General features: G+C 32.5%; 9 protein-coding genes, 7 non-coding genes and 3 pseudogenes across 32 annotated transcripts; 3 read left to right on the forward strand and 16 right to left on the reverse strand.

The window, feature by feature from the left end:
- Positions 1–8,578: 8,578 nt before the first annotated feature.
- On the forward strand, positions 8,579–15,762 carry LOC121230808 (topless-related protein 1). 2 transcript variants are annotated; one of them, XM_041116257.1, is made up of 27 exons: positions 8,579–8,783; positions 9,045–9,188; positions 9,294–9,473; positions 9,566–9,679; positions 9,766–9,924; positions 10,142–10,319; positions 10,395–10,515; positions 10,637–10,746; positions 10,851–11,016; positions 11,119–11,228; positions 11,321–11,390; positions 11,478–11,551; positions 11,646–11,741; positions 11,827–11,922; positions 12,129–12,256; positions 12,371–12,605; positions 12,685–12,843; positions 12,947–13,054; positions 13,192–13,338; positions 13,461–13,571; positions 13,648–13,827; positions 13,938–14,066; positions 14,149–14,244; positions 14,339–14,527; positions 14,605–14,771; positions 14,874–15,149; positions 15,303–15,762. In XM_041116257.1, exons 2-26 carry the CDS (start codon positions 9,109–9,111, stop codon positions 15,082–15,084), a joined length of 3,414 nt encoding a protein of 1,137 aa, XP_040972191.1. In that variant the 5' UTR covers positions 8,579–8,783; positions 9,045–9,108; the 3' UTR covers positions 15,085–15,149; positions 15,303–15,762. The 2 variants fall into 2 exon arrangements, with proteins under 2 accessions (XP_040972191.1, XP_040972192.1); XM_041116258.1 differs by lacking the exon at positions 12,947–13,054 and having other exon boundaries at positions 8,595–8,783.
- Positions 15,763–16,037: 275 nt separating this feature from the next.
- Positions 16,038–16,876, reverse strand: LOC121230809 (triphosphate tunnel metalloenzyme 3-like; annotated as a pseudogene).
- A 499-nt stretch (positions 16,877–17,375) lies between these two features.
- Positions 17,376–27,249, reverse strand: LOC121230807 (protein TSS). Its single transcript, XM_041116256.1, has 23 exons — positions 26,750–27,249; positions 26,576–26,637; positions 26,385–26,477; positions 26,235–26,307; positions 25,046–25,357; positions 23,685–23,749; positions 23,286–23,417; positions 23,149–23,190; positions 22,561–23,076; positions 22,316–22,470; positions 21,725–22,211; positions 21,562–21,624; positions 21,367–21,468; positions 20,967–21,284; positions 20,798–20,890; positions 20,614–20,715; positions 20,387–20,491; positions 20,080–20,213; positions 19,730–19,913; positions 19,530–19,661; positions 19,326–19,438; positions 19,161–19,242; positions 17,376–19,072 (listed from the first exon to the last, which is right to left on the reverse strand). The coding sequence occupies exons 1-23, from the start codon at positions 26,826–26,828 to the stop codon at positions 17,570–17,572; spliced, it is 4,947 nt and encodes a 1,648-aa protein (XP_040972190.1). The 5' UTR covers positions 26,829–27,249; the 3' UTR covers positions 17,376–17,569.
- A 10,209-nt stretch (positions 27,250–37,458) lies between these two features.
- Positions 37,459–39,925, reverse strand: LOC121230810 (putative pentatricopeptide repeat-containing protein At3g15930). Its single transcript, XM_041116260.1, has one exon. It carries the CDS (start codon positions 39,682–39,684, stop codon positions 37,720–37,722), a length of 1,965 nt encoding a protein of 654 aa, XP_040972194.1. The 5' UTR covers positions 39,685–39,925; the 3' UTR covers positions 37,459–37,719.
- LOC121231303 (small nucleolar RNA snoR114) lies at positions 39,780–39,868 on the reverse strand. The gene has a single exon (XR_005929365.1). It is a non-coding gene; the product is annotated as a small nucleolar RNA snoR114 (small nucleolar RNA).
- Positions 39,878–39,948, reverse strand: TRNAG-GCC (transfer RNA glycine (anticodon GCC)). The gene has a single exon. It is a non-coding gene; the product is annotated as a tRNA-Gly (tRNA).
- A 1,869-nt stretch (positions 39,949–41,817) lies between these two features.
- Positions 41,818–41,888, reverse strand: TRNAG-GCC (transfer RNA glycine (anticodon GCC)). The gene has a single exon. It is a non-coding gene; the product is annotated as a tRNA-Gly (tRNA).
- A 4,375-nt stretch (positions 41,889–46,263) lies between these two features.
- Positions 46,264–46,348, reverse strand: LOC121231305 (small nucleolar RNA snoR114). Its single transcript, XR_005929367.1, has one exon. It is a non-coding gene; the product is annotated as a small nucleolar RNA snoR114 (small nucleolar RNA).
- An 11-nt stretch (positions 46,349–46,359) lies between these two features.
- On the reverse strand, positions 46,360–46,430 carry TRNAG-GCC (transfer RNA glycine (anticodon GCC)). Its single transcript has one exon. It is a non-coding gene; the product is annotated as a tRNA-Gly (tRNA).
- Positions 46,431–48,136: 1,706 nt separating this feature from the next.
- Positions 48,137–48,224, reverse strand: LOC121231304 (small nucleolar RNA snoR114). The gene has a single exon (XR_005929366.1). It is a non-coding gene; the product is annotated as a small nucleolar RNA snoR114 (small nucleolar RNA).
- A 10-nt stretch (positions 48,225–48,234) lies between these two features.
- TRNAG-GCC (transfer RNA glycine (anticodon GCC)) lies at positions 48,235–48,305 on the reverse strand. The gene has a single exon. It is a non-coding gene; the product is annotated as a tRNA-Gly (tRNA).
- Positions 48,306–54,845: 6,540 nt separating this feature from the next.
- Positions 54,846–65,945, forward strand: LOC107937374 (probable disease resistance protein At1g12290). 7 transcript variants are annotated; one of them, XR_005928943.1, is made up of 6 exons: positions 58,321–58,565; positions 58,656–58,726; positions 58,914–62,258; positions 62,345–62,436; positions 63,810–64,050; positions 65,706–65,945. XR_005928943.1 is itself a non-coding variant. In XM_041116263.1 (3 exons), exon 3 carries the CDS (start codon positions 64,170–64,172, stop codon positions 65,856–65,858), a length of 1,689 nt encoding a protein of 562 aa, XP_040972197.1. In that variant the 5' UTR covers positions 61,186–62,258; positions 62,345–62,436; positions 63,810–64,169; the 3' UTR covers positions 65,859–65,945. The 7 variants fall into 7 exon arrangements, 4 of the variants coding, with proteins under 4 accessions (XP_040972195.1, XP_040972198.1, XP_040972197.1 ...); XR_005928942.1 differs by having other exon boundaries at positions 62,345–65,945; XR_005928944.1 differs by lacking the exon at positions 58,656–58,726 and having other exon boundaries at positions 58,341–58,565; positions 62,345–65,945.
- A 1,394-nt stretch (positions 65,946–67,339) lies between these two features.
- On the forward strand, positions 67,340–70,450 carry LOC121230569 (disease resistance protein SUMM2-like; annotated as a pseudogene).
- Positions 70,451–71,860: 1,410 nt separating this feature from the next.
- On the reverse strand, positions 71,861–82,550 carry LOC107937389 (kinetochore protein NUF2 homolog). 6 transcript variants are annotated; one of them, XR_001694657.2, is made up of 13 exons: positions 81,987–82,550; positions 81,685–81,903; positions 81,043–81,133; positions 80,796–80,975; positions 80,197–80,286; positions 79,126–79,233; positions 78,237–78,290; positions 77,800–77,914; positions 77,546–77,703; positions 77,377–77,446; positions 76,816–76,941; positions 72,711–72,846; positions 71,861–72,230 (listed from the first exon to the last, which is right to left on the reverse strand). XR_001694657.2 is itself a non-coding variant. In XM_016870262.2 (11 exons), exons 1-11 carry the CDS (start codon positions 82,148–82,150, stop codon positions 76,871–76,873), a joined length of 1,320 nt encoding a protein of 439 aa, XP_016725751.1. In that variant the 5' UTR covers positions 82,151–82,550; the 3' UTR covers positions 76,615–76,870. The 6 variants fall into 6 exon arrangements, 2 of the variants coding, with proteins under 2 accessions (XP_016725751.1, XP_016725750.2); XR_001694656.2 differs by lacking the exons at positions 71,861–72,230; positions 72,711–72,846 and adding an exon at positions 76,384–76,575; XR_001694658.2 differs by lacking the exons at positions 71,861–72,230; positions 72,711–72,846 and adding an exon at positions 76,384–76,575 and having other exon boundaries at positions 77,351–77,446; positions 77,796–77,914.
- Positions 82,551–84,294: 1,744 nt separating this feature from the next.
- Positions 84,295–87,264, reverse strand: LOC121230812 (uncharacterized). 2 transcript variants are annotated; one of them, XM_041116270.1, is made up of 5 exons: positions 86,761–87,264; positions 86,032–86,173; positions 85,341–85,579; positions 84,678–84,851; positions 84,295–84,570 (listed from the first exon to the last, which is right to left on the reverse strand). In XM_041116270.1, exons 1-5 carry the CDS (start codon positions 86,941–86,943, stop codon positions 84,484–84,486), a joined length of 825 nt encoding a protein of 274 aa, XP_040972204.1. In that variant the 5' UTR covers positions 86,944–87,264; the 3' UTR covers positions 84,295–84,483. The 2 variants fall into 2 exon arrangements, with proteins under 2 accessions (XP_040972204.1, XP_040972203.1); XM_041116269.1 differs by having other exon boundaries at positions 85,341–85,582; positions 86,761–87,190.
- A 770-nt stretch (positions 87,265–88,034) lies between these two features.
- On the reverse strand, positions 88,035–97,131 carry LOC121230811 (E3 ubiquitin-protein ligase KEG). 4 transcript variants are annotated; one of them, XM_041116266.1, is made up of 6 exons: positions 97,092–97,131; positions 96,909–96,979; positions 89,914–90,314; positions 89,739–89,830; positions 89,190–89,663; positions 88,035–89,091 (listed from the first exon to the last, which is right to left on the reverse strand). In XM_041116266.1, exons 3-6 carry the CDS (start codon positions 90,307–90,309, stop codon positions 88,179–88,181), a joined length of 1,875 nt encoding a protein of 624 aa, XP_040972200.1. In that variant the 5' UTR covers positions 90,310–90,314; positions 96,909–96,979; positions 97,092–97,131; the 3' UTR covers positions 88,035–88,178. The 4 variants fall into 4 exon arrangements, with proteins under 4 accessions (XP_040972200.1, XP_040972202.1, XP_040972201.1 ...); XM_041116268.1 differs by having other exon boundaries at positions 89,944–90,314; positions 97,092–97,130; XM_041116267.1 differs by lacking the exon at positions 97,092–97,131 and having other exon boundaries at positions 89,944–90,314; positions 96,909–97,089.
- Positions 97,132–100,143: 3,012 nt separating this feature from the next.
- LOC107937377 (PTI1-like tyrosine-protein kinase At3g15890) lies at positions 100,144–103,621 on the reverse strand. Its single transcript, XM_016870248.2, has 4 exons — positions 103,106–103,621; positions 102,378–102,528; positions 101,150–101,412; positions 100,144–101,063 (listed from the first exon to the last, which is right to left on the reverse strand). Exons 1-4 carry the CDS (start codon positions 103,147–103,149, stop codon positions 100,406–100,408), a joined length of 1,116 nt encoding a protein of 371 aa, XP_016725737.1. The 5' UTR covers positions 103,150–103,621; the 3' UTR covers positions 100,144–100,405.
- Positions 103,622–110,728: 7,107 nt separating this feature from the next.
- On the reverse strand, positions 110,729–114,109 carry LOC107944906 (disease resistance protein SUMM2). The gene is made up of 2 exons (XM_041116271.1): positions 113,837–114,109; positions 110,729–113,566 (listed from the first exon to the last, which is right to left on the reverse strand). The coding sequence occupies exon 2, from the start codon at positions 113,560–113,562 to the stop codon at positions 110,860–110,862; it is 2,703 nt and encodes a 900-aa protein (XP_040972205.1). The 5' UTR covers positions 113,563–113,566; positions 113,837–114,109; the 3' UTR covers positions 110,729–110,859.
- Positions 114,110–117,134: 3,025 nt separating this feature from the next.
- On the reverse strand, positions 117,135–120,432 carry LOC121203242 (disease resistance protein SUMM2-like; annotated as a pseudogene).
- Between the last annotated feature and the right edge of the window lie 7,850 nt (positions 120,433–128,282).

Genomic DNA, 128,282 nt, shown 5'->3' on the forward strand with positions numbered 1-128,282 from the left:
ATTCATTATTTTTAAATTTTACATATAATTTATCTTCATATTTTTTCCATTTTTATTTATTATAATCATTAAATTAAGTTATTAAAACTAATTAATAATATTAAAATTTTATTTATATATAAATAAATATATTTATCTATACATATTATAAAACTTTTGATTTTTTTAGTGTCACAAGTTATCTGAGTGTCAATTTAGTTTGAAAAAGACAAAAATACCCTAACTTTTAAAAGTAAATTGAGTAAATTAAGCTTCTAGCTGAGTTAATACCGGTTAGAAAAAAATATAAAAAAATCCTCACTTTTCAAAAATAAATTATATTATTTTGAGGTATTTTTATACTTTATATAAAGAAAAATAGAAAAATATACACACTTAATAAAATTTGAATCCCTGCCTTTTTAATTTTCTACGTTTATCCTTTACGGTTACATCAAAGCACTATTTTTTATTTATATCAACCCTTTACTAATATATTTATTACATAATTCTGATTTTAACCTATATTATAAATGTGCCATAATCTAGTAGATATAAATTTAAAATTTTTATAGTAAATTCAAAATAGTATATTAGAATTAATACGATTGAGTTTTAGCTCGATTTGTATGGGCATTGCTGCCAATGCAGGAAGATGTGAGTTCGAGCGTACTAGAGCGTATTATCTTCCTATTTATAGATTAATGAGGGGTTATGGGTAGTTTTAGATATTATGTAAAAAAGAAAAAAAATGATTAGAACATATATATATAGATATATGCACATATGCATATAGATATTAAAAAAAAAATGGTGTCAGTTGAAGGTGTATATGGATCAAAATAATATATTAGAATTAATACGATTGAGTCTTAGTTGGATTGACATAGATATTATTGTCAATGCAGAAAAATATAGGTTCGAGCGCGCTGGAGGGCGTTATTCTTCTATTTATGAGTTGAAAAAAGATTGTAAATAATTTTAAATATTATATTAAAAAGAATAAATATTACATCCGCACATATGCATGTGGATATTAAAACAAAAACAATTTTAGCATGGGTTGAAGGTGTACGTGGATCGAATTAAATTATATGTATATGATCTCAATTATATACAAACAAATTTATATTGCAAAAATATTGGTTTCGATAGTGACTGAACTTGGGTTCTTTAGGCATTCACGTTAGGTTTGGATAATTATTGGGCACTAGAATTAATAAAAAAAAAACTATATAAATAATATTAAAAAAAGCTGACAAACGTCTTTTGATTATATAAAATAATATTCCTAAAAAAAGTAATTTAAAATACATAACTTTTCAAAGCTTTTTTTGAACACCCTATATTAATACATTTAATAATATTTTTTCTAGTATTAAGAGTAAGTTTAGATGGACGATATGTTTACTCATAATTAATGTAAAAATAATAGTGACGGTGAGATTAAATAATGTAGTGTGATACAAAAAATAAATTAAAAGCACCGCGTTGCATCTAATCGCCCATTCAAACTCACGTGACATTATTGCTATTGCAATAATAATAATTGAAAGTTTTTTATCTAATAAACTATAAGCAAAAATTAGCATTATATAAAAAGAATCTGATTGATTAGTTAAACTGGGAATTAACTAGTATACCAATATGAAGAAAATAGTTGAACCGATTGACTTGTGAATCGATACGAATAAATTAATAACTTAATCAATTTAACTATCGAATCGATTCTAAAAACCTTGCTTTTAACAATATTTTATCTGAAATTTTTCGATATTTGATAGTTACAAAAAGCATTGAACTTTTTGTCACTTAATCTAACAAGTGTTGGTATCTTTAACACTTTTTCGCATCATTTTAATGAAAATATTAATACAATGGTTTTAAGAATTTGTTTATTAAAATTAGAAGAAAAATAAATAACATTAAAATATATTTTATATGTAATATTTTTTATCTATACTATTATTTAAGCATTTTACTGAGTTTATGACATCTTTAATCGGGTCACTACTTTAGTTATAAAGTTGCAGAAATATCACTCTCCTAAACTATAATTAATAATATTTCCATGACACTTTTGTCTTTTCATATTTTTATATGTCTTTAAATAAAATAATTACAAATTACAAATCTAATGATCTAAAACACACTAAATAGTAACAAAATACAAGTTTATCACCGCTTAATCTATATTCATTATTAAATAAAAATTAAAAAATATATTTTTATTCGAAAATATTTTATATTATCCATATTGTAGATATAACAAAATCTAGTATTAAAAAATTAAAATTCATAAATTGTAAAATAGATATTAATAATAAATTGATTATAAAAAAAATTCAAAATTTTTAAAATGTAAATCTAAGAATGAATTAGGATAGTTTTTAACATTGATTAATATGGAACCGGGTCGGATTGATTAGTTGAATCTGTTGAATCAAGAATCGATCGAGCTATTGATCCGAAGAGAGGCAGCAGCCAAGTTAATCCAAGAATTGGTATGAACTAATTGAACCAAACTAAAAAATCGATTGAATTGACACTAAAACGAATTTTTTTATTTTTATGATTTATTTAATCGAACCGACTAAATCATCACCACCGATATGATTTTAAAAATCTTCTATCTATAATAATATTTTATTTCAATATAATCTAAAAATATTAAATAATGTTAAGCATTTTAAAATTTTGATTTGCAATTCTTAAAAAAATATAATAAAGAGAAAAAAAAGTGATGGATACCATAACTCCACTTTCTCAACTAAAGCTGAAAGACCCACTGCTTGACGACTGACATCTGACAAATTAATTCTAAGAAAAAAATGCAACGATATTTTTCCTATCATATCACGATATTTCCCAATTCGATAAATTAGTCCGCTCAATATCTCGGAATTGGTGACCCAGAACTAGAAAACTAAATTTGTCGGATTATTTTAATATAAATATATTTAAAACATTTAAATAATTATCGAGTCTTATTTCTATTTATATGAATATTATTCTTAATACATAAAGATATAAGTTCGAGTACGTTCAAGTAAAAAATAAAATCTAAAGATATTATTTATATTAATATTAATAAAATATTTAATTTTATAAAATTCACAAATTATAGCGCGTGTACAACACGTTCTCAACAAAAATTTGATGTTTGAACAATATTTTGGGTAAAAGCATAGTGCATAGACACCGACGTATTTAAAAACTTATCCTTTAAAAAACAATACATATTTTAATAATTTATGAGTATTTTTATATTTGATTTTATATAATTTTTAATAAATATATTTATTATATAATATAATTGAAGAATGTATTTGCACATTTAAAAAAATTCAAAAAAAATAAATGTGTGTATTTAATTTTGAATTTTAAAAATTCTATCTTAATTTTAATCGAATTGATGTGACTGAGAAATAAAATAATAATAAAATCATTAAAATTTCAAAGTGAAAAAAATATAAATGGTAAGGAACAAGTTGCAATGGTGTTGAATAATGACTAAAATGGTAAGAATAAAATAAAAAGATAAGTCTCATCAAACAATTAGTGTGAAATGGGGGCAATGAAATAAATAAATAAATAAATAAAAATAAGATAATGTTATGCTTTTTATCTTTTTAATGTCTGTAATGATGTCATTTTGTTATTTAATTTTGGAAACTTTAGGTTACGACTTTAATTAAACTAATAATAAATGAGGTCAGAAGAGAAAAAAGAAATCCAAGATTACGAATTTAATGATCTTAATTTTATAATAATCGGTTAGGTGTACTTATAGTCTTGACTTGGTAAAATTTTTTTTAGTCACGTATATATAAAAAATTATAAAATAATTATTTGATTATTGAGTTTTTTTTGTCACCAGATATTAAATAACATAATAATAATTTTAATCCTCAATATTTTTATATCGTGTGAATTTAATATTGTTGATGCACCAAATGGGGATGAGTCGTTTAAAGCTAGAAGCAAAGAGGAAGAAGACCCCCCAAAAAGGTCTTCGGAATTACATTTTAAGGGTTTTTCAGGTTAATTTTTCAGGAGTCCTGAGTTGGGTTATTATATAATAAAATATAAAATATATAAATATATAAATTATTATCATCGTATAACAAATCTTAATTTTAAAAAATTGAACCATAAAAAATTACATATTGTGTAAGGTGTTTTTTTTAGCTTTTATTAACATCTATAACCACGTGTTCATCAAATCAAAATAGTTTGTCATCTCTTAACCATAAAATTGGAGATTTGATCTTCGTCCATCAGAATGGAACACATTTCATAGTCAACTGTTTACGTTTTTAAAAAGTATTTGCGACAAGAGAATTAGTTATTACTATCGGTAATAAATATTCTATTTTGATATTATTATGATTATTTTCATTTAAGGATATCAAATTTTCTTTAGATCACAATCCAACCTTTTATTTCTCCGTTGCTTGTTCAGTCGTCCAAATCATGGAAAAGAGCAGAGATTATTTCACGAGTGTTTAATCATATTTTAAATTGAATTTGAGTTTATATTCATAAACAAAATTATATAATAATATCAAAATCTAATCTTGACAAGACGAATATGAACATAATTTTTTTCAAAATAAACTCTTAACCCGATCCAATCCATCTATAAACACTTTTATCAATAAACTTTACCTTCTTAATTATAAAATAATTAAAGATTTTTATATAATTATTGATATTAATTTTGTTTTTTTCCTAAAACAAACCCCTTACCTCAATTAGTGATAAGAACAATTTTCAATCAAAGCTTTCGGTACTGGAAAGAAGAAAAATGGGAAAAATGCATGAAATTAATTAAATAATTACTGTCATTTCATCCCGATGTTGACAGCTGAGTTTTATGAAAGTGCCCTACTCTCACAAGTTAATCATTAAATCTTAAATTTCACATAATTAATTTATAAATATTATATATAAAAAAAGTAATTAAAAAGGTGTACGTAATTGTCACACTGTCTTTTATGATGTAATTAATGCAAGGTCAGAATAATGTTAGAATAGTACAGCCATGATCGTACAGCAATTTGCTCCCTAGCGCGTGATACAATACTAAACACTCCATAAAATGTCATGATTTGCCCTATCGACGTGTCGCAGCGTCACATTTTGGCATGCAAAAATAATTATAATTTTTATTCTTTTAATATTTTTCACATGTCACCATGTTATTAATCAGTGTTATATTAATATATTTTAATAATATTAGTCAGATATTTAAAAAATATCAAATTGACTTATAGTTTTTAAATTTATATACCAATTGAGTCCAAAAAATGTTTAGATTTAAAGTAAGTACTAATTACCAGATTTAGGTATATTTGTATATACTAATTATCAAAAAAATATTTTTTAAAATTTAATATTTTTTAATTAAAACGATTGAATTAATAATTTGATCTATTCAACTATTCGATTCTAAGAATATTAATTTTAGCACACAAATCACTTTTAAAAAATTAAACTTGATATCAAATTCGATAATATCTAAATTTAATAAATATTTAAAAGTTAACATTCAATGTAAATTTTGGCTTTTTAACCTCAATAATGTAAAAAAAAAAAAGAAATTAAATACCAAAATGGTATGTCATTCCATATTTCAACTATTTTTCGATATTTCGGGAGGGTCATATTTCAATTGTATTTTAAAAATTTTAAATTATGATGTTATTTATGAGAGACATCACTAATAAAATAATATTTTTTAAAAAATTAAAAAAATTAAAAAAATAATGGTGGTACCTATCTCGTCGCCACCCATTTTGATATTTATTTTATTTTTTACATTATTCAGGTAAAAAAGCTATAAATTTTGCTGTAAATAATAATTAAAAATCTTATTTTTTGAAAAAAAAAATCTAAATGTGAATCCGTATTATCAGACAAGTTTTGTGACAGACTGATGACCGACTGGTCGGACCCCACTTAGCTGATTCAAAATCCACACACCACCAGTTTGTCGGAGCCTCCGTGACTCGTGCTCTTCACTCTCCTTAAAAGCGCGTCCGCTTTAGAATCTTCTCCTTTTCTTTGTTTCTTTCCTTTTATTATTATTATCTGGGTTTCTACCCACTTATGCATAACTTTTTATATTAAATATATTAATTAATGTTAATTCTAAAAAACATCAATTTTTATTATAAAAGCATAATAAATTAATTAAAATTAATTTTTCATTATTTAAAAATATGATTTTTTTCTCAGTCTATCGCGTCAGATAATAAATTAATTATGTATGTAACACATCTCATACTTTAAATTTTTAATAATTTAAAAATTATTTATGATTTATGATTCAATGAACCGTCATTATTTTCCACATTTTGTAGGGTTTTATTTTTTATTTTACCTTTTTTCACCCACCATCACACGTGTCCATTTTTTGGAAGCTAAAAACATCCTTGACCTTGACTTGTTGACAATTTGAAAAAAAAAAGAAAAGAAAAATTGAATTTATGCCCTTAGCCCTAAAATAGAGATTTATTTGGACCCTTTAGCAATTATTCTTTGTAGTGGATGACTTGATCTCAATAATCCTTGTGCTTTCAACATGTGGCCATCAATTATTTTATTATTATTTGGTACATTACAAAAAACTTCTTTAATTTTTTACATTTAATATATTAGATTGTGGTTAGTAGGTACAAACAGTTTTAAAAATTATTACATGTCTCTCTCTTTTTTAAATATTTTAATATTTTTATAGTACATTTTTTAATATCTTAATATTGATTGTGGAGTTTAAAAATTTTATTTACAGTGTATTAAATATTATTCTTAAAATTAATTGTGTTTTAAGTTCAAAACCTATAAGAAATTTTATCGATTTTATATAAAATATAAAGTGATAATTTTGTAAAAGTCTTTTATATTATTATTTTTCTATTAAAATAAAATTTTAAAATATAATACATTAAATCTACACCAAAATAATAACAAAACAATAACAAAAAAGAAAAAATTTTGTTTTCTCAAATTTAAGTCGAGCTCGACTCGATTCAAAAAAACTTACCAGAAACTTAATCCATTTAAAAAACATATTTATTTTTTTTCGGACCAGCTTCCCAGTACAACTAAGACCCTTGGACAATTCTTAACTCTTAAGTGTAAGTCATACTATACATTTTGAATGAATAAAAATTACTGAATAAAAAAAAAAGGGACATGACATAAAAAAATATTAAAATTTATATAACACAAAAATATCACTTTACGCTATGTCTTGTATGAATTTTTTAGTGCTTTTAGTTTTTATCTGTTATGAATAATATTATTTAAAATTTACATTATAATTAATCGAATATATATTTATTTTTATATTTATTATATAATTATAATTATATTATATTCGTAATAGTAAAATTTAAGAAAAAAACATAAAATAAATTCAGAGTATTTTGACTTTATCAACTCATGCATGTCTTTTTCTTTTTTAATCTTTTTGGTTGCACACAACTTTTACGCATTCAAAGGAAAAGTTTTTTTTTTTCTTTTTTTTTTTCCCTTTTATGAGAATAACTTTTTTAAATGTTGGTGCTTCTTTGCTTTTACGACATCTATTAAAATGAATTTTTTAAATAAAAAAAATAAATTTAAATTTATTAATGTAATTACGATTTTAGCATGTTAGAACTTTACATTAGAATCAATCACGCGATTGACTTTTTCACACCAACCTAAAACGTCTTCGTTAACATACCAAAACATATTATTTAATATTAAAATATACATATTTATAATTAATCGAGTCTTAACTCGACTGGAATGAATATTATTATCAATATAAAAAGATATAATTTCGAGTGTGTTGAAATAAGAAATTAAAAAATTATTTTTATTAAATTTAATATATATTTTGCAATTAATGCTGTAGAACATAAATAATATAAAATTATTTTTATATTTTTAAAGGATAATATAAAATTATTAAAATGTAGATACATGTATTAATCATGTTGGTTTTTTTTTTTAATTTTTAATTTTTAATTATCGGTTTTAGATCCATTCAATGAATTAATTATTTGCTTTGCATTCAAAACCCCAAAAAAGTAATTTCTCGTTCCTTCGAAAATATATCACGATAAATTCATCCTTTCACATGATAAAAACAATGGCATGTTCCGTAATATTCAACAAAATCCAGGGTCAAACCTTTTCGAGAAAAGCCTGTCGTTTCTTTCGTAGATCTGAGAATAGTAAAAGATCGCTTTCCAAGCAATTGTTCCCTACTCCTCACATTTATCTCAACCTCTGTTTCCAACCGTCAGATCACAATATAAAAAAATCAAACCTCAAATCGACGATCGAAAATGAAAATGGAATACACTTTGTTACACGTGATTATTCCTTGAAGTAGGATAGCTGTCAGCTAGAGATTCCACACCGATAAACTCGACAGGGTTTAGCCGGCTAAATAGGGGCTATCATTTTACTGTACGTATGAATAACTACGTGCACGTATCATAAGAGGTTATCTTTTTGTAATAAGCTGTGTTTGATAAGAACACGTACTTATCATCTTCTTTATCCGTCTCCTCTTTCCTATAAAATTCACCATTTCTGTAAGGTTTTAGGTTGGGTTTTATATAAAAAGGAATTTAAATAATTTTTTTCCTAGAGAGAGAAAGAGAATCTCTGGCTACCTTGGGGTTGTTTTTTTTATAAATATTTTTCTTATTTTTAGAGAGAAAAAAAGTTTTTTTTTATATAAAAATCGCTGGGAAGAGGAAGCTTCTTCTTTCTTGTATGAAAATCGATCTCAGACGGTAAGCTTCTAACGAATATTTCCTGTTTTTGTGTTTAAGAATCTCTTTCTTTACGATATGTAGGTTTTTTTTTTGTATTTTGCTTTATTTTTATGGTATAAAGTTGTTTTTCCCCTTCTTTGATCGAAAAAAAACCCCCTAATTTACCTTTGTTTTTCTTCCTCATTTGATGGTTGAACGATCTTTTTGGGGTTCTTTATTTGGATTTTAAGGTATTTTGAGCTGATTTTTTTTAAAAATTTTCTGGGAATATTCTTGCAGATCTAGTGTTTTTATTTGGTGATTTTTATTTCATCGTTGGGAACTGAAGTTGGAGGTGGATACGATGTCGTCTCTCAGTAGAGAGCTTGTGTTCTTGATCTTACAGTTTCTAGATGAGGAAAAGTTTAAAGAGACTGTTCACAAGTAAGTTTTTTTTTTTTTGAAAATTAAATGGCATTTGATTTTAATTAGTATTTTGCTGTTAACTGATAAAATTTAAAATGTGATTATTACTTTGAATTTAAATAGGCTTGAGCAGGAATCTGGGTTTTTCTTTAATATGAAATATTTTGAGGATGAGGTACATAATGGAAATTGGGATGAAGTTGAGAAATACTTGTCTGGTTTCACCAAGGTTGATGATAATCGGTATTCGATGAAAATCTTTTTCGAGATTAGAAAGCAGAAGTACCTTGAAGCATTGGATAAGTAAGCTTTTTTGCATACTTTCGATTTTTCCATTCGTATTTGTTAATCATCGGAAGTTTGTGAAAATTTCTGAATGTTTGAATATTATTTAGGCATGACCGGTCGAAAGCTGTGGAGATATTAGTAAAGGATTTGAAAGTTTTTGCTACATTCAATGAGGAACTTTTCAAGGAAATCACTCAGCTTTTGACATTGGAGAATTTCAGGTATGCGGTTGTGTTTAATTTGTTTGAGTCTTGATCGAGAATGGGTAATTGTGAAAGTATTGAAGAATGTATAACTTTTGTAACAGAGAGAATGAACAGTTGTCAAAGTATGGGGATACAAAATCAGCTAGAGCAATCATGTTAGTTGAACTCAAGAAGCTTATTGAAGCGAATCCTTTATTCCGTGACAAGTTGCAGTTCCCTAACCTTAAAAATTCGAGGTTACGCACCCTCATTAATCAAAGGTAATTTTTTTCTTCTATTGTTGGTTCTTTATCATCGATGTATTAGCTGCTTTGAGGAGATAGGAGTGAGATGGGTGGCATGTTTTAGTTTCCGATGAACATTTTGTTTATGCAATGAACTCGCAAGCAGGCATGGTATTGTTCCCGTGTTCTTACTGGCACCGATGTGTTTCTAGTTGTGGCTTTAAGGGAAAACTGATTTCTTGTGTAATCACAGTTTGAATTGGCAACATCAACTTTGTAAAAACCCAAGGCCAAATCCGGATATTAAAACTCTCTTTGTGGACCACTCATGTGGACAGCCAAATGGTGCACGAGCACCATCTCCCGCAAACAATCCACTTCTTGGATCCTTGCCAAAAGCCGGAGGTTTTCCTCCTCTAGGGGCTCATGGGGTGGGTATCGAGCTTTACCATTACTATCCTATAATCTGTTTCATTATCCTTAACATTCTCTGTTGATGTCTTCAGCCTTTTCAACCTACACCTGCACAAGTTCCGGCACCCCTTGCTGGTTGGATGTCAAATCCTTCTACTGTAACTCATCCTGCTGTTTCTGGTGGAGCTATTGGTCTTGGTGCTTCAATACCCGGTAGTTTTTTCTTTTTCGATTTTTTCTTCTGTAATCACTTCTTCATGTTTCATTTTTAGCGTAATGCTGGCATCCGCTTATTTTCCTTTTAACTTTATGCATGTTTCGTTATTTCTTATAGCTGCATTGAAGCACCCGAGGACCCCTCCAACTAATCCATCAGTAGACTACCCATCTGGAGACTCTGATCATGTTTCCAAAAGGACAAGGCCCATGGGGATATCTGATGAGGTACTCCGGTTTTACTTTAATTGACTTATTTGATATGGACTCTGGGTGTGATCGTGTTTCTTTCTTCTCATGTTACTCAAGTGATCTTTGCTCACTTTGTGCAGGTAAATCTTCCCGTCAATGTGATGCCAGTACCGTTTCAGGGCCATGGTCACAGTCAGGCTTTCAGTGCACCTGATGATCTGCCAAGAGCTGTTGCAAGAATGCTGAACCAGGGTTCATCTCCTATGAGCATGGATTTCCATCCTGTTCAACAGACTCTACTTCTAGGTATGCTATGCACCGGCCTTATTTTATTATAGTTGCACTTGGTTCTCTGTTGTTGGCCAGCTGTTGATTATACCATTGTGTATTCTGAATATAACAAACCAGTTGGTACCAATGTTGGGGACATAGCATTGTGGGAAGCTGGCTCTCGAGAGCGGCTGGTTTCGAAAAACTTTAAAGTTTGGGATCTTACTGCTTGTTCCATGCCCCTTCAGGTTTGTGCCACCGCCACCTGTTGTTTAGCGCACTCGTTAGCTCCATTTTTATTTAGGCATATTATAAACAGCACTTATCTACCTAAATTCAGGCTGCTCTAGTCAAAGATCCTGCCGTCTCTGTAAACCGTGTAATTTGGAGCCCTGATGGTTCTTTATTTGGTGAGTAGAAACCATTAGAGATATGCGTATGTATATAGAAGTTAAGTGGGAACATTGATTGACATGTTTTACCTGTTCGGAAAACAGGAGTTGCTTACTCAAGGCACATTGTGCAAATATATTCTTATCATGGTGGTGATGAGGTTCGGCAGCATCTCGAGGTATATATTATGCCTGGTTCCGTTGGATTTTTTTTTTCTAATCCTCTTGCTGAGTTTTTGCCTGACTGAAATCATAATGAAATTTCCGGTCTAGATTGATGCTCATGTTGGGGGTGTAAATGATATTGCATTCTCTCATCCAAATAAGCTACTTTGTGTAATAACGTGCGGTGATGACAAGACAATTAAGGTTGGTTTTATCATTGCACATGGTTGGTTATTATTATTGAAGAAAAAAAGTGCTTGCCGTTGCTAATTTCTTTGTGTAATTTTAGGTGTGGGATGCTTCTAATGGTACAAAGCAGTATACCTTTGAAGGTCACGAGGCTCCTGTTTATTCTGTCTGCCCTCACTATAAAGAAAACATTCAGGTAAGGATACTGCTTTATCACTTTAGGTGTCTTACGTTCTTTACTGTACTATGGCCCTATGTTGCTTGGAGTTGGGTGTGAGTGTAGTCAGGTAAGGTATGTATACAACATGAGTACGGTTAGAGCAACATAGCTATGGCCTAGGAGGATGTGCTTGTGTTCATTCTTCTTCCTGATGTGCTTCCTTTTGACTTTTTCTGCCTCAGTTTATCTTTTCAACAGCTGTCGATGGAAAGATAAAGGCATGGTTATATGATAATATGGGATCAAGGGTTGACTATGAAGCTCCTGGTCGTTGGTGCACAACCATGGCCTACAGTGCTGATGGTACAAGGTTAGTTTGCTTGCACTATAACTCATGTATCTTGCAGTAATTGTCAAAAAATATCAGGATAAAGGAAGTTTTGCCTCATATGGGCCTTTTTTGATTTGATGGCTGGTATTGTAGGCTCTTTTCCTGTGGCACCAGTAAAGACGGGGAGTCATTTATCGTTGAATGGAATGAAAGTGAAGGAGCTGTGAAGCGAACTTATCAAGGGTTCCGCAAACGTTCTTTAGGTGTTGTACAATTTGACACAACTAAGAACAAGTATTTGGCTGCTGGTGACAATTTCTCTATCAAATTCTGGGATATGGACAATATTCAACCTTTGACCAGTTTCGATGCTGATGGAGGACTTCCAGTAAGTTCATTATGTTAAAGTTAAGTTTTGTGCTATTTTAATGATGGTAGCTGCTTACGTTGTTTATGCTAATTCCTAGGCGAGTCCACGCATCCGCTTTAACAAGGATGGCTCCCTCTTGGCTGTTTCCACCAATGATAACGGGATTAAGATTTTGGCAAATTCAGATGGTATGCGATTGTTGCGCACTTTGGAGAATCTTTCTTACGATGCCTTGAGAACAGCTGAAGCCCCGAAGGTAGTATTATTATTTTGTTTAAATTTTTTAGTTGCATTAGAATTTGCAATTACTGGTTTCATATGTTTGTCAAATTTTCTCTTACATTCTTTTTTTTTTTAAGCCTACAATAAATCCAATCTCAGCTGCAGCAGCAGCAGCAGCAGCAGCAGCTGCCACAGCCGCTACTAGTGCTGGACTTGCAGATAGAAGTGTTGCTATTGCTGGAATGGTCCGTCTGATAGAACGTTCACTTTTACCCCCGCAGTTCAATACTGTTTTGTTGTTATAGTTGTGTCATTGTTTCTCCGTTTAGTAGTGGAGCTTGAATGCATGACTTATATGGTTCGTGTGCTATGTCTTTTTCAGAATGGAGATGCTCGGAGTTTAGGGGATGTGAAACCTCGAATAACAGAAGAATCCAGTGATAAATCAAAGATTTGGAAGCTCACTGAAATCAATGAACCATCTCAGTGTCGATCCTTGAGGCTTCCTGAAAACTTGAGGGTGACCAAGGTACAGAAAATTTCTCATACTTCTACAATTCTAGGATTGTAGGCTTACTATTTGATGATGTTTTGCCAATAATCTCTTTTATTCGTTCCCTATCTTATCAGCTTTCTCTGTGATTATTGCAGATATCAAGGTTAATCTTCACAAATTCAGGTAATGCTATATTGGCATTAGCATCAAATGCTATTCACTTGCTTTGGAAGTGGCAGCGTAGCGATCGTAACTCAAATGGCAAGGTAACTTTTTCTATAATAAAAGTATACTTCGAAATGACTTGTTCCAAAATCTTATATCGTTGCTTGCATTATGTAGGCAACTGCCAGTGTAGCACCTCAGTTGTGGCAACCATCAAGTGGCATTCTTATGACCAATGATGTTGCTGATACAAATCCCGAAGAGGCTGTACCGTGTTTTGCTTTGTCGAAGAATGACTCTTATGTAATGTCAGCATCTGGAGGAAAGATTTCCTTGTTTAATATGATGACGTTTAAGGTAACTCATTAATGCTGAAATAACTTTTCTTTTTTCGATTTTTACTGTCTCTGCACCATTTGTCGATAATTTGGATATTTAGACATTGATGTTTCTGCGGACACTTACAGACGATGGCAACTTTCATGCCACCACCACCAGCAGCGACCTTCCTTGCATTCCACCCACAAGATAATAATATTATTGCTATAGGCATGGACGACTCAACAATTCAGATATATAATGTCCGTGTGGATGAGGTATGATTACATCTTGTGGAGAATCATTTATGCAACTCGTGTTTTAAGTATCACTCATTTATTTACCGTTTTCATCATCCAGGTGAAGAGTAAACTTAAAGGTCACTCCAAAAGAATAACTGGCCTTGGCTTCTCGCATGTACTGAGTGTGCTCGTCTCATCAGGAGCCGATTCTCAGGTATTCTAAGCCTTGTCTAATACTGCAAGTAGTTTGCAAAGCGAAAAACTTAATTGCTCTCAGTTCATTGATCATTTTACCATTTTTTCTCCAGCTTTGTGTGTGGAACACCGATGGATGGGAAAAGCAAAAGGCTAGATTCCTGCAGGTTCCAGCGGGGAGGACACCAACAGCACTGTCAGACACACGTGTACAATTCCATCAAGACCAGATACATTTTCTTGTTGTACATGAGACTCAGCTTGCCATATATGAAACAACGAAGCTAGACTGCATGAAACAGGTAAGTTTATCTTGTTTGATTTGTTACTAAACAACATTATCTTTACCATGTTCTAATGTTAGTTTTCTCTTGTTTAGTGGATTCCACTTGATTCTTCTGCTCCTATAACGCATGCAACGTTCTCATGTGATAGCCAACTGGTATATGCCAGCTTTCTCGATGCATCTGTTTGTGTGTTTACTGCTGCAAACCTTAGATTACGTTGTCGTATAAACCCTTCTGCTTATCTTCCAACTAACATCAGGTATTTTGCCAGATCTTTTTGACTCGAGGTATCAATTCCTAGTTGGAAGAGGATTATGCATTCTAATTGCTATCTCTATTCTTTTTCCCTCTTACGTCACAGTTCCAATGTTCACCCACTTGTAATCGCTGCACATCCATCCGAGCCAAACGAATTTGCATTGGGACTCTCAGATGGTGGGGTTCATGTCTTTGAGCCCCTTGAATCCGAAAACAAATGGGGTGTGCCTCCACCCGTTGAAAACGGTTCAACGAGCAGTATGACAGCAACACCTTCAGTTGGAGCTCCAGGATCAGAACAAGCCCAGAGATGATAAAATGGTTGACAAAAGCACAAATTCTTTTATATGATTGGCTTGCATGCCCCTCCCTAATTTAGGTATGCTTTTCCAGAGTCATTCCATTTTGAATTATAACTCAATTCGGGTTAGAACAGCAAGCAGGTGTCCGGTTGATATAAAATTTGAATTCAAGTTATATTTTCTGGTTTGTTATTTTTAACCAATCTTTGTTCCAACTAAAATTTTTGCAGCTTGACAATGAAAGATGATGCCAAGATGTAGATTTTTAACATATTTTGTGAGATACAATGTCTTTAAGGTAAATGGCATAGTAGTGTTTTCTTATGCCCTTTTTTTGAAGGGAAAAATTATGTTTAAAAAGAGGAATGATTTTCTGTTCTATTGTAGTTGTTTTATCTTCATATATTACCCCCCCTTTTTTTTCTCATAAATCAGAATGTTCTTTTTATGTATCAAATTTACATTTTCTTTTTTCAGAAACCTTTTCTTCTTTCTCTGTCATCAACTTTAACTGATGGACGTATATACTTGTATCTTTAAATAGTCCTATGATGCTGTTTACATGGCATATGGAGCAAGAGCCAAAAACCAAAGCAATGTTCATCAAGTCTAATTAGAACCTACAAGGAGTGAATTGCAAATTGTCAAGTAATTCAAGCACATCAATGTCAATGAAAGGATAAATTTTTATATTAGTTTTTCATTGTTAAATTAAATTTTATTATTTTAAAATTTGATGCAACAAATATAATAGGAATAGGAATGATATCATGTCAATTTATAGATTATTTATTAAAAAATTAATTAAAAAATTATCGATTATTATTTTAGTCAAGATACAAATAACACAAAACATAAAAACACAAGAACTAATAGGGATTTAAACATGCTAAAATCAAAATCCAACTCTCTCTGATATGAACAAAAAGAGTAAAATGGGTACAAAAGAGCAGAAATTCCCAAAATTTATGATTAAAAACAACATATTTTATTAAAAAGAATGCATAATTTATTTTGAGGGCAACTTCCCAGACATAAAAACACCAAACTTATTAATATCAGAGTAAACAAAATCAATCCCATTTTCCATCAAAAGCCCTTCAATCAATTCCTTATCACGTTCAGGCTCTTTACTTTCACATTCAATCTCATAACACACACCAAAATCATACACAGTTTCATCAATTTGCAATTTCAATCCTTTCCAATCATAAACCCCTCTCACATTCTTAAACCCTCCCAAACAAATCAATTCATCAACCCCAAATTCACCTTTTACCATTTCCATTATCCGGGATTTGTTTGATAAGCCCAACAACCCATTCGGGTCAGTCAAAAAAGACCGAGCCAATGATGGGTCGATGGGTTCTTCATGTTCTTCGACTCGACTAATGCCTTGAGTGAGTTCAGGCGTTCGAGACGGAGGGCGGCGTTCGAGACGGCGAGGGTGGTGGTTGGGGTGTCGAAGAAGATGTTTTCTTGGATTAAAGTGGTGGTGTGGAATGGGGAAAGGAAATTTGAGAGCTTTTGGTGGGATTGGGAATTGGGGAGACGAAGCTTTACTTCAACTTCCATTTGGGTGGGGATTTTAGTGAAATGGGGTGGCTTTGATTTGATTAATTTTGTTGTTGGGAACAACCTTTTCAACATTTGTTTGCAGGTGGCTGAATCTGAATCAAATCATCATGATAGGGTTTAATTTTCACCTCAACCTCCAACATTAGCGGATAAGATGCTAAAAATGAACCAATCCCACCCTTGTGCTAATTACAACACCCGTTCCGGTCCAATTCTTTTCATCAACTTTGGTCGGTTCGGTTAAATAAATAGTCCAGGCTGATCGTTTTATATCAGTTCACAAGTAAATCGATTTAACCTCTTTCTTCGGATGTTGATTTCACATCTTTGGTGCTAGTGTTTGGTTCAATAATGTTTGGTCGATCGGACTAGTTAGATTGAGAGCTAATAGAGGTACCAATTTGAATAATGGCATTAAACCGATTGAATTGAGAAAAGTGGTTAAAAAATTGGTTGAATTGGGTATGGAACCGAATTTTTAATTTTTTTAATTAAATCAGTTAAACCAGTTGATAAACTGTTGACTTAATTGTTTCTATCATCAATCTGATTATAAAAATCTTAGTTTGATTGAGTTATATTAAAAAAAATTGACAAATCGAAAAGAAAAGTTCCATTAAAAATGAAATAACTCGTTAGTGACCCATCTTGTATCAAAATTATTTTTTATTAATAAAAAACAAAAAAACAAAATACAATTCGATTTTAAATAAAGAGGCTTCGTGTTATCAAATGTCACTTTTTATTAATAAAACAAAATCTGTAAACAAAGAGAAGCAATTTACATATATTATTTAGCTACATAACAACCTCATCTGCAAATTAAACGTAGAAATTAAAACCCAGCTTTTCACTAAAACATATGTGCAAATTGCTTTTCCCTCGTATCCTGCTTACTGAAATATGGGCATTATATAACCTAAGCACATATTGATTGATGATGATGATTGTATGGTCCATTACTTACTCCATTCATAAACTGCTGCCTCTTCCTTCTTCGCTTCGTCACAACCGTAAATCCTTCGCCGTCCCGGGTTTTCTTTATATTTACATCTGATGTTTTTGGTTGTTCACAGGTGCTGGATTGAGATGCCACGTCATGTCCTTCATTCCCATGGAGAGCTTTTGCTTCTGTTGCTGGCTCAGTTGTAGGTACAAACTCGAGTGCATGAGGGTTCATAACTCGCGGAGGTCGGAACTCAGTTTGTTCGAGAGTTTGGTATCTCGGAAAGCCTTGTTTCATGTTGTAAGAATGGTTGTTTCCGTGATATAATGGGAACATCGGTCCGCAACGAACTCGAGCTGCAACTGCAGGTTCAATAACAGGCTCAGCAAGCATAGCTTGACAGTCTGTTACATCATAAACACTTGTAACAGCAATGTAGAGTGCTCCGGGATTGAACGGTTCCGCTAATGCTGATAGCTTACTACCCTTTGTTTCTACAGACTTTTCAGTATTTACATACGAAACCTTATCATGTTCAGGAACCGTTTCTTCACGATTGTCATCATGTGCAACATTATGAACAACAGAGATACTGTTTCTGTCCTCCATGTTTGCAGGCTCAGAAGAAACCTTATCGAGTTCAGGAGCAGCTTCTTCTGATCCATTTTCACTGTCATCTGCAATGTTATTAGCAACAGAGATATTGCTTCCATCCTCCTTGGTTGCAGGCTCGGAAGAAACGTTATCAAGTTCAGGAGCAGATTCTTCTGATTGATTTTCGCTATCATGAGTTCCTTCAGTTTCATCATCATCATTATCTACAACGTTATCAATAACAGACATATGGTCTCCATCCTCCGATTTTGTAGTCTCAGTTCGGATGGTGCACGCCTGATGTTCAGTTTCCCCCTCATGTAATGGCTTCAGAACTGTACCTGGAGGTGCTACAGCTACTTCTTTGTAAGAAAGACATTTCGAAGCAATGGCACTGAGATTTGCTGAAGACAAGGAACCTTTGGAAACAGAAGCTTGTAAACTAACAGAATTCCCTCCGGGGTTTGAGTTATGGGACATCAATTGCTTCACCGGAACTACCTCCTTTACGATGTTCTTAGAGGAAGTTTTTCTCACTGGCAAAATAGTTTCTCGCCTAGAGCCACTCACTCTAACATTTGCAAGGGCAGTTCTCTTCCTTCGAGACTTCCTTCCGACGGCATTTCCCGACCGTCCTTTCGAATTGGCTTCTTGCCACCCTTCATCCGAAGTTGTCTCTTCGAAAACTTCACTTGTAACCATTGGCTCAACTCTAGTGACATCATTAGTTTTCTTTGGCTCTTCAAGACAAATAGAACTCACCATTCCTCTTTCATTAATATCTGCAGTACTGATACTTTTCTCCGAGACAGCATTGAACACAGAACTATCTGTTACAAAGTTGTGACATGCGTCATGGGTTTTGTCACTAGTCTGTAACACCTGCCAAGTTTTTAAGAAATGTCACTGTTAAATGTTGATTCAGGCAAAGAAGGATGAGATACAAAATTTCTGTACTAATCTGTAGTACCTTGGCACGCAGCGGCTTCTTCTGTACATCAGTTCCTTTAGAAACTTGATCGGGACTAATGTAATCGAGCAGGTCGGACACACTGCAACAAACGGTCACAGGTTTTAGTGCTGCAAGAAATAATGATATAATTGAATTACTAATTCAGGGACACTGTGTTAGTACCTAAGATGACCCTTGCTTGCAATTGAAGCATCTGGCTTCGGAGTTCCATTTCGTGCAGCTTCTTGCTGTTCTAAAGCTTTTGATTCAAAGTATTCGATCCAAGCAGCGGAGTCCTGCAAGGCAGAACACAGTTCTTAAACCCCATATCGAACAGAATGGACAAAGGTGCATGAAGGTATGGACGGTTGTGGCTGAGGTATTTACCTGTGTACGAAGGTCATCTTGTCCGAGTTTTGCTTGAAGTATTTTGAATGTAGTTTGTTCATGTTGCACGCTTAAAGAATATGCCTCCATCAATGAAAGAGCAATGGCAATGGCATGATAGCTTGCAGCCGTCTGTTACGAGAGGCGATTAGAAAACTAGACATAGATGAACATATGCATACAGTTGGAGAGAGACTGACCTGTATGTGATCCGCTCCTAGTAGTCTCTGGTTGCACTTCAGAGCTTCATGCAAATACCTGAGAGCCACATGAACATTTCCCATGCCTTCTTCCATCATAGCCACATTTATATATGTTGCGGCGGTATTTGGGTGAGATAATCCGCAAGTAAAATGGAGAAGGAATAAAGAACGGTTTACATATCTGCCAAGACGCATTAATTTCATCAAGAGAGCAAATAGAAAGGCAAAGAAATAAGACAAGATGCATTCGAGTGAACTGTCATCAAGCAAAGAAGGTACTCGAGAGGAAAATTGCAAGAGTTATAAAATGAAAGCAGAAAATGAGCATTTTGGCACTCAAGACTCACTTCAAAGCCATTTCAAAGTGTTGAAGCTGATAATAATATACAGCAAGATCCCCATAGCTTTTCGCCGTGTCTGGATGATCAAGACCGAGCTCCCTCTCATTAATATCCAAAGCTTTCTGTTGATATATAGTTGCCTAAACAAGACGAAACGGTTTAGATTACTTTTCAATGGTACTAGTAGAGGAACGTATAAATGATACTCGGAGAACATTAGCTGTCCTTTTTCTTTTATATCTCTGTAAGAGGAGACTAAAAGTGAATCAGTTTCGCATATCTTAAGCTGATAAATAGCAGAATGTTCAGATACCTGATTGAAATCACCAGTATGGTAGAGAACCACAGCAAGAAGACTGTAAGCACTCGCAGTAGTTCGATGGTAAGGACCACATACAGCTATCATCTTTGCTAATGCCTTCAAAAGCAAGTAAAACATAAAATGAGACCAATGGAAGTCCTATTTAGTAACATTGCATCCCTTCTCATTCACCGAATATAGGACATAAATAGATGTGAATTTGAACTATAAGTAAATACCTTTGTCCCATAATTAACCGCATCCTCTAGTTTTCCTTTGTCAAGAGCCGCCTTGGATGACTCTAACAATGTTCTGCCATCGGCAGAAGTGCATACTATATGCTGTAAATCATTAAAGGCAAAGTCTAGTTATGTTTAAATTGATAGCAAGCTGGTTCAATGAGATAGTAACATAGATATCCACCTTACAAACAGGATAAATGCTAATAATATTGCAACCTTTGAAAGGTTCTTTGCATTCCATGTCATAGTCTTTAGGAACCAACTCTAGACCAACCTGCAGAAAAGAAATATCGGTAAATCTCAGCTGTCTGATGCACTTAGCAGCTTAAGCAGTTGACAACAGATAGTACCTTATGGCAAAGTTCTCGAAGAATGGATAGTTTTCTCAAATGCCGGAATTCATCTCGTAGTTTCCAACCAAATTTTGCAGAAAGAAACCTTTTTAACCACCTCAATTTTAGCAAATAGTCATCATTTGCATTTTCAGCATTATCTTCTGATCCATTATTTCCGAGTAAGAAATTTAGGGATGAAGCTATAGCTGCAGGTAAGTCCTCGAATTTGTCAACAGATGCAACGATTGCTTTGAGTACGTGTTTGAAAGCTCGAGTAACCATCTCATGTATGCAAAGTGATTGTATGTGAGGCAGCTTCTCAGCAAGTTCAACCTGACTTGTACAATAATAACATCAGAGTCAACAAATACGAAATGGTCTGACTTATACCATTTCATAGAGAGAGATTCCTCACCACACGACCCAAAGACTGCATTTTTAGTCCCCTTAGATGCATAAAGTCAGTCAGGGAACGACCATCGGTGGGTGAAAGTTCGAGTGATCCAAAGTCTGTTACCTAATAAAGTATTGAGAGTCGGTTCATGAACTGCGCATAAAGCTTAAAAAAAGAACATTTTGAAAGATAATGGCTTTGGCTATTGAATAGTACCAGCTTTGGTAAGGCAACGTCATCATAGTACTCGTACGCCATCTTAATAAGCTCATTGACTGGCTGTAGCACAAAAGCAAGCTTAAAAGAGTGAGATCAGTACAATAGTAGTAAATCTATCCCAAAATTTTTGAGAAAAAACATGAAACAGTGACAAGGAAACCTTTAAGTGAAGACCGGTTTGACTTTCTTCAAGCTGTGAGAAAGCTTCTTCGGAAATAAGGTTCTTCAGTTCCATCTGATTTCTGGACACACCAATGCTTTGATTCATACTGCATGGCTCACCATCATTTTCTTCCTTGTCAACTTTGCTACCGCTGCTACTTGGTTTTTTATCCCTTTTCTTTAAGCATTTAAAATGCTTTCCAAGACCTTTCACAGCCGGTTCAGCCTCATGATCACAACCAAGTCCGTTTGAAGTAGTATCAGTCGAAGTTTCCTGTTTTTGTAGATATTGCAACCAACAAGAACCGAGTTCTAATCTAATAGACCTTTCAGGAACAATCGAGTTCTCCTCTAGTTTGGTCAAGCTCTCTTTAACTACTTGCCGAACAAGGCATCTAGAAGGTTCGGAATCATTTGAGTTGAGTTGATGTGATTGGCCTCCACTCGATTCTTTAGCGCCTGACTTGTGAAGTAAAACCCTTAAGCTGAAATAAATTAAACACCCCATATCGGTTACAGGACCCAACTTGCATGTGTGTGCTATATAAATGTGAAATAGAAATGAGAGCATCAGCTGACAAGTCCAGACCTGTTGATGTTAAGAGCATTAGCTCCACCGTCTGGTTGATCATCAATGTCAATATCCCGAGCACTGTGCAGTTCGTTCTTCACTTCACCAACAACCTTTACGATTGCAATGTAGCCACAATGTCTAACAATGACAGTGCCCATCGAGGAAATATCCTGTGAGATGGTTACTACTTTGCTTAGTGAAAAAGATTGGCAAACTACAGGAAATCAGGAAAGATGAATTGAACTCGGATTTGGACTTACATGAAAAACCGCACTCTCGTCTGCAGATATCCCTTTAAGTAAATTCCTTTGAGCAACTTCATTAGCAGTCATGCCAAATGAATGATGACCAGCAACCTTTACATCCGCTGATTCTTGTTTTACCGTAATGGACAAGTCACCTATACGGTCCTCATGAAGAACTGCGTCAGGATGGCTATTTACAGTGCCTTTCACAATTGACCTGTTATTCATAACATGTTGTATTGTTGCAACAGCTTTAAAGATCGAGACATCAACAAATCGACTATGAAGCAAAAAGGCCTTGCGATCACAAACTACCCTCTCCTCTTCGGTTTTGCAAGGAAGGTTAGCCAATATTGCAAAATCCGTAGCCCACGGTTGAAGATCATATTCACCATTTCTTCCCTGGCCTCCACCATTACCACCCCATTGCTCATCTTCCAACGGAAAAGAAAGGAAGGTTGATGGAGAGTTGGCAACAAGGGGAGGAACAAGCCATGTATTTGCACGAAATCCATATGGAAGATTGCCGAACTGGAAGCAAAAAAAAAGAGTTAACAAAGTTTTTGTAAAAATAACCTAAACGGAAATAGAGAAAAAGGTCACCTTATTGTGTTCTATGAAAGCTTTCATAAGGGATTCATATGCCTGCATCAAGCACAAGAGCGAACTAATAAAAAATCAACCCGAATCAACATAGAAGCCATGGAAGGTTATTAATCAAAGATAAAAACAGTACTCACATCAGCAAAGGCTTGGCTTAGATTTTGCAAAAGATCTAACAAAGAGTGGCTCATGAAAAAATGCTTTCCCACAGTATAAAACCCTTTTACTGATGCAACTACCTGTATTTGCTTCCCATTGCAGATTTTTATCTGCACAAACACATTGCATGTTAAACATGAAAATTAGCAAAAACCAAACAGCATACTGGAACGAAAAGCCGGTCGATACAACAAGAACAACATCATCATTCAAATGTCCACCCTAAACCCATTTTAGGGTACATAGGGACTAATAATTTCGGGGTTCATGGTTGCTTCACCAAGCAATATTATCTCCAAGGTTCAAGCTCAAATCCTCCCGGTGGAATACATTGGTACCATTAAGAAGAGTTACTAACATGTAAAGTGAGATAGTACCTGCATTATGATATAGTCACCTTCATGCCTCCCTTCAACATCCTTGGGCTCACATTTCCTCAAATCTGCAAAACCAACGTACCATATTATAAAGTTTATCATGTTTTAAGATGCATACCTTTTATTTCATCATATTACATCAATGGAAAAGACGGTTATCGCATTAAAATTATTTAACAAATTTTGTTAATGTTTACTAAAAGAATTGTACCATATTATAAAGTTCATTTTAGTCTCTTCACTATTAAAATGAACATTTTAGTCCTGTACATTTGAAAAGCTATCATTCTAGCCTCTGCATCATAATTTTGCTATTAATGGAATCACATGACTTAGTGGCGGGCATTAGATTAAATCGGCTTTTTTTTCAGAAATAACTCAAATAAATTAATTATTTATAAAAATGACTGATTTACAAAATTATGTACGAAAGTGATCTATTTTGAACAGTAAAATTTGGTGCTGCCGTTGCCATTGGCGACACCACCCCTCGTAATGAGTCAATCGTTGGTTGGTTTTTTAAAAAAAAAATTGGGTGCCGCCATTGCCATTAGCGGTAATAAACTGAAGTTTAATTATATAAAACATTCAAAAACTTGACGAAACAATTATATTTTTAGATTGGATGAAAAAAAGGAGTGATGCAGTGACCTCTGGTGGCACCCAATTAAATGCACATGTTAGGAATATACCATTTTGAAATTAAATTCAAATAGCCCTTAGAAAAAGATAAGAATAATAAAAATAAGCCCTTTTATTTTTTTATTTTTTAAAAGTAATAAACTTAAAAAATATAAAAAAATTTTATTTAAATTACCCAAATATATCTTCTAAGAATTTCCTTGATTAATTTAAATAAAAATTTTATATAATTTTTTAAGGGCTATTTAAATTTAATTTCAAAAGACACCAAGCATGCAAATAAATCAAAAATTTAAAAACATTTAATTGGTTGCTGGTAGCTATCATATTGTCACCCTTTTTTTCATTCAATCTAAAAGGAAAATTATTTTATTAGATTTTTTAATGTTTTTATTTAATCACACTTTAATTTGGCAGCATCCGCGATATCAAAGTTCATTGTTGTACATGATTTTGAAAGTAAGTCAATTTTATAATTAATAAAAAATTTAAATAAATTTTTAGAAAAAAACAGCACATTTTTTTTAAAAAAAGGTAAGATTTATTTGAAGATTATATTTAAAATAAAAGAAATCTTTCTCAAAAACTGTGCATTTTAAAAATAATTTTTTTATGATTTCCCTAGGCTAGAAGTATATTTTTTTTCATTTGAAAATAATCACGGAAAACTAATAGTGAATACGTCCATTTTTTCTATCTCGAAAGAAAGAAGCACTTACTGAGAATGGGCGGAGAGAGGTGAGAGAAGGAAAAGAAATCATAAAATTCCGATAATTTTGGGGTAGGCTGAATGGCAGCCATCTCCATGCTCTCCATAATCCACGCCGTTCCAGGTCCTCCATCGGACGGCTCTCGAGGACGATGGTGGAGCCCGCCGTTAACCATTTTAGATTTTGAATCGGACGATACTGATGACAACGATGATGATTGTGATCGTACTCGTTTAGGCTTGGAGAACCTGGTGGTGCACGCTACAATATCTAGGAGTCTCCGCACGTGAGCTACCGCCTGATCTTCATTGGTATAATCCTCTGTATCAACGTTGCAGCAGTTTAATTTTTCCAACAAAATAAAAAATTAAAATTAAAATGTTTTCTCGTGTAAAACGTGTCGTTTTCGTCATTTCCAAAAAATAATTTTGACTATCCACGTAGCAACAAACACAATTAATTGAAAATTTTAACGGTCAGATTTGTTTTTAGATTTTTCTTAATAGATTAAATTAAAGATAAATTATAAAAATAATTATTTTTATTTGTCGTAAATTATATTTTTCGTTAACAGCATTTAATAGTAAAATAATTATTTTATAATAAAACGATAACAATAAATAATTAAAATATAATATTTTGAACATAAATAATTAAAATATAATTGAAAACAAATAAAAATAAATAATTTTATAATTTATCCTTAAATTAATTAAAAAATAACGAAAAAGTAATTACAAAGGTAAAAAAGGCTGGGCATCCGTGGTTGTTAACGCAAGGAAAACGACAAGTTTATCAGTCATTGGCTATTTGGCTGCAGACTACAAAAATTAATGACTGATATTTTGTCAGCGTCTTCTGCACGTGATCCATGTTCGATTTGCATGTCCCCCTTTTACGGTAATAAAATTTTCTCATATTTTTATATTATTTTTTTATTTACATCTCTCACTCTTTAAATAAAAAGATAAATATATTTAAATTTTTGAGTTAAAATTTAATCGATTGTTAATTTTTAATTATTTATATCATATATAATTTTAAATTATTTATATAATCGAAACTGCCAATGATTATTAATTAGTGTGTAGACAAAGAATAAAACAAAAGAGTATCAAAATTGATATTTGACCAAATAAAACTTAATTAACCTTAAAAATTAAATATAAAAAAAACATAATAACAAAATGAACCCTACCTTCAACCATTTTGAGCAAACATGGTTTCAAAGTTGCCACTTCTACTTTCTCATTCAATCTCTTCCCTTTGACCTAGCAATGAAGCAAATCATTAGAAATTACATTATTGAGAAAATAGAAATTAAGGAGGATTAAAATAATAATAATACCTCATGAGTTAAAGAATAGTTTGTAAAATGGCATGTTTCAACATGAGAAGCCAATAGCCTTTTTACATCAACTATCTTATCAGTTGAAATACCCTACAAGAAAATGGTTTCCTATTAATGAAGATGATGAACTGAATGTTGATTTAAAAAAAAAATTAAATGCAATAAAAACTGGGTAAAAGCAAAAGCACCTTGAGTATAACTTGGGATTCATATGGAGTAATGACAGTGATATCAAGAACAGTAGGAACAACTGAAACAACAACAACAAAAATCAAATTAAAAGAAACAAATAAAAGGGTATTTGAATTCAGAAACATTATTTTTAATTAAGATTTTTCTTAAATGGTTGTTTTTTTTTTTACCTTTCTCCTCTTTTTTCTTGTTCTTCTTCTCTGGTTTAGCTTTGTTTGATTTGCTTTTGCTGCTTGATTTTGGGGCCATTTTGAAGAACAGTTTAAAAAAAAAAAGATTCACTGATATTTGCAGGTGAAAAAATCCAAAGCAAAGTTTGGGTTTTATTTACTGATTGATTACTGGGATAAAACAGTGATTGTAAGCATGCAAAAGGGAAGAGGGATAGAAAATTCTGGAAATGGTTTTCTCTGACATTTTTTTTTTTGGGGAGGGGGAGGGGGAGGGGGATTGGTGTTTGAGCAGAGGAATGATGAAATGTTTTGAAACAGAGAATATATAAGGTTTTTTTTAGTGTTGTGAACAATTAGGGCTTAGACCATTTTATGCTTAAAACCCCTATTTTACTCTTTAAAAAATAATAAAAATTTAAAATGTAAAAAAAATTAAAATTTTATATCTATACCTATTTATATTATATATAGATGAATGACTGAATTATTTCACCCATAAATTAAATTTTAAATTTAATTAAAATTAATAAAAAGCAAGAAATATTATTTTAAGAATATTTATGGTTTTTTTTTAATTTGATAAATTTAAAAATAATAGATATTTATAACAAAAATAATAATATTTGAACCCAAGTCTTTTTTTTTTCATTTCAATTAAACTTGCATTTAATTTTAAGAGTGTGTTATAATCTAGTTGAATGAGTTGGTGTCACCAATTCAGTTGTAAATTTACTAAAAATCTATTCATTTTAAAGAATAATAAGGTATTATTTTGAGGGTAATTATATCTTTTTACATTTTAATAAATCTAGAAAATTACGTGCATATGATGGAGATTATGAGATTTGAATAGTAAACACCATATTTTAAATATCTCAATTTTATCATTTCAACTAAAACCACATTTAATTTAGGGGTGAGCAAAACTTGATTTGATTCAAAAAAATAAAAAAATAAATTTCGAGTTAAATGATTTGAGTTGCTCGAATTATTCGAGTCAACTCAAATAACTAGATTCAAGTTCGAGTCGAGTTGAATTTTACAATTCGAATAACAAATTGGTGTAAATAGTCTTTTGGTCCCTATCAACTTTGAAAATGAGCAAATTGATCTCTCTTTCAACAAAAATTACAAAATAATTCAAAATATTTATAAAAATTTCAAAATTTATATTTTTTAAAAGGTTATAAAAATTCTGAAAAATATATAAAGATAGATAAACTTTTAAAAATATTCTAAAATAATAATTTTGGACACTTAAATAAGTTAATTAATTATTCAAGTTGATCATATTAAAGTATCTTATTTTTTATTATTTTGCAACATTTTAAATATATATGGTTTCAAATTTAGGTGCTCTAAAATAGAATTAATTATAATATAACAATATTTTAATTTGACATGTTTAGTTTTTTTTAATTTAACTCGAACAATTTCACTCGATCCGACTCGAATTTCATTTCATTCTACTCGCTTCGAAAAATTTTTTCACTCGATTCAGTCAAACACTCACCACTATTTAATCTTATATTAATAATTTATAAATTTATTACATAAAAATTTTCACCCATATAGTAATAATGTTATAAACTAATTAATGTTTATACTTCTTATTGTTAAAATTAAATAAAGAAATAACTAACAAGTGATTAGTTGCAATAGCAAAACACATTGCACTTTTAAAAGAAGAACTTAAGTTTAAACATTAGAAATAATATTGTTAAAAGAGACAACCTCGAAACTCAAACATTAACAATAAAATGAACCTACATAATATTAAAAAAAATATTTTTTATTATTTAATTTGAAATTTAAATTTAAATTATATCCCTCTCCTTTTTTTATTAATAAATTGACTAATTTGCCCTCCTTTCCATACACGTGTTTATTTTTTCTTTGAAGTGCTTCTCAGTTCATGTGATTGTACCCAAATGGCCATTGGTAGGTAAAGATCTAATAATTTTGGATACTATAAATATTATTAAAATATAAAATAGTGAAAATAATAACACTAATTGGTAAAAAAGAGAGAAAAGAACGGTTTGGAGAACGCCACTTGGAAGACTTTCGTTGGTTTTTTTTTTTTTTGGTTTTTGTTTTATTAGATGTTTGGGTCCCTTTGGTTTTTGCATCCCACTACGAGTTTTCGACGGTTGAATGCCTCATTGGATACGCATATATCGAAAATTAGATATTTTAATTATTTTTAATTGTTTTTATTTTAATAATTCCCTCATTAAAGATATTAATATAATTTTTTTATCTATAATTTATTAAACTGACGAGAATATCTTTTATTTTCTATTATATTACTAAATTAACTTTAAAAATAGAGATAGATATAATCAATTAAGTAGCTTTTAACAAAATTAATCGATAAGCAAATTGACTCATAATTCGATTGGCATGGATATTATTGTCTATACAAAAATTAACATTATAGTTTACTTCTTATATAGTTCTTAATTTGTATATTATTTAAAAATTAAGAGAAATTATCATTAATAATGTTAGGTAACAATAATTAAAAAAATACTTAAAAATTAATTAGAAATTAAACACGTAAATTCACTGTATTGATTCAAAATATTGCTTTTATCAACATATATTTAAGTGTTAACTAAATTTACTAAATATATATGCGATGGCCAAATTGTTAAAATATTAAATAAATAAAAAATATTTTTATAAAAATTATATGTATATAATTAGTTTAATTTTAGACATAATGTCGAATTTAAAATTTTTTTTAAAAAGGTTGAATTTGAGCATTAACCTTTTTAAAAAAAGTTTAATTGTTGTTTTTTTAACGAAAATATTAATTTAAATGTTAAAATTTTAAAAACGACAGCACCATGATAATCCATGTATACTTCATTTTTTTTAAATATTGTCATATAAGACAAATAATGATATGTCAACATGAAATACACGTGAATTGTCATGCAGGTTGTCACGCCAATATCTAAAAAAATTAATGTTTTAATCAAGATTTTCTTTAAAAAAACATTTTGACTTATTTTAAAAGGTTAATAACAAAATTTAACTAAAAATCAAATTAATAAAAGATGTAAACGTTCAAGGCTAAATTTAATATTATTCGTGATAGAAATATTTATTTGTTGTTGTTGCTAAATTTGACAGTTTGTAAGAGAGGATATTAAGGAGTAAGTATGATACTAATGATGATGGTTGTCTTGACCTTATATAATTAATTGATTAGATTCTCCTTTTGTCATCATTTTAATGGGTAATTAGTGCTTCATTTAGTCACTTTAAATCATGTTTAAAATTTGATCTTTATATTAGTATATTATAATCATAAGCATAAATTAATTTCAGTTTCATTGAGTTCTTAGTACTATATATATTTTTCAATTTCATTAATTTTGAACGATGGAGAAAATTTCCCCAAATATATTGATAATCCAAATAACAAAATTAACCTAAGCTCTCCTTTTTTTTTCACTTTATTTTTTGACAAATCAAGAAATTATAATTTAAAAAAAAAAATTGTCTTCACAAGTTGTGATGTACAGATGACCGTGTTTGTCGTTCGCTAAACCGGTCACCGATTATTTTTTTTTGGAAAGTGAGTGGCTCTTCGTCAACTTCTTAATATATTCCTATTTGAGAGTATTTCAAAATAATAAATTATTTCACAAGTCGATTTAGACTCGTGTTGTTTTAAGTTTTATATGTTTTTTTATTGTTTAATAAGTCTTCAGTTTTAGAAGTTTTTATCTGCTCTTATAGCGCATTTTATTAGTATTGCTTATGCATGTAATCTTAGTTCTACAAGTGATTTTAGGGATGATTTGTTGTCGTCCTCTCTAGTTTGGTGAATGCTCGATTCTTTTATCGATTTTTGCTTGCCTCTTTGGACCATCCGTAACTGATTTCTTTATCGTATTAAGTATTTACAATCACTCTAGATATATCGTGTTTGAGTTGTGACAAAGTCAATTATTAACGTGATTTGTCATTTACCATCTATGACGAGTGTTTGTTATTTTTTCTCCCGTGTATGATTCTATACTTCTATTAATTGAATAAATTAATAAATTTAATTTTGAAATATATATTATTTTAAAAATATTTTTTTTAGATAAATCAGGCACCGAGCATAGTCCCATATAATATCTAATAATTGTAGGTTAGGTGCAACTGTCTTGTATAAAAACGTGTTATTTGGTAGAAAAAACTTTTTTAACTTTTAAATATTTTTTTATTTTTAGAATATATTTTGATTTATAATTTTTTGTTTTCCATTAATAAAAAATATGAAAAGGCTTTTGGGTTTTTGCAAAACATATATAGTGTAAATAATGAAAACAACATTTTCTTTTATTTTCTAATTTTTACATATTTTTATTTTTATTTAATTAAAAACCATTTTTTAATTTTTAATTTGCACCCAAACTTTTTCAAAAAGTTGGATTTTAAAAATATTTATGTTTAAATTCTAATACAATATGAATACAGTAAGAATGCATGATGCACTCATAATGAGAGAATATATATTCGAATATTGTAAATAACATTGTTGAAATGATCAACCATAAACCTTGAACATGTTCCATAAAACAAACATGAAAGGTATCGAAAAATAACAAATAATAAATGAATCGTACAACTTTCTCTTTAAGTTACCATTACAAGATTATAACAGACAGATACATCCAATTATGTTAAGAATCGATCAATATAATGTACAAACAAAATTACAATTACAAACAACACATTTATATCTGGAATCAATTAAGTTATCAGCATGTAAAAATATATTTATAATATTCTGAATCTAAACTCGCAAAAGTAACACGAATATAAATATGATATTAAAAATAACATGAATACATCAACATTAGAAAATGAACACTATTGTATTTTCGTGTTAATTTTTTATATAATCATATTCTATATATTTTATAAAATTTGAACCTCATGTGATGACTTGATGGTCAAAGGTGTTCACCGTCCCAAGTGTGGTCTGGGTTCGAGTTGCGTTAGTCGTATTTGTAGTTCGGGTTTTACCCAATTATCATAATTCATAAAAAAAACTTAATACAATAATTTTTGTGTAAATTTTAATAAATGTGTTTATGTATATTATATTTCATATCATTTCATATTTCTCGTATTGTGTGAGTATATTCCATTAAGTTCATAAAAATAATTTAAATTAACATGTTTTAAATATTTTTAAAAATTTCAATTATAAAAATTTTTCATAAACACCTTTTGTTTGTGTTGCATCTTTGTCAATTTTAACATTGCGAAACACTTATCGATTAAATTTTATAATCATCTTCCCTATTTTTTACAGAGAGTTTGGTTTAAATTACGATCTTTAATCTTACATTCTGAAATAAGACTACATTGTTTGGATTTTCAATGTGTTGATTATTTTACGTTATCAAATAGTATCATTACCACTAATTTACCCTTTATTTTTTATTATTTTAATAAGTTTCCCCATTTTTTAAAAATAAAATTCAAATCTAATTAAAAAATAAAAAAAATATCTCTATTTCTTAATAATGAAATAGTAGATGTAATAATTTAAATTACAATTATGATATTTACTCTAAAAAATTATTTATTTATCCGTATATTAATTATTATATTTATAAATTATAAATTATTGTTGATGATGCAATCATTTTTCATGAATTATTATAATTATGATTTATAAATTTATTTAAACATCACATATTTACTTATTAATATATATAAATTATGATAAAAAACAAGAATTATCATAATTTTATGAGAATTGAGACTAAAAAAATATTAAATGAATTAAGCTTGTTAAAAAAAACTATAATAGGGAGAAGTTAGCATATAAAATATGCTTTTAAACAATTTTACATTCCATCAACCAAACATCGAAAAATTCACCCTATAATCTTACATGTTTTCACTCTGTAATCTTACATTTTTATAATCTTATTACCATGTATGTTATAGATAATTAGTGTTATATACATATATAAAAAATTGAAAGGAGTTTATTTGATTAAATATATTACATTTTAAATCGGAAGGTGTCTTTTGATAAATGCACCGATGTTGCACTTAATAAGTAGAGGTGTTAAAAGGGTTAAGCCCGAGTCGAGTCTATGCATGATATTTTTTACTTAAATTATAGGCTCAAATTTTGTCTAAATTCTTTCATATTTATAAATGGTTAGTACATTCTTATTTAGACCAACCCATGTTATTTTTTATTTATTTTTAAGATATAATTATTTTTATTTATTAATTATATATATTTTACTACCATTATATATATTTTTAATTAGATTTCTAATCATAAACAATTTAATATATTTTAAGGAGTAAATTACAAATTTAGTCACTTATTGATAGGTGTTAAATACAACAAAAATAATATTCCTACATTTAAACATAATACAAATAGTAATGTAATCAATCCCACAAGGATTGAGATATCTAAAATTCTATTTTTTTTATAACCAATATGCATTGTAAGCAACTCTCATGCCAACTTGTACAAAACAGTAGGGGGTTAAATCGAAATATAAAATAAATAACATGAATTTAATAAAAAATGAAGTAAAAATAAATGAAACTAAATAAACCAAATGAAGGACACTCTAGCTTCAAACATGATTTAGGCTCCAATTTCGAACTGATTCTTGACAATATATCTTCTCATCTAACAAATAAGTCATTTATAGTGGTTAAGAAAATACCTCAGACCACCAGCCCTTTAGTGTATAAATTAATTGTAGGAATGCTCACCGCTAACCTCTATTGAATGAAAAACCTTGAATCCACGTCCATAATTTAGCTCCTCAATAGCCTTGTGAACTATAATGACCCAACTCAAATCAACAACCCGCATAAGTCATTTAAATCCAATCGTTATTTCCCTTGTCGAATCCAACCAATTACTCAATTCGTCACGTCAATTTGTTCTTCAATAGTTCAACTACAACAATTACAGATCGTATTGATTCTTCCAACTATATATTGCACAACACCGAATCAATGAGCCTTATTTAACTTGATACAATCATGACTTTATAAAACGATTGAACCTAATACTAAAGTGAAAGATTTTAAGTATAGTTTCAAATCTCACGATTCAAACACCAACTACTCATAATTAGAAGAATAATAAAGGAAAAAGAAAAGAAATAACTAAAAGAAAATTAAAAGTAAAGGGAAAGGGAAAAACAATGTTGGTGGTTGTTTATGCGCATATGCGCCCCCCTTTCTCCACTATCTCTAGATATATATTTATAATATAGTCATAATAAAATGGTGAAAGTACTAGGGAAGCCCCTACACTTAGGGCCAAATTGCATTTCAACTCTTATACTGTATAAAAAGACAAATCAGCCCTTATATATTTCATGCATATGAGGTCTTCCATTAAATTGCATCTGTTCAATGATGATGTCACACTTTAATTTAAATGCTTAATTATTAATTTGGTATCTGAATTATAGCTAAAATATTATTTTGATTTTTTTAAAAATTTTTCTTAATAATATTTTTAAAATATTTTAGAATTATTATTAAGAAAATTTTTAAAAAAATCAAAATGATATTTTAACTATAGTTTAAGGACCAAAATAGTAATTAATCATTTAAATTAATGTGTCATGTCACCATTTAATAGATAAAATTTAATGAAAGGATTAATTTACATGTTTTGAAATGTATAAGAGCTAATTTACTCTTTTTTGCAGTAGAGAAATCAAAATGCAATTCGCTCGTAAGTATAGCAATAAAACCTAAAAAGGCAAGCTTGCTGCTTCCTCTTACTTTACGTCAATAATAATAATATATTAAAATTTTTATCTTATGCACCAACTCGAGCTCTCATAACAAATCTTTTGTACAGTCCGTATATCCATTTGTTTTCTACTATATTGGCAATAATTGTACCTACATAGAAAATAATTAATTAAATGCCACATTAAGTAAAATTCATGCCCAAAATTAATTAAAATAAATAATAAAAAAATATTGATTAAATTTATTATCACTTATGCACGGTTTAAATTACGTTTTGCTCATCAAATTTTAAAAAAGTAATAACATTATAACTAATGTTATTGATTTATTATCGGTTTATTACATTTTGATCAATAAACTGTTAACTGTGCGACAACAAGTTAATATGACAAGTTTTAGCATCACTTGAATACAAAAATTTTAAACTTAATTGCATAACTAATCCCTATATTTTTCTTTTATTCTTTTAACCTATTATAATTTATTTTTTTATATTCATATCGATATAATTTCTATATAAATGTAAATGATGATGGGTTAATATAAATATAATTTATACGATTTTTCATATAATGGATTTGACATGATTATCATGTAAAAGTTTTAAAATGTCAAAAATTCTAGAACATTCGAGTAAGATTTTTTTTAAGGTTTTTAATTTTTTAAATAATTTTATTGTAAATTCTAATCATATTGTTCTTTTTGATACAATATTTAGAGCTACTCATAGCCCTTTCCCAACTCATAAATAGGAGGATAATGGATTTCAGCGCACTCGAACCCATATCATCTTGTGTTGACAGTAATATTTATACCAATTAAGCTAAAACACAATCGACTTAATTTAAGTCCATCGATTTAGATAATAAAAAAAAGGTCTTATTCAATTAATTACACTAATTCCTTGTTTTAGGTAATTTTTGAAATTCAAGTATTCTAAAATTTTATATTACTATGTGAACCAATCACTTTTAGTTTAAATCCAAATAAGTTCTTAACTTTTAATTTATGCTTATTGCGTCATTTGATATTCAAAATTGATACTTTTTTAATGTGGCATCCGCGTTACCTCAATACACGTATTTTAACAAGAAATATACACTGTTATACACAAAGATAACGATGTTATATTTTTAATGTTAAATTCAAATTTTAAAATTAATTCAATAAAAATTAATTACTAATAATGAATTTTTATAAATTTAATATTAATTATAATTGATTTAATTTTATGCTTAATTTGGTAAATAGTCCATCAAAATAGTTAATGGGTTTAAGAATACTTTATTGTAACCACATATGTGATAAAATATAGGATGATAATGGATAGTCACTTTCAAAAGATAATGGTTTTGCGATGGAAAAGAGTTGGAGGACCACAATGTGTTTTGCATTCAACATTTCATACCATTATTAGCTTATTTAATTATTTCGAATTTTAATTTCGATATACGTGTGTCTTATTCGAATTTATTCTGGTTTAGATTCGTATATATTTCAATTTTCAATCTATTATATTTTGTATTGAGTTGATTATAGCTATAATTTATCTAACATGTATTATTTTCTATTTGTACTTGTGAACTCTTTAAAAAAAAGAATACGGTTAGACCCTAAGGTCTGTTCAAAAAGTGGGAGGGTTTGAATAAAAATATAGACTAGAAAAATGGGTTTGGGCTAAAAATTTTGGGCAAGGTTTTTTCGACCTGTCTCAACTCGAATTATTTGTACCTTTCGCAGAAAATATCGATACCCTACATGATACCGATAATGTTTTAAGGTTCGATGTTTTGAAAATTAAAGAAAGATTACTTGAGTATTGATACCCTCCCCAAGGTATCGTTACCTCATAACGAGTATTGATACCCTACAGTATTAATACTGTAGGCTTTAATATGGTCAGTCAATCTGGGTTCGGATTTAACATTTATAATTTAAGTCGGGCTTAAGTAAAATTTTAGGCCCAAGCCTATCAATTAAGAATTTATTAATACTATTAAATTTATATTTGAAAAGGAAAAAAAACTGAGAAATAAGATGAAGATGATGATATTTTTATTTATTTTTAAAATTTGACTGGTCATAAGAATTAATGTGGAAAATAATGAATCACACGTTAATAAGGCATTGATAAATTTTAATCTCACTTGACGTGAATAATGTGTTAAAAAGTCAATCCAAAATTATTTCCACCACATGATTAAATGAAAAATAATGATTCAGGCATTTATTGGTAAATCATTCTAACTCACGCAATACATAATTCACGAAAATCTCAAAAAAAAAAAATTCTCAATTATTAAATAAGTTTTTTTATTTTTTCTTTCTTTTTTGGTATAAGGCAAGAAAAATAATTAAAATTAGGGTAAGGTAAAATTAATAAAACTTTTAAAAATAGGAGGTGAAGTCAGAATATTATTTCAGGGGTCAAAATTAAATTGTATATTTGTACGATAGTAAAAATGCGACGTTTTTTGTGGCCAAACTCTAGGGTATATTGGATGGCATGCTTACTTCACTTAGAGATGGTTTTAATAGAGTTATTCATATTGATAATTTAGAGGTTGTTCAAGCATTATAGGATAATTTGTTGGGAGAATCGAACATTACCATTCTCAGGCGAGTCTAAAGGGTCATGAATACGGAAGGGCATTGGCCCCGAAAAAGAAAACCAGGTTGCTTACTTTTTGGCCAAATTAAGCTTAGAAGAAAGAATAAGCCTCCAGATCTATGATGATCGTCCTTATGATGTCTTAGTAGCTCTGGATCAAGATAACGCGAGGGGAGCTTTAGACCAAACTAATTTGATGTAATTTCTGCATTATTATTATTTTCACCAAAAAAGAAGATAAAATCAAAATTTTATAATTTTTAAGAGGTTTAAAGTGTAATTTTATTATTATTAATTTAAAATTTTGCTGGCTCTTGTCAACCCGTTAGATTCGCCACTAGAAACAACTTAGCCAAACTGTAAGAGGGTTTAATAATTCTTAATACAACCCAAAGTACAAATCATGGTTGTTTAACTCAGACCAGACTAAATGAATGAATGTTAGTTCCTGTCTAATTCAACTCTCACCAATGATCTTTACATGAACATGATTCGAGCCTGAAATGATGGAATCGAGTTCGGTCTCTAACGATAACATTCTAAGGTTCTTCATAGTCCTTAACCCCAGGATCCGAACTAATCAACCCGGCTGCCAACACCAACCTCTTGCTATGCTGGTATCTTCCTCCCCCACGTCGAGGAACACCTCGGAAGTGTCCGGGGAATACCCTGCAAGTTTTAAGTCCCTTGTCATATTATCTAACTTCGAGTATATTTCTTTTGATCGAGGATGTGACTGGTCGCCGGCCACAAATTCGTGAACAACTCCATTCATCTCAATCAAACTGCAGCCTGGGGTCTTCCTGATTCCTTTATGCATCGACTCCCTTAGCTCATGTAGACTATCCCATTTTTTGCAATATGCATATATATTACACAGCAGAACATAAACAGCCCCGTTTTTGGGGTCTAATTCGAGAATATTTTTAGCTGCCATTTTGGCAATTCCGACATCTTTATGTACTCTACAAGCACCGAGAAGAGCTCCCCAAATGATCGTATTCGGTTTCATTGGCATATTCTTTATAACTTCACAAGCTTCTTGTAAATGTCCGGCTCGGCCTAGAAGATCAACCATACACCCATAGTGGGCTACATTCGGTTCGACCCCATGTTCTGCAGTCATGGTAGCAAAGAACTTTCGTCCTTCGTTTACCAAACCGGCATGACTGCAGGCACAAAGAACACCAATATAAGTTATCTCATCTGGTTTTATTGAAGCTCTTAGCATTTCAAAGAACATGCTAAGAGCTTCTTCACCATGGCCATTAATAGCAAGACCAACAATCATGGCTGTCCATGTAAATTTGTCCCTCCGAGGCATTTCAAAGAATACTCGTTTAGCTTTCGCAACGCTTCTGCATTTGAAATACATGTCGATCAAAGCATTTCCAACAAAGACATCATTCTTGACTTTGTTTCTATCAATATAAGCCTTTATCCATTCTCCTAATTGTAATGCCCCAAGATGAGCACAAGCTGTAAGAATACTCACCATGGTGTACTCGTCCGGTTGTATATTCGGAGCTTGCATCTCACGGAACAATATCAATGCCTCTTTAAAGCAGTTCACTCTAATATACCCATCAATCATTGCAGTCCATGAAACATAATCTTTTTCAGGCATTTGATCAAAATAAGTTCTTGCCAAATCAATCTCTCCCTTGTTTATAAACCCCGAAACTATAGTAGTCCATGAAATCACATCCCTTGTTTTCATCCTATCAAATATCCCAATTGCTACATCCATTTCTCCACAAGCTGAATACATATCCATCAAAGCATTTTCCAGAATCAAATTCGGCTTTAGCTCACATTTTCCGATATACTCGTGAACCAGCTTGCCGACCTTCAAATCTCTCAATTTGGAACAAGCTGACAGCAAAGAAACCAATGTAACCGATGAAGGAACCACTCCATTCTTCACCATCTCATCGAAAAGCTTACTCGTTTCATTAAATTGCTTCGTTTTATTATATCCTGTTATAATCACATTCCAAGTAATCACGTCAGTTTTACAACTAATATCGAAAACCCGACGTGCCATTTCCATTTGTCCACACAAGGAGTACATATGGATCAGTGCATTTTGCACAAAAACATTGGAACCAAACCCAAATTTCACCACATGACAATGCAACTCTTTCCCACATGAAAACCCAACATTTCTGTCAAAACCCTTGAAGAGGAAAGGGAAGGTGTAATTGTCAGGCTTAACATTCTGTCTTAACATGTTTAAATACAATAAAATCCCATGTTTTGGAGAATGAATCTTAGAGTAACCTTTGATCATTGTGTTCCAAAGGAAGACGGTTTTCGGTTCAGGAATTTGATCGAACAGTTTGAGTGCATGGTCCATGTCACCGAATTTATTCATACAACAAAAGGAAATAACCTTGTTTAGGAAAATGGATGTTTCTATTAGGCCTGAAGCTATGGCTTGGCCGTGTATTTGTTTGAGTTGGTCCATGGATTTGCTGGATTCTATAAGAGAGAATGGTGGGTCAAGGTGATGGGTGAAGTGGGCAAGCGATTTAGAAGCCATTAAAGATTGAATTTTTGGAAAATTGGCATAAGAGTTGCATTGATTTACTTTGCATGAGACTACTAAACATAAAAAAAAAAAAGAAAAAAAAAGAGAAGCTCAGAAGCGCTGCTACTGTCGTCTGAAGATCAGCCGATTGCGAAGAACCCTAGCCTTCACTAGAGCGCAGGTGTCGTCATGGCTTCGAAGGTTGTGCACCAGCCGGGAATCGAACCCGGGTCTGTACCGTGGCAGGGTACTATTCTACCACTAGACCACTGGTGCTTGTTGCTAATGCAATGAATAAACGTTAAAAACCATAGTTCCATTTACAAAAACTCTCGAATAAGTAAACTAATAATTTAAAAAATATGTTGAGAAAATGAAGAAATTTGATGGCATATAATTTACGATGAGAAACATAAAAAAATTAAAATTAAAATTAATAATATTTAATAAAAATATATATTTTTTCAGTGCCAAGCAAAGCCCGATAATTTGTGGGCATGGAGAAGTATTCTCAGCAGAAATGATCTATTAAGCAAAAGGAGAATTAAACTATTGAATGTAAGCCCATTTGAAGGAATAATTCGTTAGGGAAGAATTAACCTATGGAGAAGTATTCGCAGGTGGTGGGAAGCTAGCAAGATCATATTTCAAAGGTGAAGAGAAACTTTCTTAATGGCAATTTCTCCAACTACTAGAATGGTGTACTCGAATTGGAATTTACCTTGAATACGATGAAATAGGAAAGAACAAGACCCAGCAAGGTGCGTTCCTATCAACACTTATAATGTCTTCCTTAGATGTAGAAACAGAAACACACTTGTAAGCATTGTCTTTCTGATAAGAACACCTGAATATAAGACGTGATGTATTGTTCCCAAGAACTTTAATTAAAGTGGTGGAGTTGTTCTTGCGATGGCTATTCAATTTGAAATCTCATCATGCATCGTTTGAACAAAAGGTAAATTTATAGGAAGAATCATCAAAAGCGTAATGCTTCTTTTAGTAAAGCAAGAAGACGTTATAATCTAGCAAAATAGATAACGTAGAGAGATGACAGAGAGGAAGATCGAAGTAGACTTTGAAAAATAAGTCTAATTTACTCCAATAGATACCTTGGAAACAAAAAAAAAAAACTAAAAAAAATCTTATGTATTCAAATCATTAATTGATCAAATTTCTAAATAAAAATTCCAAACATATAATCATACATACAAATATGATAATTTAATTTATGTTTATCATATATTAGATTCTTCAATAATTTATTAACCAATTTAAATAATTAATTATTTTAAAAAATTATTAAATTAATTAAATTTTGTCATATCAAAATATTTTATGTTAAAAATATTTTCTTTTAAAATTTATTCAATAATAAAAGATTTTTCCTCGGGCCAAGATAATAAGAAATAGTTAAGCAAGGTCATATTTCGAAGGTATAGAGTAGATCTATTCATGAACTAAGTGACTTGTATGGTTCGATTTGGATCAAGTTTAGATAAGGATTATTTTTCCTCGAGCCAAGAATTTAAATTAAATTATTTTTTAAAAATACTTTAATTATAAAATATTAATACAAATAGAGAGAGTAAAAATAGTAGAATTATCCATATTAATTTTATATTATATTTGTTCAAGTTAGAGAGATGCTTGGAATAGCCTATTAGCGTACCTAAAGGACCATTTTATAACTTTTCTTAATTAAGTGATAAAAAGAGAAAAAAAATGATAGTCAAGTTATTACTAATTTCGTTTACCCTATAACATATTACAAATTAAAAAGAAAAAAGAATCAAACTGTACCATACTCAATCTATATTTTAAATGAACTTAAACTATTTTTCAGTTCAAATATTTTTACTCGAGAAAGGTTTAAGTTGGAATGGCTTATAACATGATATGTTCCGTTTTGGTATAAATATCCCATGTTTTGGACAATGAAGCCTAGGCGCTAGAGTAACCTTTAATCATTGTGCAAGTGTTGCAAAGTAAGACAGATTTCGGTTCAAGAATTTTATCGAACAGCTTGAGTGCATTGTCCATATCACCGGTTGATTGAAACAACAAAAGGAAAATAACCATGTTAGTAGTTACGGAAAATGACGTTAAAAAAAAAAAAAAAAAACCCAAACTTCGACGAAAGAATGCACCAGCCGGGAATCGAACCCGGGTCTGTACCGTGGCAGGGTACTATTCTACCACTAGACCACTGGTGCTTCTTGACAGTGTGTACATATTTCCCTTATTCTGTCTTAGAACAGCATTGGACAAATAGATTTCGGATATATACTACAAGTGAATTTTCATATCATTATTTTATATTTAAAATACACATTTTGTCGTGAGTACAAGGCTTTATTAGTAATCAATGTCTAAAACATACCTAATTATACAAAAAAGCATACATGACATGTTCTTATTAGCTGGCTGGTATTGTACTTTTAGGGTGATTGGATCAATATATAGTTTAGGAATCGTTCTAATAAAAAAAGAACTTTAAGAATCAATGTGAAAATCGAGCTATAATTTAAGGGCTAATTTGCTAATAATACAAATTTATTTCAACAAAAATTAAAGATTCATTAAATTTACTCATGTTATATAACATAAGATTGAATAGAAATAAAATATTTTTATTTTTATTTTTATTTTTTTCATCTTTACTATAAATTACACAAAAAAATATATTATCTTTATATTTTTCTTCCCTTTCAATTAGTCATTTTTCCAACTTTATGTTTACTCCATCAAGGTATAAAATTCACTTTATTCTTACTCATTTTATCATATTACTTCATGCTTGTTGACACCATTTTTTTGGATAAAAACGGGGTCGACTTGGGTTTTGAAAAAAAATGAAACAGGAGTCGCCACCAATCTTTTTTATAAGGTGTGATTGGATCACCTCGAAAAGCGGTTGTTTTTAATAAACGGTTTGATTTTATTAAAACAACAAGTTTGGTCCGCGAAATTCAGAAAACGGGTTCGGGAGTCGGTTACGCACGAGGAAGGATTAGCACCCTCGATACACCCAAAATTGGTACCTTAGTTGATTACTTAATGTCTTAATGTCGAAAATTGAAAACTTAGAAGAATTTAAAAAATACGATCCTTGTATTAAAACGTTGAAAATTTTTTAGGAAAGTGGGCATATTTCACACTATTCGAGAAAGAGAATCATATCCAGTAAGTTAGAATACAATGTCTCAAATTCCCAATACGTGAATGAATGCCAGAATTTTACTTATTTAAAAGATATTTTAGCCATCTCGGGTTTAAAAATGAGTTCACGACCAGTAAGTTAGGACGTATTTCCTTTTTTAAATCCCGAGATCGTTTTGAAATTTGAGTTCGAAAAATTCGTGCATTTAGATTTATCGTAAAAATCGAAACCCAGTAAGTTAGGGTACGATCCTCTCGAATCTAAACACAAAATGCCATTTATTTAAAACAAGTTTTGACATATTGAGTAAAACGAAACATGAAGTCGTAATAAGAGAATGTGAAAACAAATTACATTGTTGATATGCATGGCAAAGCCATAATAAATACAAAAGTATATAAAAAAATAATACAAGCAATAGCAATCAAAATAAAATAAATAAAAGAACAAACCAACAATTCACAAAATAACAAATGTATAAGCAAATAAAAATAAAATATTCTCTTAAAATAATCATGAGAACTTAAATAAATAAGTAAATAACAATATGATTAAAATTATAAAAAATATAAAAGTACATATATATAATAAAACAATGTAAATATGTACATATATGTAAGCATATAAAAGAAAATAAAAATAAAAATATGAATACGTATATGGATTTACATATATATGGATTATAAAACATAAAAATTATATAATAATAACTATAATAAGACACCTACACTTTAAACTTAAATAAGTAAACACAAACAATAATATATTAACAATAACAAACTATAATAACAGTCATAATAATATATAATTTATCAATGTTATTAATAAAATAGCTAAAAATAATAAAACAAAGGGCTAAATCGAATTTTGAGACGAAATTTGGAGCTTAAAATGCAAATAAACGAAAAAAAGGGGTCCCGAGGGACCAAAAAATAATGCGCCCGAAGAATGGAGGGCTGATTGAGCAAATATTCCCAACCTTTAGCGCGCCATTTCGTTCAGGACCAAATTAGAAAAGGCGCAAAAACCGCGGGGCCAAATTAAAAAAATAAAAGACTTTATTATAAAACCATTAAAAAGCGGAAGGGCTAAAGGTGCAATTAGCCCTTCCGTCGAAAACACGCGGATCCTCCAGGAGCGGGTCGGGTCGGCCAATGGGTCAGATCAAAACGGCGCCGTTTTGGTGCCTGAGAAGGCTGCCCAAAACGACGTCGTTTTAAAAGCCTATTTAAACCCAGTTTTTTTTTCAAAACACTTCACTTTCAGCCCTCTTTTTTTTAAAAAAATTTCCTTCTCTTAAAATCTCTCCCCTTTCCCTTTCTCAGCCCAGAATCCGGCCAGAGGACGGGCCGACCCCCGCCGTGCCGGCCGCCTGTCACCGGTCACCGATGACGGCGCCGCCGTCCACGGTGGCCGGAAAGTTGAAAAGGTGCGTTTTTTTTCCTTTTTTTTTTCTTTTTTAAACTTTTTTCAATATATATGTATAATAGTTAAAAAAAGAAAAACTAAAGAAATATATGTATGTATATAAACAGTTTGAGAAAGAAGGAAAATAAAGAAAAATAAATAAATAAATAAAAGAGGAATAGATCTTATACCGAAAGCAAAGTCCTTGAATCTGTTTTTTTTTACTTCTTATTTCTTGAAATCCTCTCTTTTACAATTGTTTTTTAATCGGTTTTACCGAAAAAAAATCCCCGTTTCCTCTGTTTGAATGGCTTTTAAATAGCCATTTTACAATTTTCCTATTGTCTCTACTACTGTTTTGTCCTTCTTTGCGTGATTTTCTCCTTTGCAGGCAAGTGGGGTGATGGGACGGTGGCAGAAAGCAGGTGAACGGCGGAGTTGGTGGCGATGGCAGAGGGTAGGTGATGGGGGCATTGTAATTGGGTCTGCTGGTATGGGTTAGTGTTTAGGTGGGTTATTGGGTTTGTGGGTATTGGGTTAGGCTAGTTGGGCCTGGGTAGTTTTTAGGTTAAAATTTGTTATTGGGCCTTGGGTCAAAACTTGGGCTTGTACAATGCTATTACTATAACAATCACATTCCAATTTCAAGTAATGACACGAGTTTTATAAAGTAAAAGTATGAAACCCGTATTAAAAATTAAATTGTACTTTACTATTTTACTAATAAATAAATAAATAAATTCATGTATATTAAATTAAAGAACAAATTGATCATTTTGGTAAAGATTTTATTAATTTCTACTGTTAAAAACTAATACATGTACGTTAGCATGATCTACACATGGCGCATCAAATATCACTGTTTGATTATTCCGTTAGTCATGTTAGTTTTTAATAGTATAAATAGATAAAATTTTCAACAAATTGATCCAATTTACTCTTTGAAATAACTTTTAAGGATTAATTTACTAATTTTTTAAATAGAAAGTGCAAAATACAATAAGATTCCTATACAAAGAACTCCATCATACCTTTACTGATTTTTCTACTATTGGAAACCTAACGACCCATTTCCATTTGTCCACACTAGGAGTGCATATGGATCAATGCATTTTGCACGATAACATTAGAACCGAACCCAAATTTCACCACATGACAATGCAATGCAACTCATGAAGACCCCCGATATTTCTCAAAGCCTTTGAAGAGGAAAGGGGAAGTTTAATTATCAGGTTTAACATTCAATAAGTTTAAATACATCGACATCCCATATTCTGGACAATCTATCCTACATTAACCTTTAATCATTGTGTTACAAAGGAATACACTTTTCGGTTCGGGAATGTGATCGAACAGTTTGACTGCAAGGTTCGTGCCACCAGATTTAATCATACAAGAGGAAATAACAGTGTCTTGCACAATGGGTGTTCTTGTTAGGCCTGAACTTTATGGCTCGGCAGTGGATTTGTTTGAGTTGGTCCATGACATCACAACTCTTTCCCACATGAACACTCAACATTCCTGTCAAAACCCTTGAAGAGAAAAGGAAAGGTGTAATTATCAGGCTTAACACTCCGTTTTAACAAATTGAAATCCCATATTTTGGGCAATCTATCCTACAGTAACTTTTGCTCATAGTGTTCCCAAGGTATGGCTCGGCAGTGGATTTGTTTGAGTTGGTCCATGACAGTACAACTCCTTCCCACATGAAAACCCAACATTTCTGTCAAAACCCTTGAGGAGAAAAGGAAAGGTGTAATTATCAGGCTTAACACATTGAAATCCCATATTTTGGACAATCTATCCTACAGTAACCTTTGGTCATAGTGCTCCCACGGAAGGCAGTTTTCGGTTCGGGAATTTGATCGAACAGTTTGAGTACATGGTCCATGTCAACAAGTTCATACATACAAGAGGAAATATCTGTGTAAAAGCAGAATGGGGTGTTCTTGTTAGGGCTTGGCAGCGGATTTGCTGTGCATGAGACTATTAAACATCAAAGTTCAGTAAATAAAAATAAGAAGCTCAGAAGCGCCGTTAATCGTCTTAAAATCAGACCATTGCGAAGAACCCAGCTCCGCTAAAGCGCAGCTATCGTCACTGCTTCAATGGAAGGTTGCACCAGCCGGGAATCGAACCCGGGTCTGTACCGTGGCAGGGTACTATTCTACCACTAGACCACTGGTACCTGCTGGCGGTAATTTTCAAATACTCTTATAACTACTATTTAATCGGCTTTACTAGAAATTAGCCTCTATCTTATACCTCAAATCTCAAATTAAACCTAAATTATTATTTTATCTTACTTTAACCAAAAAAGGTATATAGTATTGATAAAAATGTGCTAAGCGACATGTTTTTATTGACTAAACAGGTAGTTTAAATATTACTTCTGTAAAATATCAACATGAAAATTTGATTATAGCTTAAGGACCAATTTACTAAAAAAACATATCTAATGATACAAATTTATTTCTACAGAAAGATTAAAGAATTATTAAATTTATTAATGTCATGTAAATTATTTTATTGAAATGAGCATATGTGTATAACATTACTTTAAAGCTAGTTTCAAAAGTTATATTTTCTTTTTAATTCTATTACGTAATAAATGAAAAAATTTTACTTCTCTCATTTTTCAACTTGTTATACCCCTCCGACCCAGAGCACGTGGCAACATAGCAAGTCATTTGAAAAGTATACACAAACACCTTTCTACTCACTACTTACCGTCTAGTCATTAAAGTATCAATGGCCTGAAAAGCCTGATTCTAGTAGATCTTTTGTTTTCTCTAGAAGGGTTTCAATCCGTGATCCCTATGAACTAACTACCCGTTTCATTCGAAAAGGTCTCATCCATCCGCTCTTTTATTGAAAAAGATTGTTTGGCCACCAAACCCCACTTAAACATAGCAATTTTGCACCATAACTTAGAAGGAATGATAAAATGAGTCTCATCACAGACATCCTTCCCATGCACTCCACAATGATGGCTTGATAGCAAGTTCATCACGTTAACACTATCAACCATGGAACCTCCTTTATATATACTCCTCAGCACAATGAAGAAGGGATCGACCCTTAAGCATTCACAACCACCTTATTATCCTCAGTTGTCTCTTTTGCATCCTCAACTTCCTTACTTGTACGCAACCTCTGGCTCTCTGCCCAACTAGAGTGAACGAACCTCCTCTAGCACCACCACATCCTCCTCCTTATTTCCTCTCTTGTTAATACTTCAAACCAACACAAATCTACCAAAAAATTAATAGAAATATTTTTTTTCAATTTTTTCATTTTTACTTCTAATCATGACAATGAAAAGAAAAGAAAAACATATTTTCTAATCTTTCAAAAATTTTGTTCTTTCAATTTATCATTTTTTTTTCAATTTTCTTTCACTCTAACAAGCAAAACTCGAGGGATATAATATCATGATATAATCACATTGGTTTTACAACTACTATTGGAAACCCCACGTGCCGTTTCCATTTGTCCACACAAGAAGTATATATGGATCAAAGCATTTTTGCACAAGAACATTAGAACCGAAACCAAATTTCACCACATGAAAACCCAACATTTCTCTCTCAGGCTTGACACACGCACTTTTAACACATTGAAATCCCGTATTTTGGACCATCTATCCTACAGTAACCTTTGGTCATTGTGTTCCAAAGGAAGACAGTTTTCGGTTCGGGAATTTAATCGAACAGTTTGAGTACATGGTCCATGTCACCAAGTTTTTTCACACAAGAGGAAATAACTGTGTAAATGCAAAATGGGTGTTCTTGTTAGGGCTCGGCAGCGCATTTGCTTGAGTTGGTCCATGGATTTGCTGTGCATGAAAGTAGAAAACATCAAAGTTTTTTTCAGTAAAAAAAAAAAAAAAAGAAGCTCAGAAGCGCCGTTGATATCGTCTTGAAATCAGACGATTACGAAGAACCCAAGCTCCGCTAGAGCGCAGATATCGTCACAACTTCATTTGTGGATGCACCAGCCGGGAATCGAACCCGGGTCTGTACCGTGGCAGGGTACTATTCTACCACTAGACCACGGGTGCCTGTTGATAATGCGTAGAAATAAAAATAATTGCTTCTGTTTATGAAAATAAAATTCAATGTTACACGCGTGTTGTTTTTTATTTTATTGACTGAGATAATTAGGTAAATGAACAAAGATTTTTGAGAATTGAAGGGAATTTCATAGTGTGATGGAAGAAGGCAAAAGATGGGAAAAAGAGTTTGTAACCACAAAAAAAAAAAGTAAGTAAAAAACGAAAAGAGAGTATTTTTAGTGGAATTAAATTTCCTATTCCTTCTAAGTATTTTTGTGACACATTAAAGTTCATCTCAAAGGTTTGTAAGAAACTTATGAATTTATTAATCTTAATCTTATTAATGTCCTTAGTTTCTACGATAGATGTCACCTTGATTGCGAATTTTTCAAGTAAGATCAAATCACTTTCCTTACATACTTTGAGTTTGAATACTTCTTTTCGAGTACAAAAGCCTGACTCGAAATATCACAGAGTTTATTATAACACATTGTTATAGTCTTATTCTCCTACATCCTCAGGGCCTCAAACTTAGTAGTTAACATATTAAGGTTTGATTGTTTCATGATGTTAGTTCTCTCATCTATGATCTTAAGAATTAATCATGCTTCTCTAGAACTTGTTCATTAACTCCACAAAAAATAGCATTAAGTACTTTGGAGTTTCCACTAGCAAGCTTCTCTTATTCACTTGTTCAAGTTCACACCTAAAACATCAATAGAAGGAGGTTCTCAACCTATCAAAATGGAGCACCAAGCATTCTTTTCCATGAACTTAATGAAAGTTCTCATTATGGTTTTCCTAGTAAGCATAATTGGAGCTACCCAACGTGGGGGTCTGGTCACTAAAGAATGTTCCATCTCAAACAAAAATTAATAGTTGGATCACCACCTAGTACATCAAGTGTCTAGTTTTGATACCAATTGAAAACTTGTTGATTTTTATCTCTCAATTATTAATCTAGATAAACATTAAGTTGCAACTGAACTAAGTGACATGACTATACTCAATTTGGAGGCTGTTAAGCTTAGATGTAAATGGATAGGGTCAATTTAGTTTACTTACAATTTACACTCAATAAAATAATTTCTATATAAACAAGTATAGTGCTCTCTAATTCGTACTAATAACCTAAACAAGTCGTGCAATTATTAGAATTAATATCTCTTGTTAAATTACAATCAATTAATTCTACTAAAGTAGAGTTAATATAACTTGTTAAATGACAATCAATTACCGTAATTTTAATTCCATAGCCATAAAAACGGGTCTTCAATACTCTTTATAAAAGCAAAAAGCTATTAAACATCAACTTACTTGAAGATCAAATCTTTTATTTGAGTGAATTTGAATTATATTGAAAATCTCCGATTTGATCTTCAATTGTCTTAAAAAGTGATATGCTAACTAAAATATGGTAAGTCTAACGCACTTTGTTAGAGTTGCAACCGGGTTGAAGATGTCTTGTAAAGTTAACACTAACAAATATAGCTTTTTAAGTTTATTTTTTGAAAAAATAATAAAAATTGAAAAGGGTTTATTTTTATTATTCTTATATTTTTAAGGGCTATTTAAATTTAATTTCAAAAGGGATAAACTTAACATGCAAATAGACGAAGAGTTTAAAAGCATTTAGAATTGGAGGCGCCAATAGGAATGGCGTGACCACTTTTTTCATCGAGTCCAAAAGGACAATTGCTTCATCAGGTCCCTGAACGTTTTATATAATTAGACTTCAGTTCGATGCCGCCAATAACAATAGCGACATCCAAGTTTTTTTTTTAAACCAACCAAGGGTAGTGATGCCAATGGCAATGGCGTCACCTACGTTTATTGTTTAAAACAAATCATTTTTATAAATAATGCAAAATTTTAGATATTTTTATAAAAAGCCACTTTTTAATGTTCTGTTTTATTCATGGATTTCTTTTCAAAGAATTTTTTTTTCTTAATAAATATTTTTCATATTTATTTTACGATTTATAAAATTCAATTATTTTAAAATTTATAATTACTTCTCGCAGCAATTTTTTTTTTCAAAATTCCAACCTAAAACTTTTTCTACTAAAAAGTATAATCTATGACTCAATAATTGTTGAGAGATAACATCATCATGTCAATTAGTAGTGAGCGGGACCGAATCGAGCCGACAAGTCATGAGTTCCATTGATGAGAGCCCCACCCGTCCCGGACGTGCCAAATAAAAGGCCCTTGGTGGGGGATCCATGTGTGTGGTGCACAAATATGGCGACCCATCGAACTCTCTTGACTCTTATTTGATAGATTTGTTGGAAAGTCATCTCATTCATTTAAACTAAAAAATTTCTTTAAAAATTTCGAAGGATTAAAATAAAAATATTATGTTAAAATATAAGTCTAACCAATAATGTAATATCCTGATTTTGGGCCTAGTCGGAATAGTGGTTTCGTGACCACAAAATCCGAGATAGAAATAATTATTTTATGATTATTTTAAGGTCTATGATATGATTGCATGATTGTGTGAAAATTTCGTGATGAAATTCTATGCCTAAAGTGCTTAAATTGAAAGTAGGGACTAAATCGAATAAGTTGCAAAACTTGCATTCTAGAAGTTTTTAGTATGAAATTGTTTTGGAATATTAATGAGGAGGTCTTAAATAACAATTTGACCAATTTTAAGTTCATGGGCAAAATTAGGACATGGAAGGAATTTTTGGAAAGTTTAGTAGTAAGGGTATTTTGGTCATTTAGTTATTAAAATGAATTAAAAACAAAGTTAAAAGCCAATTTTTGTCCATCTTCTTCATTAGGCTGAAATTTCAAGGGTTCTCCATAGCTAGGGTTTGTTTCAAGCTTCCAAGCTCCATAGTAAGTGATTCCAAGCCCTGTTTTTAATGATTTTTACGTTTTTGGAGTCCCGGTAGCTCAATTAAGCTTATGCTAGCAATAATTCAACCTAGGGTTCATATTTGGAAAAATACCCATAGGTGAAATTTGTGTATTTTGGTGTTTTATGATAGAATATGAGGTTTTAAATTATGTTAGACAACTTGTGCTACTCGATTTTAAGTGAAAACGAGCAAAATGGCTTAATCGGTAAAAATACCTAATAGTCATAAGTACATGTTAGAGTGAGAATTTGATGTTTCCATAGAAGGGAAAAATGATCAGCATGTTATAAAATATAAGAATAAGGAATCAAGTTTAATTCCCGAGCCTAGGGGCAAAAGTGTAAATATGCAAAAGTTTAGGGGCAAAATTGTAATTTTTCCAAAATATGATTTTGGGTCAATTTGAATAATGTGAGTCCTAATTAGACTATATTTTAAATGATAGAGCAAGGAAAACTGAAATTCGGGCTAAAATGGGGAAAATACCAAGTTGTGGACGAAATGGTAAAAGTAGCCATTTTCGCATACGAGGTAAGTTCATATGTAAATTTTGGTAACATAGTTATTATTTTAAATGTTTTAATGTTTTTTAAATGATATGATAATTATTATGAAATATTATACTTGTGATAATTGTTTGATAATATGTCAAATTATGTGATATACTTGGAAAATGTGAAATACTACCGAGTATCGGTATCGGCATTCCGTAGAAGATGGTTGAGACACATGATTGGGAAAAAGGTCCCGTTGAACCTTAGGAATGGATTAGGATACAAGTGACATGTCACTGGGATATTTGGGCATCCGAACTCGTTGAGTTGAGTCCGAGTTCACTTATAGATGCGAGCGTCCGAGCTCGTTGAGTTGAGTCCGAGTTCGTGAGATGTAACTAGGCATCCGAGCTCGTTGAGTTGAGTCCGAGTTCACTTATGGATGCGAACGCCCGAGCTCGTTGAGTTGAGTCCGAGTTCACTTATGGGCGGGTTACATGGTAGCTTGGCTACATATGTGGCACTTATGTGCAAACTTTCCATGTATCCGAATTATATTCCGATGTGTTCAACGGGTAAAGTTCTACTGAAATGGAGGAATACTCAAGATGAAAGGGACGTATTGGTAAGTGTTGTGAAATGGGTACTTTGAACAGGTATGTACTTAACCCTCGGGTTGAAAACTCGATATAACAACAATATGGTAAGATGATAAATGAAAATGTGATATGAATGTCTCGGTGATGATTATGCAAATGATGTTTTATGTTTGCGTATATAGTTGTGTTACTTGCTATTTGCATGTGAGCTTACTAAGCATTTATGCTTACTCCCTCCTTTTCATTCCTTGTAGTGTTGACAAGCCAGCTTGGAAATCGGGAACGATCGGAGGCTCGCTCACACTATCCGTATACCATCTTGGCATAATGGCTTGTATATTTTGAGTATGGCATGTATAGCATTATAATCATTTTGTATATATGGTCTTATGATATGGTTATTGAGTGGTATGGAAATGCTTGGTAATGATTAGCCATTGGAATGGCTAATCATGATCATATTTGGTGTTATGTATGCTAAATTGCTAGCTAATCCATGGAAACCATGAAATATGTAAAATTTACCATAAAATAGATTCAGACAGCACTAGTGACGTGAGTTTGAAAAATCACTAAAAATAGTAGAGATACAATTAGATGATGAATAATATATGGAATTGAAGAATTATGAGTCTATTTTCATATGGATGGAACAAAACAGGTATATGAGTTATATTTTATGAGATGTTTAAATTTTTGTGAAACAGGGCCAGAGCGATTTCTGGATCCCCTGTTCTGACTTTGTAAATTCACCATAAATTTTAAAAAGATAATTAGAAGTCATGCTTTATATGTACAGATTTCTTATTGAGTCTAGTTTTATTAGAGACAAACGGCATAGTCATTGAAGCTCTGTAGAGGGAGATATCTGATTCGTAATACACAGAGGTCAGAGTAGTCGAACCCTGAAACAGGGGAGACTTTAACTAATAAACTGTACTAATTGGCCGGACCAAAAATTCTAGAAAAAAATTGGTAGATAGATATATGAGTCTAGTTTCAGGAAAAATTTACGGAATTGGATTTCGAGTTTCGGAACTCGAAATATGATTTTTAAAGCGACTGTGATGCAGTTAGCCAACTTGTCTAGAAATTTTAAAATGAATTGTATGAGCTGTTTAAGTAATGAATTAAGTCTATTGTGAATTAAGTCTATTAACACCTCGTGTTCGACTCCGGCAATGGTCTCGGGTACGGGGCATTACAAATAAAATTAGGTCCATTTAAAATATAAATCGGGCTTAAATTTTAATTAAAGATTGAGTTTAATTCGATTCGTTTTTAAGTTTATAATATGATATTATTTTTTCTTTTATGTATATCAGGGGCAAAGCCAAAATAAATTTTTAGGGGAGCCGAATGAAATTTTAATTTTTTATAGTCTATATTTTTATAATTTTTAAAGGATTAAATCAAATTTTTATAAATTTAGGGGGCTAAATTATAATTTTAACTTTACTAATTTAATATATATTTTTAAAAATAATGACTTAAATAATAATTTTACATTTTAAAAGAGACCGAGACCCTACCTACCTCTCTAAATTTACCTCCAATGTATATATTATGTAATTTATAGTTTAAACTTGAAATAACCTAACCTAATCCAACCATCCAATTATCATCTACACTTGTTCCTTACCTAGATGGCTACAATGGGGTTTTAAATATATTGTTATTAATTTTTTTCCCATGTGATGTGCGAGTTAATTATAATTGAATGAAAAAATAATATTTTTTTCTTGTTTATTTATTTTTAAGTTTATTATTTTAATTTGATAAAAAAATTAAAAGCAAATTTACTCATTTAAATAAGTAAATATAATGTAATTAAAATAAATAATTTATATATAACCATTAATTTAAGAAGATAATCATGTAATGATGATAACATACGTTGATTAATATTTGATTTTAATTATTATTTAAAAATTGGTTTTAATTTTATACTTAAATAATAATTTTTTATTGATATCTTCACTTACATAATTTTAATTAATAATAAAATTATATTTTAATATTTTAAAAATTTTAAATAATATATAATATTATTTTCAAATATTTAATATTTTATAAAATTAAATTTTAATACATTAATATGATGTTTTTAATGGTTAAAATTTTTGAAATTTTATAAAACCTGTCCATAACAATGTGTAATTTAATTATTTTAAATATTTAAAATTGTAAATTATTAATATCATTCAAATAATGTAATATAATTTTAATATTCTATTCTATTTTTAAAATAATAAAAAAATGGAGATAAATAAGACAATTGTTATGTGCCATTGCAATAGGTATGTAACAGCATGTTAGTTGGGATCTAAGACTTTATAATATACATGGTTTGTTATAAAAGGAGTATTTATTAATATTAGAATTTTTATAAGTTCATGTAAGATTCGAGAATGATGTTTATATCGTATAATGATTTTAATTAAATATAATTTAATTGTAATTTCTTCAATAATAAATATAATATTAATTTAAATTTAAAGATGGAGTCGAGTTTGAATTGTTGACTATAGGTGTATTTTACCTTATATTTTAGTGAAAAAGATTTTTTTTTTCTTTCTTGAACTAAAAAGCCAGCTGTGATCCAATTTCATAAAGAGAAAAGATGCTAGAAGAGTAACCGAGACAAGATCCTAAGCTAGCGTTGAGCTGAAGCAAATAACAAAAAATTTCCTGATTTCCAAGCACAAGACTTAGATATCACATCAAGCCTGATCGATTCAAACTCCAACTATCTTTCACCAGAATTCTGCTACTGCATCTGCTCCAACTACACAAAAGAGTCGAGACCAGTGCTAATTTGGTAGATCTAACCGGTAAGTCTACCTGTCTTCTTCGTATCTTTGGCTCAAAAAGTTAGCTACTTTGATTTCCTTCTCTGGGTATACACTCTTTGAATTTGCTTGCTTTATCTTTGCTAAAAAAGTGGCCGAAATGCTTCAAGAAATAAGTGATCATAAGACTAAAGGAGCTTTTGAGAAAGTAGCGGAGGATCCGCCTGCAGCTTCAGTGGTAGTAAGACCTGTAGAGCAGCCGGTTGGTCTAGAATCCACAATCCAAAAGGTATGGAATTGCATCGGAGAAACAGATGTGGGGATCATTGGCCTCTGGGGCATGGGGGGCGTTGGCAAGACAACATTCTTGACACAACTCAAGAACATGTTCAGCACCCCACCGAATGATTTTAAAGTTGTTATCTGGGCGTTGGTGTCTCAATATTACGATGTTGGAAAGATTCAAAATAGGATTGGTGAAAATATTGGTTTTCCTCGATCCTGGGAGAATAAAAGTGTTGAACAGAAAGCCAGAGATATCTATGGGATCTTGAGTAACAAGAGATTTGTTGTATTATTGGATGATTTATGGGAGAAGGTGGATTTGAACGAATTTGGGATACCAGAACCAAGTCAAGAAAATGGTTCCAAACTTATTCTTACTAGTCGATCTTTTACTGTATGTAACATAATGGGAGCTCAAAAGATAATCAGAGTGAATTGCCTGGATTCGGAGAAAGCTTGGGAATTGTTCCAAGACAAGGTTGGATATGAAGCTCTGAACAGCCATCCAGATATTCCAAACCTAGCTAAACATGTAGCTGAAAGGTGCTGTGGGTTGCCTCTTGCACTAATTACAGTGGGTCGTGCCATGGCTTGCAAGACAACACTTGAGGAATGGAATTATGCAATTGAGATGATGAATCGACCACTTGCATTGTCAACTATAATATATGAGGTGGTATTTCCACTTTTAAAATTCAGTTACGATAATTTGCCTAATGCCACAATGAAATATTGCTTCCTATATTGTTGTCTGTATCCTAAAGATTATTGTATACCTAAAAAGAGATTAGTGGAGTATTGGTTTTGTGAAGGGCTATTGAATGAATTTGATAGAGTTAGTGACGCTCAAATGCAAAGTGACGACATTATCAGCTCTCTTCTGAATGCTTGTTTATTGGAAAATGGTGGTGAAATACATGGAGAAGAATGTGTAAAGATGCATGATATGATGCATGACATGGCTTTATGGATTACAAGCGAATCCGAAGCAACAGAGAATAATTTTTTTGTAAAAGCAGGGGCTCGGTTATGTAAAGAACCAAATGTTGTGGCATGGGAAAGTGTAAAAAGAATGTCAATGATGGAAAATAAGATTGAAGATCTCAAAGGAACTCCCAAATGCCCTAACCTTCGAACCTTGTTTCTTAGCCAGAATGAGTTGCAAGTGATCAGCGATGGTTTCTTCCAATTTATGCCTCGTCTGACTGTTTTGGATTTGTCAAGAAATCTTCGATTACGAGCGCTACCTAAGGGAATTTCACAATTGGTTTGTCTAGAATGTCTTGACCTATCATTTACTGGTATATCAGAGTTGCCAATAGGGTTGAAATTGTTGACAAAACTAAAAATGTTGGACTTTAGTTACATGCACAATCTCAAAAAAATCCCACAACATTTGGTATCTAGTTTTTCGCAGTTGCAAATATTTAGAATGTGGTGGTCGGGATGCGGAGGTTATCCTAATGAAGACAATGTTTTGTACGGGAGTAATGAAAAGCTTATGGAGGAGTTGAACGGTTTGCAATATTTGAATATACTAACGATACATAAGAAAGCACGTTTCGTCTAGAAATATTCCTAAGCTTTAATTTGTTTCGATGTTAGACCCAAGTATTATAACTTTTGTGATTTTAGAGAATCGAAAACGTTTAATGTTTTATGCTTTGTGATTTTGGGGTTTACCCATTTAAGTGAGTACAATGCTTGTAATTAAAATAAATGATTTATGTATAACCATTAATTTAAAAAAAATAATTGTGTAATGATGACAGTATGCATAGATCAATATTTGATTTTAATTATTATTTTTTAAAATTTGGTTTTAGTTTTATACTTAAATAACAATTTGGTTGTAAAGCATACTTGAGATGCTTTTGTATATTGTATATATAAAATGTTATAATATTTTTATATAGTTTTTTGATAAATTATTATATAAATAATTAAAATGTGTGAACACATAATTTTCCAAATTAAAATAATAAATAAATAATGGGATGGTGGTAAGTAGGGTTATAATTATTCTCATTTTTTGAAAAATTAGCTAAAATTGCTTTTTAATATTTTGTTTATTTTAGTTTTAATTCGATCTCAGATTAGTATTAGAGTTTTTATAAGTTCGTGTAAGACTCAATGATAATCGTATATCACATATTTTGTTTATAATACTTGTGTTTACATGTATAATGATTTAAAATGAATGTAACTTGATCATAGTTGTTTTGATAACGAATATGACACCTTATAATTTAGACTCGATGATCAGGTCAAATTTGGGGTGTTATTATACATATACAAGGAGAAATCCGATGATAAACAATCAAAGTAATTTTTCTATGGATCTAACAGCAATAAAGGAATAATGATTGAAATCTGGATGAGCCAAAGAGCGTCGGTTAGTGGCAGAGACGCCCCACATGGTGGCTGCTTGAACGTTGGCGAGCTATAGACATTGCCCAAGCTTAAGGAACTTGAACAATGCCCTTTCTCCAACCATTCATGAAATCTTGAATCCTATTTGCAAATGAAACCCTAAACCAAATTCCTCATCTTTTATTCCAAATTTCTTCCTTTTCACTATTACGTTAATTCCCAAATTCGATTTGAAATTGAAACTTAACCTAGATTCCTTCATCTTCCCTTCTCAATTCCTTCCTCTTCAGTGCTACGTTTGAAACGGATGCCAAAAGCTCACAAATGTAAATATCCCAAATTTTTAGGGTTATACCCCATTTAATGATAATATTTTTAATGAATAACAATGATATGGAATTTACTTTAGTTATATGGAAAATCAAAATTTAAAAGAAAAATCTATGTCAGTTTGTGGTTTGTGATTTTAATGTGGGTTCTTAAATTGTAAATTTTTTATTTTAGGTGCCTAAAATAAAATTATTTTGATAGTTGGTGACTATCTTTGTATTTTACCCTATATTTTAATATTCTATTAGGAGCAAATAGTTATTAAGAATATTTTTGTTCTTTTTTAAACTAGAAAGCCAGCAATGATCCAATTTCATGAAGAGAAAAGATGGTAGCAGAGGAACCCAGACAAGTACCTAAGCGAGCGTAGAGCTGAACCAAATAACCAAAAATTTCCTCATTTCCATGCACAAGACTTGATCGATTCAAATTCCAACTATCTTTCACCAGATTTCTGCAACTGCATCTGTTCCAACTAAACAAACAGTCGAGACCAGTGCTAATTTGATGGATCTAACCGGTAAGTCTTCGACCCACTACCTCTCTTCTTCTAACCGGTAAGCCTGATCGGTTCTTCATAGTTTTTGAAATTCCAATTATCTTTCACCAGGATCTTGCTACTGCATCTGCTCCAACTAAACCAAACAGTCGAGACCGGTGCTAATTTGGTGGATCTAACCGGTAAGTCTACCTGTCTTCTTCGTAGCTTTGGCTAAAAAAGTTCGATACTTTGATTTCCTTCGACCTCAATCTGTTTGAAACCCCATCTTCTTTAACTTCATTTTTCTTTGGCTTTTCCAATTTACTTAACTTTACTTTTAACACAATTCACTTTGCATCCGCATCTCATTTGTTTCCTTTGTTCCAGCTTTCATTTACCAGAATCATGGGCAATTGCTGCTCCGAACAATGTGGTTTAGACAATTTCCTTCTTCGTGGCTTGGATTTCATTGTTGGCCATGCTAATTATGTCTGGAAGCTTAAACAAACTCTTCCAACTTTATCTGCTGCTCTTGAAGAACTGAAGGCGCGAAGAGATGACGTGAAACGGAGGGTTGATATTGCGGAGCGAAAACTATTGAAGCCATTGGAGGAAGTTCAGCTATGGCTTTCAACAGCGGGACCTATGATAACGGAGGCAGAAAAGTTGATTGAGGATGGCCGTCAACAAATGAATAACTTGTGTCTCGGCGTCTGTGCTTCCAAGAGTTGCCAGTCTAGCTACAAGTATGGCAAAAAAGTGAACAAAATGCTTCAAGAAATAAGTGATCTTAAGAGGGAAGCAGCTTTTGAGAAAGTAGCAGAGGATCCGCCCCCAGCTCCAGTGGTAGTAAGACCTGAAGAGCAGGCGGTTGCTCTAGAATCCACAATCCAAAAGGTATGGAGTTGCATTGTAGAAACAAATGTGGGGATCATTGGTCTCTATGGCTTGGGGGCGTTGGCAAGACAACACTCTTGACCAAACTCAACAACAAGTTCAGCACCACACCAAATGATTTTGAAGTTGTTATCTGGGCGGTGGTGTCTAAAGATTACGATGTTGGAAAGATTCAAGATAGGATTGGTGAAAATATTGGTGTTCCACAATCCTGGAAGAATAAAAGTGTTGACCAGAAAGCCATAGATATCTATGGGGTCTTGAGTAACAAGAGATTTGTTGTATTATTGGATGATTTATGGAAGAAGGTGGATTTGAACCTAGTTGGGATACCAGAACCAAGCCAAACAAAGGGTTCCAAACTTATTTTTACTACTCGATCTTTGGACGTATGTGGCTACATGGAAGCTAAAACGAAAATCAAAGTGGATTGCATGGAACCGGGGAAGGCTTGGGAATTGTTCCAAGACAAGGTTGGAGATGAAGCTCTCAACAGCCATCCAGATATTCCAAACCTAGCTAAACAAGTAGCTGAAAGGTGCGGTGGGCTACCTCTTGCACTAATTACAATCGGCCGTGCCATGGCTTGCAAGAAAACGCTTGGGGAATGGAATTATGCAATTGAGATGTTGAAGCGATGTGCATCGCCACAAATGGAAGAGGAGGTATTTAAACTTTTAAAATTCAGTTATGATAATTTGCCTAATGCCACAATGAGAAGTTGTTTCCTATATTGTTGTCTGCATCCTGAAGATTATTGTATTCCCAAAAAGAGATTAGTGGAATATTGGTTTTGTGAAGGGCTATTGATTGAATTTGATAGAATTAGTGAAGCTCAAATGCAAAGTGACCACATTATCAACTCTCTTCTGAATGCTTGTTTATTGGAAAATAGTGGTGAAATACATGGAGAAGAATGTGTAAAGATGCATGATGTAATCCGTGACATGGCTGTATGGATTACACGCAATTTTGAAGCAACAGAAGCCGGGGCTCAGTTATATGAAGAACCAGATGTTAAGGCATGGGAAAGTGTAAAAAGAATGTCAGTGATGACAAATAAGATTGAAGTTCTCAAAGAAATACCCAAATGCCCTAACCTTCGAACCTTGTTTCTTAGCCAAAATGAGTTGCAAGTGATCAGCGATGGTTTCTTCCAATTTATGTCTCATCTGATTGTTTTGGATTTATCAAGAAACCTTAGATTACGAGTGCTGCCTGAGGGAATTTCACTATTGGTTTATCTAGAATGTCTTGACCTATCATTTACTGGTATATCAGAGTTGCCAATAGGGTTGAAATCGTTGACAAAACTAAAAATGTTGGACTTGAGTTTTATGCACAATCTCAGAAAAATTCCATAACATTTGATATCTAGTTTTCACAAGTTGCAAATATTCAGAATGTGGTGGTCGGGATACGGAGATTATCCTAATGAAGACAATGTTTTGTATGGTGATAATGAAAAGCTTATAGAGGAGTTGAAAGGTTTGCGACGTTTGAGTATACTAAGGATACAGAAAAGGCATGTTTTGTCTAGAGAGATTCCTGATCCTTAAGCTTTCACACATTAAGCACAGTTCAAATTTTCTACTATGACCAATTGAGAGACATGACCTGACTGATTTTTGTTCCAAATCTAAAGACTCCTTGGATAGCTGGGTGTGCAAAAATGGTAGAAATATTGAGTGAGGGAAAACTTGGTGAAGTTGCAGGTGTGACTGGAATTCCGTACTCTAAATCATTTCTGAAGCTTGAAATACTTGAATTATTTGGTGTACCGAAATTAAGGAGCATATAATGGGATGGTTGTGGGTAGGGTTATAAAGAAGAATCTCTACATTAGCTTTAATTAGTCTCGTTGTTTGAAAAATTAGCAAAAAAGAAAAAAAATAGAGTAAAGTATAAAAATAATCACTTTTATTTGTGTTAAGTTATATTTTAATTATTTATGTTTGAAATATTACGTTTTAGTCACTCATATTATTATTTTGTTACGAAGTGATCACTTTACCGTTAAGTTTCGTTATTTCCCTAACGGTAATCCTATGTAGTAGTCGAATTAGATTTTAAGTGCCAACTTAAATTTCTAAATGGGATGAAATGTATTTAATTAAAAATCTATTCTTATTCCATTTGAAAAATCTAAGTTAGCATTTAAAATCTAGTTGGATTGTCACATAGGATTACTGTTAATGAGATAACGGAACTTAACGATAAAGTGATCATTTCGTAACAAAATAATAACATAAGTGACTAAAAGGTAACATTTTAAACATAAATGATTAAAATGTAATTTGAGACAAATAATAGTGACTATTTTTATAGTTTACTTAAAAATATATAGTGATGGTTGAGTTGGAGTTTTAATTTTGTTTCATTTTAGTTTTAATTTCATCTCGAGTTAATATTAGAGTTTTTGTAAGTTAATATAAGATTCGAGAATGATGTTTGCATCATATAATGATTTCAATTGAATATAATTTGATTGTAATTTCTTTAATAACGAATATAATATTAATTTAGATTCAACGATGGAGTCGAGTTTGAGTTGTTAACTATTACTGCCTGTTTGGTTCGATGTAATGCGTATAGCATTACGCGCCGAATCGGTGGGCCCTACCTATTCCAGCGTTTGGTTCGCTGGTTTGTCCATTACGTGCCTAATCCATTACGTGCGTATTCCTCAGTCCTCCCCAATTTGTATTCCCTGCCCAAAGTTCAGAATAGCTTCCGTTTAGCATTCTTGAAATTTTTATGCCCTGTTTTGCCCTCATCTTCCAAGCCGAAATCCACATCCAGATCTCTCCCTCCCAACATCAAAGAAGCTGCCAGGTGAGTGACCTCCACCGCTCCCCTTTCACTTTCATTTGTGATTGTTTTGTCGAACCAAACTCTCACATTCTGTTCTTGAAATGCAGTGAGTAGGGAAGTCCAAAAACAGACTTCTGTTCTTCAAATTTCAACAAGTATCTCCAAAGAAACCCAGAAGAAAACTTTTCCAATTCAATAGGTAAATATTGTCTGCCCTAAAATTTTTCTGTGAACGTGTTTTCCCTTTTATGTCTATGATGAGAGATTCATCAAATTAGTTGAATCTCTGTTTACAATCGTTTAAAATTGGCATCTAAAAGGTTTCTGAAAACTAAAAAATTCGACCAAAGTCACTCCCTTTGTAGTGTTCTGCCCTTCTCTGCTGGAGTTGATGAGTCGAGTTGCGGCCTTTAAAAAGAAAAACACTATTGCCCTTTTCACACACGAACACCACCCAATTATCACACCTCTTTTCTTCATCACAATTTATTTCCCCTTTCAATTGAGCTCCACACCGTCTTTCCCCCTTTCATGGATTCCTCTTTGGTTTTCGTTTTCCCTTCAGCTTTATCAAACTTTCGTTTCCCCCTTCAATCGGCACTGCTTTCTGCCTCCTCAGTTTTATCAAACTAAATTAGCAATGGTTTATTTGTGTAAAGTTAACAGCCATGTCAGCCAACCATTAGCAGTTTAATTAAAATATATTTAATAATAATTATGTTAATTTATATTTTACAGTATCATATATTATGATTTCAGTAAATTAATATAAGAATATTAATTATTAAGAATTTCATTAAATTATATATTTTAATTAAAATATATTTAATAATAATTATGTTAATTTATATTTTACAGTATCATATATTATGATTTCAGTAAATTAATATAAGAATATTAATTATTAAGAATTTTATTAAATTATATATTTTAATTAAAATATATTTAATAATAATTATGTTAATTTATATTTTACAGTATCATATATTATGATTTCAGTAAATTAATATAAGAATATTAATTATTAAGAATTTCATTAAATTATATATTTTAATTAAAATATATTTAATAATAATTATGTTAATTTATATTTTACAGTATCATATATTATGATTTCAGTAAATTAATATAAGAATATTAATTATTAAGAATTTTATTAAATTATATATTTTAATTAAAATATATTTAATAATAATTATGTTTAAATATGATTAAATTATTTATTATTGATAATAAAAATCTTATTATAATTTAAATAACAATAACAATAATCATTTACCAAAACAAATTTATGCTAAGGGTATTCTAGTCATTTTAGTTTTTTCTATTATGCTATTACACCTCTATTACATTCAACCAAACACAAGATTACTATTACGCCTCTATTCCATTACATTCAACCAAACAGTGGATTAGCTATTACATCTCTAATCCAATACACCTCTAATCCCAATACACCTCTAATCCAATACGCCTCTAATCCAATACAGCGAACCAAACGTGCTGTTAGTGTATTTTATCTTATATTTTAGCGAGTAAGATTTTTTTTTCTTCTTGAAACTAAAAAACCAGCTGTAATCCAATTTCGTAAAGAGAAAAGATGCTAGAAGAGTAACCGAGACAAGATCCTAAGCCACTGTAGAGCTGAAGCAAATAACAAAAAATTTTCCTGATTTCCAAGCACCAGACTTAGATAATCACAGCAAGCCTGATCCATTCAAACTCCAACTATCTTTTACCAGAATTCTGCTACTGCATCTGCTCCAACTACACAAAAGAGTCGAGACCGATGCTAATTTGGTTGATCTAACCGGTAAGTCTTATCTGTCTTCTTCGTATCTTTGGCTAAAAAAGTTAGCTACTTTGATTTCCTTCTCTGGGTATACACTCTGTGAATCTGCTTGCTTTATCTCTGCTAAAAAAGTGGCCGAAATGCTTCAAGAAATAAGTGATCATAAGAGTAAAGGAGCTTTTGATAAAGTAGCGGAGGATCCGCCTGCAGCTTCAGTGGTAGTAAGACCTGTAGAGCAGCCGGTTGGTCTAGAATCCACAATCCAAAAGGTATGGGATTGCATCGGAGATTCAAATGTGGGGACCATTGGCCTCTATGGCTTGGGGGGCGTTGGCAAGACAACACTCTTGACCAAACTCAAGAACATGTTCAGCACCCCACCGAATGATTTTAAAGTTGTTATCTGGGTCGGGGTGTCTGAATATTACGATGTTGGAAAGATTCAAAATAGGATTGGTGAAAATATTGGTTTTCCTCGATCCTGGGAGAATAAAAGTGTTGAACAGAAAGCCAGAGATATCTATGGGATCTTGAGCAACAAGAGATTTGTTGTATTATTGGATGATTTATGGGAGAAAGTGGATTTGAACGAAGTTGGGATACCAGAACCAAGTCAAGAAAATGGTTCCAAACTTTTTTTTACTACTCGATCTTTGCGTTTATGTGTCAACATGGGAGCTCAAAAGATATTCACAATGAATCCCCTGGCATGGGAGAAAGCTTGGGAATTGTTCCAAGACAAGGTTGGAGATGAAGCTCTTAACAGCCATCCAGATATTCCAGACCTAGCTAAAGATGTAGTTAAAAGGTGCGGTGGGTTTCCTCTTGCACTAATTACAGTGGGTCGTGCCATGGCATGCAAGACAACACTTGAGGAATGGAATTATGCAATTGAGATATTGAAGCGAATTGCACCGTCAGCAGCGGACTATGAGGTATTGTCACTTGTAAAATTCAGTTACGATAATTTGCCTAATGCCACAATGAAATATTGCTTCCTATATTGCTGTCTGTATCCTGGAGATTATTGTATTCCTAAAAAGAGATTAGTGGAGTATTGGTTTTGTGAAGGGCTATTGAATGAATATGATAGAGTTAGTGACGCTCAAATGCAAAGTGACCACATTATCAGCTTTCTTTTGAATGCTTGTTTATTGGAAAATGGTGGTGAAATACATGGAGAAGAATGTGTAAAGATGCATGATGTGATCCGTGGCATGGCTTTATGGATTACACGCGAATGCGAAGCAACAGAGAATAATTTTTTTGTAAAAGCAGGGGCTCGGTTATGTAAAGAACCGAATGTTAAGGAATGGGAAAGTGTAAAAAGAATGTCAGTGATGGAAAATAAGATTGAAGTTCTCAAAGGAACACCCAAATGCCCTAACCTTCGAACCTTGTTTCTTAGCCAGAATGAGTTGCAAGTGATCAGCGATGGTTTCTTCCAATTTATGCCTCATCTGACTGTTTTGGATTTGTCAAGAAATCTTCGATTACGAGCGCTACCTAAGGGAATTTCACAATTGGTTTGTCTAGAATGTCTTGATCTATCATTTACTGGTATATCAGAGTTGCCAATAGGGTTGAAATCGTTGACAAAACTGAAAATGTTGTACTTGAGTTACATGCACAATCTCAGAAAAATCCCACAACATTTGATATCTAGTTTTTTGCAGTTGCAAATATTCAGAATGTGGTGGTCGGGATGCGGAGATTATCCTAATGACGACAATGTTTTGTACGGGAGTAATGAAAAGCTTATGGAGGAGTTGAACGGTTTGCAATGTTTGAATATACTAACGATACATAAAAAAGCACGTTTTGTCTAGAAAGATTCCTAAGCTTTAATTTGTTTCAATGTTAGACCCAAGCATTACAACTTTGTGATTTTAGAGAATCGAAAATGTTTAATGTTTTATGCTGAGTGATTTTGGAGTTTACCCATTTAAGTTGGTGAATACGATGCTTGTAATTAAAATAAATTATTTATATAACCATTAATTTAAGAAAATATTGTGTAATGATGACAGTATGCATTATTAATATTTGATTTTAATCGGAAGCATAGTTAGGGGGGTTGGCAGGGGCTTCGGCTCTTTTAAGAATTTTAAAATTTTAAATTAGTAAAGATAAAATTATATTTTGCCCTTAAAATTTTAAAAATTTAATTTAATCTTTTAAAAATTATAAAGATATAGGCTATAAAAAATTAAAATTTTATTCGTTTTTTTAATAAATTGTTCTGGATTCGCCCCTGGTTTTAATTATTATTATTTAAAATTTAGTTTTAGTTTTATACTTAAATAACAATTTGGTTGTAAAGCATACTTGAGATGCTTTTGTATATTGTATATATAAAATGTTATAATATTTTTATATAGTTTTTTTGATAAATTACTATATAAAATGTGTATATACATGTGCGAACACATGCATGCAAGAAACCCACCGTCTTCAAGAAAATAATAATTTTCCAAATTAAAATAATAAATAAATAATGGGATTGTGGTAAGTAGGGTTACAAAAAAGAATCTCTGCATTAGCTTTAATTAGTCCCATTTTTTGAAAAATTAGCTAAAATATATGGTGATGGATGAGTTGGAATTTTATTTTCCAATTGCTTTTTAATGTTTTGTTTCATTTTAGTCTTAATTCGATCTCAGTTTTCGTAAGTTTATAAAAGACCCAAAAATAATCGTATATCATATATTTTGCTTATAATACTTGTGTTTATATGTATAATGATTCAAAATAAATATAATTTGATCGTAGTTACTTCAACAACGAATGTGACACTTTATAATTCAAACACGACAATCAAATTAAGTTTGGGGTGTTATTATACATATACAAAGGGATATCCAATGATAAACAATCAAAGCGATTTTCCTATAGATCTAATAGCAATAAAGGAATAACAATCAAAGTGATTTTGGCCCTTTGTTGGCCGGCACTACACCCTTCAAAAAAATTATTTTTTTAATCAAATAAAGGGGTGTCATACATTAGTGTGCCAACACCTCCCAAATTTTTTTGAAAAAAAATACATGAGTACAGATTATCTAGTGTCTAAAATATCAAAAATAAATTTTTAATAAAAAATAGTGGTGCTAGCCATCTATTTTCCATAATTTAATTTTATTGTTATTTATTTAAGTTATTTAGGTGAATGTTTTTGAACGAAAGATTATTTTTGTAAATATTAATTTATTTTTAGGTAAAATGGGTAAAATAGTCAAAATAACCTAAAATTTCCAGATTTCCAAGCCTGATTGATTCAAAATCCAACTATCTTTCACCAGGATTCTGCTACTGCATCTGCTCCAACTGAACAAAACAGTCGAGACCAGTCCTAATTTGCTGGATCTAACCGGTAAGTCTACCAGTCTTCTTTACATCTTGCTCCATCTTTGTCTAAAAAGGTTAGCTGCTTTGGTTTCCTTCTCTGGTTATACATCCTGTGAATCTGCTTGCTTTATCTTTACTATCCATAATGAAAGCTCTAATAGTTGAAACTCCGTCTTTTTTAACTTTATTTCATGTGCATCCTCTTCATAACTGTGCCACAATCGCCTTCCACCTCAATCTGTTTAAACCCCATCTTCTTTAACTTCATTTTTCTTTGACTTTTCCAATTTACTTAACTTTATTTTTAACACATTTCACTTTGCATCCACATCTCATTTGTTTCCTTTGTTCCAGCTTTCATTTACCAGAATCATGGGCAATTGTTGCTCCGTACAATGTGGTTTAGACAATTTCCTTCTTCTTGGTTTGGATTTCATTGTTGGCCGTGCTAATTATGTCTGGAAGCTTAAACAAACTCTTCCAACTTTATCTGCTGCTCTTGAAGAACTGAAGGCGCGAAGAGTTGACGTGAAACGGAGGGTTAATCTTGCAGAACGAAAACTATTGAAGCCATTGGAGGAAGTTCAGCTATGGCTTTCAACAGCGGGACCTATGATAACGGAGGCAGAAAAGTTGATTGAAGATGGCCATGAACAAAAGAATAACTTGTGTCTCGGCGGCTGTGCTTCCAAGAGTTGCCTGTCTAGCTACAAGTATGGTAAAAAAGTGAACAAAATGCTTCACGAAATAATTGATCTTAAGAGGGAAGGAGCTTTTGAGAAAGTAGCAGAGGATCCGTCCCCAGCTCCGGTGGTAGTAAGACCTGAAGAGCAGGCGGTTGCTCTAGAATCCACAATCCAGAAGGTATGGAGTTGTATTGTAGAAACAAATGTGGGGATCATTGGTCTCTATGGCTTGGGGGGCGTTGGCAAGACAACACTCTTGACCAAACTCAACAACAAGTTCAGCACCACACCAAATTTGAAGTTGTTATCTGGGCGGTGGTGTCTAAAGATTACGATGTTGGAAAGATTCAAGATAGGATTGGTGACAATATTGGTTTTCCACAATCCTGGAAGAATAAAAGTGTTGAACAGAAAGCCATAGATATCTATGGGATCTTGAGTAACAAGAGATTTGTTGTATTATTGGATGATTTATGGAAGAAGGTGGATTTGAACCAAGTTGGGATACAAGAACCAAGCCAAACAAAGAGTTCCAAACTTATTTTTACTACTCGATCTTTGGATGTATGTGGCTACATGGAAGCTAAAACGAAAATCAAAGTGGAGTGCCTGGAACCGGAGAAGGCTTGGGAATTGTTCCAAGACAAGGTTGGAGATGAAGCTCTCAACAGCCTTCCAGATATTCCAAACCTAGCTAAACAAGTAGCTGAAAGGTGCGGTGGGTTGCCTCTTGCACTAATTACAATCGGTCGTGCCATGGCTTGCAAGACAACACTTGGGGAATGGAATTATGCAATTGAGACGTTGAAGCGATGTGCATCGCCACAAATGGAAGATGAGGTATTTTCACTTTTAAAATTCAGTTATGATAATTTGCCTAATGCCACAATGAGAAGTTGCTTCCTATATTGTTGTCTGCATCCTGAAGATTGTTGTATTCCCAAAAAGAGATTAGTGGAATATTGGTTTTGTGAAGGGCTATTGATTGAATTTGATAGAATTAGTGAAGCTCAAATGCAAAGTGACCACATTATCAACTTTCTTCTGAATGCTTGTTTATTGGAAAATGGTGGTGAAATACATGGAGAAGAATGTGTAAAGATGCATGATGTGATCCGTGACATGGCTTTATGGATTACACGCAATTCTGAAGCAACAGAGAATAACTTTTTTGTAAAAGCAGGGGCTCAGTTATATGAGGAACCACATGTTAAGGCATGGGAAAGTGTAAGAAGAATGTCATTGATGACAAATAAGATTGAAGTTCTCAAAGAAACACCCAAATGCGCTAACCTTGGAACCTTGTTTCTTAGCCAAAATGAGTTGCAAGTGATCAGCGATGGTTTCTTCCAATTTATGCCTCATCTGACTGTTTTGGATTTATCAAGAAACCTTAGATTACGAGTGCTGCCTGAGGGAATTTCACTATTGGTTTGTCTAGAATGTCTTGACCTATCATTTACTGGTATATCAGAGTTGCCAATAGGGTTGAAATCGTTGACAAAACTAAAAATGTTGGACTTGAGTTATATGCACAATCTCAGAAAAATCCCACAACATTTGATATCTAGTTTTCACAAGTTGCAAATATTCAGAATGTGGTGGTCGGGATACGGAGATTATCCTAATGAAGACAATGTTTTGTATGGTGGCAATGAAAAGCTTATAGTGGAGTTGAAAAGTTTGCAACGTTTGAGTATAATAAGGATACAGAAAAGGCAAGCTTTGTCTAGAAAGATTCCTGAGCCTTAAGCTTTCACACATTGAGCACAGTTCAAATTTTCTACTATGACCAATTGAGAGATATGACCTGACTGATTTTTGTTCCAAATCTAAAGACTCTTTGGATAGCTGGGTGTGCAAAAATGGTAGAAATATTGAGTGAGAGAAAACTTGGTGAAGTTGCAGGTGTGACTGGAATTCCGTACTCTAAATCAGTTCTGAAGCTTGAAACACTTGAATTATTTGGTCTACCGAAATTGAGGAGCATATATTGGGATGCTCTACCCTTCCCATATTTGAAACTTATTCGTATAAATGGCAACCAAGAATTGAAGAAGCTTCCTCTCAACTCAGACAGTGCAAAAGGGAATCTGCTCACCGTTCAGGGAAGAAAAGATCGGTGGGCAAGAGTAGAATGGGAAAATGAAGCCGTTCAAGACGCTTTGCTTCCTTATTTCAAGTCTCTTCCTGTATGAAATGTAGAAAAACGTAAAAATTGCAAAAGTGGTTCATTGTTGTGTGATGTTTGAATTTTGAGAAAATAGCTCTACTTATTTAGTTGCAGTTTGCAAATCATTTTAGGCTTACATGTATATATTTTCTATTTTTAAATTATATCACTTTTAATGTATTAATATTTAATAATTTTTGTATGTTTTACATCATAATATTATTATGATTATTAGATATTTAATTTTATGTGATATAAATTACATAATATATAAAAATAAAACAATATTATAATTTAAGTAACTGATGTTGGAGCCAAAAGTTGATCATTTTTTTTTTGTTTAAACCAAATTTTCGGGATTTTTACTTTTGACTAAGCTTTCTCTCAATAAGCTTTTAATTTTAAACGAATATCTTGATACTTGAATAGATTTCACTATCATCGTTGTTTTTATGCCCATCCAAATGGAATCTTAATTAGTCGAATAGAAACTGCACCTAAGGTTATTAAACTATTACTAAGTTTGTGTTTTGGTCTTTGAATTCGAATGAAATATATATATTATTGTTATATTGATATTGTTTTTGTTTCCATATATCTCAATTGATCAAATTCGAAGCAATTGCCCTCTTTTGATAACTGCCCGAAAGAACCGCTTCAAATAATAAAGATTGTTCTATTCAGATTTTGAGACGAAGGAGCGCCCTGTCTATATCAAGATCGCAATCAAATATGTCGAAAATTTTCGCGGGTTATCTAAACTATATATAGTCTAGAGTCCAGCAATAATTGAAAAAAAAATTAGGAAAAATATTATGCTGATAAAAAATGAGTGACAAAAAAAGACAGAAAAGTTATCATTACGTTTATCATTATGTTATAAGAAAGAAATCCACTTGTTTAGTTCTTTAGTTCTTAAGGAGCACAAAAGAAAGGATAAAAGGGGAGGGGCCGATTGAGAAAAGAAAAGTAGAGAAAATTTACAATATATGATCTATCTGTATCTAACGTATCAACTCCAAATATTGCAAATAAAAAGCGAAAGTCTTTATTTCGATTTGATATATGAGATGAATCCAGTATTTCGATTTCTTGCTTATTTTGTTCATATTCAAAAAGTTACAAAATGATCACTAAATTGTTCAAAAGTTTTCATTTAAATCATTAAACTACTCGAAAATTTTTATTTAAGTCATTGGTTGTTAAGTTGTTTTTTTTTCTAAGTCCAGCTAGCAAGTTCAAGCAATGATTCCACGCTTGATACGATGTATCAACACCCATTGACCAATAGAAGAATATGCCTTAAATCCAAATCAATTTGATCGTCAATGTCGGAGACCGGAAAAGAAAGTTGTTTAAATTTTTTTCGTAGATTCGTGCGTTTAAAACTATTTCATTAAAAAAATATTGAATTGTAGAAGAAAAAGGGCAAAAAAAATTTTGATTGGTGCAGGCGGTGTGAACCGACAAGGTCATACAACAATGAGTTTAACAATCCTGTGACTCAAATGAAAATTTTCAAATAATTTAATGATCATTATGTAACTTTTTGAAGTTGAGTAAATTTACTAGTAGTTTAGTAATTGTGGTTTCAATTTACCCTCTTTCAATTCAATCATGTACAGACAAATAAATGATGATTTACACCATGAGCCACTCAACTAATTAAATTAAAAATGAATTTTTACAATTATTCTTGAATATCTTTCGAATTGAACCATTATTATCATATGAACAACATTCAACAATGAAGTCAAGGCAAAGCTAGGAACTTTTTAAGGACCGAATATTAGTTATGGAATTCTCCAAAACTGCAAGCAACTTAGAGGCATGGGATTTGGCATCATCCACACTTGTAGCACTCATCATCTCCCTCACAAACAAGTCCACCCATTCAGCACCAGCACCATCTGCAGGCATATTTTCAGAGGCTGATTGATTCTGAATAGTCACAGCAGCAGCAGCAGCAGCTTCTCCATTATTAGATAATATACCTGCAATTTCAATGCAGATGCGAGATTCCCTTTACAAAATGAGAACTGTCCAGCTTAAACAGATGGCATATCACACACAGCTTAAACATAGAATAATTGATGTTGTGGTATCAGCCTTCAATGTAGTCAATGTTGTTGATTCTAACCACAATACAATATTGGAACTTGGAAGCATAAAGCTAGGGACATGGACACAGGATGTCAAAATTAAAATGAAGATTTGTCACTTGATAATGCTTCTGATGAGTTGAAAGAAGAAATGGCAACTAACGGTAGAAGATTTAGTTTTGCATTTATTGATTTGCAAAGCATATTCATCAATTAGATGCGTAATGTAAACATTTCCAGCTCATCATAGAAACGCATTTGCAAATCAACCATCAATCAACAATTAAACTATTAAGTAAAAAAATTTTGATCAGAAACTCAGCTGACAATGCTAAACTTAAATGAATATAATTGCAAAAAATAGGGGTATACCCTGCTCAGCAGTTGTGCCCAGTTCCTCAACAGGACAAGTCTTTTCCCCTCTAGCCTCTGCTGCTCCTAAGCAAAGATCCTCCAGCCTCTTGATGGCAGTGTCTATATCATTGCCACATTCTAATAGCGCTTGCTCCTGAAGCAGAAACGAATAATTGCTAATTATAATGGAAGAAATGGATGAATCACTATTTCAATAGCCAATAATAATCCCTCGATCAACAATGCAACAATAAAACCGAAGAGTTTAAAAGCTATGCATGCAACAGAAAGAAGACAGCTATGCATGCAGCAGAAAGAAGACAAAAAAGCTAAATCTTATTTACAGTAATGTAACTAAAAAAGAAAACCCTACACAAAGATTTGATTAATGATAATCATATAAGTAAGCAACTATATGCTCCAACTTAATCTAGAACTTGCAAAAATAGGACAGGAATACAAGCCAACATCAGAGATTTTCAATTAGCCAGCCCCTTTCATGGCCTAAATCCACACAATTTCAATTGTTAGAATATCAAATGAAGACTAAACATTTAGTTTTCTTTTCACTCTAACAAGCAATACTTAACGTTGCATTATATCATGTTATAATCACATTCGTTTTACACAAGAAGTACATATGGATCAAAGCATTTTTGCACAAGAACATTAGAACCAAACCCAAATTTCACCACATGACAATACAACTTTTTCCCATGAAAACCCAACATTTCTGTCAAAACCCTTGAAGAGGAAAGGAAAGGCGTAATTATCAGGCTTAACACTCAGTTTTAACTTTTAACACGTTGAAATCCCATATTTTGGACAATCTATCCTACAGTAACCTTGGGTCATTGTGTTCCCAAAGAAGACAGTTTTCGGTTTGGGAATTTGATCGAACAGTTTGAGTACATGGCCCATGTCACCAAGTTCATACATACAAGAGGAAATAACTGTGTAAAAGCAAAATGGGTGGTCTTGTTAGGGCTCGGCAGCGGATTTGCCTGAGTTGGTCCATGGATTTGCTGTGCATGAGACTATTCTACCACTAGACCACTGGTGCTTGTTGACAATACCGAGAAATATAAAACATGGGTTGCGTTTATTAAAATAAAATTCAACATTACACGGACGTTGTTTATTATTTGTTGATCGAGATAATTAGGTAAATGAAGAAACATCTTTGAGTATTGAAGGGAATTTCATAATGTGATGGAAGAAGGCAAAATATGGGAAAAAGAGTTTGTAACCAAAAAATAAAAGGAAAAAACAAAAAAGAGAAAGCATGTAACTAATTAATGTAATTAATTGAGTGAATAATTAGATTTGTTAATGGATTTAACAATAAGCTTAAATGATTCATGCGATTGAGGTTGGCCATCAATTTGAGCATGGTTCTACTACTTCGCAAGCTACTGAAGAATAAAATCGTGGAAGGTGCTTCGAAGGTTATTCACTTAATAAGAGTTAGCTGAGGGTTGTTTTTGTAGTTAATTTACCATTATAGAAGGGCTAATGGTCTGAGACTGTTCCTCGATCACTATAACCGACTCATTGATTGGAGGAGAAAATTCATTTTTCAAAATTAGGTCAAAGCTAAAGTCAAAATCACGCCTGAAGCTAGAGTTTCTAGTCATATTTCTTTATTCAAATTTAATTTCAGTTTGCTTTTTTTTTTCATTTTTCTATTATTTAGTTACATTCAGATTTAATCCCTTTTGTGTTTCATATAATTGGCATAAGTTGTGGGTACGAAATTTGCCTATGACATATTATTGTTACAATGAATTATAGATTGAAATGGATCAGTCCTTATGGGATCAACTCTACTTCCTATGTTCCAATTTTTTGCTCTATTTAAGTGTGAAATTTATTTTCGGTGGATTCGGCATCATCAAAATTGCTTTACTTTCTCTCTTCTCAAAAAAAAAAAGAAAAAAAAAAGAGAAAAAAAAAAAGCAGCACTAATTGTTCCGTCTAAGGTTATGAGTAAAATCTTAAGAACTATGATCGATTAAGTAACTGAAGAGGGGTGCTTGAGTTTTCAAGCCATTCACGTCAAGCTCTAGTGCACTAAATCCTTTACCTTCACCTACAATAAGAACTCATTCAACATCAAATCTAAGTTCTTCAAACACCTTAGCTTCCTCAACATCAATACCTGCTATTAATTCACTCGACTCAAAATTCAAACTCAATAGCAACACCTATCTTTCCTTCATCTATATCTCACTAATTGTTGGAAGGGGAGGCAAATTGACATTGATAATGCCTTTTAAAATCGTGATTTAAGGGAACAGGTGTATACGATGCAAGTTCTTAGGTTTGAGAAGACATGGCAGTGGTGGACAATTGGTTGTCGGTTACATAAAGGCTTTATATGGTCTAAATCAAGCCTCAAAACCGTGGTTTGAAAAACGCACAAAGTTTTAGTGGGAAGATGTTGCACAAAAAGAAATACATTATTGAGCTGCTTTAAGATGCAGGAATGGAGAATTGCAAGTCAATGCCTACTCCTATGGTTAGTTCACCAGGGCTGTTAACCATTGATGGCAGCTTATTGGAAGACCTCGCATAGTTGGGAGCTACTCGACCAGAAATCACATACAGTGTGAATAAGGTTAGTCAATACATGAACCAATATTGTACATCACATTGTGTAGCAGCGAAGAGGATCTTGAGATATTGTAAGGGTACTATATATCAAGGGTTATTGTTCAAGCATTCTCAATCTACAAGCAAGTGGCATATTAGATGCTGATTAGGGATAATAGGTCCACTTCAGGATAAATAATCTTTCTTGGAGGTAATCCTATTTCATGGTGCTTAAGGAAACAACCTATAGTTGCTTCATCTACAGCTAAGGTATGATATAAGAGTGTAGCTAATACTATGTTGGAGTTGGTTTGGATTAAGCCACTCTTAGCAGAACTTGGAGTTGATCTTGAAACAGTTCCTGTACTATTGTGTGACAATACAAGTGTGGTTGCTATGTCTAGTAATCCTGTGTTATATGCCAGATCAAAGCAAGTGGAGCTTCAGTTACATTTTGTTTGAGATCATGTGGCAGATCGGAAGTTCGAGGTTAATTGTATGCCAACAAGTGAGCGGATTGCTGACATATTGACAGAACCATTGACTGAAGGTGTCTTTTCTTATTTACGAAAGAAACTTGGATTGATGACACACATACTACTAAAGATTGATATTTTTCAAGAATCAGCACGTGTTATATATGCTGAAGAGTCTTATCCATGTTACAATTAAGTTGCTAGTAACTGAAGTAATTAGTTAGTAAAGTAATTTCGTATGACACCCTACACCCAACCTAGTCACCGATTCTGAATGCATGATATCACATTAAGTTGCCGAACAACTCAAAACAAAATTTCACTTCCAATACTAAGCAACTTGGCATTCAAACAAAATAAATCCCTTACAAATGCAATAATACAAATAAAACATGTTTAATGAATGCCAAATGATATTATTCGATACATTTAGAGATTAAAAGTAATCAAACTTGGAGTTAAGAATCGAACCTAAACTCAATGCCAAAATCCATCAGTGTCTCTCGAGACATATGCAAGGTTATTTACATAAACTAACACTTATACACATGCATATCAATCTAATAAAAAAGCATTAAAATTTATCAATTAAGACATTATAGGTCCATACCACCAAAACATACCAAAAGAATCAAAGTATCCATTAGATCACAAAACTCAACCTATCAAAACTATCAAATGTGCACCGAGTCTTGAGACTCAACCTAGGTACATGCCAATAATTAAATACATACATATAAAAGGGTATAAACTAAATCCAGTTGAGCTAAGCCACTGACTTTGGATGCTTTACGACTTTGATCTACTAAATCCTGTTAAAACTTTAAACTGTAAATCAAGCAAGAAACATAAAAGCTAAAGGGTAACACTACCTTACATATCTTCTACGGAACACCATAAAAAGTTGATATTAGAATTGTTTTTTGGGTACACACTATAAATTGAACTTGCTTACAAGCCTCGTCATACAGTAATGGGAAGTCCATAAGAAATTAGTAGCAATAGGAGACCAAATCAATATATATTACTGCTACGCACTAATAACAACTTACACACAAGCGAGTGGCTTCCTGAAATTAAAGTTGAAGGCTGGTTATAGCTACTCAATCAAATGTTGTCTTTGTTCCATTCCCATCCACTGGCAAGAGGACCCCGATAGAGGATGAATATTGTTGAAACTGCAGTCAAATTAACATTTTCAGTTCATGAGGTTAGATTCAAGCCTTATATCAACTAAAACAAATGAAATTTCAAATATACAATGAACTCAGCATAAGACAACACAGACGAACACAGCTCAACAACAGCAGCAGAAGTAGTAATAACAACAACAAGGCATTATAATTCTTGACGGCCAGATATTGCAATCTTACATCCTCCATAGCTTGAAAGAATATTTACTAATAGTTCTTTATTTTTTCTGATAATTATCAAATAATAATTCTATTCTAACTAAATTGAGCTCTTCTAATAGTCCCAATTCAACAAGATTTTTACCGGTTGAATGAACCAAAGAACAAATATTCAGTTTTTTTGAAGAGCACACATGTAAAGACAGATTCAAGGTTAACATAAGCGATACAGTACCTGTTTTACAATCTCTTCACACTTACTAATCAATTGCTGAACTTTAGCAGCTCCAGATTCTCTTACCATACTGGTCTTTAATGTGATGGAGTCCACCTAATAAGTTTAAGAAATACAAATGGGGAGTTGTTGAGCAACTTCTGGTAGAAAGTAGAGACAATTTGGTACCATGGAATAAAAAGACATGTCGATTACCTCTGCTACCACATCTTCAACCTTCTTCTGCCTTGCTTCCAGCTCACACCGCTTAGACAACACCTCCGACTTCACACTGTTCAAATGTTTGGTAGATTCCTCAAACTTGAGATCTCTTTCTTTTTGTAACTGCCTTTTGTGTTCTTCCAATTGTCCAACTGGTAAAATAATAAAGATAAAAGATTTAAGCACCTACATAGTGGCTTAAATTTTAAAACAGACAATAATACAACATAGCTGGAATGAGAACCTGCCTTTTCCTTGCCGTTCAATCAGTTTAGCTTCAAGTGACTTGTCTAACACAACATCATCACTTAGCTTAGCTTTCAAACCCTTGCATTCTTTTTCAACTGATTTTGCAGAGTTCACCTATTAAAATGAACAATGCTATAAACAAGGTATTTAGCTTATTAAGTGGTTCTCAAGCAAAGTAAAAAGGCTAGCATTCAAAAATCAAAACTTTTCCTTTTAGGAAATAAGTTATTCACTAATTTAAGGTAAAGGAGCAATAAGAGTTGCAACTTTATTAAAAGCTAAAACTGATTTTTTTTTTCTTTTTCTGAGAAGGGGCTGGGAGAGGATTTTGTTCCAAAAGACAAGCCATAGAAAACTTAATAGTGGAGGCCAAAGACATTGCTACTCAGTTTTAGAGAAAAGGCACAAAAAGGGAACTGGCCCACTGTCTGTGTACCTGTTCATGTATAGCTTGCATCAAGGCAAAGTGCTTCGACATTTTCTTTAGAGCCTGTAGCAACACCCAATATCAATAATAAGTTATCCGTCACTTTCTACCATATGAAGTTTATAATGCGTTTATGTCAACTAGATGCCCATGCACTTTAATGCTTTTCCAGAAACCTTTCTGAATATCTTTCTAGTTGGCTCTTCTGATGTATAATTAACTAGTAATGTTTCATTTCTTTCTGCTATTTGAGATATTTTGCCACCTTTGTTTGATAAAAATGTAGTCTTTCTTCCCATCGCGTTAACCAATTATTGTTGAAATGTGAAGGAAAAAGTGCTTACTTTGATTGCTAATAGATACACAAAAGTTCAGATTTAACAGTATGAAAGAATATAGAAGCAAGCTTCCTAAGGGAAAATCTAAAGTTTGATAGCCCGATGATAGATCAATCTGTTCATAACTCAAATGCATGCATGTGAACATGCTTTCATCCCTGCTCATATTATTTGTCTAAAGCTCCCAACAGAATCCAATCTTATGATTCTGGATTTGTCCAACAGAACAGGATACAAAAGAGAGAGTGAAGCAAGAAGTTCACTGATAACATATGATTGAACACAATGAGGGCGGAGATACAAACAGAAAGACAACAGGATCTTGCACAAAAGGCGAGGTGTGCAATTTTTAACTCTTACATGAAACAGATAAATGTGCATTCTTCTAATATTAAGAATAATAAATTATGAACATTCTCGTGATGCATTCTTTCATATGTAGGAATGCATTTAATTAAATGAAATCATGCAAGCTAAACTCTCATCCACTCAGTTTTCAGATGAATGATGATAAGTCTGACAATGACACCTGATACCATGGTTTATGACAATGGGCATACCTTGCTGTAGACCTCAACAGTGGCAGTTTTCTCCTGAAAAGACTGCATAGCCAACCTCTCAGCATACTTTGCCTCATCTCGAGCTAATTTCTTCTCCTCTAAAGCTCTCTTTTTGGCAACATAAAAGTAAAGAAAGAAACACGGAGAATAATGTTTTAGTGCAAAAGTGCAGTCATACCATCCACAAAGCAGTGAATAACAAGCTAACTAACCTACATTAAATACTCCAATCAACATGACAATTTACCAAAGAAAAGTGATTAGCACTATATTTACTTTTCATATAAATGCTAAAGGAAAACAACTTTAAATACTGCATGATGATTATGGCGCTTGCCACATGCCTGTAAGATCTAAAAACAAAGTTGAATCAAAACTGAAACTTTAGATACTAGAAAAATGTACAAGTATAGACACCTCTACTTGAAAGGATGTGATAAGAATTGAAAGGTGCCAAATCGGATATGCAACTACTCCATGTTTCTAACAAAGATGAAAATAATGATAAATAAATAGTGTGAGGGATGAAAGTAACAAGCAATAACAGGGCATGAGAAAAAGCCGCCTACAACCAGAAAAGGAAAAGAAAATCACATAAAGTTTTAGATGTGCATGTAAGGTTAGATGACAACAATACTATAGTAATATAAAGGTGGTTTCAAGCTTGATAGCAAACACATAAATCAGGGTACATATGCTAGGAGGATAATTAGGTCCTCAGTGGAACATGATTCTATTTTATGTTATCTATCAAAGTTAGATGCCCTAGTCATGCATGCCAGATACAATTTTTGGTCAAAACAATTAGGACAGCTATGTATAATGTGTCTCGGTGTAGGCTAGAATTTCCCAAATCCTGTAACTAAAAGTGTAATTGCACAATACCACTGGTAGAAAAATAAATAACCATATATAAAAACACAAACCAGAAAAAAATAAACTCATACGAGAATCCCATTTGGAGTAGCATCATTAGCATATATACTTGGTTTATGAGAATCAATCACAGCAATGCTTTACTTAACTGAGCCATAATCACCTAAGTTAAACTTAATAAGAAGGAATATGCACCTGTAGTTTATCTGGTGACTGAACTATTTTTGATCGCAGATTTGCATTTTCTTGGACACTTTGAACCAGGTCAAACTCAGCCTTAGAAATCTGTAAAGAAGACGCTTGTCATAAAAAGCAATAATAAATAGCACTAACGCTTAAAGAGGGGATAATGCACGTATAAAGCCAAAATCACATTGAACCTAAAAATTTGAAACAGTTACTGAAAAAGGGAATCTACATTAGGATCAAATCGTGGTCTAATTATTAAAAGAAGGAAGATCCTCCACACAAGTGACGAATATGATGTATCTCACCATTTTAATAGGAACCCACTACAATGAAAAAATCCTTCAGGTTCAAAGACTTGGTTTACTCAGTTGAAAATACATTGACAACACAAAGCACAAAATCTTTAGTTACCCATAATTCAGAGACACAGATGACAGATCTAAATCTAAGCACATAATATGGTCAAAAACTTTTGAGTATAAGTATTTTCTTAAATGTCAACTTGAAAAACATATATAGGTTAACTCTCCTCTCAAAGTTGAACACTTGTCACCATGTCTACGTCAGTGAAATAAAGCTTTTGTAAGGAGTGCTAACATTCTAACCTTCTCATCCATTTGCCCAGTCTTCTCCTTCAAATTCCGAAAAGAAGTTCTCAGTGACATCTGGTTACTGTTGAGGCCAGCAATCATCTCACGCAATTCTTTAACTTTTGATTCTATCTCTTGAACTAGTGGAAACTCCCTTTCTCTTGCTTCACTGTAACCTGCAATCTCCTCATTCAACTGCATGGCAGAGATATGGTGAAAACTGATCTTTATGCTAAAGTATCACATGTCATTCTGCAAATACCTGAGAAATCTTAGCCTCCCACTCCTTCCGTTGATCATCTAGAAGGGCCAGTTCCTCTACAATTGGTCTTAGAAGATTCATTTTTGTTTCTCTGAGATGGAAATCAACAAACAGAATACCTTAATGCATGCAAGGCTGGAAAAGATTGGAAAACTGATTAAAGGAAATTTACTGTGGAAATTTACCGTGAACCAGAATTTCTAATAAAAGGCCATCAGAAAAGAAGACTAATCTGAGAAAATTGGGATTAAAAATATCTGTATATTGCGTGGTTTAAAAACCATGCAAGGTAAATTACTACTTCGAACATCATGCCTAACATCATCATTTCTCTTATAGCAGAATGATATATCAATCATCCCAGAAAACCACAACGTGACACATCATATAGGCTTTTCTATGCCAATTACAAGGATTCAGAAGTTAATAAAACATTTCAAATTATTGAAAATTATAAAACCATTTATGTTCTATGCTGACATAGTAAATTTAAATAAACATTTCACATCCAAACTACTTGAACCTACAACTGAACTGATTAGGCTATATAACAATTTCTTGTTTCTAAACCCAACCACTAAATGAGGCAACTAAAACTGAAGCAAATCAAAACCAAAACTTTTCAAGCCAGGCAATGCGTACTTATAAAGACAAAAATTGAGGATTCCGCTGAGGAAATGCTCGGTCCGACGCGGATCAGGTTTGATCAAATCCCTAAGGTTAAATTGCATCGGACAATTAAGAGAAGCCATCACCTCTCGTAACCTGCAATACAAATTCATAACCTGGAATGACCCGATTAGAAGATCCGGGTTCTCAATTTGCTCCAATGCTGAAAACTCAACTTGCCCTTGGTCTTCCCTGCAAAAAGTAAATAATATTATAAAAAAATATCAAAAGAAAAAGAAGAAAGGAAATTGGTTTTATGGGGGGAAGGAGCGGACTCGTTGAGAGCGTCGAGGTAGATAAGGAGGCGCGTGTAAAGATTAGAGACGAAGTCGGGTTTGATATTCTTGAAATCGTTGTCAGTGACGGCGGCGATCTGTGACTCCGCCAGAATTGAAATTATGTCACTACGTGAGAGTATAGGGTAATCGAAAGACGACATTTCCTGGGTTCGAATTCGAGTGGTTGGTTGCCGAGAAAGTGAAGGGTAGAGGACAAAATAAAAACTGGAAAAAATAAATAAAACAAGGTGAACTAAACGGTGAGTAAGAACGATCTCTTGCTCCCACACACTGCCGCTGACATCCTTTGCTAAATCAAACAAAAAACAGTATCTCGTTGTCGCTATCAGTCTCCATCCCTCACTCCCTTGCTATTTTAATTTAGAAACCGAAAATTCGAATTTTGGACTGAAATTTTCTGTTTGGTTGATGAGAAACTGATGGGATTCAAATTCGGACTTAGGCTTGGCTTAGACTGTGGACTGGTTGGAGAAGAAAGGGAATGGAATTAAACCGTGTTGTTTTTGTTTTTCATTTTTGGTATTTTTTTTGAAAATGTGCGGGTTGGCGCGTTGCTGCTCAAAATTTTTTATATATGGTTAAATTATCAAATTAGTCACTTTTATTTGCTCAAAGTTACATTTTAATTAATTATATTTAAAATGTTACGTTTTAATCACTGAGTCGTTAATTACTACTAATAGTGTAACAGTAAAATAATGCAATGCATTAAATTATTATTTTAAACGAAAATTTTAAGTTAAATTCTACAATTAATCCCTATATTTTTTTATTTTAAGCATTTTTTTATGTTCTTTTAATTTTTTTCTTTATTTTCTATTTTCTTCTATTTCTTCCTCTATTCTCCACCAGAATTTTTCTATGTTTTCCATTTGATAACAAACATAGAAAAACCATGGTAAAAGTATTAGTTCATTTTTATTAAATAAAATATCGCACATTAATCATATTTTTTTTAACTAAACCATTATTATCCTTACTTATGCATATGGATTTGTTCAAGGTATAATCACTTGTTCGAATTTATATTTGAAATATATTTATTAAAGAACTTTTCTTTTTGATAATTCGGAATTTATACTGTCATATATCTAAATACGCATTAGACACGAACTCGTAATATTTCTAAAATGGGAAGCCAAAAGCAAGAAGAAATTATAGGAACAATTAAATGTAATCATAAAACTTCAATTAGATTCTTTCGGTTAAACAACATTAACATGAGGCTTCCTCAATTTATCTCATAAATGAACCAATTATTGTTTCATTAAAGGGGAAAAAAATTATTTTATCAACAACCCAAATCTAGTATAACTATTAGATATAATTATATATTTTAAAATTCTTTAACAACCTAAAATATCATATATTATATAAATATAATCGAACCTAAATATAAAACATAAATATTTTAACAAAAACGAAGAGTATTGACCCTCTTACTCGTTGCATTAAGAAAATAAGAACAATCTCCTTGATCCAAGTTTCCAATATGCGTAAAATCAATTGCTTGAAGTTAAGGTGTTAAGTTCCTATTAATTTGCCAGCTAAACAAAGTAAATTAAGGACCCGTTCTCTTCTTCTTCTTTTTTGAAGTGTATATCTTCCAATAAATGGTCCATAGATAGTTGGACAAAATATTGCTAATTATCTGAACAAAGGTTTGGTACGGTTATCATCATTTGATGACAAAATTAGCACACAATCAGGATACGATTATAATCAGGAAAAAAGAAAAAAAAATGCAGTTCGAGGTTGTTTGAAAAATAATCAGCATAAATTACACTCAAGATCACCAAACTATTAGTAAATTTATGTTTTAATTTCCTAACTTCAAAAAATTATAAATAACTATTAATCTATTTAAACTATTTTAAAGGTTTTCTTTAAGTCACTGGAATGTTAATTTTTTTCTAAAAAATATCTGGTTAGAAAATTTCATGTGATAATTCAACAATCAATACAAATGATTAGTACCAATAAACGAGTAAAATAACATCTAGTCAATTTGATGGCCAATGTCTGAGATGGAAGAATAAAGCTTTTGGTTTTTTGCAGAATGCTGCTTTTGATTTTGTTGATGAGATCATTTAGGTAAATGAAGAGAAGCAAGATTTGGGGGAATGAAAGAGTTTGAAAAAGAAAGTGAAAGGGACAGGAATTCTAAGGACTAATGATATACCGTATCCGAGTAAAATGAGAATACATTTCTGGATATGGACTAAAATGGTGATTTTTAAAACAATTACAATGGTTGGTAATTTCTGGATATACAAAAGTAATATTAGCATTCAATTGAATCACTTTGAAATATTAAAAATGATAGTAGTCCTTTAACAAACCGAAGAGGGAGGTTCTAAATCAAACAAACATATATCAACTCAAAGCAAAAAACAGATTATGAAAAAAGCATTGTTGTGCTAATTATACCAGTCACAACTTACTACCTTAAACCACTTCATCTTTTTGTTCTTTAGAAGACATCCGGGTTGAACCGTCCTGGGATCGAGTTGCTTTCTTGTGCCTGTCTCAAATGCATCATCAATGCATAGTTATTTACCTGTCAAGTAATACAAGCGAAATATAGAGATGAGTTCCTTAAGATCAACACAGTATTACGGGTAACATTTTATTGATTGAAGAGATCTAAAAGATTTTGATTCTGACCTCCAAAGTTCGCATCTGTTCCTGGTATTGAGACACCAATTGCTTTAAATGTTCTAACTCTTGGTTTTTATCTTGATACTCCTTTTGTCGTTCATGTTGGATTGCCACTGCACGTTTGAGGACTGTATTTTCTTGAATCATCGCTTCAATTTGTCCCTTTAACATGAGATTTTCCTGGAAAAAAGAACAGAAATGAGTAAACAAAGTTATTACTTATTTTTAACAACTTCAGTTCGGTACTAAAAGGAAATTTTATTATAAGCCTGCGTTGATTTCATGGATGTGGAAAACCTATGTTGCTTGAATTCGGGTGTCTAACATCTGACACTCATATGTTCAATTCAACGACCGATTAAATGGGCCTGCTCTGCACTCGACATGACCAAAAGACCCACCAGGTTACAGCTATTCACAATCACCAACAACACCACGCACATGTCTGACACATTGATGTAAAGGCAGGCTGACCTTAGCATCATAATCACACACATTTCATTGCAGATCATATTGATTCCTATTACTCTCGATCATGTTCATGTCAATAACCAACATTAAGTGTCCATATAGCATTTTGTCTAAAAGTTGCTTCATACGTTTGCAGACCTCTGGCTAGTCCAGAAAAGAATGATAGATAGAGATCCAAAGATGGTTAAGAGATAACACCTTTTGAAAATTTTGTACCGTCTCTTCTGCAACACATTTACTTATGGAATTCTCCAAAACTGCAAGCAATTTAGAGACATGGGATTTGGCATCATCCACACTTGTAGCACTCATCATCTCCCTCACAAACAAGTCCACCCATTCAGCACCATCAGCAGGCATATTTTCAGAGGCTGATGGATTCTGAATAGTCACAGCAGCAGCAGCAGCAGCAGCTTCTCCATTATTAGTCAATATACCTGCTAATGCAGATGTGAGATTCCATTTACAAAGTGATGACTGTCCAGCTTAAATAGATGGCATATCACACACAGCACAACAATTAACATAGAATAATTGATGTTGTGGTATCAGCCTTCAATGTAGTACATGTTGTCGATTATAACCACAATACAATATTGGAACTTGGATGCATAAAGCTAAGGACTCGGACATAGGATGTCAAAATTAAAATGAAGATTTGTCACTTGATTCAATTTATTGATTCTGATAAGAGTTGAAGACTTAATTTTGCATTTATTGATTTGTACAGCATATTCATCAATTAGATGCATAATATAACATTTCCAGTTCATCATAGAAACGCTTTTGCAAACCAACCATTAAACTACAAGTAAAAATAATATTGATCGGAAACTCAGCTGGCAATGCTAAAATTAAATGAATATAATTGCAAAAAAAAGGGGTATACCCTGCTCAGTAGTTGTGCCCAGTTCCTCAACGGTACAAGTCTTTCCCCCTCTAGCCTCTGCTGCTCCTAAGCAAAGATCCTCCAGCTTCTTGATGGCAGTGTCTATATCATTGCCACATTCTAATAGCGCTTGCTCCAGAAGCTGAAACGAATAATTGCTAATTATAATGGAATAAATGGATGAATCACTATTTCAACAACCAATAACAATCCCTCGATCAACAATGGAACAATAAAACCAATCCGTTTAAAAGCTATGTAACAGAAAGAAGACAAAAAATCTAAATCCTTTACTCTGTAAAATAAGTAAAACATCATATACAATTTTATTTACAGTCATGGAACTAATAAAGAAAACCCTACTCAAAGAATTGATTAATGATAATCTTACAAGTAACCAACTATATGCTCCAACTTAATCTAGGACCGGAATACATGCCAACATCAGAGATTTTCAATTAGCAGCCCCTTTCATGGCCTAAATCCGCACAATTATAATTGTTAGACTATCAAATGAAGACGAAACTTACTTTTTTTCCTTTAAAACACAATAGGAAACAATTATAAAATCTAATTGGATGAGAGTTTAAACAAGAAATGACAACTAAAGCAAGAAATCAAGAAACAGTTATACCTTATTCACAGATTTCTGAAATCAATTTTGTTAAATACGATAAGGAATATACTTAACGAATAAAAATACAAAATTAACTAAAAAAGGCGATATACCTGGGGGTCCATGTGAGGGAAGATAGACTGGAGGTGATTGAGAGCAGATGGCGACGGAGATAAACGAACAGAAGAAGGAGACGACGGCGAGCAGCGCCGAAGCTTCTTAGAGGAAGAAGCCGATGGCGGTGACGGGATATCTTCGAAGAACGATCTCTTGCTCCCGCACACTGCCGCAGACATCCTTCGCTAAATCAAATAAAAAACAGTATCTCCTTATCGCTATCAGTCTCAATCCCTCACTCCCCTTCTATTTTAACTTAGAAAACGACAATTCGAATTTTAGACTGAAATTTTCTGTTTGGTTGATGAGAAACTGATGGGATTCAAATTCGGACTTAGGTTTGGCTTAAAATGTGAGGGGTTTCTTTATACAGTGGTTGTGGACTGGTTGGAGAAGAAAGGGAATAGATTGAAACGGTGCGGTTTTTGTTTTTCATTTTTGGTAATTTTTTTTTTTAAATGTGGGTAACGGGCGCGTGGAATAGATTCTAAAGGAGCTGCGGGTTGGCGCGTTGCTGCTCCCAATTTTTTATACATAGATATTATACAAATATATTACATTATATTGAGTTATAAATATTTATAAAATTTTACAAATTTATTATATAAATAATTAAAATTTTATATTTATACTAAAATCGAATATTCTATTTAAAAATAATTTTAAATATAAATTAATTCAATATAAATTTTAATTTTCTATGTGTCAAATTTTAATGGAAGGAGTTTTAAAGTTGATAAAATCTTTTAATTTTATTTATAAATATGATTATAAATAATTTTAATTAACTAAATATTTTAATAAGATCATAATTAAATAAAATTTTTAAATAATAAAAAGTGCATTTTTAAAATCTATAATTAAACAGTAATATAAAAATGTATTTAAATTCCTTTTTATATATTATCTATGTTAATATTTTAATAATGTTGAATTCATTAATGCATGTAAATATTCAAACCGAATATTTTTTACCCTATCAATTTAAAATACGATAAATTTTATTTTAAATGTAAAACAAATAATTAAAATTTTTAATTTACATAAATGGAGAATATTCAATTAAAAAAGGAAATTGATTCACTTAAGTCGATAAAAATTAATTAAATCGGATTTAAATTAATTTAAATATTTGTATAATTTATAAATATTTATATATTTTTATTATTATTTCCTTACTTTTTAATGATTTTTTCCTATCTATTTTTATATATTTATGGATTTTAAAAAAATTAGTTAAAAACCAGAATGGGCATATTGAAAATGCCTATACAAGCAAGCAATCTCAATGTCATCCCATTTTCAAACACATTCAGACTTCGTCACATATATTTACACACCTTTGTCTGCTACTTATTCACAACCTTATTTATATGTGCTTTGTTTCATCTTAGATTAACACTTCTTCCTTAATTTACTTGGTGGTGGAACTAGCATCTCTAAATATCCTCCTCCATCCCGACTTCCGGTCACCACTGTCTTGGCTATTCGGCCGGTTTTTCTTCAGTCGTGCGCTTATCCCGCGCCCCATCAATATAGTGAGCTTCATGGCTGTAAATAAACCAAAGGCAATTGCTAGTGGTCTCACTGCCCAATGGAAATCCTCAACATGATGGTATTTCTCGACTATACCAGGACAAGTATAGAAGGACACCGATTCCACTTCGTTGGGGTCGGCTAGGAATCTGTTGGGTTCGTTTCCGAGAACAAATCTACCTGGAAACTCTACAACGAGGCACCCGTTTGGAAGTATTTCTGAAATTCTTCCACTGCACCATGTTCCTCCACTCTTCCGTGGCCATTCGAACCGAGGAGTAACCACATTTGGTTTGAGCCGCACAAACTGCCCGACATAGTAAGGTTCAGCCATTTGAAGCTGATAAGCCTTGCCTACCCAGAGAGTCTCTAATCCTAAAAATCCCACTGACACGGCTCCGTCGCGCTGCACGGCATGTAGTATTCCCACAGGAGAATGGGAATTGGTTTCTTGTTTCAAGCGGACCCAGTCACCAACAGCAAAACCAAATGTGACCCTCCCGAGTGTTGACTCCTGGACTCGGAGAGCATTGTGCATTCCGGGAACTTTCACCAGAGCAAAGCTATTCTTATCAGCATCACCATCTAAACCAACAATAGTTCCTTCCCGAACATCCACGGTATGAGGTCTGCGGGCATTCAGAGGGCTTCTTGACCGAACTGTATCGCCCACTTGAAGATGATCCTTGGAGAGATACCAAGTGGTGTAACCATTACCAACTGATTTTTCTTTGATTGGTCGGCTTCCGAGGCCAACCCATCCTCCATCACCATGAATAGCATTTTGTGAGCTGCAAATCGAGCCTCAAAATATCAGCGGTTAAAATATGCTATTCTCATGAAAATATAATAAACCGTTGAATCTAAAAGAAAGGTGAAAAGCACATACCTTTCAAAGACAAGTAAAAGGTCTGAAACCAACGGTCTATTTCTAAGATCGTACTCAAAGCAACCATTGATAACATGTTCAACAGCTGGAGGCAAGCCACTCGGTACATGTGGTTTTTCTTTCCTAACCACAACCGAGTGATAAATTTCTTCAGACAATTTCCCAAACCATGGCTGAACACCGGTCAACATCTCCACTACACTACACCCAAATCCCCAAACATCGGTCTCCAAAGATAAAGGACCTCGTACTTCAGGATCCCACTGTTCTGGAGCCATGTAGTTAGGAGTTCCAAGCCTAAGTGCCATATCAGAGTCGGAGAACGGAATCCCGAGAAGTAGATAAGGGATTCCAAAATCTCCAAGAACTAATTGATCATGATCACTTATAAGGAAATTGGAAGGCTTCATATTGAGAACCAACAACCCTATTGAGTGTAACTGGATGAGCCCTTTTGCTAATTGGCTCCCATACCTGTAAATATCAAGGAGCTCGATTTAATGGCACTCCGTGCTTCACAGCGTAGAAATATGTATAACAATTTATTACCTTAAGATATCAGGCAGTGAGAGCTTGCCTCCTTTTGATTGAGCCATTTGATCACCCACAGATCCTTCATAAAATCTCATAGCAATGGAAATCTGTAAAATCAAATACTGTGTTAGAATGAACATACATATATACATACATACATACATACATACATACATACATACATACATACATATGTGTGTGTGTGTGTATGCAAGGTCACCTTTCCATTTACAACAGAGACACCATGCAACCAACAAACACCAGGGAGCTCTCTACACTTCAAGAACAACTTTTCAAACTTATCAATGAACTTTTGCATATGTTCTTGCTTCAATGGATACAACATCTTAACTGCAACTTCATGATATTCTTGAAAATCAAAACCTGATTGATGGTGAGTAGCTAGCCAAATGTCGCCAAAAGGTCCTCGACCGATCCTATGCTTCAGTTTCAATGAGGAAGGGTCAATCCATGGTGCAGTTTGAGTTGGTGTAGCCACAACAGTCCTAAGCAGGTCAGGGTCCCCTTCAAAAAGTTCATACTCAAAGGAAGGGACCTGCTTGGGTGCTTTTATCTGTTGAGGCATTCCTCCTACACAACATGGTATAAGAAAAAGTAAAGAACATAGTTTTTCTTTGTACTACCCGCACACCAATAGTAGGAGCAAACCACTGCCACGCACACAACCATGACCAATAACCAATAGGCCAAACATGGGGTCGGTATGCTTTTCTGAAGTGTTGCAATAAGTACAACAAATCTGAGTAACCACATGTATCAAACTAATATAAACAGACTTGTTTGAGTAACCGCAAGTAGAAGTAAACCATTACAAACCGACTAAGAATTGATACAATCCGGACTAAAGCCAACAAAATAAACTGGACAAACTAGACTAAAGCCCACACATGATGAGCCTCAAAGACCTATACATATAATTGTGCATGATTGGTCTCGAATCTGGATACTCATGACCTAAAGAACTTAATGCACCATTGGCATATATTTTAGGAGCTTTAATACTATGTTACCCAATTTGATGCCCTAAATCCATTTGATAATAAAAAAGCTAGGAATAGAAAACAAATAAACCTCCTTTCTTCTTCATAATCATTTCTTTAAGATTATGATTTGCTCATGCTCTTACTAAAAGTTTAGTACAAAGAAAATCAAAGGCAGCTAAGTGATTAACAATCAATGAAACCAATTTGTAGGAAAGAAAACAAACTATTATATTTTAGGAGCTTTAATACTATGTTACCCAATTTGATGCCCTAAATCCATTTGATAATAAAAAAGCTAGGAATAGAAAACAAATAAACCTCCTTTCTTCTTCATAATCATTTCTTTAAGATTATGATTTGCTCATGCTCTTACTAAAAGTTTAGTACAAAGAAAATCAAAGGCAGCTAAGTGATTAACAATCAATGAAACCAATTTGTAGGAAAGAAAACTGTTGCGCGGAAGCGTGTGAAAGAGTAAAATTATTGTACTGAAAAATCACACTAAGTTCAATTCCCAGGAAAGAGAGGTGGATCACGAGGATCGCTTACATACCAGATCTTTCCTAGCCAGAATATCCCTCTATCGTAATTTAATAGCACAATAAATCACTACAATGACACTTGCAAAATTTGCAAAACAAAATTAAAGAACACTAGAATTTTAACGAGGTTCAGCAAATTTTGCCTACGTCCTCGGGCACTACCAAATATATTTCACTCCAAAAATACAAGTGAAAGTTTACAAATAGGGAGAGAGAACAATTGCCTTAAGTAGAGAATGGCAAGTGTGGGATGAAGAAAGTAAGAAATGGTTAGGCCTATTTATAGTTGAGGTTCAAGGATCAACTTGCAATGTCCCTATACAATTAGGGACCAAAATTGCAATTATCCCATGCCAACTTTTAACCCAACTTGCCAACCAATTTTACTTTCTACTTTCGGTGTCCACCCTTTTTGACTTTTCAAACAATGGGTGGGTTCCAATAATCTCCACCTTGAAGATTTGATTAGGATAATCTTATCTTCACACAATTCTTTCTGCCTTTGACAACAATACTTGATAGTGCCTTCTTCAACTGTTAAACTTGCAGGATATTAATCAAGTTCAAACAATGTTCGAACTTGGTTGCTGTTACCACCTTAGTCATCATATCTGCGGGATTATTTGCAGTCTTGATCTTCTGAAGACAAATTTTCCCCTCTTCAATAATTTCCCGCACAAAATGGAATCGTACGTCGATATGTTTTGTACGTGCATGATAGACTTGATTCTTTGCTAAATGAATAGCACTTTGACTATCACAATACACGTTAATATGCTCCTGAACCAACCCCAAGGTTTTAGCCATACCTTGTAACCAAATAGCCTCCTTTACAGCCTCTGTTACAGCCATGTACTCGGCTTCTGTGGTTGACAATGCAACTGTAGACTGTAGTGTAGACTTCCAACTTATTGGTCCTCCAGCAAGTGTAAACACATAACCGGTGGTTGATCTTCGCTTGTCCAAATCACCGGCATAGTCAGAATCAACGTACCCAATAACACCTTTACCAAGTGTATTATCCTGCTTGAACAGTAATCCAACATCCACGGTCTTCTGAATATACCGTAGAATCCATTTCACAGCTTGCCAATGTCCTTTTCCAGGATTATGCATATACCTGCTCACTATACTAACTGCCTGTGAAATGTCGGGTCTTGTACACACCATTGCATACATCAAGCTACCCACTGCATTAGAATACGGAACTTGCAACATGTATTCTCGTTCTGTATTCGTCGAAGGAGATAGTTGTGCAGAAAGCTTGAAATGAGAAGCCAACGGGGTACTTACAGGTTTGGTCTGCTCGTTCATGCCAAACTGCTGTAGTACTTTCTTCAAATACTGCTTCTGAGACAAGCTAACTCTGCCATGAGCTCTATCTCTACATATTTCCATGCCAAGAATCTTCTTAGCTTCACCTAGATCTTTCATCTCAAACTCGAGATTGAGTTGAGTCTTCAATCTCTCAATCTCAACTTTGCTCTTAGATGCTATTAGCATATCATCAACATATAAGAGCAAGTATATGAAAGTTCCTTCTTGTAGCTTCTGAAAATATACGCAATGATCAAATTTACTTCTTGTGTACCTTTGCCCTTTCATGAACTGATCAAATCGCTTGTACCACTGCCTCGGAGATTGTTTCAATCCATAAAGCGACTTTGTCAGTTTGCAAACCCAATTTTCTTTATCAGCAACATTGAATCCATCAGGCTGAGTCATATAGATTTCCTCTTCCAAATCACCGTGTAAAAATGCTGTCTTCACATCAAGCTGAACTAGTTCAAGATCGTATTGCGCAACCAAGGCTAGCAAAATTCGAATAGACGAATGCTTCACAACTGGAGAAAACACTTCATTGTAGTCTATTCCTTCTTTCTGAGCGTAACCCTTTGCTACCAATCTAGCCTTGTATCGAATTTCATTTTTACCAGGAAATCCTTCCTTCTTTACATATACCCATTTGCATCCAATTGCCTTCTTTCCCTTGGGCAGTCTCACCAACTCCCAAGTCCTATTTTTATGAAGAGACTGCATTTCTTCATTCATAGCTTGCTTCCACTTTACACCATCAGAGTTACTTATTGCTTCTGTGTAAGTGGAAGGAACATCATCATCTGCAATTGGAAGTGCATAGGCCACCATATCGTCAAAGCGAGCAGGCTTACGAATCTCTCTTCTTGGCCTCCTATATGCAATTGAATCTTGTTGCTGTAGAAGTTCTTGGGTCGAAACTTCTTCATCATTTGTTCTTTCAATATTAGCTGGATCATCATTAACCTTTTCAAACTCCACCTGCTGCAAAGTACTACTGGTTTTGTCATCCTTTTGTGAATCCTCGTTCTTCATCATGGTTGATTCATCAAAAGTTACATCTCTACTGAAAACAATCTTCCTTGTATCAGGACACCAGAGACGGTATCCTTTTACACCACTAGTTATACCCATGAATAATGCTTTCTTTGCTCTTGGGTCTAACTTAGATTCTTTTACATGATAATATGCAGTGGAACCAAAAACATGTAAAGAATCATAATCAGTAGCAGGTTTACCAGTCCACATCTCCATAGGAGTTTTTCCATTTATTGCAGCTGATGGCAATCGGTTAATTAGATGGCACGCATATGTAACTGCCTCAGCCCAAAATTCCTTGCCCAATCCAGCATTGGACAACATACATCGAACTTTCTCCAGTATAGTCCGATTCATGCGTTCTGCCACCCCATTCTGCTGTGGTGTATCTCGAACAGTGAAGTGTCGCACAATGCCCTCATCTTGACATACTTGTAGAAATGGATCATTTTTGTACTCAGTACCATTATCTGATCGAAGTCGTTTGACCTTTCGACCTGTCTGAGTCTCCACCATCTTCTTCCACTTCAGAAATGCATCCAAAACTTCATTTTTTCTTTTCATTAGATACACCCATACTTTTCTTGAATAATCATCAAGAAAAGTGACAAAATAGTGCACACCTCCCAAAGAAGCCACTTTGGTAGGTCCCCACACATCACTGTGAACATAGTCCAGAATTCCTTTCGTATTGTGAATTGCTGAACCAAATTTTACCCTCGTCTGCTTGCCCAGAACACAATGTTCACAGAATTCCAATTTGCAAGAATTTGCACCTTTCAACAAGCCTTGCTTCGCCAAAGTCTGCAAAGCTTTTTCACCAGCATGTCCCAATCGCCTATGCCATAACCTGGTAGCCTCTGAATCTACATCTTTCACAGAAGCTGTTGATGTTGATCCAATAACTGTACTTCCATTTAAATAGTACAAGTTATTTCTTCTAGTGCCTTTCATCACCGTCAATACCCCAGCTACTACCTTTAGTAATCCATCTCTCAAAGTGATTGTGAGCCCTTTAGATTCTAGGGCCCCTAATGAGATGAGATTTTTCTTCAAGCTGGGTACATAGCGAACATCTGTCAGAACTTGGATTGAGCCGTCATGGTTCTTCAATTTGATTGTACCTACACCCATTGTCTTACAGGCACTATCATTGCCCATAAAAACAACTCCACCTTCTAGTTCTTCAAGACTAGAAAACCAGTCCTTATTAGGACACATATGGTAAGTACATCCCGAATCCAATATCCACTCATCCGTTTGACATGCCATTGCCATGCCAACCAAGCTAAAGTCTGACTCCTCATCATGCTCCGCTACACATGCATTAGAAATAGACTTGCCCTTTTGTAACTTAGGACAATTCTTTTTCCAATGCCCTTTCTCACGACAAAAGGCACATTCATCTTTGGCGGGTCTCCCTTTGGACTTACCCCTTCTACCAGGTTTGCTGCTGTGTGAACGACCTCTTACTGTTAAGACTTCTGCAGTTGTATCTCTGTGATCTCTTTTATCTTTCTTTCGAGTCTCAGATCTATACAACGCACTACAGACTGCATCAAATGTGATTGAATCTTTCCCATGAAGCAATGTGGTGGTAAGATGATCATATTCATCAGGAAGGGAATTCAACAACAATAATGCCTTGTCTTCATCTTCAAATTTCTCATCCAAATTTAGCAAGTCTGCTAAAATTTTATTGAATGAGTTCACATGGTCATTCATCGACATACCGGGTGCATACGTGAACCGAAAAAGTTTCTTTTTCATATAAAGCCTATTTTCAAGACTTTTCGTTAGAAACTTTTCTTCCAATGTATCCCACAGCTTCTTCGCTGATGTCTCCCTCATGACGGAGTACTTCTGCTCTTTGGCCAAACATAGGCGGATTGTACCACACGCTTGTCTATTGATCTTGGCCCACTCCTTGTCATCCATCTTGTCAGGTTTTTCTTCAAGGGCTATATCCAGCTCTTGCTGACATAAGACATCCAGGATCTCACACTGCCACATACCAAAATTATTGGTACCGTCAAATTTCTCTACTTCAAATTTTGCATTTGTCACAGTAGTCCTTGCTGATGACGATGCTGCTGCCATTTTTCTCCTCAATCCCAACTACTGTATACGTAAACAGTACCGTATACGTGAATAGTTTCGTATACGTGAATAGTACTGTATACGTGAATAGTGTCGTATACGTGAATAGTACCGTAAACGGTCGTATTCCCCAAGTACGAACCTGGCTCTGGTACCAATTGTTGCGCGGAAGCGTGTGAAAGAGTAAAATTATTGTACTGAAAAATCACACTAAGTTCAATTCCCAGGAAAGAGAGGTGGATCACGAGGATCGCTTACATACCAGATCTTTCCTAGCCAGAATATCCCTCTATCGTAATTTAATAGCACAATAAATCACTACAATGACACTTGCAAAATTTGCAAAACAAAATTAAAGAACACTAGAATTTTAACGAGGTTCAGCAAATTTTGCCTACGTCCTCGGGCACTACCAAATATATTTCACTCCAAAAATACAAGTGAAAGTTTACAAATAGGGAGAGAGAACAATTGCCTTAAGTAGAGAATGGCAAGTGTGGGATGAAGAAAGTAAGAAATGGTTAGGCCTATTTATAGTTGAGGTTCAAGGATCAACTTGCAATGTCCCTATACAATTAGGGACCAAAATTGCAATTATCCCATGCCAACTTTTAACCCAACTTGCCAACCAATTTTACTTTCTACTTTCGGTGCCCACCCTTTTTGACTTTTCAAACAATGGGTGGGTTCCAATAAAAACAAACTATTATATTTTCTTTAATCATCTCCTCCTTATTTTAACTCTCAAGGGAATACCAATTCAACAAATTAAGCATATCAAATGTATATGTGTATATAGTGTGTGTATATATATATATAAACTCAAAATCCAGTTTTTGATGTTATAGCGATACATAACAAAATTATCTATTGCCTAGAAATCCAAAATATAAATTGGTAGAAACCCATTACAAAAAATTAAATCCCTTCTCCGATTTTTTTTATTCCCTGGAAATTAAGAGTTCAAATTTGAAGAGGAAAAAATGGTTTTTCCCTACAGTTTCAAACGTGAATGAAATATATAGTCAAAAAAACTTGCAGAACCCAAAAGAATAAATCATTTTGATAATAACCCATTTCAAGAAATTAAGTATTTTCCCCATATTTTGATTCCCTGGAAACAAACAGTCCAAAATTATAAACATAAAAAAGTTCTATTTCCTACAGTTTATCAGGAAACAAACCTCACAAGCAACAAATGGAAGATAAAAAGGGCTGTTGAGGCTTCCCCAAAGCGAAATCGGAACTTCAATAGCTGAAACAAAAAAAAAAAGAAATTTTTTTAAAGTAGAATTGAAGTTAAAGGAAATTGACAAATTTGATTCCTAGTTCAAAAAAAAATAAAAAGAGGAGAGAGTTTTGGTTACTCTGTTACTGCTGGAAACATGGAATATTGAGTGCTGCGAGGATCATCTGCTTGCCACGTCATTTGGATCTTTTGAAGATGAACCTTCTTGTGCCACGTGAGTAACACTGTGCCTCCATTGAAAGATACGTGGAAGTTACAGTAACACTTCATTTTCCTATGTATATATATATATATTTGTTTTAGTATTTATTTTGTTTTCTTAGTATTTATCATCATTTTCCAAATTTCTGGGCTTTTTGCTCAAAACATGGATCAAGTTGGCTCTTTTTAGGGTTTAATTTTTCCTTTTGTATTGATTGTGTTTTAGCAAGCTTGAGTATTTTTTATTTTTATTTTTATTTTAAATCAAATTTAAAAGTAAAATTAATCAAATTTAAACTTATCTTAATTATCCAAACTGTCAAAAGTTACGGTTAACACAATTTTGTTTTATTAGGGTTATTTTGAATTTGCGCTGTACCTAATATAAAAAAACAATAAATATAAAATTAAATATTATAACGATATTATAATGTAAAATAAAAAAAAATTAAAGGCACCACACTATAAATAAAACTCCATCTAAAGGGACTTTAATATTCTTTTAGTCTTTACTACAGACAACCTAAGATCTATCTTGATAATTGGTAATATATTGGATTTATTCAATAAAATGTTAGGCGATAATTGAGAAGATCAGGAGAAAGTAAAATTCGATTCGATTATAAAAGGTTGAAAAAAATTTTAAATTTTGAGTTAATTAAATCGAGTTATTTAAATTATTTGAGTTGATTTGAATTTTAAGTTCAAGTCAAGTTGAATTTCACAATTCAAATAAGTCGAATAATTCGAATAACAGATTGGTATAAATACCCTTTTATTCTCTGTCAACTTTGAAAATAAACAAATTGGTCTCTCTCAAGTTACAAAATAAATTTCAAAAATTCAAAATAATTTTTCAAATTCAAAATTTATATTTTAAAAAAATAAAAATTTTAAAAAACTCTAAAAAAATGTATAAAAAATTTAAATTTAAAAAATGTTCTAAAACAATAATTTTGGGACGTAATTAATATTATTTTTCTTTGAATTTTTTTTTCAAATATATATGGTTTTTAAATTTATGTGTTCTAACATGAAATTAGTTATACCGTAACAATATTTTTATTTGAAATGTTTAATTTTTTAATTTAACTCAAATAATTTCACTCGATTCTACTCAATTAATATTTTATTTTACTCGACTTGATTAAATAAAAATTCAAATTGAATAATAAAATAGGACTCGTGAACTCGATTTCCTCGAAATTTTTTTTCACTCAAGGAGATTATTGGGCTGAAGATTAGAACACTCTTAATTGGGTTCCAACTTATTCAATATGTTCTGTTTAGTATGCAAAAATTATGGTACCATGTTTTTCTTCTTCCCTCTAAAGTTAATAAGCTGTGTAATTCTTCTCTTTGGAAAGGGTATAGCTTTCTGCTAAGGGTGCCAAAGCTAGTTTGGCTTTTGGTCTCAAGAACCTTTCGGTTTGGAACAAAGCTTGCATGATGAGATGTTTGTGGCTTATCCTAATCAAGGCTGGTTCTCTTTGGGTGGTTTGGTCTGATTTATATGTTCTCAAGGGTGCAAATATTTAGCAAGTACAGTCTCTACCTAAGCACAGCTGGGCTAGGAAGATGCTTTTAGAGCTTAGGGATGTTATGTTAACAGAATTTGGGAAAGAACTTGTTATGGTACTTTCTATCACCAGCTCAAAAATTGAATGGGCTTGGGCTAGATTTTATCAAGCTAGCATGGGACCGCATAGACACGTGTTAAATCTAGAGTAGAAAATATGTTAACATGCATGAGACTTACCTAATATGTCACATCAATGAATAATACTCATATCATATAAATAGACAAAATTCACCATCTAAGAGAGACAGAGAAAAGCGCTCTATTGAACATGACAAAAGCTTGACAAAACTTCTTGGCATAGAGTGGTATGGGGGAGCCCTACAATTTCAAGACATGCATCCATCACATGGTTGGCAATCCAAGACAGATTGCCTACGAAAAACTCAGAATTCCGGAATGAGGCATTCAGGATGAGTTTAGATATCATTTATTTGCTTCTTGTTCTTTGTCTAAATTGCTTTGGGTGAGAATTTTGCTGGCATGTGGAGAGTTTTTGTGGCATGAATCTTGGGCTGATGTGTTGAACTGGGTTATGAAGTATGGGAAAGGGAAGTCCCCAAAAGGCAAGTTGTTGTTTGTCAATTGTATTATTTTTATGCTAATTCCCAAAATTTATGCATTTTATCAATTTGGTTTTGATTAAATAAATTTAGTTTAAAACATTTACATATTCGGTCACTCCGGTCCCGATTTAACAAATTTAACACACAAATTTATACATTCTGTCAATATTTACACAAAATATAGGGATAAATCTCAAAAAGCACATATGAACTTTAATCCAACATACAATATCATAAACAAACTTTGATTTGGTGCAATTCTATATATACAACTTTAATTTTGATTTAATTTTCACATAACACTTACAACATTATTTATACAACACTATTTTCGTTAAAATTACGTGGAAATTGTTGGTTGACATTTTATTAAACTAAAAAAAGAATAAGTTGTAATGTTTCCACATAAAATATAAAAAATATATTTTCGCATAAATTTAAATTATTTTTCCACTACTATAATGATAAAAAAAATAGTACCACATAAATAATAGTGTTAATAAAATGAGAAAATTTAATCAAAATAAAAATTTCACATTTATAATTGTACTAAATCAATGTTACTCTATAATATTATACATTTGATCAAAATTTACATATAATTTTGAGATTTATTCTCAAAATATATAAAGATCGAGGACTAAACTTATTATACCGGTCAAAATTATGTATAATTAACGGAAAACATTTGTCTTTAGTTATCTATTCTCGGAATTAATAGAAATTAAATTACTCTATTTTTTTGTTTTTTTAAGGGATCACTTTGGAAATTGACAGAAATTATAGAAAAAAGACAATAAAAAAGTTGGATTTTGATGGTCTCATTTCAAATGCTTATCTCACAAAGCAAAAATCATTGTAACTCAAAATGTCTGTCAAAAAGCATCAGTTAAAACTGAAGACCAAACATGAAACAACCTAAACATGATCCTCTACCACTCATAAAAAAACATGCTTTCCATATTACAACATGCCCCAATTTTGCTGCCAATCCTAATAATAAACAGCCATTGCCAATACAAAAACAAAAAAAAGCAAATTACACATACAATTTCACATCTAAATACTTTGGTTTTGTCCACAGCATCACCCGTCTTCAGTCTTTTCCTGCTCGGAATCCTTCGCCGGTTTCAAATCCTTCTCTTCCTTAATTATGTCTGAGTTCTCTTCGGCAGCTGTTATCCCGTCATCGTCGCAAACAGTTTGCAGAGTCTTAAATAGTTCATTGTTTTCTAGTTCAGTTAATTTCTCTTTGGACTCACCTTTGAGTAGCTCGAGGACTTCAAGCATGGTAGGTCTTTTGTCTGGCCGATTATCGGCACAAACAAGTGCGACAAGGATGATCCTTTTTAACTCCTCTTCCACATACTTCCCGTTCAGTTTCGGGTCTGCCATTTCATCGAACTTCCCTTCACAAGCTAATGGCAGTGCCCATTCGGAAATCGACCGCTTCACTGTTCTATTCACTTTCTCGAGGGGTTTCTTGCCACTTGCAAGCTCTAGCAATAGAATACCAAAGCTGTACACATCGCAACTCTCCGAGGCTTTTCCTAACATAGCATATTCAGGAGCAAGATAGCCAAGGGTACCCTTGACTCGAGTAGTGACATGAGTTGCACCGTCTGGGATAAACTTAGCAAACCCAAAATCAGCAACTTGAGGCTGGAATTCTGAATCCAGTAACACGTTGCTAGCTTTGATGTCTCTATGGATTATGTGTGGGGTCGAATGGTGATGAAGATAGCTGACGCAATCAATTGAACGAGGTTGAGGTTAACATTCATGTCGGAACAAGTTATAATACAGAATAAAATCGGGTCCAACACTTACGCAATTCCCTCAGCAGAGCCAATAGCAATGTTCATCCTTCGGGTCCAATCAAGAAGACATTCCGATGAATGGTGTCCATGAAGATGTGAAAGCAAGCTCAAATTCGGCATGTAGTCGTATACAATCAGACGTTCTTGACCTTCAGCACAGTATCCACGTAAACTCAGCAGATTCTTGTGTCGGACTCTCGCCAATATCTCGACCTCAACGGAAAATTCCACTTCGGCTTTGTTGCTCCACACTTTCAATCTCTTAACTGCTATCTGCAAGTACATAATTTCAAGGTAAGAACGAGCGGGGGCAAAGCTAGATTGGAGCAGGCAGGGGCCTTGGCCCCCCAAACATGAAAAATTGCCCCTTCAGTTCCTTGAGTATTTTCCAAATTTTAAGTTAATTTAATAGTAAAATTAAATTTCGGCCCTTCCTAAAATTTAAATTAAATTATGCCCTCCCGGAAACAAAAATAGTTTATAGTTTAATCGCTTAAAAATTGTAAATTTTACATTCATACAATGACAAACTTACATTTTTAGCTCACTCAAAAATTTATAATTCAAATTCGGTCCCTCTAAAAAATTTTGGCTTCACCCCTAAGAACAAGGACGAAATCAAAATAAAGGTATCATCCAAATGGCTATTTACGGATGCCATGCAAATAGAGACACTCCTACAAGCATGAATGTGTTTAGAGAAAGATCAATGCTATTTTGAAAACCTAAAATTCCATCAAATACTGAGGAGACCGTGCATTGATTTATGACACGCATTCGACAATTTTTATTTTCCAAGTGAACTACTTGAAAACCCAATTCATTAATACTACCTCAAACCAGAGAAAAGAATAGTACAACAACATAGATTGATAGACTGCCATTTCAACTTTCAAACTGTAAACAAACGAGTCCAGCAAAGTCCAGTACCCACCAACCAAAGATCAGTCATTATAGCATGATATTTAACACCGCTATCAATGCAAATCCCATCCTAGAGAAGTTGAAATCGTATTTTCAACGAAGAACTCAATATTGCAACATATAAGGTATAACAGATGCTCCTTTATGCTACTATATCAGTTCTTACAAATTGTAAACTAGATTCAGAACTAAAGATCAGTGCCAGAAAGAACAGCGGCTATTACCGCAATTTTTTCAGATCAACAATCTATTAAGTCAAATTCCAAAACCAATACATAAACATGTCATGCATAAGGAAAATTTTATTCATATACCTGTGATCCATCCCATAGCTGACCCCAGTAAACACTTCCAAATCCGCCTTCTCCAAGCTTGTTATCATAATTAAAATTATTGGTAGCTGAATGCAATTCTTTCAACGAAAAAATCCGCCATGTCGGTTGCTTCTTTCCTTTCTCCTTCTTCCTGCAGAATCAATATGAGGTTGAAACCCAAACGGTGGACCCACGGAAACATCATTAAGGTAGCTTTGGAGATAATGACATTCATGATTCTTCTTAAATTCACAGTTACATCAGATGAGAATTTGAAATACATGTTCGATCTTAACTAATTTATTCATGATGTATGCATTTCATTCTTACGATTTACCATTCAAATCCAAAATTTCAGTCAAACTCAAAAGACACTTTTCTCATGAGATTAAGAACAATATATCCTGGTTAATTTTACTCCTAAATATGAACATTTAAGCTTAAATAAGTATTTTTCTTTCTCAAATTACAGTTCCAAAAGGGGGAAAATTCAAAACTTTAGGTTACCTTCTTCTTCTTCAACAAAAGGAAATGAAAATCTAATCAGTACCCGGAAAATATTTTCCAAAAACTAAAAAAAACCCAGATTTCTTAAACCCTTACAAACCCTAAAAAGGAATCTAAAACCAAAATTCACTAAAAGAAAACACCTTCCGAAGGAAATAAAAATCTCCAAAAAGAAAACGATAAAACAATGATAATAGATAGTAAATTAATAATAAACTTACCGATCCACACCTTTCCCACAACAAATCATAGAACAAAACGCCATTATCAAACCCAAGATCCCAAACCCTTTCTTAAATCCCTGTTTCACTTTCAAAGACTTGGGTTTTTTTTCTTCTCTTGTTAGTTTAACTCTCAACTTCTTCACTTTCTAAGCAACAGATTCTGAATAGATGCTAAACATAACGCTTTTGAGCAGTGAATTGCTACAGAAGAACATGGTTTTTTTTTTGGGGTTTTGTTAAATTATTATTTCTTTTTTTTTGGGGGGGGTGAGGGATTTGCTTTTGCTTAAAAGAGAATGTTGCAGCAGTTTTCAGTTAAAGTGAAAAAGGGGATGATGAAGAAGAAATGAAAAGGAAGAAGAAGAAGAGTATAAGGGAAGGATGGTCTCTTTGGTTTTGCTTTATGAGATTGGATGCTGTTGGTGCTACAGCAATATTATTCAAATCCATAATATATAAATATTATTCAAATCCATAATATATAAATATTATACTAATGAAATATTGACACTATTAGCAAATGTTGAGACTTTAGGTCTTGAGTATTTAAATTTGAGTTTCGTCATATTCAATTGCATATTTGTGGCTCTCCAATCTCATCATGTAAATTATGCATTTTCTGATTATTTGTTTGTCGGTACATATTAATTATTTAATTATACTTTATAATTACTCGAATATATATCCATATTTATACTTACATTGTGTTTCTACATATAAAAAAAATTCTTTAAACATTCATGTTTGTATCTGATAGATCAGAATATAAAACATCAAACATGGTAGGAATTTTTTGGATTGTTAGCTAAGCTAAGCAAAGCATTAATGGAACACAAGAAGATAAAAAAGAAAAATTTAAAAAAAAACATTTTCTTTTTGACATAATAAAAACTTTAATATTAAAAAATGGTGTTTAGGATTACATTAGATTAGGTTGGAGGGCTGTGCATGTGATTACAACTAACATTGAAATCAACATATCCTAATTCCAATCATTCAATTTAAAACATTATTGGAAGTTGCATCAATCTTGTACCCCTCCCTATACAATAATTTATATATACACACATACATAATTTAAGAATATTTTATTCTAAAAACTTTTAAATAAAAAATAATATAGATTTGAATTTATATTTTTTAATTATTATAAAAATATTAATTAAATTGAATTCAATCAATAATTTAATTCGTTAATTAATATTAAATTTCAATTCAATTAATTCAGTTCGGAGTCGGTGTTTGATACCTTAATGTAACATATTATTCTTCTACATTACAAGCCAATTTACTTTAGTTGGTAGGCCTACCAATGATTGATGCAAGAAAATGATGCAATAACTTACTATATATTTCAATTATACAAGTATACACGAGATGGATATGAATATATTTAATTTTTGGGTTAATAGAATTTTTGGTCCCTAAATTTAGTAATTAGGTCTAGTTTGTATATGTATTTTATTTGTTCATTTTAGTACCAAATTTTGACAATTAAGTTCATTTTGGTATATAAACTTAGATTTAATCAAGATTTGATGATATGATACAATCTCAAAGTGTCAAATTATCAAAATTTTATATTTTATTTTTCAAGTTTAAGGATCAAAATGAATTTAGTTGTCAAGTTTAAGTACCAAAGTAGATTGAAAAAAAGTATAATTACTAAAATAAACCTGGTTCTTAGGTCTGGAGACCAAAAATTACATTAACTCTTTAATCTCTTAAAATTCATCCTATCAAAAGATATGTTGAACGCAAATATCAACGCAAAGATTATTTAAAAAATATATAATATTAAAAGAGAAAATATTTGGTACATTGGAGTTTTTAGGCTCCACAAGCAAGGTCAAGACTTAACGAGAGTCCTATAGAGATATATTAAAATATTAAAAAATCTTTTAAAGAAAAGAGAAGTATATATAACAAATTTTTAAGGCTACTTGTTTGTACCAAATACTCGTCCATGTTAAAAATACTATTTCGAAATTTGATTTCTAGATTAATCGATTAAAAACTACACGCAAGGTCGCTAAACTATTAGTATGTTTAACTTTTAGTCACCCAATTTCAAAAAGTTGCAAAATGGCCATTAAACTATTTGGAAGTTTTCATTTAAGTCACTGATTGTTAAAATTGCAGTTGTATGGCCTTCTTAGTTTGCACAGCTTACATCAATTGAAAGCTCTTCTTCTCCTTCTCTTCCATAATTCGATTTTATTTTATGAAACAACTTTGAACTTTACGAATTTGCAAACTAAAATCCAAAAAGCTTTATCCTTCAATAATTGACATTGACCGTCAGATTGGATCTAAGGTATATTCTTCTACTTGTCAATGGGTATTGATGCTCCGTACTAATCGTCGAATCATCGCTTGGAGCTCTTTAGCCAGACTTTTTAAAGAAAAAATTAACAACCCAATGACTTAAATAAAAACTTTCAAATATTTCGGTAAATGAAAACTTTTTTAATAGTTCAATGATCATTTTATAACCTTTTGAAGTTAGATAACCAAAACATAAACTTATTAATAGCTTAATGACCTTGAGTGTAATTTACCCTAAATTATTTTTCAAATAACCCAGAACTACTTTTTTTTTCCTGATTATAATCATGTCCACTAATTGCATGCTAATTTTGTCTTGAAATGATGATAATCATACCAAACTTTTGTTCAGATAATTAGCAATATTTGGTCCAACTATCTATGGACCATTTATTGGAAGATATACACTTAAAAAAAAAGAAAAGAAGAAAGGGTCCTTAATTTAATTTGTTTAGCTGGCCAATTAATAGATGATTAACACCTTAACTTCAAGCAATTGATTTTATGCATATTGGAAATTTGGATCAAGGAGGTTGTTCTTATTATCTTAATGCAACAAGTAAGAGGTCATTTTTCTTTTAAAAATATTTGTGTTACCTTAACTAGTGGTCGAGAGTTTAATTCTTATTTTGAGTATAGAGTAATTTTAAAACTCGTGGTCATCATTTACCCTCTTAATGGACCTACCAAATGCGAAAGATTAATTACTAGACTTACCCGAATAGATAACTTAAAAAAGTAAAAAATAAAAATATATCTAAGTAGTTGAAAAAAAAATTACAATGTGTAGTATTTTTATTTAAAAAAAAACCGAATCAATTTAAACTGAATCCCTTAAATTTGATTTATCATTTTTCCCTCAATAAAAGTAAATTTATCGTTTAGTATTTCAAGCTATATTCATTAATTTAAATATAAAATACTTATTTCATAGTATACGAATTAAAAACTAATTACAAAGAGTTAAATAAAAATAGATTTGAGTTTAATTGGGATATTTGCAATAAATCGAGTATCGAACAAAATCAAATATACTTAAAATGATAACCGAACCAAAATTTATCTAAATTTAATAAAAACCCAATCAAACTCTCTTGATAGATGGAAAATAAATCTTAATATTTTTATAAGATTGAATATTTAGTACATTAATAATGTATCTTTTATTCCACGAATCATTTTAAAAATTAATATTTACTGTACCATTATAGGTTAAGCTCTTACTCGTAGAATTTTAATATTTTTCCTTTTTATAATATATATTTATAAAAAAAGCATGGATGGTCTACTGAAGTAGACAAATAGTGCTTCCCCTACAACCATTCCATTTATTTATTACAAATAAGTATTCGGGATATTTACGTTTTATAATAAGATTGTAAGGATGTAAGAATACAAATAGTATATTACAGTATTTTAATTAATTTATTTGGCTAGAATGTAAATTTAGTTGTTTGGTCGATGAAATACAAAATTATGTAAAATAAATTATAATAAATATAATTCATTTAATATTTATTAATCTAAACTTCATAAAATTATTATAATTACCTTTGGAAGCAATCACACCTACGTTTTAACGTGTTTTGTTCCATTTCAAGATTCGATCACATCACAAATGGTGTTTGGATGACACCTACAGTAACCCAATTAACTTGCGGCTGCTTCAGTAGCCCACTGGTGATTTTTTGTCCAATGAGGATTTGGAAGATCAAAAAAGCATGCTCGGATATTTTACATTGGCTCCATAGTATTTTCATGGTCTCAACATGTGAAATAAAATACATAGCTCTTATAACATGCACTTGTCAAGTAATTTGGTCGAAGAATAATTTGAACGAATTATCTGTTATACAAAAAAATCAGATTACAATTTATGTAATAAATTCACAATATTTTTTGCGAAAAATTCGATGTTCCTTAATCGAAGCAAACACATAAATAATCCAAGCCACGAATGATGAAACTCTCTAAAACAATTCGGATTGAGCAGCAATTGCCCATGATTCTGGTAAATGAAATATGAAACAAAGGAAACAAATGAGAAGTGGGTGCAAAGTGAATTGCGTTAGAAAAAAAAAGTTAGGTAAAGTGGAAAAGTCAAAGAAAAATGAAGTTAAAAAAGATGGGGTTTCAACAGATTGAGGTGGAAGGCGAATGTGGCACAGTTATGAAGAGGATGCACATGAATTAAAGTTAAAGATGGAGTTTCAACCATTAGAGCTGTCGTAACCAATTTAAAAAAAAAAACGGGTATTGACTTGGAGAAAAAACGAAAACGGGAGTTGCCACCAATCTTTTTGGGCGTGATTGGATCATTTTGTAAAAGTGGTTGTTTTTAATGAATGGTTTGATTTATTTAAACAATAATTTTGGTCCCCGTAAATCAAGAAAACAGGTTCGGGAGTCGGTTACACACGAGGAAGGATTAGCACCCTCGTAGCGCCCAAAAATTGGTACCTAGTTGATTAATTAATATCTTAGTGTCGAAAATGGAAAGCTTGAAAGACATTGAAATACGATCCCTCTTCGTAAAAATGCTAATTTGAAAATGACCGAATAAATTAAAACAAATGTTAAAGACTCTCTCATCTCGAAGTAATAAAATGTCACGCTCAGTAAGTTAGGACACGACATTTCAAACTTTGAGAATGAGCTTGCCTTTATTTAAAATTCATATATTCTAAATTTTTTTAAAAGGCTGTTCGGTTATTTAGGATAAACAAGAAAAGTCGAAACCCAGTAAGTTAGGGCACGTTTTCTCGAATTTCCTAATACCAAATATTACCTTTATTTTTAAACAAATTCTTATTTCGAGGTGACAAAATGTCGTACCCAGTAAGTTAAGGCACAACACCTCGTGCTTCCGAAAATAAGTGTTTTTTTCGTATTGCGATTTAAGAGGATTATATCGTTATTTAGATTTAAACGAGGAAAATCGAAACCCAGTAAGTTAGGGCGCAATTTTCTCGAATTGTCTAAATACGAAACTTGTTTTATTTTAAAAAAACGCGATTATGTGCGTCGAGTAAAAGACCAATGTAATCATAATCGCATGGTGAAATAAGAAACAAGTTGCAGTATTAACATGCATAATAATAACAAAGGTGGTGATATAAACAACAATTATAATGACAAAATAATATGAATTTGCAGATATATTGAGACATATAAGAATAAACGAATAAACATAATGAAATAATGATAATGAGAACAAAACGAAATAAAAATACAACGATAAAGGAAATAACAAAGCAAATTATAGTATAAATTAGATTTTAAATCGGGGGTAAGCAAATAAACATATGAGTAAGTAAACAAACTTATAATAAATAAAAAACATAAAATAGTAATAAATGGTATTAACAAAATACATATAGATATAATTACAATAACAATAATGGTAATAAAAAATAAAAATAATAGTAATAATAGCACGTTAAGTTGTAACAGTAAAATAATAAAAATTGTGATAAGAAAAACATGATAGTGAAATAATAATAGTAATAATGTTAATAAAGATACAAAATGATAATAAGTAAAAATGCCAATGAAGATAATAAAAAAAAAAAGCAATAGTAGAATAGTAATGTTTATGCGTAAATATAAAGATAGGTATAATACATAAAATATAAACATAAATATAAAGAGAGAAATAAAATTAGATAAGACGAATATAAATTAAGATATAATAGCAATAATAGCAATAATAATAAATATTGATAATAAACAATAATAAAAGGAATAAAAATAATAGTAATAATAAGAATATTTAATAATAGTAATAATAACAACAATATAATATATACATGAAAAATACTGATAATAGCGCAAATAATAACAAAAATAATGAAATTAACTAATTTAACAGTAAAATAGTTAAATAATAAAAAGGGATTAAATTGAGGACTGAAACAAATTATTAAGTACAAATTTAGATAAACAAAAAATGATTGCAAACTGAATTAAAAGTGGAAGGACTTATTTGGCAAATAACCCATTATAGCAAAAACGCGCGGATCTCAGGTAAGGCGGGTCGGGTTGCACGGGTATGGCCATTGCTCCGGCGAGGTTTCAGTCCGGTCGCCACTGTGGACCGGAAAATATAAAAGGTACGCTTTTTTTATATATTTTTTTAAATATTTTTTTGATATAATCTAATATATTGTATAGGAAAAGATAGATTCAAAAATAGAAAAAAAAAGAAGAAGAAGAAAAGAAAAGAAAAACTTAGCCCGATTTTGAACCTCCTTTCTATTTCAATTGCTTTCGTTGTTCTTTTTGCTTTGAATTGCTGCTGTTTTTATTCAATGTCCCTCCTTTGTATTGATGAAGAAAAAAAAAGGTCTTTTTACATTGTGTTTTGATGGCTTTTATAGCCTTGTTACATGATTTATTTTATATTATCTTTCTTTTCTCTTCCTTTTGTAAGTGCAAGTGGAGTGGTGGCATAGTAGAGTAGGTGGCCAAGGTGGGTGGCCAACAAGGGTGGTGGAATAGGTGGGATTAGGGTTTTCTTTTTCTGATTTTTTTTTGGTTGGGTTAGTGTTTTGGGTTAATTTTGGGCTAAGAGTTTTGGGTTTGTATTGGATTTTAATTGGGTAATTGGATTATGTTTATTTGGGCCAAAATTGGGCTTGTACAAGAGCTTTCATTATGGATAGTAAAGATAAAGTAAGAAGTTCACAGAGTGTATACCCAGAGAAGGAAATCAAAGTAGCTTACTTTTATAGCCAGATATGGAGCAAGATACGAAGAAGAAAGGTACTGGTCTCGACTCTTTTGTTTAGTTGGAGCAGATGCAGTAGTGTTAGGGTTGTTAGCTGCCGTTAACTGATAAGATAGTGAACAATTGTTAATCTGGCTTAACTATTATTTCCAATAGAATAGGTTAAAATATATTATTAGTCCTTGTAATTTTATAAAATTCGAGATTTTGTCCTTGTACTTCATAACATAAATATTCAATCCTCGCATTTTTCAATTTAAAAATACTACTCCAATCATTTCATCATTGATAGTTTTTGGCCAATATTTTGGACTTTTATAAAATTTGACATTTAGCCATTGTACTTTAAAAGTTAAGTATTCAATCCTTCTATTTTTTCCAATCATTATCATCATTGGTAGTTTTTGGTAAAGTTATTAAAAAAAAATAACAATACCGACCCAATAATCGTGGTTGAAGATTTCAATTCTTTTATTTTATTTTATAAATCTAAGATAAAATTTGCTAATTTTCAACAAAAAGAACTAAAAGTATTTGAAACCTTATTAGACTGAAATAAAATATTTGATCATGATCAACTGGAGTGCTAATACATTTCATTATCCTTTAGGACTACAGGAATATTGATAGCAAAACAGAAAAAAAGTAGCAGCTAATTAACCAGCTTTATTTTTTCAATACGGTTTTCTACATTTCATCCATAAACAGACTTGAAAGAAGGGAGAAAAACATCTCGAGTGGCTTCATTTTTCCATTCTACTGTTGCCCACCGATCTTTGCTTCCCTCAATACTGAGCAGATTCCCTTTTGCACTGTCTGAATTGAAAGGAAGCTTCTTCAGTTCTCCGCAGACATTTATACGGATAAGTTTCAGACATGGGAAGGGTAGGGCATCCCAGTATATGCTCTTCATTTTCGGTAGAAACTGGAAGTAAAGTGTTTCAAGCTTCAGAAATGGTTTAGGGTATGGACTTCCAATCACACTTGCAACTTCACCAAGTTTTCCCTCACTCAATATTTCTTCCATATTTAGACACAGATATAATTCAAGATTTCTTAAATTTGGAGCAAGAATCAGCCAGGTCACGTCTCTCAATTTGTTACATCCAATAATTGTAACACTGCTCAATGTGTGAAAGCGTGATGTATAATTAGCACTTGAATATACCCCTGTATGCAGCTTTTCCATTTTTATCTCCTCCATACTTTCACAATAGGAGAAGAGTAGAGTCTCTAGACGCTCCAAATTTTCCAAGCACAAAACATTGAACACTTTTGATTCTCTAAAATCAATAAGTTGTAGTGTTTGGGTCCAACATCGAAACAAGTTAAAGTTCAGGAATTTTTCTACACAAAACATGTTGCGTATAGGTATAGCTAGTTTATTCAAATGTTGCAAACCTTTCAACTCCTCTATAAGTTTTTCATGACCCCCACTCAAAACATTGTCTTCATCAGGATAATCTCCATTTTCCAGCAACAACATTCTGAATATTTGCAACTTGGAAAAACTAGATATCAAATGCTGAGGGATTCTTTTGAGGTTCTCCATATAATTCAAGTCCAACATTTTTAGTTTTGTCAACGATTTCAACTCTATTGGCAACTCTTCCATACCAGTATAAGATAGATCAAGACATTCTAGTGAAATCAACTGTGAAATGCCCTTAGGCAGAGTTTGTAATTCAGGGTTTTTTGACAAATCCAAAACAATTAGATGAGGTATAAATTGGAAGAAACCATCGTTGATCACTTTCAACTCATTTTGGCTAAGAAACAAGGTTCGAAGGTTAGGGCATTTGGGTGTTTCGTTGAGAACTTCAAGCTTATTTTCCATCACTGACATTCTTTTTACACTTTCCCATATCTTAACATCTGGTTCTTCAAATAACTGAGCCCCTGCTTTTACAAAAAAGTCATTCTCTGTTGCTTTGAGCTCGTGTGTAATCCATAAAGCCATGTCACGGATCACATCATGCATTTTCACACAATCTTCACCTAATTCATCACCATTTTCCAATAAACAAGCATTCAGAAGAGAGTTGATAATGTCGTCACCTTGCATTTGAGCATCACTTATTCTATCAAATTCATTCAATAGCCCTTCACAAAACCAATACTCCACTAATCTAGTTTTGGGAATACAATAATCTTCAGGATGCAGACAACAATATAGGAGACAACATTTCATTGTGGCATTAGGCAAATTATCATAACTGAATTTTAAAAGCGGAAATACCTCATTTTCCATTTTTGGCAATGCACATCGCTTCAACATCTCAATTGCATATTTCCATTCCCCAAGTGTTGTCTTGCAAGCCATAGCACGACCGATTGTAATTAATGCAAGAGGCAGCCCACCGCACCTTTCAGCTACTTGTTTAGCTAAGTTTTGAATGTCTGGATGGCTGTTGAGAGTTTCATATCCAACCTTGTCTTGGAACAACTCCCAAGCTTTCTCCGGTTCCAGGCACTCCACTTTGATTTTCTTTCGAGCTCCCATTTCGCCACATACCTCCAAAGATCGAGTAGTAAAAATAAGCTTTGAACCATTTTCTTGGCTTGGTATTGGTATCCCAACTTGGTTTAAATCCACCCTCTCCCATAAATCATCAAATAATACAACAAATTTCTTGTTGTGCAAGACCCCATAGATATCTGTAGCTTTCTGGTCAACACTTTTTTCCTTCCATGAGTCATCTGAAAACCCAAGATTTCCACCAATCCTATCTTGAATCTTTCCAACATCGTAATCTTTAGACACCAACGCCCAGATAACTTTAAAATCATTCTGTGTGGTGCTGAACTTGTTGTTGAGTTTGGTCAAGAGTGTTGTCTTGCCAACGCCCCCCAAGCCATAGAGGCCAATGATCCCCACATCTGTTTCCACGATGCAGCTCCATACCTTTTGAATTGTGGATTCTAAAGCAACCGGCTGCTCTACAGGTCTTACTACCACTGAAGCTGCGGACTGATTATCCGCTACCTTCTCAAAAGCTCCTTTACTCTTGTGATCATCTATTTGTTGAAGCATTTTGGCCACATTCTTACCAAACTTGTAGCTAGACAAGCAACTCTTGGAAGCACAGCCGCCGAGACACAAGTTATTCATCTGTTGAGGAGCATTTGAAACCAATTGTTCCGCCTCTGTTATCATAGTTTCTGCTTTTGAAAGCCATAGCTGAACTTGCTCAAGTGGCTTCAATAGTCGTTCTTCTGCAAGATCAACCTGCCTTCGCAGGTCATTTCTTTGTGCCTTCAGTTCTTGAAGAGCAGCAGATAAAGTTGGAAGAGTTTGTTTAAGCTTCCAGACATAATTAGCATGGCTAACAATGAAATCCCAGCCACGAAGAAGGAAATTCTCGAAACTCCATTGTACGGGGCAGCAGTTGGCCATGATTCTGGTCAATGAAAGATAAAATAAAGGAAACAAATGAGATGTGGATGCAAAGTGAATTGTTTGTGAATGAGTTAAAAATGAAGTTAAAGAAGATGGGGTTTGAACAGATTGAGGTGGAATGCGATTGCGGCACAGTTATGAAGAGGACGCACATCAAATCAAGCTAAAGAAGATGGGGTTTCAACCATTACAGCTTTCATTATAGATAGTAAAGATAAAGCAAGCAGATTCACAGAGTGTATACCCAGACAAGGAAATCAAAGTAGCTAACCTTTTTTAGCCAAAGATGGAGCAAGATACGAAGAAGACAGGTACGTAGTGGGGTGGAAGCAGATCCACCAAATTAGCACAGGTCTCGAGTCTCGACTCTTTTGTTTAGTTGGAGCAGATGCAGTAGCAGAATTTGGTAGTTTCCTGGTGAAAGATAGTTGGAAATTGAATGGATCAGACTTGCTGTGATTATCTAAGTCTTGTGCATGGAAATGAGGAAATTTTTAGTTATTTGCGTCAGCTATAGCTTAGGTACTTGTCTCGGTTCCTCTGCTACCATCTTTTCTCTTTATGAAAAAGAAAATATATATATATTCTTAATAACTATTACCGCTAATAGAGTAGTTAAAATATATGCTAAATTACACATATAATCACTCAACCATTAAAGATTTTCATTTTAGCCATCTAAAATAAAAGAAAAAATTACAATTTATACACCTGCATTATATAGTTCGTTTATTTTGATCTCGCCTATTAAAATCATCGTTAAAATTACAAACGGTAAACTGATATAGATTTTTCTTTTAAATTTTGATTCTCTATATAACTAAAATAAAATTCATGTCATTACAATTCATTAAAATTTATCATATAGTCCTCAAACTTTTAATTTAATTTAAATGAGGTATTCAACTCCAACTCCTACAACTATTTCATTTATTTATTTCAAATAACTACTAAACAATTCTTAATTAATGACCATTTTATAATTTTTTATAATTAAATGGTTGAAATATAAATTTATAAATAATTTAATGACTTTAAGTATAATTTAACTTTTATTATTTTTCAAATAACCCCGAACTTGGATCAAGGAGATTGTTGTTATTATCTTAATGCAACAAGTAAGAGGTTGAATACTCTTCGCTTTTATAACCCTACCTACCATATTTATTTATTATTTTAATATGGGAAACTATCATTTTTCTTGAATAAAAATACATTTAATAATATAAATAATATTAACCCCTTCCCACCTATCAAGAGTCCTACATTTTTCACAAGACTTCTGTTTTCTTGCATGCATGTGTTCACACATGTTAATTATTTATATAATAATTTCTCGAAAACCTATTTTTATATTATAATATAGTTTTGAACGTATTTATGTAATATAAATATGGTTAGTTTTGTACTATTTTGTTGGGAAACTCAATTAATCACCTTCCTTCTTACTGGTTTTCCTTCTAATAATCTACATCACTCACATTTAAGTTTTTTCTTTAAAATTTAAGCAGTAAGTAAAGTAATAATTTTATTTACACACTTAATGTATTATGGATAATAACTTCCTCAATGAAATAATAAGTGCCAAAAACTATTGATATGAAACCTATACAAATCTCTTCAAAATATAAGAGTTCGAAACTTGGTAACATATCAGATTAAATAAAATAAAGTCTAGGTTAACATTTAATTGTTTGAGATAAGTATTGAATTGATAAGCTATAAAACTAATATATTTTAATCTCATTCTTGATATGTTTTTGAATGACTAATTATGTAAATTAGTGAATTTGATGCTCCTAATCCTTTAAAATCATGTTTCTATACTTAAGGAAGTAAAATGAGCGAAAAATGAGCAAAAATCAGACAAAAAGAGCTGTTTTCAGGATCCATACGAGCTGAGCATTTCCACATAGGCTGGCCACAGGCCCATGTGCCAGCCCGTGTCGATTTCGCATTCTGCTTCCCAAATACACGAAAAAACCAAATTTTTAGGCTTTTTGAGCACTCTAAAATCTATAAATACCTATTAGAATAAGACATAAGGGGGCATCAGAGAAAATCAAAGAAAAGACTCAAAGAACACCAACAGAGCCAACTCAGAAGCAGATCTCCTTTAAGATTGAAGATCTCCTTTTAACTTATTTCAAAGTTTTATTAAATTTCTTTATGTCTTGTGGTTTTTCTGACTTTAAGATGTATTCATTCGAATTATGAACTGATCCCCTAGATACATAGGGAAGATGAAACTTATGATGAATCCTATTTTCTAATTTATGTTTTTAGAAATAAATATTTGATTTTTATCCTCAATTATGTATAATTATTTCTTATTTTAATATTTTTGGGATATTAATTTATGTTTAATGTGCTTAATTCAGTAGAGCAAAAGTCCAATTTGAAGAATAGATTTAGTATAATTGAGTGGAGTTACATGCAATCCTAGAAATAGAACGACATAAATCTATCGGATTAGAGTCAAATCTAATTGAGGAATCCATAGATCAAGTTAATGCGACGATAATGGTTTTAATTAGAAAGAAATTTTAATTAATCAAACTAAAGTAAGTATTAACATAATTTAGGGATTTCTACATATCAAGTCCGAAGTGAATAAATTGTTTAATTCAAATTCATAATCAAAATAGATGAAAAATAAATTACTTATTTGTCATATCTTAAAATTTGGGCTAGAAAAAATTGGATTAGTGAAATTATGAGTGGTCACATTCTGATTTTGAGTTAAGATTATGAAAATTTTGTTACGTGAAATGATCTAGTTTAGTGCTTGAGCGTTGTGTTAACGTGTGTGAGGTTTTGAAGAGCAGCAGATAAAGATGGAAGAGTTTGTTTAAGCTTGCATACATAATTAGGATGACCAACAAAGAAATCCCAGCCACGAAGAAGGAAATTCTCGAAACTCAAAGAAAAATAAAGATACAGAAGATGGGGTTTCTACAGATTGAGGTGGAAGGCGTTTGTGCCACAGTTATGAGAGGATGCACATGAAATAAAGTTAAAGAATATGGGTTTCAACCATTACAGCTTTCATTATGGATAGTAAAGATAAAGCAAGTAGATTCACAGAGTGTATACCCAGAGAAGGAAATCAAAGTAGCTAACTTTTTTAGCCAAAGATACGAGGAAGACAGGTAATGGGTGGAAGAAGATCCACCAAATCAGAACTGGTCTCCACTCTTTTGTTTAGTTGGAGCAGATGCAGTAGCAGAATTCTGGTGAAAGATAGTTGGAATTTGAATCAATCAGGCTTGCTGTGACGGTTATTTGCTTCAGCTCTACCTTAGGTCCTTGTCTAGCTTAAAATATAGCAGCCGCCATGTGGAGGCGTCGCTACCACTACTGGCGCACTTTATGGTTTTGATTGTTTGTCATCAAATTTTCCCTTGTATATGTTTGGATCTGTATTTGTGAGATTTGAGATAAAAATGATATTTTTTAAAAAAAATTCTAAGTTAAAATTTGAGGAAGATGGGTTTTTCAACTATTTAGTTCATGTTTTTAAATTCTAATTTTTTATTTTTTGAATACAGATATTGCAAATTACAAACTAATTAAGAAGCCTTATTCTCTCAAAATTTAAACTTCATACAACAATGAACCATTTTGCAATTTTTTACATTTCATTCATAAGGAGACTTGAAAGAAGGGAGAAAAACATCTCGAGTGGCTTTATTTTCCCATTCTACTGTTGCCCACCAATCTTTGCTTCCCTCAATGCTGAGTTGGTTCCCTTTTGCACTGTTTGAGTTGAGAGGAAGCTTCTTCAGTTCTTGGCATTTCAGTATATGAATAAGTTTCAAACATGGGAAGGGTAGAGCATCCCAGTATATGCTCTTCAATTTCAATAGCAATTGTAAGGAAAGTGTTTCAAGCTTCAAAAATGGTTTAGTGTTTGAAATTCCAATCACACCTGCAACTTCACCAAATTTTCTTTCACTCAATATTTCTTCCATTTTTCCACACGCAATAACAGAAAGAGTCCTTAGATTTGGAGCAACAATCAGCCAAGTTATGTCTCTCAATTTGTTACAGCAAAAAATTTGAACTTCACTCAATGTGTGAAAATATGAAGTATTATTAGTACTTGAAGAAACCGAGATATGCAGCTTTTCCATTTTTATCTCCTTCATACTTGTACAATTGGAGATGTGTAGTCTTTGTAAATGCTCCAAATTTTCTAAGCATAAAACATTTAACACTTCTGATTCTCTAAAATCACAAAGTTGTAGTGCTTGGGTCCAACATCGAAACAAGTTAAAGCTCAGGAATCTTTCTAGACAAAACATGCTTTTTATCTGTATCCTTAGTATGTTCAAACGTTGTAAACCTTTCAACTCCTCTATAAGCTTTTCATTACCCCCATTTAGAACATTATCTTCATTAGGATAATCTTTAGGATATGGCCAGAGTCTGAATATTTGCAACTCGAAAAAACAAGATATCAAATGTTGTGGGATTTTTCTGAGATTGAACATACAACTCAAGTCCAACAATTTTAGTTTTGTCAACGATTTCAACTCCATTGGCAACTCTTCAATACCAGTCCAGGATAGATCAAGACATTCTAGTGAAATCAATTCCGAAATTCCCTTAGGCAATGCTCGTAATTCATTGTTTGTTGATAAATCCAAAACAGATAGATGAGGTATAAACTGGAAGAAGCTACCATTGATCACTTTCAACTTGTTTCGGCTAAGAAACAAGGTTCGAAGGTTAGGGCATTTGGGTGTTTCTTTGAGAACTGCAATCTTATTTTCCATCACTGACATTCTTTTTACACTTTCCCATGCCTTAACATCTGGTTCTTCAAATAATTGAGCCCCTACTTTTACAAAAAAAATTATTCTCTGTTGCTTCGAATTCGCGTGTAATCCATAAAGCCATGTCACGGATCACATCATGCATCTTCACACAATCTTCTCCATTTATTACACCACCATTTTCCAATAAACAAGCATTCAAAAGAGAGCTGATAATATCGTCACCTTGCATTTGAGCATCACTAATTCTATCAAATTCATTCAATAGCCCTTCACAAAACCAATACTCCACTAATCTCTTTTTGGGAATACAATAATCTTCAGGGTGTAGACAACAATATAGGAGGCAACTTTTCATTGTCGCATTAGGCAAATTATCATAACTGAATTTTAAAAGCGGAAATACCTCATTTTCCATTTTTGACAATGCACATCGCTTCAACATCTCAATTGCATACTTCCATTCCCCAAGTGTTTTCTTGCAAGCCATGGCACGACCGATTGTAATTAGTGCAAGAGGCAGCCCACCGCACCTTTCAGCTACTTGTTTAGCTAGGTTTGGGATATCTGGATGGCTGTTGAGAGTTTCATATCCAACCTCGTCTTGAAACAATTCCCAAGCCTTCTCCGATTCCAGGCACTCCACTTTGATTTTCTTTCGAGCTCCCATTTCACCACATACCTCCAAAGACCGTGTAGTGAAAATAAGTTTGGAACCATTTTCTTGGCTTGGTTTTGGTATCCCAACTTGGTTCAAATTCACCCTCTCCCATAAATCATCCAATAATACAACAAATTTCTTGTTGCGCAAGACCCCATAGATATCTACAGCTTTCTCTTCAACACTTTTATGCTTCCATGAGTCATCTGAAAACCCAAGATTTACACCAATCCTATCTTGAATCTTTCCAACATCGTAATCTTTAGACACCAACGCCCAGATAACAACATCAAAATTATTCGGTTTGGTGCTAAACTTGTTGTTGAGTTTGGTCAAGATTGTTGTCTTGCCAACGCCCCCCAAGCCATAGAGGCCAACGATCCCCGCATCTGTTTCTACGATGCAACTCCACACCTTTTGGATTGTGGATTCCAGATCAACCGCCTGCTCTACAGGTCTTACTACCACTGAAGCTGCGGGCTGATTCACCGCTACCTTCTCAAAAACTCCTTTACTCTTATGATCGCTTATTTCCTGAAGCATTTTGGCCACTTTTTTACCAAACTTGTAGCTAGACAGGCAACTCTTGGAAGCACAGCCGCCGAGACACAAGTTATTCATTTGTTGAGGACCATTTGAAACCAATTCTTGCGCCTCTGTTATCATAGTTTCTGCTTTTGAAAGCCATAGCTGAACTTGCTCAAATGGCTTCAATAGTCTTTGTTCTGCAAGATCAACCTGCCTTCGCACGTCATTTCTTTGGGCCCTCAGTTCTTGAAGAGCAGCAGATAAAGTTGGAAGAGTTTGTTTAAGCTTCCAGACATAATTAGCATGGCTAACAATGAAATCCCAGCCACGAAGAAGGAAATTCTCGAAACTCCATTGCACGGGGCAGCAATTGACCATGATTCTGGTAAATGAAGGATAAAATAAAGGAAACAAATGAGATGTGGATGCAAAGTGAATTGTTTGTGAATGAGTTAAAAATAAAGTTAAAGAAGGGATTTCAACAGATTGAGGTCGAAGGCGATTGTGCCACAGTTATGAAGAGGATGCACATGAAATAAAGTTAAAGAAGATGGGGTTTCAACCATTAGAGCTTTCGTTATGGATAGTAAAGCCAAAGCAAGCAGATTCACTGAGTGTGTACCCAGAGAAGGAAATCAAAGTAGCTAACTTTTTTAGCCAAACATGGAGCAAGATACGAAGAAGAGGGGTAGTGGGTCGAAGACTTACCGGTTAGATCCACCAAATTAGCACTGGTCTCGACTCTTTTGTTTAGTTGGAGCAGATGCAGTAACAGAATTCTGGTGAAAGATAGTTGGAATTTTAATCGATTGGGCTTGCTTGGAAATCTGGAAATTTTTAGTTATTTGGTTCAGCTCTACGCTAGCTTAGGTACTTGTCTGGGTTCCTCTGCTACAATCTTCTCTTTATGAAATTTCTTAATAACTATTATTGCTAATATAATAGTTTAAAACTACTTAATTATCAAATATTTTATTTTAGACACTTAAAATAAAAAATTTACAATTTAAGTACTTATATTACATAATTCGATCATTTTGGTCCTTTCTATCAAAATCATAAACGGTAAATTGATATAGATTTTGCATATAACTAAAGTAAAATCCATGTCATTTTTATTCATTAAAAATTATCATTCAGTCCCAAAACTTTTAATTTAATTGAAATGAGGTATAACCCTAAAAATTTGGGATATTTGCATTAGTGAGCCTCTGGTGTCAGTTCCAAACGTAACATTGAAGAGGAAGTAATTGGAAAGGGAAGATGAAGGAATTTGGATTAGGATTTCATTTGCAAATAGAATTCGGGGATTTTAGGAATGGTTGGAGACAGGGCCTTGTTCAAGTTCTTTTAAGCTTGGGCAACGTCTAAAGCACGCCAACGTTCAAGCAGCCGCCATGTGGGGCGTCGTTGCCACTACCGGCGCTCTTTGGCTCATCTAGGTGTATTTCTTTTCAATCATTTTGTTATTTATTGCTATTAGATCCATAGAAAAAATCGCTTTGATAGTTTTGTTGCGGAAGCGACGATAATATTAATAACAATATTATCAGAAATATTTAGATAATTATTATACCAACAATTATACTAAGAAAATTCCCAGTTAAATTGGAGGGGTCACAATGGTCCCGCTTAAAACCCAACAACTAGACAGAACTCACTTAGATATTTATAGCAATAATAACTAAATAAATATAACCAACATAAAGCTATTAAATAAAAGCAAACAAATAAGAAATAAAATACCAGAGTTTTAACGAGGTTCGGCCAATTTAGCTTACGTCCTCGGACACTACCAAATTAATATTTCCTCTAGAAATATTACAAAGGAGAAGATTTTGGGATAATACAACCAAAGGGGGAGGGTTCTATATATAACAAACCAAACCCCCTCCATTTCTATCTTTTCCTAATGTGGGATATTGCCAATATTCAACAAATCTCCACCTTGGCGATATTCCACATCTTCGAACATCTTCTCATAACACAAACTTCAATAGTGTCTTCAATTTTGCAACCAATCGCCTTCTTCCCTTTTGGTAGTTGTGCCAGCTTCCACATCTTGTTTTTCTCTAGAGATTGCATTTCCTCTTCCATTGCACCTAACCATCTATAATTCTCTAAACTCTGAATGGCTTCGGTGTAAGTGGATGGAATATTATCAACAACTGGAAGTGCATAAGCTACCATGTCAGTGAAACGAGCTGGTTTCTGAATTTCTCGTCTCTGCCTTCTGACTGCAATTGGCTCTGATTGCTGTTGAGGTTCTTGGGTAGAAACCTCTTCCTCATCTGACTCTGCATCTGCCAATGAAGAATCACTAGTGGTACCTTCTGCTGGAATTACCACACTCTGCTCAAACTCCACCTGCTGCGGAGTACACTCCACCTGCTGCGAAGTACTACTCACTCCTTCTGGATTTACCTTATTCAACATGGCAGATTCATGAAAGGTAACATCCCTACTGATTATCGTCTTCTTTGCCTCTAGACACCACAAACGATATCCCTTAACACCAGCATTGAAGCCCATGAATAGAGCCTTCTTTGCTCTTGGATCTAACTTTGATTCTTTCACATGATAATATGCAATAGAACCAAAAATGCGTAAGGTGTCATAATCAGTAGCAGGTTTTTCATACCATTTCTCCAAAGGAGTCTTGCCATTTATAGCAGATGATGGCAAATGATTGATGAGATGTTGAGCGTACGTCACAGCCTCAGTCCAAAACTTTCTATCTAATCCAGCATTAGATAACATACATCGAACTTTCTCCACAAGCGTTCGATTCATACGCTCTGCCACCCCATTCTGTTGCGGTGTTCCACCTACGGTGAAGTGCCTTACTATGCCACAATCTTGGCATATCTTCAGGAAAGGATCGCTTTTATATTCTCCACCGTTGTCTGATCGGAGAACCTTAATCTTCCTTCCTGTCTGATTTTCAACTTTAGTTTTCCACTTAAGGAAAACTTCAAGCACCTCATCTTTGTTCTTCATAGGAAACACCCAAACTCGTCTGGAAAAATCATCAATAAAGGTGACAAAATAACGTCTTCCTCCAAGTGATGGAGTCTTGGACGGTCCCCATACATCAGAATGCACATAATCCAGAATACCTTTAGTATTGTGAATCCCAGTGCCAAATTTCACCCTTCGTTGTTTTCCCAGAACACAATGCTCGCAAAATTCAAATTTGCAAGTCTTTGTACCTTTCAATAATCCTTGCTTGGCTAGATTTTGCAAGGATTTTTCACCAGCATGGCCCAAACGCATATGCCACAGCTGTGTTGCCTCAGCGTCCTTCTTGGTACTCGTAATTGCTGCTGCTGTTGTCCCGACCACTGTACTACCTTGGTAGTAATACAGATTGTTCTTTCTTATGCCTTTCAACATCACCAATGCTCCTGAAGTTGCTTTAAGAACTCCATCTCGTATTGTCACAACTAGGCCTTTAGATTCTAACGACCCCAAAGAGATGAGATTCTTCTTCAACTTTGGGACATATCGTACATCCCGCAAAATTCTAGTAGATCCATCATGACTCCTCAGTTTAATTGAACCTATCCCGGCTATTTTACATGTGTTATCATTACCCATGTAAACAACCCCTTCATCTAGTTTTTGAAATTCAAAGAACCATTCCCGAATGGGACACATATGATAGGAACAACCAGAATCCATGATCCACTCATCTGCATATAATGTTGAAGATGTCATACTAAGAGAAAAGTCTGACTCTGCTTCACTATTGCATTCTGCAACATTTGCATCTTGCGGAGTCTTCCCTTTTTTCTTCAATTTTGGACAATCTTTCTTCCAATGTCCTTTTTCTTTGCAAAAAGAACATTCATCTTTGGCAACAGCTCGACCTTTGGACTTTCTTCTCTTCCCCTTAGACTGACTTTGCTGACGACCTCTTGTTACCAATGCTTCCACTGCTGCTTCACCTGAACCTTTCAACTTATCCTTTCGGCGTAGTTCATAGCTATACAATGCAGCAGTTACTTCATTGAAAGTTACTTCCGATTTTCCATGAAGTAGAGTAGTTTCAAGGTACTCAAACTCCTCAGGAAGCGATCCCAACAACATTAACGCCAAGTCTTCGTCTTTAAAAGTCACATCCAAATTCAATAAATCAGCCACCAGCTGATTAAAATTGGTAATGTGCTCGTTCATCGTGGTACCAGGAACATAACTGAAACGAAACAGTCTTTTCTTCATATGTAACTTATTTTGACTGTTCTTCTTCAGAAATTTCTCCTCCAATGCTTTCCACAATTTACTTGCAGAAGTCTCTTTACTGAATGTATACTTCTGCTCTCTGGAAAGACATGATCGAATTGTACCACATGCCAATCGGTTGATGGTCTTCCATTCTTTATCATCAACCCCTTCTGGTTTTTCTTCCTCAATGGCAATATCTAGACCCTGTTGAAAGAGGGCATCTAGAAGCTCACTTTGCCACATGCCGAAATGACCTGTTCCATCAAAAATTTCCACTACAAATCTCGTATTTGCAGTTCCAATCCTCGGCAAAATGTACGAAGTGGAAGTTGTTGATATGGATGGTTTTTCTTCTGTCATTTTTGCCATAGCTTCTACTTAATAGCCACCAAATGCAGAATACCCACAAGCTTTAGGAAATGTTTCTGATGTGTAAGATCAGACTAAGCTGCAAACACAGAGCATACTACAAAACCTTGGCTCTGATACCAATTGTTGCGGAAGCGACGATAATATTAATAACAATATTATCAGAAATATTTAGATAATTATTATACCAACAATTATACTAAGAAAATTCCCAGTTAAATTGGAGGGGTCACAATGGTCCCGCTTAAAACCCAACAACTAGACAGAACTCACTTAGATATTTATAGCAATAATAACTAAATAAATATAACCAACATAAAGCTATTAAATAAAAGCAAACAAATAAGAAATAAAATACCAGAGTTTTAACGAGGTTCGGCCAATTTAGCTTACGTCCTCGGACACTACCAAATTAATATTTCCTCTAGAAATATTACAAAGGAGAAGATTTTGGGATAATACAACCAAAGGGGGAGGGGTTCTATATATAACAAACCAAACCCCCTCCATTTCTATCTTTTCCTAATGTGGGATATTGCCAATATTCAACAAGTTTATCATCGAATTTTCCCTTGTATATGTATTAAATTGTTTTCGGATTTGTCTTTGTGAGATTTGAGATGAAGAAGAAGATGTTTTGTTTTTGTTTGTTTTTTTCTCAAATTCTAAATTAAAATTCGAGGAAGAAGATGACAGTTTAGATTTTGGGGTTTCAACGATTTAATTATTGTATACCATTAGTACAGTGCAAATTATATTTTCCACATTTCAAAATAGTATTTTACGATATAGTAAATTGTGCCACGTGGCATTCAATGAATAATTCATATGTCAAAAAATATCATGTCAAATAGTTGTTATGTTTTTTACCGGGAGTTATTAAAATGAATGAATTATATAATGTGAGTGCCTAATTAAATTTATTATTATTATTTTGGGTATCTAAAATAGAGTTGGATGATTATCTGTGTAGCTTAAATTGTTAGTCATTGTACTTTTATAAATTTTGAGAATTAGTCCCTATTCTTTAAAAAGTTAAAATTTCAATGTATTTCTTCAATTTAAAAGTCCAAGTTCAAGTCCAATCATCAGTGCACTTAATCTTTAACTTTTTTAAGTACAAATATTAAATCTCGAATTTTATCAAAGTATAAAAACTAACATCATATTTTAACCAATAGACTATAAAGTGAGTGTTACATTCGCATGTCATTTTAATTACTTTTGGTTAAAATATGTCATAAGTTCATTTACTCTTCACAAATTTAAATTTTAGTTCTTATAATTTTGTTTTCAGGAATTTAATCATATTATTTTTCAAATTTCAAAATTCAAATCTAATCGATAATTTTGTTTTTTTTAGGTTAAATTTGTTAGTATGACATTTTGAATTAAAAAAATACTTACTTAGTAGCAATGTAACTAAAAAAAATTACACTATAATGAACCTACATTTAACAAAATCCGAAAGGTAGATGGACTAAATTTCAAGAAATAAAAGTATATAGACTATATTACAAATTTATAAGGAGTACAAGGACTTATGACATATTTTAACAGAATAATAATGTTACTTGTTTAAATCTAAACTAGAATTACCCATTCTCAACCCTTAAATAGGAAGATAAACGCGCTTCAGCCTGTTCGAACCCATGTCTTCCTACATTAACAATAATGTCAATATCAACCAAACTAAGACTCAAACACCCAAATGACCATGTAGGATTGCCGTTAGAGAGGTAACGGAGCTTAACTGCAGAGTGACTACTTCGTAACAAAACGATAACATAAGTGACTAAAACGTAATATTTCAAACACAAGAGACTAAAACATAAAAACAAAAGTGACTATTTTTATAATTTACCCTTTTTTATCAAATTGAAATAATAATTTTAAAAAAAAAAAGAGAAAAATAATATATTTATAACTCCACTAGAGCCATCATTAGGTAAGCAACAAGTGTAAATAATATATTTATTGAATTTTGTTTATTTCGAATATGAATTCCTTTAGATTAAATTCATTGTATTGAAAAGAAGTTAGAAATATAACTTCATTTAATAAATATTAGGTTGATTTAATAAAACATGATTAGTTTTTTTTATATAGAATTAATTTCCAAATTAAATATTATTTATACAAAATCCGTAAATCATAGAAAAACATTAAAAAAGCAGTTGGAAAAATAAAATTCCAACTCAACCATCACCATACATTTTTTGCTAATTTTTCAAGAGATTCTTCTTTATAACTCTACCTACCACCATCCCATTATTTATTGTTTTAATTTGGCAAACTGTTGTTTTCTTGAAGACTCTGGGTTTCTTGCATGCAGTTCACACATTTTCATTTTTTTTTATAATAATTTATAAAAATATTATAATATAGTTTTTTTTTCCTAATATAGTTAATTATGTACTACTTTGTTGGGCAAACTCAATTAATCACCTCCTTTCTTGGTGCCTTCCCTGTCATGATCTGTTCCATTTTTTTTTAATTTACTCATTTTTAATATATATTTTATTGAAAAAAAAAACATGAGTAGAGGGATGGTCCAACTCCTACAACTATTTCATTTATTTATTTCAAATAACTATTAGTAAATTCTTAATTTAATTATTTCTTTGTTTAATCTCCCAAAGAAAGTCAATAAGATAATATATATACATAAGGGTGAGCGTTCGATCGAATCGAATCGAATTGAATGAAAAATTTTGAGTTAATCGAGTTGACGAATCATATTTTATCATCCTAATTTGATTTGAAATTTTCTCGAATCGAGTCAAGCGAGATGGAATTCAAATCGAATCGAATATATTTGTTCGAGTTAAATTTTAAAAAATAATTTTTGGTCATTGTAACCACTGTCTCCCATCGTAATAAAATTTGTCTACCTTAATCAAAATTTTTATTAACTTTCATCACCTTATAATTTATTTATTAATATTTTATATACGGGTTAGCTTCTTTGCTTGCTTAGTTGTTTCAATTATCTTTAGATTCTTGTCACTATGTATTTTAGAATTAAAAAATATTAAATGTAAAAATGTAATTTTTTAATAAAATTTATTTTAAAGATAAAATGTGAAATTGATACCAATATAAAATTTTAACATGAATATTTAATGGCATAATTAATAATTCAATTTTAATATAAATATTCAATATGACTAAACAATTCAATAATATAAATAATATAAAATGTGAAATTTAATTTAATAATATAAATAGTAGATATAAATAAAATTATTACTATTTATGTTTAGTAATTTTTTTGGATAATTTTGATTTTTTATTTGAGAGTAAAGGGTGAGAAGTAAAAATTTAAGGGGAAAATAAAAAGTTTTGAGAGATAAAAGTTTGAGGAAAAGTAAATTAGAGGAATAAAATTTTGGAGGGAAAATATTAAAAAAAAATTGGGGGAGATGGATTTGGGGTAGATGGGAGGTGGGATTGGAAGGAAGTAACAGTTTTAGGGGGAAAGTGTGAGGGAGTAAAAATTATGGGGGAAAATAAAAAGTTTTGAGGGTTTTTGGGAGTAAAATTTTGATAAAAAGTAAATGGAAGAGTAAAATTTTGATGGGAAATGGATTTTGGGTAGATTGGAGGTTGGGATGGAAGAGGAGTAAAAGTTTTGGGGGGAAAGTGGGAATGAGTAAAAGTTTTGAGGGAAAAGTAAAAAGGTTTGGGAGTTTGGGGTAAAAATGTAAAATATTATAGTTTGATATTAGAATTATTCGAGTTATTCGAATTCGAAAACTCAACTCGATTCGAACTCGAAATTCGAAAAAAATTCAAGTTGACTCGAATAACTCTATTAACTCAAATAATTCGATTCGTTTAACTCGAAATTCGAAAATTTTTTGATTTTTTCAAGTCGAATCGAGTTTTGCTCACCCCTATAATATACATCTTAATAAGGGATTTTTTAAATAAATTATATTTAAATTATTAATTTCATTTATTTTATTAAAAAGATTGTATAATATCAAATAAAAAACAAAAGTCACGGGTTACATTTTTATTGGTTGATATCGTTGAGAAGATATCATTTACGGCCAAACTATGAAATTATATACTTTTTCTAATAGTGAATGTAATGGAGAGATTTAGTTAGTTAAATTAATTTCTTTATTATTAAATGATTAATT

This window comes from Gossypium hirsutum, chromosome A06, assembly GCF_007990345.1.
Source record: "Gossypium hirsutum isolate 1008001.06 chromosome A06, Gossypium_hirsutum_v2.1, whole genome shotgun sequence".
Taxonomy (NCBI): domain Eukaryota; kingdom Viridiplantae; phylum Streptophyta; class Magnoliopsida; order Malvales; family Malvaceae; genus Gossypium; species Gossypium hirsutum.

What these genes read in the sequence shown, in the direction of transcription:
- LOC121230811 (XM_041116266.1), bottom strand. Translation starts at nt 90,309, where the DNA reads ATGCCTCAACAGATAAAAGCACCCAAGCAGGTCCCTTCCTTTGAGTAT. An exon ending in TCACTGCCTGATATCTTAAG is followed by an intron (nt 89,664 to 89,738) that starts GTAATAAATTGT and finishes TGATATTTACAG; the next exon opens with GTATGGGAGCCAATTAGCAA. An exon ending in CTTTTACTTGTCTTTGAAAG is followed by an intron (nt 89,092 to 89,189) that starts GTATGTGCTTTT and finishes CTCGATTTGCAG; the next exon opens with CTCACAAAATGCTATTCATG.
- LOC107937374 (XM_041116261.1), top strand. Translation starts at nt 55,218, where the DNA reads ATGCTTCAAGAAATAAGTGATCATAAGACTAAAGGAGCTTTTGAGAAA.
- LOC107944906 (XM_041116271.1), bottom strand. Translation starts at nt 113,562, where the DNA reads ATGGCCAACTGCTGCCCCGTACAATGGAGTTTCGAGAATTTCCTTCTT.
- LOC121230808 (XM_041116257.1), top strand. Translation starts at nt 9,109, where the DNA reads ATGTCGTCTCTCAGTAGAGAGCTTGTGTTCTTGATCTTACAGTTTCTA. An exon ending in TACAGTGCTGATGGTACAAG is followed by an intron (nt 12,257 to 12,370) that starts GTTAGTTTGCTT and finishes CTGGTATTGTAG; the next exon opens with GCTCTTTTCCTGTGGCACCA. An exon ending in GAACAGCTGAAGCCCCGAAG is followed by an intron (nt 12,844 to 12,946) that starts GTAGTATTATTA and finishes TTTTTTTTTAAG; the next exon opens with CCTACAATAAATCCAATCTC.
- LOC121230807 (XM_041116256.1), bottom strand. Translation starts at nt 26,828, where the DNA reads ATGGCCCCAAAATCAAGCAGCAAAAGCAAATCAAACAAAGCTAAACCA. An exon ending in ACGAGAGTGCGGTTTTTCAT is followed by an intron (nt 22,471 to 22,560) that starts GTAAGTCCAAAT and finishes ACCATCTCACAG; the next exon opens with GATATTTCCTCGATGGGCAC. An exon ending in GCAAGCAAGGGTCATCTTAG is followed by an intron (nt 19,243 to 19,325) that starts GTACTAACACAG and finishes CGTTTGTTGCAG; the next exon opens with TGTGTCCGACCTGCTCGATT.
- LOC121230812 (XM_041116269.1), bottom strand. Translation starts at nt 86,943, where the DNA reads ATGTCTGCGGCAGTGTGCGGGAGCAAGAGATCGTTCTTCGAAGATATC. An exon ending in CGGTACAAAATTTTCAAAAG is followed by an intron (nt 84,852 to 85,340) that starts GTGTTATCTCTT and finishes TCTTTTTTCCAG; the next exon opens with GAAAATCTCATGTTAAAGGG. An exon ending in AACAGATGCGAACTTTGGAG is followed by an intron (nt 84,571 to 84,677) that starts GTCAGAATCAAA and finishes ATTACTTGACAG; the next exon opens with GTAAATAACTATGCATTGAT.
- LOC107937389 (XM_016870261.2), bottom strand. Translation starts at nt 82,150, where the DNA reads ATGTCGTCTTTCGATTACCCTATACTCTCACGTAGTGACATAATTTCA. An exon ending in AGTCACCAGATAAACTACAG is followed by an intron (nt 79,234 to 80,196) that starts GTGCATATTCCT and finishes GTTGCCAAAAAG; the next exon opens with AGAGCTTTAGAGGAGAAGAA. An exon ending in GTGAAGAGATTGTAAAACAG is followed by an intron (nt 76,942 to 77,350) that starts GTACTGTATCGC and finishes ATTTGACTGCAG; the next exon opens with TTTCAACAATATTCATCCTC.
- LOC107937377 (XM_016870248.2), bottom strand. Translation starts at nt 103,149, where the DNA reads ATGGCGTTTTGTTCTATGATTTGTTGTGGGAAAGGTGTGGATCG. An exon ending in TGTGGGAAAGGTGTGGATCG is followed by an intron (nt 102,529 to 103,105) that starts GTAAGTTTATTA and finishes TTGATTCTGCAG; the next exon opens with GAAGAAGGAGAAAGGAAAGA. An exon ending in GGCTCTGCTGAGGGAATTGC is followed by an intron (nt 101,064 to 101,149) that starts GTAAGTGTTGGA and finishes TGATTGCGTCAG; the next exon opens with CTATCTTCATCACCATTCGA.
- LOC121230810 (XM_041116260.1), bottom strand. Translation starts at nt 39,684, where the DNA reads ATGGCTTCTAAATCGCTTGCCCACTTCACCCATCACCTTGACCCACCA.